General features: G+C 37.7%; 2 protein-coding genes across 4 annotated transcripts; both read right to left on the bottom strand.

Moving 5' to 3' along the window:
* Window positions 1-17981: 17981 nt before the first annotated feature.
* LOC103696536 (uncharacterized) lies at window positions 17982-80766 on the bottom strand. Of its 3 annotated transcripts, none has more exons than XM_039131977.3 (8): window positions 80031-80766; window positions 75385-75519; window positions 65580-65950; window positions 63230-63974; window positions 63027-63123; window positions 62894-62948; window positions 40256-40363; window positions 17982-18567 (listed from the first exon to the last, which is right to left on the bottom strand). In XM_039131977.3, exons 1-7 carry the CDS (start codon window positions 80578-80580, stop codon window positions 40301-40303), a joined length of 2016 nt encoding a protein of 671 aa, XP_038987905.3. In that variant the 5' UTR covers window positions 80581-80766; the 3' UTR covers window positions 17982-18567; window positions 40256-40300. The 3 variants fall into 3 exon arrangements, with proteins under 3 accessions (XP_038987905.3, XP_038987906.3, XP_008776419.4); XM_039131978.3 differs by having other exon boundaries at window positions 17982-18564; window positions 80031-80661; XM_008778197.6 differs by lacking the exon at window positions 17982-18567 and having other exon boundaries at window positions 39928-40363; window positions 80031-80671.
* Window positions 51120-55705, bottom strand: LOC149752817 (uncharacterized). Its single transcript, XM_089925341.1, has 4 exons — window positions 53450-55705; window positions 53247-53397; window positions 53093-53168; window positions 51120-52994 (listed from the first exon to the last, which is right to left on the bottom strand). The coding sequence occupies exons 1-4, from the start codon at window positions 55180-55182 to the stop codon at window positions 51754-51756; spliced, it is 3201 nt and encodes a 1066-aa protein (XP_089781467.1). The 5' UTR covers window positions 55183-55705; the 3' UTR covers window positions 51120-51753.
* Window positions 80767-144179: the final 63413 nt, after the last annotated feature.

The following is a 144179-nucleotide window of genomic DNA, read 5'->3' on the forward strand; positions in this document are numbered from 1 at the left end:
ATGCTATATTCATAGGATATGCAGCCAATAGAAATGCCAATATAAAAATGAGCAAGCACTTAAAAGTGCATCATAAATTATTAAGATATAAATTAAAAAAATAATGTTATTGCCTTGAATTTTGTAAAATCAGAAAACAACTTGGCTGATCAGCTTACAAAAAGTTTATCTAGAACAGTGGTTCTAGAGTCGTCGAGGGGGATGGGGCTTAACCCATAACGATAGATCACCACGGTGGGAACCCAACCTTAAAAGGTTCAATGGGTAGAAACAAACCGGAGTATGACTAAGAGGAGCACTATTTCATGTTTTTCTCATCTCTAAGGCGCTAGTGCTTATAAAAACAAGCGGTAGGATGAGTTCGTTTGTATAACTCTTAATGAGTCCGAGACCCAAGAGGCAGGAACTTCCTTGCTAGCTTTCTTATTAAGACTCACCTATATGTGCAGTCGTGAGGCCGCAATTATGGAAAATGGGCGATTCCCTAAAAAGCACATGATAGATATCTGCGCATGGCCATATTAGTGCAACCCACTTAAAACTCAGATCGGGCTATATTATGTATGCTGTTGATTTATTCTGAGCCATGGACCGAGGTTCAAGGTTAAGACCATCTTGGCTCCACAGATGTAATCAATTGTCACTAAGTGAAGATTCAAACTGAAAGGTACCTACACCTATTACATAATATAAGATATCTAGCATTTTATTTTAATTTTAAAATTATTTAAATTTTTGAGGTTTGGCACTAAGGTGGTCACTAGTGTTTGAGGCCATAGGATCAGGGTTATAGAATAGAGACAGAAATTTGAATGAAGGCAAAAAAATCTATGTCAAAAGATTATACTAATATTTATATTGAACTTTGGAAGTCTAATTGATATATCCAAAAAACTAATAGCCAGATCAGCTCCAGATCAGTGGTGGAGAACTAGGCTCACTTAAGTACCAGTCTTTCTTAGGCACGTATGCCTTCTTGACAAGCTTTTCTTATAAGCTATTAGTTAGTAGATATAGTCACTAGAAATCACACAAATTTAATTTTTAGAATAACCTAAGTGCAAACTTAAATTTGTTATTATGTATTAACTAACTTTTAAATTTTTCGTTTGACTTTTCCGAATTAGTAACAATTGATTACTAAATTTAATGCTAGCAAAACAATTATTGTAATTGAAATCTAATTTATCAATTCAATGAATTATATATATTACAATTGATTTATTTTCTTATTAGAATAATTGATCGCTAATTTTGTAGCAAATCAATTATTGTAATTCAGATCTAAAATGTCAATTCAATGAATTAAAAGATTTATTTCTTTATTAGAATAATTGATTGAGATCTAATAAGTCAATTCAATGAATTATAAGATTTATTCCTTTATTAGAATAATTAATTGAGATCTAATAAGTCAATTCAATAAATTAATTATTATATATTAACCAATTTCGAATTTTTTGTTTGAATGGGATCTGGAAATTACTCCTTGAGGAGTCTAAATAGAGGTATAATAAACCTCTTGGAGGTTAAACAAATTATTACCTCTTTAGAATAATTTATTATTAATTATGTGCTAGCAAAAATAATTATTGCAATTAAAATCTAATATGCCACAATTGTAATAAAGGATTTAATGAATTATATATTACTAACAAAAAAATAAACAAATACTTCTTTGGATTATTAGCAATATATCATCTAAATAAACAAATAAATTTATAAATTCAATTAATGGAAAATCTTAAAGGAAATAATGTACATGTATATTATTCGGCATCCAAATAATTCTATTTTAATGTAAAATAAATCTATTCTAGCATAATATAAATCTATGCATTTAATAAATTAGTATCATAGAATTTCAAATCCTACAAATCTACTAATATTAAATTAAAAATAAAGGTAAAAGAAAGTAGCCTGATTGAAGGCAGGTCGAAGTGCATAGACGCTGTCCAAAGAAGTATTTGTCCCCACATACGGGTCTCCCGATAATCCTTCTCTGAGATACGACGACCCTACAACTTCTTCTTCGGCACGTTTCGGAAGAAGTCAAAGCGAATTCGATCGGTCTTGCAGATTCAGCAAAGAGTGAAATGAAAAGAGTAAAATAAACTGAATAAATATATAAAAATAAAGATCAAAAATGGTTAAGAGAAGGAAGAATTTTTTTCAAAATTTTTTTATTTTTTTTGTAATTTTTTGTATTTCAAAAGAGGTAAAATAGAGAAGATTTATATAGAATTTTTAATGAAGGCAAAATGGGGACGCACTTTCACACGCGTCCGCTTTCAAACGCGTAACACCATTCCTTTTTCTCAAACGGCCGCGTGCGCATTAAATTTTTCCTAACAGATATCAAAGCACTATCGCAAATAGCTGGGCAAGCACTGCTTGGAGGATCAGGAAATGCATCCGGATTCCCGAAGGAGCATCAAATCAGTTTTTTTTGCACCACACGGGTAAAGTGGGTGGTTCGTTGAAGACTTTAATATCTATTTCAACCCTAGCTAGGAGACACACTGGGCTATATAAATGCGCCTGTCGTGAGGGCCTTTTGCTAGATACCAGATTTGCGCCCTGTAGTATTACTTGCTGCACTCGACCTTTGAGGCGTGGCCTCGAGAGCTGGGATCCCGCTACCGGCTTAGGAAAAAAACAGCACAAGGCATCTGAAAGTTTCCTATCCACTACAAAGGAGATGTGACCTTTGAGGAGCACGTTTTGAGAAAATGTCACTGCTAGAATCATTTACTTCACTATAAATGTCATACGGCCTCTTGGGATTTCTCTAGTTTGGCTGGTTCTGGATATAATATACGACATGAGAATCTCCTGGCAGTGGCATGGTTGTCCGCGTTCCCATTTGCAGAGGTCCAGTGCCCATCTTCCGTGACCCCCACTATGCGCCTTTCCTGCAATTGGTCCACTCAGGGGTACCCGAAGGATGAGAGGGCGGGGTGGATCAGCAGGTGGTACCATCCAAAGTGGCTTGTGACACTGGTATCATCCAAAGTAGCTATAATTGAAAAATATCTCCTGAATTTTTGAACATATTAGCATACTCCTATAAAGTTTCACAACCTAGTCACCGTCTTGGAGCAGGACCAGATAGAGATAACTTTTACGTTCTCATGGTCAATCTTGAATTCCCTTCTACCCCAATAAATCCAGGATATGTTAGAGAATGTTTTCCAGATTCAAAGTTCTTAAGGTTCAGCCTTAGCTGAATTTTATTTAACACCTCTAAAACTTATGCAATGTGTTCGATATGCTCCCCCTCCTAACTATTGCTATAGATTTAATAAATTATCCAAATACACAACTATAAAATCTTTGATACAAGGTCAAAATACCTAGTTCATCGACTGCATGAAGGTGGTAGGGATGTTGCACAAGCCAAATGCATTGCTAGCCGCTCAAATAAACCTTGTTTAGTCTTAAAAGCTGTCTTCTACATGTCTTCTTCACAAATATGAACTTGATGGTATCTAGATTCACGTTTAGCTTAGCAAAATAGCATATATGCCTTAATTGATCTAGTAAATCAACAATCCATGGTAGAGGGTATCTATTCTTGATGACTTTTTTTATGTATGATATGATAATTGATGCATATTCTCCAATCCCATCTTTCTTTAATCTAGCACCGCAACTGATTTGTAAGGAGAAATATTAGGCTTAACTACTCTTTGGTATAGGAGCACAGCAATCTATCTTTTAGTTTCTTCATTGTTCACGAGTAAATTGCGATAGAGACCAATGTTGGGTAATGGGGAATCCCTAACCAATTGAATTTCATGCTCAATTGGTCGTTGGTGGTAACCTCTTCACTTCCTGCAAAAGTCCCTTAAACTTCTTTAGGAGCCCACCAAGCTTAGCTTTTTGACTTTAGTTCAAGATCTCGGTTAAAAAGCTTGATCTATGCTAGCCACTTCACTTGTATGTGGAAATCAAAAGATCAATGCTCCTTTCTATTTAGGCATTAATAATAAATTCTTCCATGCCTTTGACAAACTAGTACTTCTCTTGCTGCTTGTAGAGAATCACTTCCGATCCTATAAATAAAGGCTCCTAAGGTTGATCTTACCCACATCCAAAGGAACTACTTCATAGATCACCTTATTAATGTACCTTTTAACGACAAATTTGAAAGTATACTGCCTAATGATTTTTAGTCTCAAAATCATTTTTTATCCATCCGAGAGAATAGGGACATGGATATGCAGTCTGCAGCTCTACTTTCAAAAATGGATTATTAAAGGACATTTTTCAAGCTACCAGGATCTTTGATGGCTCCAATAATGCTTTGCTTGAGTTGAATCTTGAAGTCAAAGAGCACTTCTTGTACCTATTCTAATGTCCATCACTGTTGTTGCCCTAAACTTTCTTTTCATCAAAATTAGCGTGGAGTCTATTTGCTCAAGTTCCAATAGCTCCTTAACCTTAGCCATACCAAGAATTGTCTTTTCTTTCTCTTAGCATTCTCCTTCATCCTCTTTCCCTTAGGGTCTATTTCAAGCTACTAATTTTTCCTAACACTTATTTTTTGTACGTCCACTATTCTTATCATGATCACAATAATTTTTTGAAACAATATTGGCTTGGATGTTACTTTGCTCTACCTTTTGGCCCGACTTTTCATTTATTCTGTCTTAATTTTTTGTGATGCATGCCACAAAGCTCCTCCCTTAAGATTCATGCCAAGAGTAAAGGAGTAGCACCAAAGTGCAGTCTTTGAAAAGCTAAAATTAATGGCCAAGCATGATCATGTGGTGGCACATGACTCACATATGTTCAAGGAGCTCACACTTTTTACAGTGATAGGACGAGTCTAGAAGCTTGTAGCTTCGAAAATTTACCAAAAATGGCAGAAGGAGGAATCTCTGGACTTCGAATGTGTCCAGCTTAAAGTAATTAATTTCTTCAATGGGAGTTGAATCACATTAATTTGAAATCGGATGAGAAAGTTATGTTAGAAAAATTATAACTTGTTCCGGTGTAGTCTGAGTCTAATCTGATGGCAGAACTTGATGATAGATTAAAGTTGGAAGATAGTGAGCATGCTATCAAGCTTATTCATATGGCAGAGAGCTTGCCTTTAGATGCAATATTTAGTTCAAGTCAGTCTAGGTTAGGTCAAATGACACTTATGACACCATTCGATCAATCTAATGCGTGCAGAATGCTCTAAGGCATGGGGTTTGTTTCTAGAAGCATTATTTTGTATTATTCAAGCTATGATTGAGTTCTATAAATATTGCTATATATACTCCACTCTTCATGATCATAGTGAGCTGAATTTAAGCTTTTGAGTTCTCTTTGTGCAAGTTCTTGATTATATTACTCCATCTTGCTATTGTGCAACCTATATCGACCTTCATACATATGATCGGAATGCTCTTCTTATTCTAGTGCAACTCCAGAAGACAATCTTAACTAATGGGGAATGCTCTTCTTCTTTTTCTAGCTTTTGCAATCATTGTAAAAAAATTTCTAAAGAAAGGGAAAATAATATACTCCTTTTTCCCTATAGTATTAGGGAAACCCTAATTACTGTCTGGGGTAAGAGAGGCTTTTTTGGTCTTTCTTGATTTATCCAACCATGTGAACACCACAAGTTGTCTCTTACTTGTAAGTGACCTTAACTGAATGCTTTGCAACCTAATTAGGTGAACCTTCTTGCTTCTGCGAGTACAACCTCACCTTGCACTGATTGGATCCTGATCCTAGGGGGCCCAACCAATGTCACTTTGACTTATTGCCCTCCTTGCCAACTCTATCTTTCAGTCTGTCCTTCTCTTCTATACTTATCGCCTTCATGCTAACTTCACTGGTTCTTTCCACTTTAAAAATCTTAAGATCCTTTTAGATAATCTAATGGAGACCATTGATACACTTTGTGAAGATTGCATGCTTCCACCGGAAGCTAAGCTAGACTATATGAGATGAGATAGTCTGAACAATAGAGATAGCTACTTCATAAAAAGCAGCCGAGAGAAAAAGCAGGGAATCTTGGGCGAGTCATTTTAAGTTAGACATCCTGCTTGCTTGTGAAGTGGTATAATCTTGGTTGCACTGGTCATACTTTTGTAGAAGATACTACCATCTAATTCACCAATTTCTTCATAACCCATTGGGTAAAATTTCTTCTTAATCCTTTTTTTAAATTTCCTCTAAGTTATATCATAACATCCTAATTATGAATATAAAATTTTCTCCAGTAGGTGCTAGTATAACCATATAAGGTAAAATAGTTTTCTAGTTGATTTATCTAATTATCTAGTTTCTCCTTATCCACAATTCAATCATAAATATCTATATTAAGCCAAGCTTCAACTTTAAAAGATGGAAAGTAGGAATTTTGGTTACCCTTGCTTTTTCTTCAACTTCTTCTTATTCTCTCCAAAAGAAGACCTATCACACAATACAACTATATAGAGACTTTTGAACTTCAGCTTGAGATATAAGATTTGTTAGTCACATGATCTTCTCTCCTATGTAGTTAGGTTGATCTTTCATGTCTCTTTTTCAATAGCCATTATTCTTAATTTTGTCGTTCAAAGAACTTTAAATGTAGATAACTCTTTGACTGCCCACTAGTACCACTTGTGAGTCTTGACCATAATCTGAAGCTTTACATATGTAGGACCCTATATTTAGGTACCAACATGATCCCATCAAGGAGAGAACAGTTTCCTCTTTTAATCTACTCAAGTTAGTCTCTTTTAAAGCAAAAGAAACATTAGCCAAATTTTTATGGAAAGGTGAAAATCAATTATCTTCAAATCATTATACAAAAGTATGGTACATGGACTCTTATTTATCCAAGTAAGGTCGTTGTCTTCAAATTTAGATTAAAATCCCTTTCTCACTAAGAATTCAATTTTTTAAAAACAGTACTAAAATTGGAACGAAGCTAGACATCGACTTCTACATACATCGTCATCTTCTTCTATTGTGTCGATGTTTCGTTCAACATTTATTATTAATAGGAAATCAAATAAGTTGCCTGTGCATTTTAGAGCCCTTAACAACTAAAATACTGAAATAAAAAATAGTGTTTGCAAAAATAATGCCCTTTTAAACTTTTAATATGCGAATAAGTCCTGCATATGATAGATCCGAATCCCAATCCCTATCAAAATTTCCACATAGTGGCTTATCTGAGTTGCAAAAGATCCAGTGATTGTCCTAAATCAGACCTAGATGGAATATATATGAGTGTATAAGTGCATATATAGTATTTATCTTATAACAATCCATACTTATTCTTTAATAATAAAACCAGATATTCAAATTCTCGTGTCAGTAAACTCTATTTAATTGCTTGGCTTGCTTGGTTCACATTCAGTTTCATAAGTCACAATATACTCATTTAATTCTCAATGGATTGGCTCGGTTAGTGTATGATGAGAAAAGTATATCTTTATTAGTTTATATTATTTTATGAAAAACTTTATAATGATTTATTATGAATTTACTATCAAACAATTAGAATCTACTGAGGTGTATGAGTGTGAGATAAATATGGAACATTTTCAGAGAGAGTTTAGAAGAAGAATCATAAGGACAAATAAAATCTAAAAGTTATTCTCATAAATCTTAACATAGAATTTCTAATTTCCTCATATTTTTGGACTAGATCAAGCATATTAAGTTCCTATTTTCATCCACTAACTTCAACACCATATGCTTTCTTGTTGGATTTTCATTAGGAGGTTGGCCTTACAAAATAGCACACATTATTTTCAAAAACTAATGCTATATACAGGTCACATCATAATTGACAACTCTTAGATTGCATTTGGAAGCATGGTAGGGGGGGGGGGGGGGGGATTAAAAAGAGTCGACCAAGCTATTCCTACCAACCAATAGGAATTTAATCTGGTTAACCTAGGTTCTACGTAACCTAGTTAAACTAGCTTTTAGTCCAACCACACCACCTAACCCAAGATAATTTGATTGGTTATTCTTGGCCTAGCACTCCCAAAATTACTCATCCTAACCAATCTTTTCTTTTCTACTTTTCTCTCCTAAATGAAACTTTCAGAAGTACTTCAATATTTATTAAAGTTAAAATATTTAAAATATCTTTTTGACGTAAAACAATAAATTTATTGTTATAGTAACATGTTTGGCATTCGATCATTAATTAATCTATTATTTTTAATAAAAAATTATTTTAACACTTTCTCAACTTAAGGCCAATTTTATATAGTTACCCTCAAGTATAAAAAATTTTAAAGTAATCCTTGAAGTTAGTTAACTAGTTTAATATCTTCCTGAGCCCCATCTAAAATCCAAGGCCTTTAAAGCACCATCATAAAGGATAACTTTGCCTTTATTGAAATGGGTATTTATGAAAAAATGCTCTCTCTTCTATTCTTCCCATCTCTCCTCACTCCCATCACCTCTTCCTTTTCCAACACCTTCTCTTCCTTTCTTATCCCGTTGTTGTCTTCGTCCCTCCTCTCTATCTAACGTGGTCCCACCCAAGTCCCATCCATTTCTTTCTACATCCCTTTCACCACCTCCTCCTCTTCCAACATCTTTTTATCCCTCCTCTCCATCTTTTTTTCACAAAGGTATTTTAATTCTGAAAGTCTTAGTGACTACCACATGATGGAATCCTGTGAGTCTAGGTAGACAAAAATAGACGGTAGGATCACTTCGAATCACTTAATTAACTCGAAGGATCAGTTGAAACTTTTTAAACTCGAAAAATATTAAATAAAATTGGCTCTAAGTTGAGAGGGTATCTAAGTAATTTTTCTTTTTAATATATATTATTTAATATTTATTATAGTTAAAATATCTAAAACATTAATTTTATATAACAAAATATTATCATTGCTATCGCATAAAGAGCATAACAACAATATGTTTGCCGATCATTAGTTACTACTATATATTATAGTTAAAATATTTGCAATGTTATTTTGACATCGAATAACATTCCGTATGAAGACAGAACAATAACATGATTGGTTTTCATATTTGGCCAACTATTTTCCTATCGTTAGGAAAGTTTTGTCCCTTTTAAAAAGGTTACTTCTTAACCTTCTTATTGCAGGTTTCCAACCAGATAGCATTCAAACTTTATAATAACAAACTTTGAACCAAACAGAATTCCACGGAGTAACCAAAATGCAGAAAGTTCAAAACAAATTATTCCACTAATGCTATTTCGCTTCCGAACAGCCTTAAGAAGATCTCCATATAGAGGAGAAGCGGATAGCAGATTCTATGCAATCCGAGCAGTGCTCTAACAATTGCTGTAATGGGCACGAGGCAGCTTTTAATGGACCAGAAATAAATCAAGGCAAAGTTTCCTTTCCCCATAAAACCAACCTCGCTAAAAATTTGGACGTAAAACAAAATTACAGAGCCAATAAAGGCTAGTTAGCGAGCCCCAGTAGAGGGAAACAGGGGCACGCCTTAAGTAGACCTTGGCTGCCGTAATACATTAGTATTGCAATATTTTGAGACGGTGGCTCAGGTCTCGCATTTTCTTATTGTGGTGCACAACTCGTCTGGTGAGCAGCACGAATACACGTCCCTCCTAACAATCACATGACAATGACTGTTGAAAGGAATCTAAGTCCTGTTCGCAGACCTTTCGTACCACAGTGAGTTTGATAGGCCAAGCTTTTCCAGAATGAAATGAAGAGATGCAGTGGGAGGGAACATGATCTAACAGCTTAAGAAATGTACACCCGTTATCATTATATCAGCACCCCACCACCACCAAACACAAAGCAAGCTTAATCACATGCATGTGTCTTCTTCCAAATCCACCCTTTCCTCTCCGCCAAACTACTGGACCCCCAACAGCAGCAGCTGGCATCAACTCCCTTACAGCCATGGAAGACAATTCGAAGCAATCCAGAGCAACAGAAGAAGATATAATAGCAAGAAAAAGGATGAGAACGGGAAAAGAAAAAATAAAGGGGAGGAAAAAGAAGAGAGAGGCTGATACGGGTCTGGAAATCTGATTCCAAGTTACAGCTGACATAACTCACCAGAGGAATGGCAAGCACGGACTAGAGCCTTAAGGAGAGATCAAGCATGGTGTTGTCTTCGTCATTACAAGAGGTAGATGATGAAGAAGGATCCTGATCATTCTCGTCGGCGGCGGGCACCGGCGGCGGATGGGAGGCCCTCTGCCAGTTGAGGAGATCGATTGTCTCGCTGCAGCCTGCGGAGGGGTCTCTGGCAGCGCGCAACACCCTACTTCTGCTCACGGTTGCTAAGTAGGGGAGGCGAGTGGCAAAGCGAGGGACTCCAGAGGAACCGAAGCTCTCGGGATGGTCGGCGGGGAAGGGACGGCCCGGAGGTAGGGATTTGCACGAATGGGACGCGATGGGGAAGGGAGGTGGGCTCAGGTGGGTGGAGGGGGTGGTGGTGGTTGTCAGGTAGAGTTGGGAGCTCCACCCGATGCTCCTCTCCTTCTTGTGGGCGTTCTGGTGGCCTCCAAGAGCCTGGGACTTGAGGAACTTCTTGTTGCAGAAGAGACAAGGGAAGAGCCTCACATCCCTGGCGTCACGGCCGGAAGGTGAGGATGGTGCCAAGGTGGGGGAGAGATCAGGAGCTGGGGGTGGTGGGGAAGGAGGAGGAGGTGGCCGTGGGGGTGGGTGTTCCATCTCTGCAACTTCGCTTGCGGTCTCTTTTTCTAGATGGTGGAGTTTGGCAGAGAGGGATCGGCCTTCCATTTATGGGGATGCCTTCTTTCCCAAAAAAGCCACACCAGGTTTGAGTTGAGGGAGGCATCATCATGTCCGAAAGAGACCTGCACTCTATGGAGATAAAAATAAATTTTTGCGAAAATTACATAAATACCCTTCTCTAAATTTCTACCTCGCTCACTTACCCCCTACTCTAAAGGTAGGGGTAAGTACTTGGTGCTCTCCGCCGTGGCGTTAGCCTGCCGTTTCAATGGATGAAAATGTTCCTCCCTTATTTATATGATTTGAAACCGGTTTGAACTACCTCTCCTAATTTCGAGGGTTACTCCATTAGAATCTCTTGCTTGTGTCCTTCATTCTCCAGCAATTTTCTGGCGAGCACTGGCAATCCTATCCTCCACTCTGGTCTGGCTAGCTATGCTATAGTGGAAGCATGAAAGAACTCTTTTTGATTGATGTAGTGACTTTTTGAATGCACAATGGAAGCATAAAAAAAAAATCCTCAATCACTACTGTGATTTTTTATGTTAAATTGGCCGACAAAAAGCCAATTAAATTGAGCACTCTATTTCAACTTTTTATCCTCTAAAATAGATGTCAAGGCATGCATGCAATATTTTTTTCAGTTGAGTATAACGCACTTAAGACTATCTCTTGCAATGGAATTATGGTTCCTTTTGTGTTATGGTTGCACCTATCACTCATTTCATGTAAGTTGCAATGTGCCATTTCATGTAGTTGTCTATGTTCATGCAAGTTTATGTAATTGTTATCTATTTTATTGTAAGTTCGTGTATTTTCTTTTTATATAAGTTTATGTAAGCTCATGTTAGTTCATATTAAGTTCATATATTTTATTTTTCCATTCTTGCAAGGATGGACAGTAATTTATTCACTACACAAATCCACTATATGGATCCATCAAGTATCTCTCTAACTATCATTACAGCGGTGGATCCATCAACCACTTCAATAACTATGACCTGATAGATTCAACATCATAGAGCTTAAAGATATGCTGGGCTAGTTAGGGTATAGAAATTGTACCTATTTCTACCACCTCATGCCAAGATGCACCTCTAAAAATGGCTTGAGGGAACTTAGGTGGGACATAGATATTTTGGAGATATTGGAGTCTACGAGCGGGAGGAATATTGTTGAAGTGTATGTGAAGCACCAAGTAGATGAACCTACTGGTGCTTGGAGGAAGCTATTGGAGAGATGCCTCCTCAAGGGGGTAATGAGGTTGAGTTAGTAAATTTTGCATGCACTATCAAGAAAGCAGCTGCATTTAAGCCCAAAACCAAGATTACAAGAGTAGCAGTCCAAAGGATTGGTGGAAGGAGATCATCTATGGTTGGAAAGTGGAAAGTATTGATGACAAGGGGAAGAAAGTTGTAGCTACATATGAGGGAGAGATAGCTGCTACACAGGTGAAAAAAAGAGGTGGTGCCACTACCGAGCCTACAAATGACATTGGCACCAACAGTGATACTGATGCATCCCTTAGTGAGCTAAGGGAGTCAAATGATGAGAATAATGATTTATTTGATGAGTATATTGATAAAGACCTTATCGAGGAGGAGATCATAGCCTGAACAGAGCACTTTAGGCCCCATGTAGATGCAGATTTTCTTGGAGAAGAGAAGCCATGGGGAGAGAATCAGAGAGTAGTGATAGCTCTCAGCTCCACAGCTTGGCTCGTGACAGTGATTCAGATGATGAGATTTAGCATTTAGAGAATCGAAGAGTAATAATAGCTCTCAACTCCCAAATTCAATAAAACTTCAGATATTAAATAGACAATCAAGTTTGCAATTGGGATAAGGTTTAGTAGCGTCGCTATATTTACGAAGGTGCTGCTGCTTGATTCAATTCAGGAGAGATTTGATTTTGTATACAAGAAGAATAAAAGAAATTAGGCTATGGCTATATGCAAGAAAGGCTATGGATTGAGGATACGCGCTTGACCAGTATAGAGGGACGAGACTAATCAGATCAAGACCTTCCAGTCAATGCACAAGTGTGGAATGTAATTTAGAAAACATAATGTGATATCCATGTTTCTTGCAGAGAAGTATCTTGAGGAGATTAGATCTGATACAAAGTGCAGTGTCAAAGGCTTCAGGAAGAAAGTGAGGAGGGATGTCAAGGTCTCTATTTCTAGGACCTAGTGCTGCAAAGCTAAGACAAGAGCAATATAGATCATTCAGGGGAGCCACAAGGAGCAATATACCACCTATAAGAGTACTATGAAATCATCAGGCAAACAAATCATGGGAGCACGATGCTGTTGGATGTTAGGAGGCCAAATGAGGCATGTCAGCCTATTTTTAGGAGGTTATACTACTATCTTGCAGCATATGAGCATGGATATGTAAGAGGCTGCAAACCCATCATTGAACTCGATGGATGCCCCCTAAAGGATCCTTTGGGAGGCACCTACTAGTTGCAGTGGGAAAAAATAGGCCCATGGAGCACCCCAGCTTTGGAAAGCAATGTCTCCTAATAATATGTTCCCTATTGCATGGGCCGTGGTCAAGGCAGAGATGAAGGACAATTGGAGCTAGTTTCTTGCATGCCTGTTAGGAGATATTGGGATCATGGAGGAATATGGATAGACCTTCATGTCCGATAGACCAAAAGTAAGTATTTGTTGTTCAATACATCTAGTTTTCAATACTAACTTGTACTTAGTTTTTCTAACTTGTTCACTTATTCAACACTTGTGTAGGGTCTTATTAAGACATTTCGGATTGTTGTTTCTAGTGCCAATCACAGATTTTGAGTGCGGCGCTTGCATGCAAATTTTAAAAATATTGTGTTCAAGGGCAAGAATTTTAGTGATTTTCTTTGAAAATATGCCAGGACGACCAAATTACATGACTTTCAAGCTGCCATGCAAGTGATTCAACAATTTGATGAGAAGGCATGGCAGTGGCTCCCACAACAGCCACCTGAATTATGGTCAAGGCAGGCCTTCAGCCCAAGAAGCAAGTCCAATATGCTGCTAAACAACATATGCAAGTCCTTCAACAAGTAAATAATGGATACTCGAGATAAGCCTACAATCACCTTATTGGAGACTATAAAAAGATTGTTGGTGCAAGGATTCCAAGCTAAGAGAGAAGGTTTGGATAAAATTGCTTGTCCTCTTTGCCCTAAGATATAGAAGATGTTGGAGAGAGATAAGTTTGAGGCCATGGATTGCCATTGTATATGAGGGCAGATATTTGAAGTTGAGCATCGTAATGAGCGATATGTCATAGACTTGGAGGAGAGTGCTTGTAGATGTAGGACACCCGATCTATCAAGCATCCCATGCTGCATTGTTGTAGCAGCAATTATGTTCATTAGAAAGGAGGCAGAGCACTTTCTTAGTGCCTAGTACAACAAAGATACTTCTATTAGGACTTATGAACACGTTATTCAGCCAGTCCCTAACATGTAGTCTTGGCCAAGAATAGGGTGCCCCATTATTTCTCCCCCTCCCCTAAAGGCTCCTCCACGAAGACCCAAAAAAGAAAGAACAAAAGAAGATGATGAGCCAAATGATTTTGCTAGAATCAGAAAAAAGGGCACCTCTTTGAGATACAATAATTGCCAACAATGGGTCCATAGCTCTAGGACTTGCAAAAGCCCCAAGAAAGAGAAGGCAAAGAAGAAGGATCAAGGCATTAGATCCAGTCAAGCCAGCAGCCATGGTTACAACAAAAAAAAGAGAGGATAGGTATTATGTGCTTATGTTTCATCACTCAACCACTATATCTCATATGTACTTATGTTTCGGCACTATCTTTTAGGTTCAGGACACTAGGAGATCATCAAAAAAGAAAATTGCAAGCTCTAGCATGTATCCTCCCAGCTAGTAGCCTTCTAATATGTCTCCTCCTAGCCAACTACCTCCCAACCTGCCTTGTCCAAGCCAGCAGCCTCCGAGCCTGCCTCCTTAGAGCTTGCAGCTTTCTAGTAAGCCTCCTCACAGCAAGCACCATCCTCACAGCATGCAAAAACACTCTCCCAGCCATGATGTTCTCCATGTATTTTCAGAACACTTGTGGTACTTTTAGTTCATCACACTTTTGGTGTATCATTTTTGGTATGATACTTCTGATGTTTCTTGTGATACTTTTGGTGTTTACTGTGACACTTTTGATGTTATTGTGACACTTTTGATGTCCATTGTGTCACTTTTGATGTTTATTGGGAAACAATTTGAAACATTGTGATATAGTGTGATACATTGTGGTACAATCTATTTTGACTCTATTTTTGGACATTATGTGCCAATATGGTGAATAATTCTTCTATTTTGATTATATGTTATTTATGTTTCGATTCTAATTTAAATATTTTGTGCTGAATTGTTTGTGAAATAATAGGTATCATTGGATGATGTGCCAAGTGTTTTATCTTATGATTCTTCTCTTTTAATTCTATTATGAATTGTTATGTATCAATAGATGATGCAGCAAGTATTCAAGTGTGATCAGGAAAATATATATATTTACAGTCTACATCTACTAGGGTATCAGCTTGTGAAATATAGATTTGATTTCTCTGTTTTGATTTGTTTGTGAAAATAGTAGGTATCAATGGATGTTATGTCAAGTGATTTAATTGTATTTTGTTTCTTATAAATTTTTTTCTGAATTGTTAGACATTAGTGGATGATGTAGCAAGTATCCAAGTTACAGGTACCCACAATTTGTATCTGCTATGGTACCTCTATTCACCATTTTCAAATTAGAGGGGGTGTGTCTACAACACGTTGAAAGTAGAGGGAGTGTCGGTGGAACAATTAGAAAGGTATAAGATGTGTAATTGGAACAACTTGAAAGTTCAAGGTGTATTTCTTACTGGATATTTGTTTATGTATTTCGGCTTCAAATGTGCTGGGCATTTGGAAGATGTTTGAGATTGAAAACCTTTGGAGAACTTCCCGTGCAAGAATTGGTCCATGTTGGTTAGGTAAAGCCATTTATTTAAGATAAAAATATCATTCTTATTACATAAATAGCTTAGAGACTACAACACAAGTTGGGATTGGCCCCAAAACAAAAAATCCAACATAGGACAAACCCCAAAACATCTAGCCTAGGACACTTCCCAAACCCCGAACATTCAACCTAGGAACCTTCACACATTTAAAATTGAAACACCATAACATACCAAGCTATAACAACCCAGGACAGTAGCATATAGGACACAACCCATTTGATCCTTCTTTTGTAGCTTGAAAGCTAGGCCTCGCGCTTCCTATTTCGTCGCAAGAGCATGTTAATGATGTTCTTGAAGGTGGATCATGTTAACAGAAGTAACCATAACCCCCATTTAACTGGAACACCAAGTTGAGGTGGGAGATTCAAGCCAAAAATTAGAGATTAAAACTCGAAAATAGAAAAATAGCAACATACCTTATACATCATGCATCCAAAGGAACACCAGCTAGGGTTTCCAACGGTCTATGAGATCCGCAAAGGTGACCTTGTTCCACAATGACAAAAATTAATACGTCGGGAGTAGAGCTGATTATAGGCCAAGCCTCGGGCCTAAACTCTATTCATTTTTAATTGGACTTCGAGCCGGGCCTATGTAAAATTTGATATTTTCTATGCTCAAGCCCAGCCCATGATCAACTTTAGTTGAAAAATATAGAAACGAAGGAACTTGATTGAGGTGCCTCCACGGTCTCTCTCTTTCTCCCAACATCCTTCTTCCTTGTTTTATTTAGGGTTTTTTAGATGCAAGAGCAACGACGATTGGAAAGGAATCACCTGGAGTCGCATGATACCTCATGTGTTTTGGAGCATTTTGGTGCCCGAACTTACACCCCACTAGTAATTGATGCTAAGCTTACTTTGGCCATTATATAATTTTATACTGTCATATCCTGATCATGTAACGCCATTTCGTTAACAAATATGAATGGTAGGATTATTTTGAAATATTTTGAAAATTTGAAGATACATTTAAAGTAAAAGAGAGTGTAAGTGAAACTCATCTAAAGTTTTTGTAAATTTTATAGAAGCCGAGGAGTTAGTTGCCAATAATTCCAAGAAACAACCGAATGACGCGTGCGAGGGCCCAGAATAGATTAGCTATGACAGCATAACCGCGGACATGAAGTTGATGGGGAAAAGAATGTGGTTCAGTACATTTCCCCTGTAATGACCATCTAAAGGGCTATATGCACGTAGCTCCCCTTCAATCAGCCTCCTGTTGGGATTAGAGTAAGGACCCACGAGGTCTGGGACATATTGGCTAAGGACCCGTAAGCAGCGGACTGTGTGCTGTTAAGGCGGCGGGGACGCACCGGAACCTACCCTTTCAAGTGTTCAGCCATGGTGACTGACAAAGAGTTACGACTCTTGTGAAGTTTGATTTGTCAGAATGGGTGACTTAACGACCCCTGAGTTGTTTTTTTTTTCTTTGCTAGACAAATAGAGGAAGGAAGATGAAGGAACAAAGCCAACCCTGCATAGCAGCTCCCACTAAGCCCCCACCCATCAGAAAACACGCCAACCATTTTTACTCACCCTCCTCATCCGTAAGCCCGGCTCGGTCATCTCTCTAGATTTCACCACGAACTCTCTGTGTGAGTACGTCCCACCTTGCACCACCGAGGCTATCAGTCTTCCCACCTCACGTGTCCGAGCGGAGAACATCCGGTCTCCACATTTAATCGACGTCCGCACGTTTCGAACTCGAACCGCGCGGATGAAAGTAATGGCCCAGTTCCACTGAACTACCACCTCAACGGCATCCTTGAGTTGTTACTTTTGCTTTTTTGTTGAATTTTTGGTAACCTTGTGGAGTTTGCTTTTGGGGCAATGACAAGATCCCACACTCTGGAATATAAATAAGACCTGGAAACTTATGTGTTTGAGACCATGTATCATCGTAGACTGTAGCTCGACTGTATAGCATGCCATCGTCAATTCTGTGGGTGTGATGGGTGGATTTGTGAAATAAATCACCAATCCCTCGATGTGGCAGGGGGATCAATTCTTAGTTCGAGGGACATGCCTATTTAGGGGAGTTAGGCTCTTAGATAGAAATGGAAATGAATTACCCTTGCTTGGTTGGAAGAGTCACATTTTCATTTCTATTCCAAAAAAGAATGTGAATGCCCCGATCTTCTAAAATTTAATTCCAACTTTCTCCTTACATTTAAATCGCATTTCGCCAGATTTACTTAAAAATTTATTTTCCAAAAATACTTCTTTGTTTAATTAATTTTCAAAAATATTTTAATTAATCATTTTGATTCTGATTCCAACATGAACCCAATGAGTCACAAATATAACCGCTCCAATTTTCATTCCAATCCATTCCGATCCTAATTCAAGTAATGAACCAAATAAATCTCAAGAGAAGACCCAGAGTACCATCAACCTTAAGTGCGGATGGTCCCAGGATCTCTATGTTCTAAGAATTCGAGCATGAGGACCACTAGTATTTTGGCTGTGTCCTGGTGACTGAAATCAAAAGATGCTGATGTTGTACCTAATATAACCAATAATTTAACCAATAGAGCCCTCTCCATGGTATCAGGCTCGATCATGATATAGACAGCAGAAGTTTAAAGTTAAAAAAGCAAATCAAGAAAGAATCATTCACCTTACGGAGACTTTGCTGTGGATTGTGAGTAGGAATGAGGCTGCTGAGCATAACCATAAATTAATTCAATTTACTGTCACCATGCAGGGCGCCACACACAGGACACTTCAGTTGTGGTACATCCAAAAATTAAGTGGCTTTAAGGTCATGGATGGGCTGTTCAGAGCAAAGCAGCAAACTGAACCCGACTGCTTATCCTTAATGCTCCTCAAACATTTTTATAGGAAGAGAACAAAGTGGCTTCATTGGATATCTACTGCACCGCAAACATATATGAAATCTGTAAATAATGATTTCAACAGCCGAATGTGATGCACATGTAAGCGATACCAATATGACATCTCATAAGTATCAGTGGTGAATGTAAAATGTCCAACAAAAATAGCAAGAGCTCATGAAATGTCACCTATACCAAATAGATTATAACTAAAACTGAGGAAGACACCTAACGACTGAATTGGGGCAGTAGAAACACGGACACCAGTCAATATTTGTAAAGACATAAGGACACAGAGGGGTTGAACTAATGTGATTTAAAGAAACATATAAGATTTACCAAAAAAAAGAAAAGAAAAAAAAAAAAATATAAGCTCTCTAAACATATGATTGGCCAATAAACCATAAATTTCTCATGTGACGAAAAGAAACCTTACTTTAGATGTAATTATAGCAGGTTTTTACAGTTTGCTACCTTGAAAAGCCCATCAAGTGGCATTCATAGAGGAATAGCAATCAATCAATTCGATTGCTATAGACCCAGGTCAATAAGCCAATTTAGCATTACTTCCACCACCATACAGGCCTCGAAAGCATTCATAATGCCCTTTCTGTGTGATTCATTGGAAGCGACCCTACAAGGAGACATAGGTTGCTCACCCAGCAGAACAAATAAATTGACATCTAAACTAGCTTCAGCTAGCAACCTTATTAAGCTTCAGTATCCATAAGCCTTGTATACTTTGAACCACCTCAGTGAATCTACGAAGAAAAATGGCCTCCATAGAGTTAGACTTCACCCTTAGAATCACATTTCTATGCATTTTGTCATATTTACTCAAGACAATTCTTCAAAAAATGATCTCATTTGCTCTTTCTAGAAATGCCAAACAATGGCAGTGCTCGCATTTTTGGGAGAGCAGGGGGTTCCAATCCTACCTCATGAGAATTCACTTAAATAATTTGATGGTCAGAGTCTAAACCACTGTTCTACATTACATTCATTACTTGCCTTGATGAGAAACTAGCACTCTTCCAATCAACAGAACTATTCCTCAGCATGGATTCCTCCATAAAGAAAAGAAAATGAGAAGGTATGAGGCAAATAATTCTAATAAATTTTTTAAGAGGAATAAAACAATTTACATAGAATGACCTCTTAAGAAGAGAATGAAGAAGGCAACAAAGCTAGTAAACTTTAAGTTCACTTTTCTTGACATACATACATTGGCCTTAAGCAAGGTCAAAAGAAAAAAATAAAGTGACAGGGGGAAAGCAGATATGTGGATCAGATTATGCACATTAAGAATGAGGTTAACATCATCTTTGAGAAATAAGAGGATAATAATACAAGAGACATCAAGGTATCTCTAGATTTTTTAGAAGTACTAAGTTTCGGCAGAAGAAATAGACTTAGAAAACTCACAACAGAACTGACGAATGAGGATACTTCAAAAAGCATATATACCATGCAAAACCATGGGAGATTAATCAGGAATGAAAAGTCTTAGCAAACATGATCTTGAATAGAAAAATGCCAGACAATTTTTGTAAGTATTCTGGTATCAATTTATTGAAAAATGGGATAAGACATAGGCATGACCACCTTGAAGACAATAAATAACAATAATCGAGAATTTCAGGAGACTATCTGGGAATGAACTAGCTTAATGAATGAAATCTTGAATAGAAAAATGCCAATAAATTTTATAAGTTTATACATGCCAGTTTATAAAAGGGATACATGAATTGCATCAAAAATTGCAGAGTTAAACTCAGCTGCACTATGAAAATGATGGAAGTATATTAACACTGATGGAACAAGAACACTGACATAACAACAATCTTGAAGAACTAAATTACGTTTAAGAGGAAAGTACAAACATGCATATCACTTCCTTGCTAGGTCAATTATATGAACAAATTTTGAAAAAGGAAAGATCTGACGAATAATATTTTGTCAACTGGGAACAAGCGAATGCCTGACTTCACAAGGTGTTATTCTGGAATTTAGAAAGGTGCACTTCACATGTAAATCGTTAACTAAGATAATAAGAACAAGAATAGCAAGTATCAGGAGTAAATAAGTCAAGACAGCTTTCCAGATACAACTAGGCGTCTACTTATTAGACTTGTCATAAAACCAACCAAAATCAAAAGGAGCCTCCATGGTGAATGCTATTGGCCATTATTGTACTGCAAACTGATGATATAAAAACAATGGAAAATAATTCCAACGTATAAAAGATATGATGATTGATATTAGAAGAAGGTACATAAAACGTAATTTAATGAGAATGTGTATGTGTCTGCATGCATGTGCCTACATAAACACATACATTCATGCATACACACGAGTACATATATATACATATGCATACATATATGTATGTGTGTATGTATGTATATATATATATGTATGTGTGTATGTATGTATATATATGTGTATGTGTGTGTGTACATATATGTATGTGTGTGTGTGTATGTGTATATTTATATGCATATGCATGTATGCATGTACAAATGTATGCCTGTGTATGTATGTATGTATACGAGGCCGCATATGCATATTCACTCTCTTGGCCACACTGCATTGCCTACATGCAGTCATGCCGCATAGGGGCCAAAAAGGCAATCCACTTTGGACCATGCTCAACCATAAGTGTAGTTCCATGAGCATTATGTGGCTACACATGTACCCCGCTTAGCATTATGGCTTCAAACATTGGGTTATGTAGACCTGTGCAGATGGAGAATGTTCAAACTGATGGTTACATTGAAAGTACGTACAAATATGATATAATTGTTCCTATTAGTATTAACTATTAAATACTAAGTAATAAGCACTAACTGTTAGTTGTTGTTGTTGTTAATACTGATATTCTTTATCAAAAAATACTACTATTAGTATTGTTAATTTTTATTGTACTTGCCATATTTTATTTATTTTGTCCAGGTAAACAATTCTAATTGCCTATGCATCAACATATCGCATATGCGCGATGCAGTCCTTGACTACTTGCTTACTACAACCACCTTTTAAAACATTGTGTGTATGCATAGTTATATATTAATATAGTTACTATACTATATTTATTTATTTTTATACAGTTTTAAAACACTAACCATATATGGTCCATGTAACACATATGTGCTATGCAATCCCTTGCTTACTGCAGCCGGCATTAAACATTGTCTGCATTTGCGTGTATGAAAGTAAGGTTTCAATCGAAATCTATGACCCAAATTTCCCCACAATTAAAGAACAATTTTGGTTATGAAGAATAGGTATTTTGAAGAAAAGGAGATAAAAGAGGGAAGTTCAGATATCATTAAGCCACATGAAATGAGTGTTTGTAATTATGGGACAATCACATGAAGGTTTTCATAAAACTGGAAGGGGCCATCCTGGTTTTCCTCTGGAATGGGATGCCACCTATCCTATGGGTGTCCCATCTCATCCTAGTCTATTTCCTACTCATCCCATCTCCAACACTTCGGATGTTCAGATGCTCTGACATCCCACCGATATTTAAATCCTTGAATCACATATATTTGAGACAGAAGAATATCATTTACAATAGAAGTGTGTGAATCATTCATTGGGAAGAAAAGATGAATAGATACGTGTCATAAGGATGAAAATGCCAAAGTTGGTGGTACACCAATGTAAACTTGCAAGATCAAATAACGGGATCCTAAAGGCATGAAGGGAAAAATTAAGTTTCAGTCACCACATTGATTAAAGATTGTCTAGACAATTATTACTAAGTGGAAACATGGGATACGAGAGACTAACTCCTAGTTTATACATAAATATTGATCTTTGAGGTGGTTCTTTTTCCTTTGGTGTGATAATAGGAGCCAGGAGACTACTTATTTGACTTAGTATCAATTTTGAAATGAACATAATAACTCGTACTATAATGATTTGAAAGAAGAATATGCTATTCTTCCGAGATGGATGAGTGCTAATGAGATTTAAGGGTTGAAAAAAGGGTGTAATTTGATTAGGCAAGGTGCTCATCAAATCTTAGTTTTTTGGGTGTCAAAGGTATAGAATTGAGGATTGGACAGGTCATCAATTAGCGGCAATGGTTAACACTTAGCAAGTGGAGGCCTGTAGATTGAAGCTACAAATATTCTAGGGCAATTGCCAAGGTTGCCTAAGTAAATAGTTGTGGATAAGGGAAATTGCTATGATTGCCTGTGTGCATAAAGGTGTGCATGAGGAGAGTATTGAAGACAAGAAAGCTAGAAGGTGGAGGGGAGTAGCTAAGAATTAATTTGAAGATAGAAAGTGCAAGTAGGAAACACTGGTCATTGATAGTGGCTGAAATAGGTTAAGCAATTTTCTGATGAACTAAGGTTGTGTTTGCTTGCGGAATAAGGCAGAATAAAAAGGACTTATTCCTTTTATTGTGCCAAATAGCGTACATTTGACATAAACTAAGTTAATATTGTGAAGGCCCAGTCTAGACCTGATCCACTTGATCGGCCCAGCCCATTGCTAGTCTGCGCATGAATTGGATCACAAGCTCATGTGAGCAAGGGCTCACACAGCCCATGCATGTAGGAGAGGAAGAAGTCGGACTCCGAACAGGAGTCTCTCTTCGCTCTCTGGTCCCGCCAGGAGGAAGGGACTGAAGATGACCGAATCCTTCCAAGTTTGAGCCGATTTTCACCTATAAAAGAGTGTCCTTCCTCTCCTTTAGCATCAACCTTGGGAGCTCTTCCCTTAACATAAAACTCCAGGCTTTCCATGGGAGATACTTAGGGTTTTTACTATCGATTCGGCCGAAAAACTCGCCAGAGGCGAGGTAAGCTTCCTCTCTTTCTTTTTTCAGTCTTTGGACCATTGTTCCACCTTGAATCCGACTGGCAAGTTGCCGAATTGATGATAAATAGGGTCTCCCCTGTTTCGATACTTTTCTTCCATCTCGGCCAGCGGCCGCCCTCTATTGGCCGCCATCGCTGCCTGCTGCTACCCCATCGGACCACGACCACGGCAGCCACCAGTCGCCTCCCTTCCTCTATTTTGCCAAGAAAGAAGAGAGAGAATAGAAGAAAAAGAAGAGGAGAGAGCCATCCCTCTCTTATTTCTCTTCTTTCTCTCTCATCTCCCTATTTTTCTCTCTAAGACCCATGGATCCATGGACCAGGTCCTATCTCCCTATCCTATGGACCCGAGTTGACCCTGCAAAGGGCCCTAATCTGCTCTCATGCCCAGGTAATGTACCAAACTAATCACCCCCGCCGTGTTAAGTACCTATGAAACCTAGTATTAATGAAACCTATCGAATGGCCTTAGTCCTAATCTAGTATGTGCCCCATGATTCCCTCATGATTTATTGATCGAATTGCTTAGACATGACCCAACCAGGCCACCATCATCCAGCCAACCGTTTTCTCTGTCTTCTTATTTCAATACTATTAAAGTTATCAAATGAAAATTAATATTACTCTTAATATCTTTAAATAGGTTTTTTTTTTTTGCTTTGGCCTTTAAATAGGTTTAGCTGGTTCGCCTAATGAAGTTTGTAAGTTTAAGACGGAAGAGTTAAGTAACCCTAACACTCCTTATTAGTTTTCAATTTTTTACTTATTTTTTGGTATTATGAAAATACGAAAATAGTATTAAATGTTGATGATATCATGTTTTCTTCAAATGAAGGATTGAGCATACGATAATATGAAGCTTATGATTTATTGCGAAATAATGGTTCCATGATTATTTTACCGTTAGGCACTATTTATAAACTATGAACTCCATATTTATGAAATTTGTATTTTGTCATACAAAGAATAATTTCATGATTACTCTATTGTTAAATGTTTAATTATAAACTATAAACTCTATATAGTCTCTTAACGGTTTCTTCATGTATGATTTGAGATAATATGATTTAAGAAAATATGACTTAAGAAATTTTATTTTAAAAAAGGACTATGGGCTCTCAAATAGCCAAGTACGGCCCTCGCCAGCAGGTTATAGTAACTTCGCATATGGCTCTTGCCAGCGGGTTATAGTAGCTTGGCATACGTAGCTTGGCATACAGCCCTCGCCAGAAGATTATAGTAGCTTGGCATACGGCCCTCGCCAGCGGGTTATAGTAGCTTGGCATATGGGCTAGCCAACAGGTTACAGCAACTGGCCTGATATTGATTACGGTCCTGTCACGAGTATAAGGTGACCTTAGCATTTAGTCTGAAAAATTATTATAAATTATAATATGACAAAATAACAAATGATTTATGACTTGTAAAGGTTAGCATGATTTGTGATTTTGTTTAGGTATTGGAAATCATGTTTATGTATTTGCATGATTTATACATATGCAAGAGCATGATTGTTTATGATTAAACTATTAGTATGTGGTAGTTATTTTTTCTAAATGATTTAGTGATGTATGCAAAAACTTATGCTTGATCCAGTAAAGTACTGAAAGATTTACTTATTGAGCCGTGTTGCTCATATATCTCTATTTTTATTTTTCTCTCCAGACGAGTAGAATCGATAGGAACGAAGCATGGTCCAGGCTTGAAGTTCGCGCTAGCAAGCTTGACAATTTTGTAAAAAAATTTTAGTATTTTAAATTGGCCATAAATTTTTAGTTAATGATTTTTTGAATATTGAGGATTATGGGTTTGGTATTTATGTTTGGATTTAGATGCTCTGAACCAGTATTAGTTGCACTTGATGGATAATGAAATTGAACTTTGATTTATTATATTTTGTTTGTGATGGATTTAGAAGCTAAGATGTAATGTTTGGCTTCGTATTATCATGGGTTATACCCCTCGGTAGCATAGTCGTGTTATGTTAGCATTACAAATCTACTCAAACTTTTCTTCAACCCAACCACCCCAACTAACCTAAGGAAAATTACTTCACCAGGAAGGATGGAGTAATTACTTCACAATAGCTTGGTACACAATAAAGATACTCGTTTTATCTTAGCGGATAGCTCCCACCTCATTCATGGACAACATCTTGATTAAACTACTCTTCCATATTTCATTAAGCAGAACTTTTGTTGAGTCACAATCCCTTCTTAAAGATTGACCTTTTAATGGCATGTGGAACCAGTTATTAAGTGTGGCAGCTAAGTTCACAATCCACAACTCTTCCAGCAAACTTGTCACAATTGATGTTCTAGATTTTGCACGCAATACAACTGTGGATGAAGGGTCAGTCCAAGATTGTTGTATCTATGCTCCAAGGATCCTTCTCCAAACATGTTCATCTCAAATGATGCTTTAGCCTCCCTTCAACTTTGTTTCCTTGATATAATACCTTTTGTTTGCAATTGGGCATTGAACATAAATATGAAGCTAATGCCTCCTTGCCACCTGCCTCCACACCCCCACCCCCAATGTTTTCTCTGAAATTCACCAATTTTAAAATAAAAAAATAATTCATATAAACTTGAGACAAATGGAAGGTGCTGGCTAGCCTGCAAGTTACTTCTTTAATTATTCTATATGGATTTGGATCAAATCCTACCTTCACTTCAGTGGATAAATTTAAGGGTTTTAGGGACTGGCCACTCCCTTGTTTACTAAAAAGAAAAAAAATTATAAGCAAATGCAGTTTATCCATTCATCAATGTTATCATAATCTAGAAATTCTTTTCGATATTTGTATGAACAAATAATTCCACTTTATTGTTTTTCTTGGATTACTTTTGCTTTTTTACTTTTTTCAATGTATGATCTCGTTAATCTTTTTGAACATAATTTTCTAGTTTTGTTTCCATTAATTGTATATTTCATAATATAAATATGGATTATTAGCTTCTCAACATGCAGGGCATATGCATTCTACTAGTTAGGTTTTTAGTTGAATAGGCCAAGTCGGATTATGGTGTAATGAGATATAATTATGTGTGCAGGAAAAAAGAGTTAGGTTTGGTTAATTAAGTTTGCTCAAATGAAAATTAGACTCCAAAGGGATTAATCACATAAGATATTATGTGATAAAGGTAATGATGCAACAAAACTATCATTTGATTCCCAAATTGAGAACAAGGCTGTCCACTTTCAAGTTTCCCAAATTTCTCCTCTCAAATTAAAATATCTAAAACAGTATTTTCCATATAAAACTATAGAACTAACTAATAAATGATGCTAAATATTGCTCAGGCAAAGTTTTAGCTTCTCACCAGCTTTGGTCAAGAAACTAATAGCATATCACCATTGATACGAGATTGTGTGCTTGATACGAATATGACAATCTTCTCCAACTACAAGAAAATTGCTAATGTTATTTAATTATAGCAAATTTTGACTAGATGATGCCAAAAAAAAATGTTCTTTTTGTGATCTCAGTCTTACTGCAAATGTTTTACTCAAGCAAATGATGTTTACATCACAAAGAAGATCCTAAAGTTCTTCTCCTACCAAGCATTCTCTCTTTAAGTGATCTACAAGCTTGTTTGACTCAGTGTGCATCCAACTCTGGTAAACATTCTTCTTCCATGTCTGTCACTCCAGGTACTACTTGATTTTTTGACACAGTCTGTTGTAAAACTTGTAACCATATGACCTCTGATCCAACTATATTTTCTTCCAAAATTTCTGCATCACGCTTGCCTAGTATTCATGTTACAGATGGATCTGCTATGCTTATTAGTCACGTAGGTCGTTTCAACTCCTAACCCGTCTCTTTCTCATACGTACCTTGTTCCTAAAGTTACTCTAAATCTTTTATCTGTTGGTCAGCTATGTGATATGGGTCTCGACTTACATTTTTCTCATAATGGTTGTATTATGCAAGATCCACAGACAAAGCAGATTATTGGGACAGGGCGTAAGGTTAAATGCATGTTTGAGCTCACATCACTTAGGGTCCCTCCTCTTCACATTGCAGCTACTCTAACCTCATCTTCATCCTCCTTGGGTCTCTAGCATTCTCGTTTAGGTCATGTTTCTTTTGGTTGGTTGCATTCTTTAGCTTCTAGTGGCAAATTAGGTGTTGTCAAAGATAAACATATTAATCAGTCAGTCTTGTCAACTTGCAAAAACAAACTGTATTACCTTTTTCTAATAGTGATTCTGTCTCTTATGAAGCATTTGATTTAGTGCATTCTGATATTTGGAATCCATCTCTCGTTGCTACTACAGGTGGTTCACTATTTTGTTATTTTTTGTTGATGATTTTTCTAATTTTACTTGAATATAGCCCATGCACAACATATCTGAATTACCTTATACTTACTCAAACTTTGTCAAAATGTTGCAAACTCAATTTTTTAGAAACATTAAAATTCATGCCGATGACGCTATGGAGTATAAAGAGCAAATCCATCTCGCTTTTCTAAAACAAAGTGGTTCTGTTTTTCAACATTCTTGTCTCGGCACATCTCAACAAAATAGGAGGGCAGAACGTAAGCGCAGGCATATATTGGAAATAGTACGTGCCTCACTTATTTCTGCCTCATGTCTTGAATGTTTCTCAAGAGAAGCTGCTCTAACTACCGTCTATACCATAAATCACATAGAAGCTGCTCTAACCATCATCTATACTATTAACTGCATCCCTCTCCAATCCTTGGTAATCAATCTCCCTATGAGCGTCTTTTTGGCATTACTCAACTATAATTTACTCAAGATTTTTGGATGAGCTTGTTTTGTCCAAGTGCAATCTCATGAGCATACAAAATTGGAACCCTGTTCTTGTTTGTGTTATTTTCTTAGTTATGGAATTAAGCATAAGGGCTATAGGTGTGGAGACCCTATTTCCAAACGACTCTGCATTTTCATCATTTTGTCTTCTAGGAACATAAAATGTTTTCTTCTACATCACAGTTCTTTATTTCTTCTCCTTCCTCAATCTTTACTGATCCTTCAGTTGAGATGTTTTCTAAATATTCTGATGCAGTGCCCTCAAGTGAGCTCACTCAAGTCTCTGTCGATGCACCTACTTCTAATAGAACTGCTCTGTCCGCTGATCCTACTCTTCCATCTTCCTCTAAAATTGATCCTTTAAGTCATTCTACCAAAGTAAGAGCACTTCCTTCTCATCTTCGTGACTATTATTGTTTCTTTGTTGTTAGTTCTCTTCATAAACCTCGCACCTTTCGCAAGGAAAATTCTGATCCACTTTGACAGCCAGCAATGGCAGAAGAACTACAAGCCTTGAAGAAAACTGGCACTTGACATCTTGTTGATTTACCTCCAAACAAATCTTTGGTGAGATGCAGATGGATTTATAAAATTGAAACCCGATCAGATGGTTCAGTTGAGCGTTATAAAGCTCATCTCATCGCTAAAGATTTTATACAAAGTATCGGATTGACTATGAGGAAACATTTACTTTAGTTGCTCAACTAACCTCGGTTAGGAGCCTTATTGTTGTTGCTGCTACAAGGCAATGGCCACTTTTTCTGATGGATGTCAAAAATGCCTTCCTCAATGGTGATCCTTCAAAAGAAGTATACATGCAGCCACTACTAGGTTATCCTCATCCACCTAATAGGGTATGTCGGCTTCGTCATGCTTTATATGGTCTTAAGCTCCTCAAACCCAAGTTGCTAATTCAGTGCCACTATCTCTCAATTTAGTTTCACTCACATTTCTTATAATTCAGCTCTTTTCATCAGCAAAACTTCTCAGGTATCACTTTATTATTACCCTATGGATGACAAAATTATAACCGGGGATGATCTCACCGGCATTCATGATCTTAAATAGTATCTTAATCAAAAATTAAAGATGAAAGACTTGGGAGCACTGAGTTACTTCTTGGGCATTGAGGTTACATCTAGTTTTGATGGGTATTATTTATTACAAGTCAAGCATACATTTGATCTTATTTCTAAAGTTGGATTAATAGATAGCAAGACTACTTCTACACCTCTTGAGACTTGTGTCAAACTAACTAACACCCATCGATAGAACTCTTCCTGATGTTACTCATTACAGATAGTTGGTAGCAAAATTTGCCGTATCGATCGATACCGGTGCATACCCGCCCCATATCTTACCATGCTTGTACCAAACAGGTACACGGTATAGGGGTCATATCAACCCTCAGTATGCCGAACCAGCCACCATACTGGACATATACTAACACTGTAATAAGATGTACCAGCATGGGATCCAATACCAAAAAGACGAACCAAGGTTGGTAGTCTTATATATCTTATGGTTACTTATCCTAACATGGCTTATGATGTTTATATAGTCGGTCAGTTTATGGCAACTCCTCGATCCACTCATGCTATTAGTTTGCACATTTTGCGCTATATCAAGGGTACTCTATTTCATGACTTGCATTTTGCTGTCAATTCCTCTTTTCACCTAAGTGCTTACCCTAATATTGATTGGGCTGATGATTCTACTGATAGATGCTCTACTACAAGTTATTTTTTCTTTCTAGGTGACTCCTATCTCTTGGCATAGTAATAAGCAAACTATTGTCTCCAGGTCCAACATTGAGGTAAAATACAAGGTTGTTGTTGATGCTACTGATAAACTTCTCCAGCACAAAATAGTTGCTAAAGGATATGAGAGTTACTCATCATGGTGCTACCACTCTTTACTATGATAATCAAAGTGCCTTTCAAATTGCTCATAATGATGTTTTTCATGAGCATCCTAAACACACTGAGACTTATTGTCACTTCATTCGCCAACACATTCATTGTGGTACTGTACAACTTCACTCTATTTCCTCCTCTGACCAGATTGCAGATATCTTTCGCTAAGACCCATCCACCCGGACATTTTCGAGACTTAGTTTCCAATGGAGATCTAAACCATCGAGAAAGTAAATTAGTTTGTCTCTTCTTTGTCATGTAATTTAAACCATCGAGATCTAAACCTAATGGATAAAAACTTGAGTATTTGGATCCGGGCATTGTTAGAGTGGAGCCAGCCTAACTTTGTAAACACAAGTATTTGTCACAAACAACACATGTGACACCTAGAGGGGAAAAAATATTGTGAGAATTGAGTCAAAGTAGAACCACATTCAATCTCTCTCGAGCATTCCATTGTAGTTACCTAACATGTTCAACTTCCTTGAGATAAGTATCCAACATAGTTGATGGCATGTTGCTTTCCTCGAATGAAGATGAAGAAGGCCCGGTAGGTGGCCAAGCATAAAACCTAGCCATCTATGTTAACCACCACATCCCTTCAATCTTTCACTTCTTACTAGATTCCTAATATGAAAAGCCAAGTCCAGTAGAAGCTTTCCTAAATTGTACCACTACATCTATCTCAATGCACCTTTAGCGGATATCAGTTGATTATGGAATCTCTCATTGATGGTCCTAAATAGAAAACCACTTTGAATAAAAGAGCAGTCAATGCATGAGGCTCCCGCCACTATGGGTCTGGAAAGAGTCAGATGTACACAACCTTATCACCATATGCAGAGAAGCTCTCTTCGTGTTTCAAACCCATGACACCTAGGTCATAGTGGAGCAAACTTACCATTGTGCCAAGGCTCACCCTCACATCGACAACTACTTTGAATGATGGTCTATAATCGATATCACTTTTGATTGATGGAACCATGATGGAATTCCCTTCTTTGGTGATTCCATTAAGAACTTCACAATTCATGAACTTATGATGAGAACTTCAATTGAGAGTATTATTCTTTTGCACTGCATCCACCCAATAGATCAGCCTAACTTATTCTGATCTTGTATTACCATCAAGTTGGATATGAGCACACTTTATCTTCTTTTTTAGATAGAAAAATCACCGAAAAAGATAATGTTGTGAAGAATCAAGCAACTAGCTATAAGCATGTATTCCAGAGGTGCTCAAGTTTGTAAAGAAGACTAGGAATAAGGGAAGACCATGAAAAATATGTTTACAAGTTATAAGTCAAAGTAAACTAGGATTGATATCACAGGGGTGTGCAAGAAAACCGACAAAATCTCAAAACCGATCTGAATTGGTTATTTCCGTTTGATTTGGGTCAGATTTTTCCACATTCAGTTTGGTTTCGGTTTCAAGATTTTTATAACCGGAAAAATTGGTTCAGTTTCAATTTAAGTTTTAACAAAACCAATTTGAACCGAACCAACCCGTGTGTATACAAACATACATACATACATATATATATATTGATATTGGTTTGGTTCCGATTTAAGTTTTAACAAAACCAATTCGAACCGAACCAATCTGTGTATATATATGTATGTAGATATAGATATAGATATAGATATAGATATATGTATATATATATATATATATATATATATATATATATATATAGGTTAGACTAGGATACTATATATATACATATATATATACCAGTTTGCCTAATTCCCCCAATGGTTCAATTACTTTAACAGCCCTAAGCCCTGGCCACCTTGATTGTGCTCTCCTCTTGAGGCTCATTTCTCCTCCCACACTACCCGTACACCACTCAAGTGTTGGGAATTGTATCCTAAATGTCAATCGTCAGCATGTTGATGATTAAATGAATTGACAAATCAATAAAGTATTTTTTGGCATTATTCATCATTTTACATCTTCAAATGAACTCTTATATGAAGAAGTCCTTAGGACTTATTAATGATAAAGGAGGATTTATCTTCGAGTCCTTAAACTAGTTCGCGACCAAATGATATGTTGTTACAAGGACGACAGCATTATCAAGATTAGGTCGTTGTGTGACATATACGTTGGTTGTCCTCTTAACCAAGGAGTATGGAGACACTGGTATGCCACACACGTGAAGTGTAGGAGTACATTTCACTGAACGTGACCAATTCCAGAACGCTCTACTGTCAAGAAATGTTCCGAGTGGATATGGGTATAAGTTTAGCCCTCTGACCTGAGACCGCAACTTGTGACTAGCAAGCAACTCATTGTACTTTGGTACCGGACTACCTGGATTTCTAATTCAATGACGGAAGGTCACTGGGTACAGTCAAGTACTTGCGTAGTCAGTTGTGAGTCGAGATGGAATTGACCCCTCCTGAAAACAGGAGATAATGTCTTGTGATTAATTTAGCAAAACCTTGGCCAGGGTAATCCCAGTGAGGAGTCACGGGATATCTAAAGTTAATCACATAATGGATGTACTAATTATAGGGTTGACAGTGAGCTCTAAGTCATCCTGGCATTAGGAGTCAAAGGGATTGAATTATACAGTAACCATAGTTCAGGGTTTCAGAATATTTGCTTCGCATATATTCGGCCTATCCGGACGTCGGGTACCATTGCTAGATGGTCACATCGATTAGTGTAGGAAATCGTTCCTATACTACCGGCTTAGGTTCGAACTTATGAGGTCACACGCATAGAAGATTCCTGATTGATCAAGAAGGCTGATGAATGATTAAGAATCATTCAGGGGTAATTTGGTCAATTCGATTGGCAAATTATCTTATAAAATAATTAAAGTAATTATCGGAGGATTAATTAGTAATTAGATTGCTAATGAACTCAATTGGATTGAGTAATTAGACTAAGGATGAGCCAAATTGAATTAGATTCAATTCTGGGCTCAATCAGGGTTTTTGACCTGATTGGATTAGGTCTGAATCAAGAGGACTTAGGTTGACCAAATTAAATAAGATTAAATTTGTGCTTAATTAGGGATTGACCTAATTGGATTAGGTTCAACCCATGGTAATTGGATCATTCTAATTGTTAGGATTTAATTAAATTAAATGGGTTTGATCTGAAACTGTTCGGATCTTGAAATCCACTTGTCACATATCCATGCAAGGCGCCATAAATTGATTTTTAATATGATTAAAAATTAATTTAATTTATTTAATGGTGCCATGGGACACTTGGCAACATCAGGAACCTCTTTCATCATTAGATGGGTCGAAATGGAGAGATAAATTCATGAAAAGAATTGGATAAGATCAAATTCTCTCTCTTCATGACATATGTCATCCTTATCTTTATCTCACTTCTAATTAAGGTTAAATTTCGAATTTAATCACCACAAAATCACCACGTGACCCTCTAATCTGATTGGGGGCATGGAAATTTCGAAATTGAAAGAGGGAAGCGGCAACATGATGAATGCTTTAGATTAGATCAAGCTTCATCATGTAATGGCACATGAACTTGAATTTTGAATTCAAAATTTAAAAACCCCACAAAATCCTCCACAAATATGGGATGGTTGGCATGAAGTTAGGTGGGAGAGCAACATTAAAAGGACCTCCATCAGCTGGTGGTCGAATTAAAAAGGAAAAAAGAGAGAAAAAGAAGAAGAAAAAAGGGAAAAGAAAAGAGAGGAACCCTAGTTCATGCATGAAAAATTCTGCATTCAATCTAGCTGACTTCTTTCTCCTCTAAGTCCATCGCGCCATTAGTTTTAGGGGTCCCTGATAAGAGTCTTTAGATCAGATCTAAGTCCTCTTCAATCCCTTTAAACCTTTCCTCCCAGTTCTTCCAAGAAGGCGGATCAAAAGTTGATAGCGTTGGAAAAATCAAATTTCAGCCTCAAGAAATTCTGCGCAAGCTAGCACTTCCGCAGGATTGGATCTATTCAGGAACTTCGCGTGGACTTCTCGTAGAGGCCATTCGTGTGCGTGGCTGCAAAGTCGAGGATCATATCCACAAGTTTCATCCATCATAAAAGGTATTAATCCTACATTAATCTTTTATTATGGTGTCAAGATCTAGGTCCGATTCTCCGAGGTTTTACCCTCTTTTGGAGCTCCTCACGGAGATATCTCCAGAATCCATTCCATCGATATTCGAAGATTAATTGGAATAGAGTTTTTAAGTTTCAGATCTGATAGTTAATCATGCATGAAAGTTTTAGCATAATTGTTTAAACGATTCCGGCATAATCCTATGTGTTCTTAAGGTGCTGATTTCTAGATTTGATCTTGTAAGCATGCTTGAATTAAATTGTTTGATTCGATTTTTCCGCTGCGTTTTAAAACTTAAAAAGAACTACGTATGGCTTGATCCCCCTTACGAAGGGGTACGTAGGCAACCCGATCAGGTTCAGCCATGGTTTTTTTTAAAAAAAAAAATCAGCATGCTTAACACCGAAGAACCTAGGATTCACTTTCATCAAGATCGCCCTAGGCTCTCCCTCACCTCCCTCCACCATTCCGACCCTCACTCAGGTTCTCTCCTCTCCTCTGCTTCTTTCAAAAATATTTGAACCCCTAGTTTCTACTTGTAGAACCATGGATACAAGGAACAATGAACCATGCCTCTCCACCATCCTTCCCGCCATCATCTCCATCCTCGGCCACTCCACGGCCGCTAGAACAGTCATTGCTGCCACTGCTCTGCTACAATCCCCAAAAACCCTTTCCCTCCCTCTTCACATCATCGAAAATCCCCCTCTATATGAAACCGAAACATCAGAAAATATATGGTTATTTGCAAATGATAAGACCAGTGTTGGTCGAACCGTGTTGACTAGCCAGTTTTGGATGTACCAAACTGGACCGGCCAGCTACTGGCACGATTCATCACATCAAGACGGTTCACCACTTCGTATTTTAATTCACTTCAAAGCTCTCAATTGCCATCCCCCTCGACTTTGAAACAAAAGCTCAAAGATGAAGCTCCTTCGATTCTCCCGACACCTCCCCTTTCCCTCTCTCTCTCTCTGTCTCTCCCCTAGACTAACAAGGGCTTGAAGCTCCTTTGGCTCTCCCAACGTTGTTTGAAGCCCTCCCTGCCAAGTAAGTCCTCCTCCCCTCTCCCCCTCCTCTCTCTTGAGACTTTAAAAGTAGAAACTGAAGCGGGCAAGGTGAAATCCTAACCTTGACCCTTGAGGGCTTTTCGATCAGGGTACAGCTTCAATCCTCTCCCCTTCTCTGCTTCTTCCTCTACCCACTCTCCTCTCCCTCCCTCTCCTTCCTCTAATCCTCTTTCTCCCTCCTCGTGGTTCCGGTACATCGTAGTTTGTACGATACAAACTGGTACCATATAGTACCGGTCGCCGCCCAGCATGCTTGTCGGTACTAAGCCAACCTTGGGTAACACAATATATGGTTATTTGCAGAAGGTCAAAAAATGTTGCCAATGGGCCACACCAACAAAACATCAAAGCAATCTTATTCGCAGATGGTAAGATACATATGTTTATTTCATCAAGCTAAGAGTAGTATTAAGGCTCCATTTGGCAGAGCTTTTGGTGGACCAGAAAGCACTTTCTGATCCTCCAAAAATACTTTTGGATAGAATAAGGTACTTGGTAAAAAAATCGGAAAGCTGTTTTATCTTTGCCAGAAAGCTGAAAACGTCTATTTGGGAGATCTAAAATGAAGATTCTTCGGAAAAGTACTTTTAGCACGCATCGGAAAGTTGTTTTAGATTTATAATATTTTTCTTTTTAGACCAAAATACCCATGATAAAATCATATAATTACAGAAAGTATCTCTTTATATCATAATGCACAAAGAAGAAAATCTGCAGGAGCCCCAACAAACAAGAAATCTTAATCAGCCTTGGTTTTCTTCCTTCCCACGTGATCAAGGTATTATTATACTTGATATTTTGTTATATTTGATGTTGCCTAGACGTGTTTTTGAAATTCAGTGATTTATCTAAACCAACCTATAACATCTCATTATGTATAAAAAAAGCAAGAACAAGAAAAGCATTGAAAAGAAGAAAATTGTAAAATCTCACTTTTGCAACTATGATTGTGTGCCTCTATTTTTTTCAAAAAATAGTTTCTAAAAATATTATATTAATAAAATATGAATATATAATAATAATAATTATAATATTTATATCAAAATATTGTATTATACTATAAATAAATTATTATATTACATTATATCATAATATATTGATATGTTATGTTATATAATATCAAATCATGTTATATTATTATGCTATAGTATACAATATTATATTAACTAATAGAATAATATTATATTACATTACAGTAATATTATACTATATCTTATATTTATGTATTAATATAGATTATATTTGTTGTATAATACTATGCAATATTCTTTATGGTCATTTTGTCATACCAAAAGTACTTTCCCAGTTTGTTTGCCAAACATATATTAAAATTTCACAGCACTTTAGAAATATAGTTACCAAACAACAAATAGCTTTTTATAAAAGCTCTACTTAAAAAGCTCTACTGCCAACAGCTCTGCCAAACGGGGCCTAAGCCTGTTGCTGATAGTAAGACAATTTATTGTTGTTAAGCTCGTGCCTCTGGATTATGGGTTTGCTTTAGTGGTTGCAGTCTTCTTATGTACTTGTTAAAAAAATTTCAGTGGAAGGTGTTTTCGTAGCTATTGCATATGATGCACTAAGGAAGGTAGCAGTCAGGATTGGTTCAAACCTCAAAGAGACGCAGGTGGCAGTAAGAGATAAATAATAGGAAGGAGAGAAAAAGGTAAATATAAGATAGCAAAGAATGAGAGAGATCAAAAAGGAGAGTATTAAAAGAACTTACTGTTGATTAGAGATAATCTATGTTTGACATTACGAAACATCTATTGAAAAGATTTTTTTTTTCTGGTTTAAAATTCCCTTCTCTTGCTGATTTTTAACAGATAATTTTTTATGTTGCCTAATGATTATGACATTGCTATCTGGTAAATGCAGGATGTTCTCTTTTGGCCAAGGCGGAAGAACCTATGGACGAAGTGATTTTTAAATGGACTCATCACATTGTCAGTAGCACGGTTCGCCGTCTCGGTGCTGAACCCCGTAGCGGTGCCACACTAGCACAGTATCGGTACAGTACTGAGTTTTTTTGATGTACCAAGTGTCGATACACCACCCATACTAGATACCAGTACCGAACCAGTACGGTACGCTCTGTACCATCCGGTTTGGGCCGGTACGGCATACCATGGTCGGTAGGCATACTCTGAAACATCCATGTGCTGCAATTGTTCCTGTTTTCCTGACCCTCATGCTCGCAGAAAGCTGAGTATTGAACCAGATAGGTATGACTTCCCTTGTTATATCTGTAAGAGAGATTACTCCACACAACCTACACAAGTTGGGCCTGTTAGAAAGAAAAATTGCTGAGACAGAGACAAAGCCTTGTTAAACTTCATCTCTGACATGGTTAAGGCTTTCTGAAACACAGCCTCATGTCACACATTTTGCACAGCAGAATTATGATTATAAAAAGTTTAGACTTGAGAAGAATCATGATGTGATGACTGCCTGCTTGTGAGAAAATTCTGTGGAGTTGTGTGGACAACCTTCTTTGTCATTAAAGTTCTGTTTCTGTAATAGGCCCTGTCCTTCAAACGTCGGATACACTCATTTTCCCTTTTCCGCACCAAATGCTATTATCTATTTGACACATTTCTAGTGATGCAGGAAAAGTTTGTTTGGGATGTGGCAGATTTTTTGGCATAAATCATTCACTCATCAGGAATCCTCATTGAAGACACTCCTTTAAAAATTTCTATAGTGTCATCTGACAGAGCCTAAAAGACATTATTGCTGTTGACGACTGCATACAAATATCTGCGACCATCCCCTTCTGCGAAACTGTGGTGCTTTAAAATTTTACTTGTAAAACATATAGCACACGATATATTCCTTATAAGTAATAGAGTATGTTAAATGTCACCTTACTGCTTCTTTGCCCATTTCGTGCCAATAACTGTGTCATTTAGCTTGACATCACTAACTAGTGGGATGACTGACTCATGATTGGTTTTACATGAGCAAAATCATCTAGCAGCACAGTTTGGTTAGGAACATGTAATGGGATGAATTGGAATGTTTAGCCCATTCAACCTAAAAAGGACAGAAGCCCATTTAGCCCAGCCCATTTAGTTGCCCATTTGATAGAAGCTTATTTATTTGAACTAGTTTTACATAGTCGGTTCAATTTTGGTTTCGGTTTCGGTTTCGGTTTTGGGAAACTGGTTTAAGTTGGTTCGGTTTCAAGAATACCCCTAAATTGATCCAACCCAAACCATGCAAACCCCTATTAATGATGTCCATGGTTATGTTTATGGAGTTCCTAGAAATTCACCAAGGGAACAAACCTTTAATAAAAATTGCTTAATAATACTAGCTAGAACAATTATGAACATACCATTAGGATCTAAAATAAACAACTTCATATTTATTTGGTGGTGACAAAAACATAACATCTCATTTATGAATTAAAGGGCTGTTTGGTTGTCAGTCTGATTTATCTGTAGATTAACTTTATATATGGTTTCCTTTGAGACTTTGAGCACAGATTAGCAATTGGAGTGACAATCCTTGAGATTTTCGAACTTAAGAGCATAAGACCCAACAAAATAGGTATACGGAATGCTCCTGATCAAATGCTTTCTTCATAGATTTTCTTCTCCTCCATTGCTATTCTCTCCCAAAGAGCCAAGAGTCCTATCCATGAATAACTTATGCTTGCATCCAAGCAGGTCCTAGAACATTATCATATAATTAATCTCATTACGCATACCCATCCACCCAAAACCTCCCCCACCCCCTTCACAAAGGAAATTAAAAAAAGGGGGGAATCCAGATGTATAGCTACACATAGAAATTGTCTAGGCCAATGTTAATGAGGTGACTCAATGGGTTCTAATTAATTTAACTAATTTAGGAATTTTAAACTAATGCTATAGTCAATTCAAGATGAGAGATAAAAGCTGCCTGGATTGGATCAGTTATTAATATAAGTTCATTCTTATCCTATATTATTTGGAAGCTACGAATATTGATAGAGATATTAGTCGGATGCTAGAATTTGTTTTATATTTGTTCTAACTACATATGGAAATGAATCGAATTTAAACAAATTCTATTTTCTATATTTGCTTAAAACAAATTTGGATATCAATCAGATATGAGCAAAATGTAAATTTGTTTAAAATAAATATGGATATAAGTTTATTTTAGTGAAAGCATATATAAATTAGATAATATCTGCAGTTGTTTTACATGCATAATATTTTTTTCTCAACAAGCATACATGTCCAACTACGTTTTACTACTTTTCCAAAACAAATAAAAGATTGTACAAAGAACCATAAAGAGGTAAGGTAACTGCACCCACTCCATCATACAATCCTTTTAATAGATTTTAGTAAAACTAATAAGATACCAACTTTGGATTAAAAGACTCGAGTAAGTGATTCAAGGATGGAATTAACCAGGTTAAAAATGTCCCTATTGAATGAATTGATGACATGAATGCTGTTACATGTTAAATCATTTTTGGAGTTTATACAAGCCACATGAAATCAAAAAGTAGGCTAAGAATGGACATGGATCAGAATTGAATATCCATATTCTCATCCACTTTTATTTTGGACGATACTAACAATGAAATAGATACTAGTCAAACAGAACCATTTGCGCCCATATCCAGCTAGATTCAGATGAATAATTATCAGTGCATGCAATTTACAGGTCGATGCATGATCAGATCATATGAACTAAAACAAATAACGAAATCCAAAACAAGCAAGCTATGAATTTGAGAGATAAATATTGGCCATTGTTTAGAAAATGATATTGCTACATGAAAAGGTCCACTATCACCAAAAAATTCATATTACAGAAGAGAACCAGCACCCTCAAAAAATACCCGGAGAGGCGAAATATTACACTCTTCACGGAGTCATGTTACCAAAATGTAGAGCGCCAGCAAATCAAATAAGGATGGATCACTATTCCCAGAAAATAAAATTAGAAAAAATCCTCACAACCTAAAAGGCAGGATATTTGACACAGTTTAAAATAATGCAACTGGATGCACACTCCACAAAAAAGAGAGTAAAAGATGACATTAGAAGCATCATACTTCAGATTACGGAGATCACTGGATGGCAATGGACAAAGGACACCTTTATATCCATAAGTGTTCTCTACGATATTCACGCACAATGACTGGCACACTTGTCGGTGGGATCTGCAACAACAAAAAATTTGACATGGAATGCAACTTGGATTATAATGCAAATTTAAATAAACAGCGATGATAAGATTAAAAGGCAAAAGATAAATTAAAAGGCACACTCTCAGTAAAGCATGGCTAGTTAACAGTTCCCCACATTCTTAGACCTTAAATGAACTTAAAGCAAACCTAATAAATGATGACTTGGAAAGAGGAAATTGAGCAAGGTTAAGTGGAAAAAATGTGAAGCAGGTATTTTCTATTTGCTAAACAATTCAAGTTAGCATTGATCAAACTGTAGTATCGCCACTGAAATCCCTCAAATATTAATGATTATAGTCATCTATGTTTCTATTCAGAGACACTGCTCCACTCTCTTGAAAAAAAATAGATTAAAACTTAAGACTAGGTCAGAAAGATCATCATTCACTTCAAAATTAATCCAATAGTGTGGTAAAAAGGTGAAAACATGGTTAAATACAATTAAAGAGGGCCAGCTATAAATTTCACATGCACCTGAAATAATCCACATTCCATAATATATGATTGACACAGAGAGAAAAAGAAGGAAAAGACTCAAGATATTGTAGAAACATAAGATTGCAACAATTATAGCAGAATATGACATATGTATGATAAATGTATTTGAAATAAATGAGAAAGAAATGAAGCGTCAAAAATTTGTCAACCATGAATATGAAAAGTTAGGCACATATATGCTTATACATAGTTAAGACATACAAAGATGACTATATTATACTACTTTATGTGCAGAAAGAACATAAACAAGACGAGACATGCTTTGCAGGAATTGCTCCAGATCTGCAAAGTTGTTGTACATATATAAAAAGAAGCAAGTTGGAATTTTCTCAGACCGGTCCATATCAAGGATTCAAATATCGAGTAAAAGAGCATATTAACAACTGGCTAATACAATAAACACCATATTGCATGCCATATCCACAAAAGACATAGAGCATGGTAGATCGTACCGTCTCAAACCGCCCAGTTTAGGGCGTATTGAAGAGGGTGGTTCGCCCTGTCAGTCAATAAACAAGCCAAGCCAAATTAAAAAGACCCCTAATTAGCCCATTTCATTAAATAGGCCGAAACTAATCCCCCCGATTAGCCCATTTCATTAAATAAGTCGAACCCAATCCCCCCTGGTTAGACCATTGATTAAATAGTTGCACCCCACCCCAGCTCACATAAGAGAAACAATGCGTTCCCCTCAACCCTATGCATCAAATCCCTACCCATCCATCATCGCTGCCCCATCGCTAGGGTGCAAATGAGTCAAACAGCTCGCGAGGCTAGTCGAGTATATATATTTTTAATAATATTATATTTTATTTTATAATATATATTATTAATATAAAATTTATAAAAATATAATATTTATATTTTTTAATCTGACCTAACTCTTAACTTTTAACTATATTTTTTTAATATTATGGGCAAGGCTCGAATTAGAGCTTGAACTCATGCTCGAGTATGACTCGATTGATAGTATTCGAGTTGATCTCGTGTGTTGCTTTTTTTCAATCGAGTCGAGTTCGAACTTCGATATTAAGGCTCGATCAATCTCAAGTCAAGTTTCGTGCTTGAGTATTTTGAATCGAGTCAAGCTCAAGCCTCTAGACACTGACTCAGCTCGGCTCGATTGCACCACCCCTACCCATCGCGAATAACCCTACCCCCCCCCCCCCCCCCCCCGCCTCTCTCTTCCTCCCTCCCTCTCCCCCCATGCAGCAATTCAAAACCCTCACCTCTCTCCCACGTCCGCTCACTGTTGTCGACGTCGTCCTTCACCTTCCAACCTTGCTCCCGCTCCCCGTCCTTCCTCGGCTGCGATTGCCGAACCTAGGAGACTAACCAAGTAAGCCCCTCCTCCCCTCTCCCTCTCTCTTTCCCTTTCTCTCCTTCCTCTGCCCCCTCTCCCTCCCACTCCTCCGGCCCTCTCCCTCCCCTTCCATGGTTCCAGCATGCCACGGTTTAATATAGTACATACTGGTACTATACCATAACGGTCACCAGCCGGCCCGTCTGTCAATATCTATTCTGATACAAACCAATATAGTTTAGTGCAGCCGATATAGCCTTAGTGTAGCCCATTTTGGCCATCCAAATTTGCTATTCGGCCTTTCTCCATATGTTCTATTATTCTAATGCTATGTTTTTACATAAATATGACAAGTGTATGGATCTAAATGCTGTGTTATCCTATTCAATGTGCTGAAATTTGTTGGTTGCTAAATTATACATAGCTTCACATGACTTGCAATTAAAAAAATAGAAAAGCTATGTGTGCATTAGCAATTGAGATGTAATTAGCTATGTCACTCCCCCATCTTCAAAACTGGAAATCAGATAATTAATAAATGATACCAAGATGGTAGTGATTAAAAGTGTAGTCAACTACTAGCACTAATTTGACAAATGAGCAAAGAGAAAATGCCTTTTCTAAAACAAAATTACCACGCATTTAACCTAGAAATGTAGTCCCTTAGAAGAGTTGAAGTATCAAGACCATTATTGTACCAATATGGTAGAGTATCATACTGATACATAGTACACCTATTGGTGCTGCCACAGCAAAAATGAGGTGCACACCAAATTCTTGTATGATATATCATGGGACATACCAACGCCAATACCTTAGTACATTAAGGTACAACTGGTACGCAAATAGCACTTGTACTAAAATCCTTGCCTCCTAACCTCAATGTCATATCGAGTCGGTTCGTGGATGCCTGCAACCCATTACATACATAAATATGTGCAACACTCGAACATGAATATGTATTATGAGATGTTTTCAGTTTAGCAATGTTCAGATAAAGATTCATTGTCTCGGTACCGGACCACGAACAAGCGCCATCCTATTACGATATTGGTATGCTTGGTACAGAGGCCAATTCGGCATACCGAATATCGGTATACCTCTTGTACCGCATACCGGTCGATATCGGTATGGTCTGGTATGGTCGGTATGCACAGGTATGGCAAACCTTGGTTCAAATAAAATAAATGCTATGAGCCTTTAAGATTTGTGAAGTAGCATCTCATTTGAATTCAAACAAAGGAATTGCGAATTATTTACATGTAACATCTGAAGCAAACATACATTTAAATGTGAGGATGATAATGTTATTTTGATGATTAACACAACCATTGAGGCCATATCACATTAGAAATGCAAATTAACTCGATACATCATTGATAAATGGCACACACTTGATACACTCATGATACATTAGGACTATATGGTCAAAACCACTCTCAAGAATTGATAAACGAGATAAAATTTGTAATAGAGAATGGTAGAAAGCTTAAGAATCCATTTTGGCAAAGTTTCACGTTAAAAATACCTAAAAGGGCAATTCGGTAATTTCTACTATTAAGGGTATGAAACTCTATTGTGCCTTGCATCGTAATTTGCTTGAAATATCATATTGTTGTTTCAATGTGCATAATTAACCTTCAAAGTGCAGAAAAACATGGTTAGAGTCGACCCCAATTAGTTTGGAGTCGACCCCGATACATTTGGCACGCCTTGGAACGAAGTGGCACGCCTTTGGAACACTTGGCACAGAGTAGGAGTCGACCCTAGAAGAGATGGAGTCGACCCTGGCACGTTTTAGAAATATTCTGGCACATTCTAGCACCTATGGCATGGATGAACAGTACTTGGGTCGACCCAAGTGAAAGTTGAGTCGACCCCATCTTCAAGCCTCAAGAAAACAAGTCTCTGGAATCCCTGAGAGGATCGACCCCAATGGAACTTGAGTCGACCCCACCTTGAGTCGCCCCAACCTTGAGTCGACCCAACCTTGAGTCGACCCAAAAAGAGTTGAGTCGACCCAAGTGAAGGAAGGCTTAAATACAAGGTTCTGTATTTTCTGAGAGGGCCGACCCAAGAAAAGCTTGAGCTGACCCAAGTCTGATGAACAGTGGTTTGGGTCGACCCCAGAAAAGTTTGGGTCGACCCAAGCACGGGCAGAAGCATAACGGATAGTTGTGCAGAAGTGCTTTTTGGACTCCCAACGGCTATAAACGGCTAGTTTCTTCAATCCAACGGTCAGGAAGGACTATTTGGAGGTTGGAGAAGTATTTAAGAGGGAGTATTCATCAGAGAAAGTAAGCTTTGGAAAAGACATTAAGTGCATTCAACAGAAAACCCTAGCAAGGCAAACTTCATTCAATTGCTTCATTCAAAGAGCCAAAAGAAAGTGGTTGAGCAGATTCCAAGAGACATTAAGAGCTCCACCAACCCTTGAAGAGTGAAGCAATCTTGACAAAGAAGAGAAGAGCCTTATTAAAGGGATAATTATACTCTAAACTCTTCTTTGTAGCTCATAATTGTTTTATTTGCTCATTTAGGAGCTTTAGTTCCTTGTTCTTTATTCTTGTTGTAAGGTTTGTTGGTAAGCCCGTAAAACCAACATTATAGATTTGTTGGTGAGCCCGTAAAACCAACGGTATAGGTTTGTTGGTGAGCCCGTAAAACCAACGGTATAGGTTTGTTGGTGCGCCCGTAAAACCAACGGTGTAGGTTGTTGGTAAGTCCGTAAAACCAACGTAGGTTGTTGGTAACCCCGTAAAACCAATGTTAGATTGTTGGTGAGTCTGCAAAACCAACGTAGGTTATTGGTGATCCCGGAAAACCAAATTATAAAGGTTTTGGATTGTGAGCTCGAAAAACAATCCTACTGTAATCTGAGGGATTATAGTAAAATTCCCAAGGGGACGCTTGGGGAGTGGACGTAGGTGCCTTGGGGTGCACCGAACCACTATACATCATGGTGTTTGTGTTGTGGATTCACTTGTGATTATTCTTGCATTATCTTTCATCTTTGCTATAGTTTAATTCATTGAAGTAATTTAAGAAAGCATTCACCGCACTCAACTAAGGATGTTTTTAAAGCACTAAAAATTTAGAAAAACCCAATTCACCCCCCCTCTTGGGTTGTCACCTTGGGCAACAAGTGGTATCAGAGCAGGTGCTCTATAATTTCTTGCCTTGTGACTTTGACCTAACCGTCAAAGAGCCAAAGATCATGACAACTCAAATAGATAGTTTTCTAGGAGAGGGACAATTAATTGATAGACCTCCACTATTTAATGGTATAAACTACACACATTGGAAAGCACGCATGCGCATTTTTATTCAAGCACATGACTACGATTTATGGAGTATTATAGTCAATGGGCTACATACAAATGCTAATCATGATAAGATAATGGCTCAGCAAAATGCAAAAGCCATGAATGTGCTATTTTTTGCATTAGATGATAGTGAACTTAATTGCATATCTTTTTGCACAACTGCTAAAGAAATATGGAATATGCTTGAAGTTAAATATGAATGCACTAACAAATCTGAAACATCATATGTAGAAGAAGAGCAGCATCATATTGCAAATTCATGCTTAATGGCACATGAAGATGAGATATATGAGGTACATGCTAAAACTAAAAATGATTTTACATTTGATGAACTTCATGATGCCTTTTCTGATTTGTATTTAAAACATAAGAAACTTATTTGTAGGAACAAGAACTTGAAGAATGAAAATCAAATCCTAATAGATGAAAAACTAAAACTGACTAATAAAACTGAAATCTTAATTAAAGAAAATAAAGAACTAAATCAGAGAAATCAACTTCTCACTGAAAGCCATGATAAACTTAAGAAAAACAATGAATTGCTTTCAGAAGATAATGAAAAATTAACTAAAGAAGTTGATAATTTGAAACCTACTGTTGAAAGATTTACTATCAGCTCTAAAAAGCTGAACTTAATGATAAATAATCAAAGAGCCGAATTTGAAAAGGCTGGATTAGGATATCAATCTTGGTACACACAAAAATTCCTTAATGACATGTGTTAAATCCTCCACTATCTATCCTAAAACAGATTCTAATTTTTCTGATGAATCTAATAGGCAAAAACAGAAAATTGTAAGTTTATCTACTACTCATGTTAAATCTATGTTTGTTAAATTTAACAAGAGTATGCAGAAGTATATTACTTGTAATCCTAAAACCTGCAAACTAATAGACAAAATGGCAATTAAGAAAATATGGGTTCCAAAAGAAATAATTATTGCCAACATGCAAGGACTCAAAAAGGCTTGGGTACCTAAATTAAAGAACTAAAATTATCTTGTAGATGTATCAAAGCAGCCCTTGAAACTCATGTAAAACTCTTAATTGGGTGCCATGACACGTGACTTACAAATGAATTTTATTTCATCATTCATGAATGTAATTTAAATTATCTTGATATGCTTAATTTTTGTAAATTCAATTATGATGTTGGATATTTACAAATTGCCTTAAATGTATGATAAATTTTATCTCAACGATCTTAGCATGAAATTTTCTAGTGCCTGCATGATGATAAGAAAACAACGAATGAATATGTATAACCTTCTCCTTTAAGTTTTTAAAATCTAAATTTCCTCTCTAGTATAAATGGTTGATGTTCATTTCATGCTAAAACTTTATTAAGCATAATACTTATGAAATCTTATTTCATTATTTGTGAAGGTATGAGTATAATTTATCATTATATCACTCATTCCTTATGTGATTATTTGAAATATATTATGATTTACTCTATAAGTCGCATGTATGCATCATATGTTTCAATCATAAATGATTAATGTGTCGTGATCATAATGGAAATTCTACTAAAAAGTTTTATAACAACGGATTGTTTTTTCTTTATAAGTAATTCTCAAGACTATTTTAAAAATCTAAGATTAATAAATCTGATCTTTAAAGTGTTTCATTTAGTATAATCATTGTATCCTTGATTGAATGATTAATATCCTTACATAAAATTATCTCAAATTCTACTGATTAATGTTAACACGTCATGTTTAATCTGAGCATAAAAATATTCTAAAAGTATGAATATTAATTCCTTTGAACCATCTCCCATAAGTCAAATATAAAATCTTAATTAATCTAAAAGAAAATTGCCTATCTTCTTGAAACAAGATTATTTGTATTGAAAGCCGAATCATAACCAGAATTTTGATAGAAACAACTGTTTAAGATAATTTGATTAAAACTTAACTGGTATATCTTATTGATAATTATCTTAAGCAAATAGAATCTAAGCTAAATTACTTCTGAAAACAAGAAATTGGTTTGACTTTGATAAATCTTCTTATTGCCTCACATGGGTGTCCTTGAACCATATTATTTAATAAAATTATCTCTTTAGTTCAAGTGACTTGTGTGCTTGCTTATATTTAGGCAATCTCTTGAGTAGAGTGACTCAAATTCAATCATTGTCATATCTTATGTCAAGTCATATAGTTATGAAATATGTTGTATGAATATTCTTGTATCTTGGATAACCTAATGACTTGCCTTCAAGAAAGGAAAAAGATTCTACTAATGATGCAGGATCTATAAGCAAGAAATGAGAGATTTCAACTTGAAGGACACCTCCACGTAAGGTGTAATAAACACTCATATGCAAACAAAAGAGAGAACTTTCTTCAGCCAAAAGTTTATACATGAGAAATCTATTAAGTAATTGACTTAAAGAATGCAGAATGAATCGGTAATTTCAGATATCTCTCTTATAAATCAGTTGAGCAAAGTCATATTGTGGCATGATTAAAGTCTCTAATTACTAATTTTTTGATATCATGTCTACATATATTTTGACTAACTTATGCTTTTGGAATTTGTTCCATGGTTTGCCTAAATTGAAATATACTCTTGCCTATGTGATGCATAACCATGAAATCAAGGTCTGCCGTACCGGTACCGGTCGGCGTACCGGTGGCGGCCCGGACCGGTACGAAACCGTCGGCGTACCGGTCCGTACCGGTGGCGTACCGGTCCGAACCGGTCCAAACCGGTCCCGTACCGGTCCGAACCGGTCCCGTACCGGTGGCGTACCAGTGGCGTACCGGTGGTTCAACAATAAATTACCGGTACCGGATTTTACGCTGATTCGGTACCGATCCCAGGCCGGACCGGTACGTACCGGCCGGTACGGCAGACCATGCATGAAATACACAAGTTTATGCTTTAAATTTTGATGTAAAATAACTTGTGATAAGCTATGAATCCTTGAGCATAATGAAAATGTTATTTGCATGATATACATTTATATACATCATATTAGATTAATTCTTTATTATGCTATTTCATGTAAATTACTTGAAAATAACAAAAAGAGAGAGATAAAGGAAAAAAAAATGAACATTGCTTAAGAAAAATAAAAAACTAAGTAAATACTTCAATCTTAAGTAAAAACAAAACAAGCATAATATATTCAGTACATTTGTGAAATTTATTTTTGAAAGGAATAAAATCCATAATAAACTATATTTAAACAGGGAGAGTTGGGAGTGAACATTTTGTTGTTAAAGAAAATAATTTGACCTTTCTATATTGCTCATCATAGAGATGGTGCCAATGGAGAGGCTAGTGGTAGTACCCGGCACTATAGAGCATATAAAAGTAAAACTAAACAGAAATGAAGATCAAAATGTTCATTGACTGCTTAAAGAAAGAAATTCATAAAAATGAGGGAATGAATGACAAGATAAATAAAAGTGTATAAGGAGTTTGTGAAAAGTCAAATAAAATTTCAATCACTTGAAAACGTATCTTAAGGATAAAATCAATGCAGAATTATATTTAAGTAGAGGGAGTTTTACTTAAAAAAATTAATTTTGATCTTTGACATGATTGTTCTTAATGCTTTAATACATAATGTTATGACTTAATGCATATTATATTTTGCATGTGACTTGATGTTTTGAATTATGTATTTAGATAACAAATATCTTCTTTAAATATAACTTGTAATGCTCCATGCTTGAACAACTTGTTTGAAACACATTTCTACCAATAGCAATTTCTTTTTTCTTTTATGATATTCATAAATTTGAAATAGGCTTTAACTTTGCACACAAGATTTTGCTTCACTTTTAACTTCGAAATAACTTGTGTTCCAAAGCCTAATAAAAATTGTTTTCACTTGCATTCCATGCCCATCAATGATATTTTGAATTTCTCTTATACTCGTCTAATCGTATTTTTGAAAGAAATTTCAGATTTGTCGTTCATGATCACCTTTGAAATCTGAAAGTTGAATATATTTGCAAAAGGAGAAGAGAAGGATACTTATATTTTAATGAATATCATCTGAAAAATAAAAGAAAAGAATAATCCGAATTTGCAAATTAGGCAGAATATATTGATTCTAATTTATCTTTCAATTTGCCTAACATTAATCATAATGTCCTCCAATTTGTACCAAAATACAATATGAATTACAAAGATTCTGGATGTGCTCTAATATTTTTGAAATATATGTTTTCAATCTTATTAATTTAAGATGAGCTACAACGTAGAAAATGCATATCTCAAATTATAATCCTAAAAGATTTCTTGAAAATTTTTATGAAATTCAGAATCTGATTTTGTATAAAAGCTTAAACTTAATTTAAAAATACTTCTATCGTTGCATCTTTGTAACTTTCATTATATGCTTCAATGATTGCATCATTTTGGAGAATAACTCAATATGATTCCTTGATGAAAACTATTGTTTAAGAAAATTAGAATTAATTTTGATGCCTTGATTGTTTGCTCCGATACGCATCTGAAACATATCATTTTCTATCTTATAAGTTTATTAAAATTGGTCTAAATGATGTATTTTTCAATAATCTTGAATGCGAACAAATGTTTCTAAACATATGATTTTATTTTGATATTAAAAAGATTTATTGTGCTTCATGTATACATTGCTGAGAAACTATTACTAAGAAATTGAAATTTATAAATATACACCTTGAATGTTTTATATTTGATTCATGATCATTCTTGTTAATTTCTGAATTTAACTATTTCACTTACAAAGCATGAATTGATATCAAGAGGCTTACATACAAGAAAGATTTATGAATTTCTTAAAGCTAAATCATTAAAGATTACTCTATGTAAATTTGGCAAAGGACTTTTAGCATGCTTTTAATGTCAAATTGGTTTCAAACTGATATCAATTTAAGCATATTTTGGTATTAGACTTTGTGCTTCATTGAATATTTTTTGAAAGTTGGATTTTCATCTGTACTTAATTGGTAAATCACTTGTTTGAAAACTAAGTGAAAAGGATTCCATTTGTCTTAGTATTGGAAATTTACTTTGGAATCTACGAATGAGCTCTTATTGGCTTGCACTTTAGTGTTTCAATCATGAGCCAATTCATTTTAATTGATTTTGATGCTATGATCTTTAAAGGAGTAAAAGAAAGTCTTTAAGAGAGCTTTAAAAGAACTTTCAAAGCCCTGAATTTTATGTATCCTACATTGCATAAATTCATATTTTGGTATCTATGCCCCAATACTTTTATATCATGAAAGAACTTTGAAGTCATTAAGAATTAAGGATTCAACATAATCTTATATTTTTCGAGTATATAAGTTTTGATCTTTATCTGCTCTTATACTATACTCTGAAAATTAATTAGATTGCTCTAATGTTGCTATATACTTAATATATTAAAAAAAGGTGTTGGATTTTCATTCGTGCTTTCTTTGAATATTATTCTTGAAACTCCTTGAAATAACTTGAAAAAGATTTCATCTACACTTGATTTGAAAACTATCTTTGGAATCTACATTTAGAGATCACTTCTGGCTCACATCCTAAATGTCTCATTCTTAAAGCCAAACTTTTCATTCTTGATTTTGATGATATATGTTACCCCTGAAATTGTTTCAGGTTTATTTTTTTTTTTTGAAAGAAAGGTAAAAGAACTTTAAAAGAATGTTAAAATTATCAAATTTGATGTGATCTCATCATAATCTTGAAACTACCCTAATTGGCTCTGATCTATACTCATTATCTTACCCTGACATTATTGCCTTGAGTTACGTGATTCATATGCTTGCAATAATTTGACATACATTGAATGAAATATTGCCTTGTGCTTAATGTTTCATTATTTTGCAATCTTTTTGATATTGTCAAAAAGAAAAAAAAATATCTAAGTATATGCTCATAATGCTTTATGTTTTGAATTGAATATAAATCAGCTTAGATTGAAATATGTTGACTATGTTAAAAGCTGATTACCTCTAAAGCATTATCATGAAGTATGTTCTTAACAAGGTTCGCGGTACCGATGGTACCGACGTACCGGTCGGCTCCGGTATCGGTACGGTACCGTTGCCGAACCGAGCCGAACCGAGGCCGTACCGATAGGGTACATTTAGCGACCCATCGTCTTTTTTTTTTTTTTTGGAGTTTTTTAGATGTTTTTACTTCCAAATGATTCAAATAATGAGATGAAGAACATAAAAAATTTTCAAATTAAGATGCAATCAATTACATACGTTTAAATCACTCTCGAATATCTAAAATCGGGTCGAATGGCGATGCTTCTCGTCAATATCTGGATCATCAGCATAATATGGAGGCAGATCAACCCATCCCTCTAACCAAGCAGCATTGTAGTCTTGTATGCTCAATCCTCGAGGAATGCGCGTTGGATCATAAGAACTCTCGGATCTCTCGCTGAAGCTCTGGCTCTGAGAGGTGTCTTGATAAGGGGCCCATCCGAATATGCCGGCACTAAAATCCGATCCGTAAGATCCTCCGGGCTGCGCAGGATAGTAGCTACCGGAAGATGACTCTGATGCACCATATCCATAGGCTGGCTGAGGCCGCGGATAATAGGAAGACTCGGAAATTGATACATCAATGGATTCGACTCCATATGGAAGGTCATCTGCAGCGGCATCCTGGCCTCTTGAACGACCTCGAGGAGCTCTTCTTCGATATGCAATGGTATCTGACCGGCCTATATCAGACGGCCTACCGTGGTCCGTATCTTGTGTAGCATGTGTAAACTGAGACTCACCGGTGTATCGAAAACCTCCCTCCGGCTGTGTCTCATAACTAGTACCATACTGTCCTCCACTTCCTCCATGGCTAGTAGATCCATCACCACCAGAATCTTCATCGCTGCTGGTCCAAGTCTCCTCGACACTCTCCATTGGGGCCCTTTCCTTTCCTTTTCTTGTTTGTTGGGATTGACGCCCTCCTGATCGAGTCGACTGGGTAGTAGAGCGTCCTCGTCCTCGTCCTCGCATGAGAGGATCATCTCTCTGAACCGGAGCATCGGACCAGTCATGCGGTGACTGGCTCCCCTCTAGCCACGTCATATCAGCTGTAGGAGTGCGTGGAATGTTGCGCTCAGCCCATTGCTGTGGATCGACCATAGCCTCGGTGGCTATGATACTGGCTGGTCGTGGAGGTGATCCCGGCTCATCAAGCTCGGGCTCCTGCTGCTGGGCCGCAAGCCAGTCGAGCATAGGATTATCATCATCATCTGTAAAAGTTCTATAGATGGGATCTGCATACTTGAGCTCCACTTCCTCTTGAATGCATTTTAGCCTCAACCGTAGATTGTAGTGCACATAAACTAAGTCGTTGAGGCGCTTTTGTGTCAAACGGTTCCTTTGTTTACTGTGGATGAGGCCGAAGGTGGACCAGTTGCGCTCACAGCCAGTCGAGGAGACCGTTTGGGAGAGAATCCGGATAGCTATCCGCTTAAGATTTTTTGCGGATCCGCCAAAATGAATCCACCATTCAGCTGCAAAAATATTGAAGATAATTACATTTTATATATATGATGGCCTCATAGTTGAAGATAATTCAGATGCAAAAATGTCTTGCAAATTTGTATTGTACCTGGATTCATAGTTGTCTTGCTCACGACAGCTGGTCGTTGTCCAAAGCTGTGGCTACCCTCTCTAAATAATTTGGTCTGTGGAAAGAAGCTTGTTGTAGTATGTCAATAATATAAGATCTGATATATTTACATATGTTACTAAATCATAGTTACCTCTTCTATACATAACGCGGCGACTTCTGGATCAGGCTCCATCTTATAAATAACATTACGCAAAGCATGAAGAAGTTCATCATCCATACCAATTCCACTCTCGTACTGAAACTGGGGATTCAGATAGTATGCTGCACATAGATGACACCATCTTAGTATAACTATACAAATATATCAATCAGTATAATTATCAATATTATCGCTTACCTGCTAGATGCAAATCCCTACCCATTTGGGCTCCCCACCGCCGCTCAATGATGTCGATGTACTCCTGGGCATGGGCTACATCTGCCTCCATGATCTGAGCCTTTGCCTTCTCCATCATGTGATACAAAAAGCCCATCTGGGGATACCTCTCGCTATCCACGGCCCGCAGCACTTCATATAATGGTTTGATAGCCTTGACTATCGCATTGGCCCGCTGCCACAATGACTGCCTGCTTACCAAGTCTTCCATCCTGCTTCCTTCAGTGCCGGCCTGGGCATATCTACTTTCCTGCCACTCGGGACTAACAAACATCTGACGTAGGGCTCCTTTCTTCTCGATAAGGCTATCAAGTGCAATGTAATTCGTAGCAAACCGTGTAACTCCTGGTCTAAGAATTTCTCCCCCTGCATACCTTCTCATTAATGAAAGAACCCAAGTATGGCTATAAATATACCTGGTGATGCGTTGGGCTATCTCCACCGTATGTTGCACCCTACGGATCTTTCCAATATCCATCAGGATGAGGTCGATGCAATGTGCAGCACATGGGGTCCAGAAAATTTGTGGTCGCCGCTCCATCAAGACCTGCCCGGCCAACTTATATTGCGGTCCGTTATCAGTGACGACCTGCACGATATTCTCCTCTCCAATCTGATCAATCACCTCCTCCATAAGTCTGAGGATGTATGAGGCGTTGTGCACCTTATCCGAAGCATCAACTGACTTGTGGAAGAAGGTCTTCGTATCACAGTATGTCAGAAAGTTGATGATGGCCCGCTTTGTCGGACCGGTCCAACCATCACACATCAGAGTGAGCCCATATGTGGGCCACTTGCTTTTATATGAACCAATCCAATTCTCTAGCTCTTCCTTATTGTTGTCAAGAAGCTCACCGTAGATGTCCCTCGGACCTGGAGGATCAACACCGGGACCGGCAGTCTGTATGGCAGAAATGGCAGACTTGTAGTATGTATTGTCTGCAGCATTTGCTGGAATGTGGCTGAAGTGGAACCAGGATCCAATAGCTCGCCACATATCCTTCTTCTTCTCCTTCTTCCACATTGTGTCTACTCTTTGCTGCTTCGAATCTCTTCTGGGGAAGGCATGCGGATCTACATCATGGATTGACGCACCTGGTGGAATCCCTCCGAAAGACTTCGTTCGGCTACCAAAACCACCCAGGATAGATGCAATCCGGCTACGTCCTCTGCCCTCGCCCTCCCTGACTGATGTTGTCCTTTGAAACTCTGGATCTTGTCTGCTTCCACCAGAACCGGCGCCCGACTCAAAAAACGAGGGCCCAAATCGAGCCCGATGCCTCGCCACCTCCTCCTGCTGCCATCGATCATCCAGACTCGCCCGCATGGCAGCCTGGATCTGTGCCTCCTCCTCATCTGGACCCTCGGCCTCCTGTGACTCCATCAAGTGATAGGAAGGTGCTTCTGCAGCTTGGCGTTCCACCTCCGCTTTCTGCTTGGCAGCCCTCTCCTTGGCTGCTTTGATCTCAGCGAGGTTTTTCCTCATCAGCTGACGGGTCGTCGGTGGGCACTCCGAGCATGCAGATATCTCACGAGAATTACCGGCTAAGTGCTGCTTTAATCTGGTTACTCCTCCTTTGAAGCACTTGTGGCAATAATTGCACTGAAACTGGTGACGTTCACCGAGCATCTTCCCATGCTCCCAGCCAATATTACGCTCTTGGGGTTGCCCTCTCCTTGATGGCTCCATTCCTACGACCACATTAATTTTTTTCAATTTTTATTTTTTTGTAATTAAAAATTAATTTTTAAATTTATTAATTAAATTATAAATTATATAAATTCTGTAAAAAAACAGTTAATGTCATTGAATCATTGAATCATTTCCTAATTTTTGGCAATTAAATTAAATTATATATCAACAACATATAAAAATTTCAAAACGAAATGGAATCATTGAATCATTTCCTAATTTTTGGCAATTTTTGACTTAATTTTTTTAAGCAATTTAAATGAAATATTAAAAAAACAATGTAGGGGAATTTTACCTTATTTTGTTTTTGCTGGATTTTTCTTCAAGAAAAACGATGCTCTCCGACCTTTCTAATTTTTTTTCATGCCTTTGTCTTTTCCTTTCTCTTCTTTTCCTCCTCCTTTCTCTTTGCCTTTCCTTCACTTAGTCTTAACTCTTAAGCTCATGCACTTGTGGCTTCAGCCTTCAGCATTCGGTTGGCTTTTATAGCCAACCGTTGGATCACTGTGGCACTTTGAAAAGTGCCACTGTGAGCCACAGCGCGGCACTTCCGAAGTGCCGCGCGAAGTGCCGCACAAAGCGGCACTTTCGGCCGCATTACCCTTCTAAACAGCAATTTAAACCTCGAGTTTTCAAAGTGCCGCACAAAACGGCACTTTGAAAACTCAAAGTGCCGCACAAAACGGCACTTTGAAAGTGCCACAGTGTGGCACTTTCAAAGTGCCTAAAAGTGCCACACTGTGGCACTTTGAAAGTGCCTCAGAGGCACTTTGAACCAGTGCTGTGGCACTATCATAGTGCCATAGCGCTGGCACCTCATTGCCAGCACCGAACCGGTGCGAACCGAGCGGTTCGCACCGGTATGGGCATGTACCGGTGCGAACCGCCTCGGTTCGCACCGGTACGTGATCGACCGGTTCCAGTCGGTACCGGTCCGGTTCGGGCTGAACCGACCGGTTCAGGTCGGTTCAGCAGACCCTGGTTCTTAAAGTATCTTCCAAACTTTGTATTTGTTTTGACTTATATTTGCTCTTTGTGGTAGTTTGTATTTCTTCTCTAGAAAATAGTGTTTTTGGCATAGACAATGTTTCTCTTGAGTTATGATCTTTGTGATTGTCATTACAATGCTATCCATTTCATTGTTATTCATTCTTTTTGATGATAACAAAAAGGGGGAGAAAATATAAGGGAGAAACTAGAAGCAAATTTTATAAGAAAAACAGTATAGGGGAGAAAATATAAAAGGTATATATTATATACTTAAGGGGGAGACATTCATTGTTTTTGGCACGTTTTAGAAATATTCTGGCACATTCTAGCACTTATGGCATGGATGAACAGTACTTGGGTCGACCCAAGTGAAAGTTGAGTCGACCCCATCTTCAAGCCTCAAGAAAACAAGTCTCTGGAATCCCTGAGAGGATCGACCCCAATGGAACTTGAGTTGACCCCACCTTGAGTCGCCCCAACCTTGAGTCGACCCAACCTTGAGTCGACCCAAAAAGAGTTGAGTCGACCCAAGTAAAGGAAGGCTGAAATACAAGGTTCTGTATTTTCTGAGAGGGTCGACCCAAGAAAAGCTTGAGCTGACCCAAGTCTGATGAACAGTGGTTTGGGTCGACCCCAGAAAAGTTTGGGTCGACCCAAGCACGGGCAGAAGCATAACGGCTAGTTGTGCAGAAGTGCTTTTTGGACTCCCAACGGCTATAAACGGCTAGTTTCTTCAATCCAACGGTCAGGAAGGACTATTTGGAGGTTGGAGAAGTATTTAAGAGGGAGTATTCATCAGAGGAAGTAAGCTTTGGAAAAGACATTAAGTGCATTCAAGAGAAAACCCTAGCAAGGCAAGCTTCATTCAATTGCTTCATTCAAAGAGCCAAAAGAAAGTGGTTGAGCAGATTCCAAGAGACATTAAGAGCTCCACCAACCCTTGAAGAGTGAAGCAATCTTGACAAAGAAGAGAAGAGCCTTATTAAAGGGATAATTATATTCTAAACTCTTCTTTGTAGCTCATAATTGTTTTATTTGCTCATTTAGGAGCTTTAGTTCCTTGTTCTTTATTCTTGTTGTAAGGTTTGTTGGTAAGCCCGTAAAACCAACATTATAGGTTTGTTGGTGAGCCCGTAAAACCAACGGTATAGGTTTGTTGGTGCGCCCGTAAAACCAACGGTGTAGGTTGTTGGTAAGCCCGTAAAACCAACGTAGGTTGTTGGTAACCCCGTAAAACCAACGTTAGGTTGTTGGTGAGCCCGCAAAACCAACGTAGGTTATTGGTGATCCCGGAAAACCAAATTGTAAAAGTTTTGGATTGTGAGCCCGAAAAACAATCCTACTATAATCTGAGGGATTATAGTAAAATTCCCAAGGGGACGCTTGGAGAGTGGACGTAGGTGCCTTGGGGTGCACCGAACCACTATACATCGTGGTGTTTATGTTGTGGATTCACTTGTGATTATTCTTGCATTATCTTTCATCTTTGCTATAGTTTAATTCATTGAAGTAATTTAAGAAAACATTCACCGCACTCAACTAAGGATGTTTTTAAAGCACTAAAAATTTAGAAAAACCCAATTCACCCCCCCTTTTGGGTTGTCACCTTGGGCAACAAAATGATATTCATGCAAAGGCCGCGGGTGGAGGGGGGGAGGGGGGCGACGAAGGCTGCGGGAGGGCAGCGGAGGTTGAGGCCGCGGCTGCATCAAAACAGGGGACGCGGCCGCAGAAAAAAAATTTGAAAATTTTCAAATGAAGTCAACTTTAATTTCAGAATTTTTAAGTGAAGTCGGCAAGTGATTTAACGACTTTACTTTCGAAACAGGGGACACGACCGTGGCCACTTGACGACTTTACTTTCGAAACAGGGGACACGGTCGTGGCCGCGGCCTCTGCCAGCCCCCACATCCTTCCGCCGGCGTCTGCCGCTGCCCCTTCTTCCTCCCTCTCCCGCTCGCTCTGTCTCTTCTTCTCTGACGCCAGCAGCAAACCGTTTTCAAAGCCGAAACCATATTGGTAAGCTACCAGTATGGCTCGGAACAGACGGAACCATCCTGATAGGAGGCAAAATGGATCGTTCTATTTTCGGCATGAAGTCAGCCAATTCTGGCCAAGCCGAGCTCAGAAGGCCGAGTTGACCTCAGAAGGCCGAGCCCAGAAGGCCGATCTCGTCGTCCACATGCTGCGACCATGTCCTGCAACAGCCTCACCGCACCATACTTGTTGGCCACGCCATAACATATCAATCAAGGACTATGCCCTGATTCTCCAGCCACGCCCTGCCACATCTACCAACGCTTTACCGTTCACAAGAACGGCCTACGCTGTGCGCCTCAAGCAAGCTCTAGCTGCACGCCATCTGGCTAAAAGCTATCTCCTTCCATGATGACGGGTCATACCTCTACCACCTGGGCACCTCTACGGGGACTATAAATAGCCCCATCAGGTAATACCTAAGGAACTTTTTGATCCATCTAAGATCCACTCTAACTTGAGCGTCGGAGGGTCCTCACCGAAACCACCGATGAGGCTTTGTGCAGGTATGCCGTAGCGCCGAAGGTGGTTCACCCTCTTCCTCAACCCTCCGGCAGCTCCCTCGACTACTCCGGTGTGGTCATCCTCGGGCCAAATTTAAATAACATTTGGCGCTAGAGGAAGGGCCTGAGTTGTGATCATAAAGTTGAGGGGTCAAGGAGCTTCAAACGCATCGAGGCACCGGGTACCAACTTCCGACAGCTTTCTCCAAAGTCCACCCCCTGCGGAACCGGCGGACCGAACTCCTCAGGCCCAACCGGAGCAGTTTAGTCTGCTTGCCCAGCAAGTCCAAGCACTCACTACAGCTGTTCAAGATCTGCAGCAGGCAGGAGCCTAGCCTGCACTCCCTCCGCATGGGTGCAAGTCCTCGGGACAGCGCTCAGGACGTCGCTCTCCTGCAGAGCGTCGCCATCATCGAAGCTCCCACCGAGCTCGGTCCCCAAGCCGGGAGGGCTTGTCGTGCAGCCATTATCCTGAGAGCTCGCGCCGAAATCTGACGCCTCGAGCATGGGAGCAACCATCTGAGGCGGGGTCTGCCCCATGCCGAGCTGCAATGGGAACCTCGCCCGAGCTCGGCAGAAAAGTCGAGGACTTGGAGCGGCAGATACAGACGCTCCGAGACCGAGCCCCAAAGCAAGACGCCAACCTCGACTTTACAACCGAGTCTCCATTCCCTCAATGGATCGTGGACAAGCCGATCTCCCAGAGGTTCAAGATGCTACAGATCGAGCCAAATGATGGCTTATCTGATCCTCTGGATCATTTAGAGAGCTACAAGGCCCTTATGACACTCCAAGGGGCCATAGACGCCTTACTCTGCAGAGCCTTCCCAGCGACTCTCCGCAAGGCAGCTTGTCTTTGGTTCTCCAGGATAAAGCCAGCTCGATTCTCTCCTTCGAGCAGCTAGGCAAGCAGCTTGCCACCCATTTTATCGCCAACCGGCGTCAGCGCCGGACCTCAAACTCCCTCTTCGCCGTTAAGCAGGAGGGAGAATCCTTAAAAGACTACATCGATCGCTTTACCTCAGCCACATAGGAGGTTCACGATCTCGACCAGTCAATCACCATGTCGGCATTGAAGACTGGAGCTCGGTCCTACAAATTCCTCTTCTCCATCAAGAAGAGCTTTTCCGCCGACTTTGCTGAAATGTTGGCTCGAGCTCGCAAGTACGCCAAGGCTGAGGAAGCCATGACCTCTCGGCGGAAGGCAGTCAAACGACCTGCCAAGATGCAGAAGAAGCGCCACGAGAAGCGCTCCCAACGAAGCAGCAAATCCTCCTTGCGCGAGGAGAATCCTCCTCGACCCAAGAGCCCAGCTCGTCAAAAGTCTTCCCTCCAGAAATTTGGGGAATACACCCTCCTCACATGCACCCAAGCCAAGATCCTCATGGAGATTAAGGGTCGGGGCTACCTCCAACTTCCACCAAAAACATGGCCGTCAGAGTTGCAGAAGCACTCGAAGAAGTACTGCCGCTTCCACCGAAATCACGGCCATGACATAGAAGATTGCTACCGGCTCCGTGATGAGATCGAGGCACTCATCCGCCGAGGTCGGCTGGGTCGGTTCATCCGTGATCAAGCTAAAAGGAGGGAGCCCGAGGAACGGGACCCAGAGCCTCCTTTATGAATACCTAAAGAGTGTTGAAACCCCTCGTGGCCACGCTGTAGTTATTTTTCTTACCTTCGCAGAGTCTGATGTGAAAGGGTTTGTGGATAATAAAAGCACTACGGACGTCGTCTCATGATGTTTTCCAACGGTTGTAGAACAACTTGAAAAGATGAGCACCCCTCTGGCCGGCTTTACAGAAGATCTTGTACTAGCAGAAGGGGTTATCAGCCTACTGATCACGGCTGCACGCGCCCTCCGAGAAAGTACTGTGAAGCTAAACTTTCTTATGGTCCAGGTCGGCTCGGCCTACAACGCCATTCTTGTCCGACCAGGTGCCCTCCGAGCTGTGGTCCCTATCTGCCACCCGTTTGTGTGGTTCTCCGCAGGCCGACCTTAACATGGAGAAGAAGATGCTCCCAATATAGGTCCTATATCCTACATGTCAACGACTCCTTGACCTCAAGAGGGAGGCAACAGCCCAGCCCAGAGCGCAATGCCTGCCGTCTAAGGGTCTCCGACTCTCAGCCGGTGCTAAGCCAAGTTCTGAGGGACTTCGAAGCTCGGAAGTCGTCAAAATATCTCCAAAAGGTACGGAACGCCACTTCAGCTTTAAATAATTTCAATATTCAACATATTTCCAGGTCGGAGAATGCAAAAGCCGACATACGAGTATCTCCATCTCCAACGTCGCCCCGATTTGAGTGGGGGCATACGATCTCCAAGGTCCGTCGTCTACGAGTCTCCAACATCGCTCCGATCTAAGTGGGGGCGCACAATCGCCAACGGACAAGGTCCGTCTCCTGCAAGTATCTCCAACGTCACCCCGATCTGGGTGGGGGCGCATGATCACTAACGGACGAGGTCCGTCTCCTGTATGTATCTACAATAACGCCCCGATCTGAGTGGGGGCACCCTGCTGAGTCGACTATGAGCCAAAGAAGGCCGTTGAAATCGACCTCGGAGCAGTCACTTAGCTCGGCTTGGACAGCTCGGCCTAAAGCAGTTAGCTCCAACTGCGCGAGAGGTACACCCTACTCGACACATACATCTCCATAGACATTTGGCTATATTACAGGACGATCAACGACTGGACTACATCCTTCGCCCGAGCCAAAAGACAACTTGGACTCAGAGTCGGGGGGCAAATGATAGGGGGCAAAATAGATCGTCTTATTTTTAGCATGAAGTCACCCAATTATGGCCAAGCCGAGCTCAAAAGGCTGACCTCAGAAGGCCGACCTCAGAAGGCCGAGCCCAGAAGGCCGATCTCGTCGTCCACATGCTGCGGCCATGCCCTACAGCAGCCTCAATGCACCATGCTTTGCTTGTTGGCCACGCCACGACATATCAATCAGGGATCATGCCCTGCTACCCCAGCCATGCCCTGCCACATCTACCAACGCCTTACCATTCACAAGAACGGCCTACGCCTTGTGCCTCAAGCAAGCTCTAATTGTGCGCCATCTAGCTAAAAACTATCTCCTCACATGATGACGGACCACACCTCCGCCACTTGGGCACCTCTATGGAGACTATAAATAGCCCCATCAGAGAACGCCTAGAGAACTTTTGATCCATCTGAGATCCACTCTAACTTGAGCATCGGAGGGCCCTCACCGGAACCACCGGTGAGGCTGTGTAGGTACCCCGTCGCGCGGGAGATGGTTCACCCTCTTCCTCAACCTTCCAGCAGCTCCCTCGACTCCTCTGGCGTGGTCACCCTTAGGCCAAATTTGAACCACAACACATCCGATTCGAGACGGTTTTGCATTCCTTGCATACTACTGGTTTAGGCCCAATGTACTCCAGTCCAGCATGATTTGGGTGGTCCAGCCAAACCACGGCATGCCTAGCCCCAGAGTACAACTAAAGCACATCTACGTTTTGACCAGGCATTGACCTTACAAATTCTAAGAGCTTAAGAAATTTAAGAATTTCCTGATAAACACCTTATTAACACAAACAACATGGATTTGAAGCATTGCAGCCAACAATTTTGTATCATAGATACAGTATAAGTAAAAAAAATTATTCAAATGGTTAGTCGTCAACTGAAACAAGTACAACTAGCCATTTGCTATAGACATCATGACTTCTAATGTGGTCAAGAAATTCCATAAAAGAGCTTCCATGGAAGCAAGATCATGAGCACCAAAATTATGTGAAATTCTGTACTAGAAATATTAATAAATGAAATACAGCTAGTGCAATGCTAGATTGGTTCGATAAGGGGAAATTGAACTCATACAGCCTAGCTATCTCAAATATTGGAGTTTAAATTGTGAAATTTTACTTAAAATGAGAGATTTTATTCCTTGAACCAGGATTGAGGCAAAAACTTGATATATGTTCTACCTTGAGAATACATCTTTTTCTAATATAATTATAAATGTTGATTTGCTTTCCAAATGCATGTCCCTTCTGTTTATGCAAGCAACAATTTTTATCACATGTACCACTTGACACAGAAAAAGAAATTGAAATTAAAGACAATGATTTTCTAATTCCTTTTGCCATAGCTGGTAAAATTTTAGATACCCCACTTGAAAACTTAAAGAGTCAACTTGCTTACCATTCCATAATCTGTGATGATCATTGATATATAGTCCGAAGGTGTTGCATCATAGCTGTGAATGCAGCAGATCAAAATGAGTTTTTTTCAGAAATATAGGAATGATAGAACAGTATAAACTAAGGACTCGTACACGAGATTTAGAAGTTGCAGATTCTCATTGTCAGCCCAACTATGCAGATGATTCAAATCGTTCCGTCCGGGAACCTTAGAAATGACATCTGGATCACCTGAGAAGTGTAATAATAGATCAATAAAATAGTGTTCCAAAATCACTCTGACCAAAAGAAGCAAGTCAAGAAATCAAATAAAACATTGAAAGCATTATAGGCATACCAAGTTCATTAGAGCATATAGAGTCAAGCTGCACCCTTTCATGAAATTTATATGCCTCACAACATATTAGAACAGGAACCTGGAAGGCATTTGCAACCATAGCTACACATGCCGTTCCAACTCTTGAGTAAACTGTTCCATTAGATAAGACTGATGAAGCTCCTAGAAAAACTCGTGTGACTTCATGCATAACATATGAGATGGCATTTATATGTGTATATGTACAATTAAGGCCCTTTGCCACCAATTTATGGAGCAATGCCTGCCCTTCAAGCGTTGGACGGGAGTCAACTACTACCACACGGAATTGCTTTCCAAGCTCATGAGCATATAATAATATCATTTCAACAATGGAGGATGACCCGTATGTGAGTAGAACATCACCATCTCTAATCTTTGTAACAGCATGCCTAACTATAACCTTATCTGCAATTATAATTTTCTCATTTATGAAACGATCAATATCAGATTGAAGAGTAGACTTTGCTTCTGATTCTGACAGTGTATGTGGCAACTTGGCAATCCTGTTCTTCAAAAATTTAATAGCATTTCCCATGCTAATAGAAAGGGGCCTACATTCAATCAGAAATGACACATAACAACCGATTTTTGCAGTCAAATCTCGAACAAGAACTTTTTCAGGGGGTGTAGAGTAGTCTTTAATTGCCTCTTGGAAAGCTAAAAGCATTGCAATACAACGAGCATTACCACCTGAGATATCCCCTGACAAAAACTGAAGTCCAACCTGATGACATTTGCAAGCAAACAATTAGATAAGACGATCCTTTAAATAGTGTTACTCTGAGTCTGAGCAGCTCATATATTGCTATTGCAAGTCAGGGAAACAAAGTACATTATCTAATTACCATATATATAACACCATGCATCAGAATATTAACCTAATTGATCATATATAATCATGGGAAATATGTATATTAAAGAATATGAAAGTGAAAGAACGGCAAGATCATTAAATTATCAAGGAAAGCAAGACTTACAGAAAGTTAGCTTTTCAGAAATTTGTTTCTCTTACCAATAATTGCTTGATAAGTGCATATATACCAAAATAACTTGATAATACCAACAAAGCCTCTAAAAGTACATATGATGAGAAACCTACGATACAATGCACAGTGATATTTATTCCATGATGCCATTGTATACAAAATAGCTATCATAATGACACAAATTAAGCTATCACTCAGGGTCGAGGAACCGTCCCAAACCAGACGGTTCCGGTCGCACCGAGCCGTCCCAGCGGCGGACCAGGACTGTTTCGACGGCGGACCGGGATGGTTCCGGCGGCGGAAACGAAACCCGTTGCCGGAGGGGGAGATGGAGAAGGAAAGAGAGGAAAAGAGAGCGAGCAGGAAAGAGAGGGAGAGGGAGAGGAAGGCCGGCGAAGAGTGGCGGAGAACAGCGAAGGGCCAGCAGAGGCCGGCGTCCGGGCAGGAGGCAGAGGCCGCGGCCACATCCCCTATTTTGTTTAAAATGGGTCCAGCTACTTTTAAATTTCACGATTTTTAAATATTAAAAATAGCGAAATTTTTTAACGATCGGATCCCTGTTTCAAACAAAATAGGGGATCCGGCCACGGCCTCCATCTCCTACCCAAGCGCCAGCCTCTGCCGGCCTCCATCGGCCCTCCCTCTCTCCTCTCTATATTTTTCTCTCTCCTATTTGCCCTCTCCCCCACTTTCTCTACTGTGCCGATATAGACCCGACACGGCACGGTGTGGAGCCATACCGACCCGTGCCGCTGGGCAACCAGTCTGGTTCCGGGTACCGCGACAACAGGCCATACTATCGATGTTACCTTATGATAGAAAAATGGAATGCTTTCTTTCAGAACTTTCTTTTCTAATAGAGCAGATTGTTGCTTGGTCCCTCACTCTCTTGCACATTTAACAAATCTTTACATGCATGAATGCTTAACTGCAGGTATGCATTACACAGCCCTTGCATGGGAGGATATTCAACAGAAATAATGCCATTTGAAGAGGTGAGAAGTCAAAAACAGATCATACCCAATATATCTGGGTATATGAAGAGGGGTAAGAAGGGAGAAATAGAAAGCTAGACTAGTCATGAGCATCAGCTGTGCAACTTATAACATCTACAAGAATCACATTAGCTCGATAATTGGCAGCCAGTGTATCAGGTTTTGAATGTTACATCCATCCAAACATACCAAGAAACAAAGGCTATTGGAGGTGCACTAAATCTGTGTAATGCAATGCATCTCTGCTGATGAGTTCAAATACACGCATAGCAGTTTCATGCCTGCATTTCTACAGTAAGAAATACCCAACTTTCTGAACCAACAAATTAGTAATGGCTAAACAAGTACCTTGTAAACAGAAGGATGCATTGGATCAAGTTGAAAAAACTTTGATTCGAGATCTGGAAGCTGAGTTCCATGGATATACTGAGGCAAATGCCGGAATAGTTCAACTCTATTTCTTGCTTCAGATTGATTTACCACTGCACGTCTTTTAGCCTTTTCAACCCGATGTTTATCATCAAATTGCATACGAGGGTGGGGAACATCCTTCTTTCTGTCCTTATCAGGAATGCGGTCAACAACCTTCTTTTCAGAAGATGCAACTGGAGCTGTAACCTGAGGCCCATCTTTCTTTTGGGAAGAAGGTTTCACTACCTTACCCTGTTTTAAAGCAGGAAGTGCACCACCAGAAGAAGCAGAAGGCTTGACTGCTTCACCTAGAATCATCACCATGGAAACACATTTAAAATATAATGAATTTCAATAGGAAGAAATATGAGATGAAGACATACATATCCAGGTGAAAACAATGCATATAAATGCTGAAAAATGGAAAAGGAAAAAAAATGAATGTGGATAAAGAAGTAAGCTGACATTAAGGGGCTTTTTGGTTTTCAGGTCATCAAAATGGATCTACACAAATCTAAAATAAATGAACTGTTTGAAAGTACATGTTTGGCTGCCTTCTCCAAAACCTGTTGCACAAAAATTGACATGCCATAAAACCTGAAAAATGAGTTTTTTGAATAAAAGCTTACCCCCTGTTATTCAGAACACCTTTCCTGCATACAATCAGGTTTTCTGTTTATCTGTTTTGATAAGATAAATAGATACATAGACAGCCCCTTCTTTAGTGCTAAAGCTGTATCACTTTCAAACAAACATACCAAGACATTTTGAAGTATTACTGATATGAAAGTAAAATAGCAGATATGCTCATAGTAGGAGCTTCAGAGGTCCTGAATATAAAAAACGATACAAAATCAGGAAGCAGCGTTTGATATGTATTACTTCCCACTTCAATTATTGGAAAAACAAAGATATTTGGATATAGAGATTGAGCTGTGAGGAAAGCCAGATAATGGAAGAGACCTTTTATCTAAGAAGGTCAATTATAAAGCAATAAAAATTGATTACCCTATGTCGTGGAAAACAGTCTGTAAACAATTTCCCTGGCAGAACATCTAAGAGGGATTTGTATGCAACCAATTTCCTCGATGATTTTTTTTTCAGACACTTGATCTAGGAATCCTTTGGGTCTCCATAGAAGCAGCTCATGTTGAAGATAAACGTATTATGACCACAGAAAAGTTTTTCATAGGCTGGTATTGGGATGTCTTGACATATGGAGGAGCCTGATACTCTCATAAATTCATCCAAAATATCTCTTAATGCTTGTAGATGTCACTTCTAAGAAAAACAGGATTCTACCAGCTTAGGGTTATAAGTAAATGGCAACCCCTCGCCCCTACCCTCCCTCCCATATGTGCCCGCAAACAACCTCAACAGGAGTATGAACTGATCAAAGAAATATGGTAAATCTAGAAAGAATTTTGAATGACATGATCATTAACAGTTTTCACATAGAGCTGCATAGTCATAAATTGCCATGGAACTGCTTGAAGATGAGTGAAATAAAATGTTCCCTTCTTGGTTAGAAAAAAACTGTGCAACCCCAACAAGGAATATCAGGGACATTAAAATGCTAAAACAAAATATTTGGCTCTTTTTCAAAAAAATTACAAAAATCTGGAGATAATATAGAGCAATAAAAATTCTTAAAGTTGCCAAAATGGGCAAAAGAATGATGAAAAATAAAATGATATTACTGCTAATTACAGGGTGCTGTGCAGCAGAGTATGTGCACAAGTAGCCTATTTCAATTTAGCATTGAAAACAATTTACTTTTGATGGTCTAGGCTAAGAAGGATGGTTCTCCAAATAAAGGTTCCTAAACATTTGGAAAGATACCTCTTGGGCATACTCCAGAATTTGGAAAAGAAATATTAAGGGACAGGAAGCAACACAGTGGGAACACAAAATCTGGGCCAAGCATTACCCTCTGGCCTTGGTGGGGAGTTGGATGCATATGTTTTCCTTCATCAACTCATCAAAGCTCTTTAACAAAGTTTTGCATCCTCCAATGGAAGTCTTTGAGGTTCTAGATCCCCTACAAGCAAAAACATTGACCATATGATGGCATTATACAGGGGCCACACTAATACATGGACTGCTTGAGAGGCATGTATCCAAGTTTACGCTGAAAAGCCATGAAAATCAGAGGTTTCTTGCACAAATATCTATAAAGAACCCTTGTCAAGTTGAAATTACATCATGTTTGCATCATTCACAAGGAGAAAGAAAAAAACTATTGTTACTTGAATTGCTAGGAATCTATAAAATATGAATAACTGAAATAGTTTCTCATTGATTTATGATATCTTGGAGGCACCACCTATGACCATTTTTCTCATGCAAATTGGATAAAAAGAACCAAAAGAAAATAATTGAGTTGCCAATGATATTGAAAAAGGAAAAACAATCCTATAGGTTCTTTAAACCTGAAGAAAAAGAACATTAACAGATAAAACTGTCAAGGTGGTTGAACATACATGGATCCTATGATAGGCAACAGCAAGAGTCCTATTTGAAAAGTAGAAATGCAACAAGAATCCTACTTGAAAAGTAATATAGTGGGAGAGATGCTTTCTCCATGTTCAAATCCAAAATAAGAGACTCTGACAAGGTTATGCTTCCAGGTTTAAGCGTCGAAAGGCAGAACAGAGAGACCAAAGACAATGGAGCAAAATAAAGGCAGTTTAGAGGAATTTGCAGACAGCCAGACACTTTTTTTCATTGGGGATTTGCCCATCAAGAGGAACTAACAACACAGGTGGGTCTGCAGGTAGAATCCACATGAATGAGATAAGCTTTTTCTCCTATGCACGCACCATGGTTTGCATGCTACAGGTTTGTATGGTCTAAAAGAAATAAAAATCATCAGTTATCATCCTATTTTCTAGCTTCTTTGACAAAGTTATATCTCTGCTTAGCATCTATAGACAACTTCCTTTGAAAATTAAGCAGGATACAGAGAAATTCCTGCCTTCTTCTCGTTAAATGCTCATGATGAGTCAAAACAAGCACTTCTTAAGAAGATGGCATTAATCATAAGCCATCTACATGTCAATAAAGATCAAAAAAGCTGAGACTATTCTCCACAATTTCTTGTCAGTCATTTGAAAATGATTTGAAAATGACATGAAACATGTTTCATGCTCAATGCACATGCAATGCATAAGGTGTACATTTGGTGAACAGATAAAGGCCCCATCTTTTGATACTCTCTTACAGAACATATGGATGTGAATGTTTGATTTGTCTTCCTACATCTTGCTAAAGTGTCGAAACATTTTAGCAGAACCCATATAAAATTTTTAACTGATTAGAATAAATTCCAATCTCAAAAAAAATTTATTTGACTCACTAGCTGCTCTAGCGACCATGACAACTTATCTCAGAGCAAATGTCTGATTAATCCAGCCAGACTGAAGCACCTTTCTGCGACAAGACAATCAGCTTCATGTTTCACCAACTAGGATCATAATTAAAATTTACAAGATGTTTAGTAAACGTCAGCAAGCAATTGTATGAAAATGGCCTGCAGTAATTTCTTTGTGGCAGCTGATTCAAGTAATCCATAAACTGGGCATGTAACTTTCCATTTTAAATGTGCATGTAGAGCACTATGATGAATATTTAAAAAAAAAATACTATACTATCAAAAGTTCAATATAATACAGCCTCAATCATGGTCTACACATACCTCCCTGAACTACTAGGTTTGAGGCATACCAATGCATTCTGCCCCAGAACCAGAATGGTTTAGCATTTCAGCACTAAACAGGGCCAAACCGGATGGTTCTGACCCGAACCGGGTGGTTCAGGGCAGTTCGGGCGCTATTCCACTTTAAATGATTGAAAGGGAGGTAGAGAGTCTCCCATGCCTTCTCTACCACTCTCTATTTTAGTTCTCCACTCAAAAACAGCGAAAAGGGAGGGATTTTTTGCAGATTTCCACTCAATCCAATACAAAATTAGATAAAGGGCCCACTCTCCTTCCTTCTCCAGCCTTTTTTTTTTCTTTATCATACCAGAAATTGGCCAAAAATAGGGAAAATGAGGGGGATCATGCCAAAATCTTGAATGTTGGCATGATTTCATGATATACTATAGATCAATAGATGATCTATGTTGTGCAACAAAAATTATATTTTTTTTTCAATATATGAATTTTTAGATAAAAAATATTTTGGATTAAAAAATAATAAATAAAATAATAATCAAAAAAATCAGAAAAATTAGTAACATGTTTGCAGGTATGCATGCTACATGCAATCTCAATTTGACGTCAATTTATTTAACTTTAGGAATGATGAAGCATCGTAGCAAGTTAAGGCCCAATTTAAATAAATTTAAAGAATAAATGGTCATTGTGCATACCCATAGGCTAAGAAAAATATATGTAGAACCCATGATAGGATGCTACACTAATCTGATTAAAATTAATTTTCAAAATAATTTATAATTGGATATTAATTTATTAATTAAAAATAAAAAAAATATTTTTAAAATAAAACTATGAAAAACTAGTATTATGTATGGATAATTCAGAAGTATTTTTTGAGCTAATAATACGATTTTTTGCACTAGAATGAAAATCAAATTTTTTTCAATAATTAATTAAATAATGATCAATTAAAATAAAAATATATATAGCATCCCTAGTAGAGTTCTATATTAATCTAAGTTAAAATTATTTAACTAATTTATAATTAAATATCAATTTATTGTATAAAAATCAATTAGAAATGTTTGAAAAATTAGTACTGTGTATACATAATCTAGAAATATTTTTTGAAGTAATTGAGTGATTTGTGCATTACTAATGTAAATTCACTTTGGAATAATTAATTAATTATTAATTGATATAAAAATGATATGTGCTTGTCAAATTTGCATAAATTGATCCAGAAAGGAAATAGTCGGGGCAAGACATAGTTTGGGATTATGAGGTGATGCTTTTAGGCCAGCAACATTAGAGGTAAAAGTGGTGCAACATTGAGTTTGGGAGGAAGAGATAACTAGGTTGAAACAGCATCCAGCCTATGGGTATCTCAATGTGTCTATTTGTTAGAAATGCCTATAGGAGACCTGCAAGCTGATGGAAAAGCATTTTACCAATTCAAGGCAAGCAAGCAAAGAAGTGCCAAAAAAAAAAGGCAAAGATCAAATGACGGGAAGCAGAGTCGCCTTCATAAGGAATTCGAAGGACTAGGAGGGATCAAATCTGGATGACATGGAGGAGATGCAGATTCAAACTGTGATATAGGAGAGCCTGAATGAGAAGTGGAGGGAGGAGGTTGCAAGCATATGGCTAAATTTGAGCCCTCAAAGTACGAGTCGGGCTTTGGTTCCGGGTCCACCAAGGAAGATCCAACCTACATACGAGACTCATTAATTTGAGAATTGTTGGTGGTGGCGGTGGCCAAATAGCCTCTATTTTTGGCACCTTTGATAGCAAGAAGAGGAAAGTCTAGAGACATACCAGCAAGGGCCACCATTCATGATGTAGATCAACATGCCTTCACAAGCAGGGATTCGAAACCACAGAGAATCGATTCCTTGCTTGTAAAGGATAAGAAAAGGACATGCTAAGAGTTATCGTATCATGGTTTCACTTCAGCCACATCCCTGCAAATACAGCAAATAGCATGCATTGTTGATCTGCTATCAAATCCATGAAGAGAGCCAGTTAGGGTGTAGATCCTTCCAGGTCAAAAGATATATAGTGAGTTATTGGATAATAATGAGTTAGAGAAATAAGTAGTCTCCTACTACCATAAGTGAGACACATACGGACTGACTCTAACATGTCATGGTTAGATGTGTCCCAATTGATGGAGCATCATCAATTTTCTAACATGTTGTGATATGAAAACATTTTTCTACAAGTCAGATGATGCTTTAGATCAAGAGCACGATGCTCATGACATCCTTAGTTTGATGAAGTTCTTGACCAGATAGGGTGGCAGCATGACATGCAGGTGATCTTGAATAACATACCACAGTATAAGGCCACCAGGGAGATTGTGATGATCAAGCAGTCACATATTTTCTAGACCTCATGCTGCACACTACATAAATCTGATATTGATAGACATCAAAAAGATTCGTAGGCAAACCAGATTATCAAGAAGATTCGTAGGCAAACCAAATTATCAAGACAGTCCAATTCATTATTAGATTCATATACAACCACAAATGGATTCTATCTTTGATGAGGAAGTACAGTGGGGGTGAGGTACTAAAGCCAGCAGTCATCCGCTTTGCCACAAATTACATTGCACTGGATAGCCTCATCGAGAAGAAAGCAGGCTTGCATCAGATGTTCCTGAGTGCTAAGTGGCATGAGAGCAGATATGCTTAGGCTAGCATGAAAGGCAGTCACATAGAGGGCTTAGTCACGAGTCAGCAGTTTTGGTAGCAAGCCGAGAGAATTGTTAAGACTATTGCACCATTATATCATATTGAAAGCCATGCACAATAGAAGATACCCTCAGATAGGCTTTCTTTATCACATGATGATGCTTGCTGAGGCTAAGATCACGCAGGCCTGAAGCATGCTCAAAAGTACATTGACATAATTGAGTAGAAGTGGGATTATTAGATGGGTAAGAAATTACATCTAGAAAGTAACAGTTCGTTCGTTCTTATAATTGTTTATTCTTACAATAAAATTCAACTGCAATCATTTGTTCATTAACTAAATTAATTGCAAAATGTATTGGTAGCCTACTACCTCAATTCGTAGTTCCAACACAATGTCCTAAGAATAGACATGGACAAGGAAACTTCTAACCGCTCTTTGTAATATGATCTATAAGATGGAGCCTGATTGATAGTTGTTGCCCAATGTCTAGAAGAAGTAAGTTAATTTTAATAGCATACAAAATCATTACTTTGTTAACTTGAGCAAATCATGGACATCATATCATATGTGTTTTAGACTCAAGCATTTACAGAGAGCTCCCACAACTTTGGTGATAGGCTAGTTGTAGCAAGCAAAGAAAGCATGGATTCTAAGTATTTTCAGACACCAGCTATAACTAGTCCAATGTTTTATGATAAGTAATGTCTGATATGCAATTTCTTGATTGCATTTACAACTGAATGATGATTCCATTTTGGTCAATCATCAAAAATCCTAAGAAGGTTAGCAATCCGAATCCTCTTGTCAACGGTCTCTTTCGGTGGCTATGAGCACAATTAGTCTACCTTCACCCTGATCCACAGCAAGCAGAAGAATCACGTCACATAGAAGTATTTGAATGACTTGGTATATGTTCATTACAGCCTAAGGCTCAAATTGAACTATATTGAAGAGGAAGTGGAGTTGAAGAATGATGACCACATCACAATGATTCCATATACGATGAAACGGATCCGATGATTGGTTGGCTTGAGAGCCAACAGCAACAACCAAAGCTTGATGAGCCAGGATCACCTTCTTAACCGACCAATTTCATAGCAAAAGAGGCTAGGATGGATACGGAAAAAAATTGAGCAGAAGAGCACATACCACGCTCCCATCCTGAGCAGCCACAGAGATCATGAAAGAGTCGATCATCATTGCAGAGCACCATATCCAACACATCCTCCCAAAGATTTGAGAGGAAGCCATCACAATACCCAATCAAGTCGGGCAGGTAGGGCCGGTTAGGGTGGTGCGCGCAGTCAAACCACCCAACAGAGCTAGGCAGGCAAGGGCATCCAGAGAAAGAAGGTAGGTCCTTATATCAACAAGAAAGGGCAACTACAGTTTCATTGGAGAGTGGATGAGAAGCTTGTTCACTCTAATTTAGAGACCAATGAGCCTCCGAATAATTGGACGCTCAGATTATCTTATGATACCAACAATGATACCAATGGTAGTTCGAGCAACAATGCAATTAGTAGCCAAGAAGGTGGCAATGGACATGGCATGGCTGCATGACTCATTGCCCTAGGGTCTTTGATTCAATGGTGAGTCTCAATTTAGACATACCATACAGGATCGAAACCAAAGTGCACGACCTAGTACAGCCTGCGAGGATAGCATTTCATACGTGAGATCATTCAAGATATAGTGCTACTGTTACAGATGATCTCGCATATAGAGTAGAATCCTTAGATTATCTAAATCCTAGTCATACACCAAATCGTACTCAACACAGCTAGGCTATGATCGCATGAATATCCTTCATCTAAAGCATCATAATCGAGTGGCTACTACCCTCCATGGCCTCAAGCAACTTATAGGTTGGATTTCACTGCCATGATCTTTAGATGGCCAATCCCATATCAAAGAGAATCAGTATCAGGATGGTTATCCTGCAGATGCAGATTATGAGATGTAAGGATATGGGGCAAATTATCTAGAAAGTTGGAAAAATATCCTAGGCTCGGACCTTCACCGCAATCCTGACGTCTATGAGGGATATAGACACTCCACAAAATTTTAGATATTGGTACATATTTGGTACTTTAAGTGCATTTGATATTATAATATATATTCAATTATATGCACTCATATATTCAATTATGTTACAATTCATTAATTATACTTCAAGTCCATATGATGACAAAGAAGACATCAAAACAACATCAAAATCCTAAACTAAACAACCACATTGATTAAAATAGTAACTGAATACAAAAAAATAACAAAAACAAACTGAAAAACAAAAAAAAAGAATATGGCATACCCGTCAAATGACCCGTAAGCTATATCGTATCATGTGTCTTTATGGTACCAAACCAATATGGCACCCAGTACCAATTCAACGGATCTTGACCTTAATGTTTTGCATGCTCCTGACAATTGAAATGGTGCTACACAACTGCAGTGTCAATTATCCACTGATATTGTAAATTTTCTACTTCTTTCTCTCAATTATTTCATAGAATATTTATATTATTTAGAACATGAGCTCCATATGATCATTATCACTTGTTACCATATTAGCGGACATCACTAGAAAAATAGAACCAATATATATTGTCATATAATGCTTTGCCTACTTTCAATAAGAATTAGCAATATAAATTGATAAAAGTTGTCTGAAGCAGAGTTTTGGCACCCAACCAACCGATAATCACAAGTTTGCAATGCTTCACAAAACCTTTACCAGTCCTATCAATCAAGGGTACAACACCACTACCAGCTTTTCTTCCTAGCAACTTCCGGCTATTTTATATGAAGTATTCCTCTCCCCTTCCCACTACTTTGACACAATTTTGAATCTCTCCATTTCAACATCTCCTCGGACCTCAGTTCTTCCTTCCGCATGCCTACAGAGTCTAAATCAGTTTCTTAATTATTTCCTTTAATATACTCATTCTTCATCCACCTTTTTCATGATTTGAGCAAGAATCCATCTTGGCATTTTCATGCTGCCCACTCTACTTGTTTGAAGTAGCACTCATAAATATATGTGCTGATATATAAACACTACTCAGAAAAAAGAACTCAATAAGAAAAGGCTGGTCACTAAAGCAACCCAAAGAACACCTCAATCGAGTAATAGAAAATCCAGTCATAATACAGAACAGGTTTAATATGCATTAAAAACAGAAATTCTTACAAGAACAGTGTACAAGCAGCTCCACGATCAATTTATTTACATGAGAAATCTAAAATTATTTGGCAGCTTGAAAATGATACATCAATATCAAATCACATGAGAATCTAATGCATATAAACTTATTGAGCAAAAATAATAAATGAATGCATAAATAAATGAATGAATACAAAGAACAAATTGATTACCAGACTCCTTTGCTGCAGCCTTCGCTGCACGCTGAGCCTCTTGAATGGCACGCCTCTCAGCTTTTGAGGTTTTCTGTTTCTGTGGCTTTGAAATCCCTTCATTCTGCACTTCAATCAAAGCTCCCCTATCTTTTTCTGCAAAATGTCACTTGTTGGAAGTAGGCAATTGCATTCACTAAAATATTAGTCTACAACATAAAAGCTCTAAAGCAACATTTTGGGTTATAATCTGTTTCAAAGAAAAATGTCAGAAGAACACAAATGCTCATGAGACACACTCAATATACACATAGTTTGTATTATTTGTAGAAAGCAACCCAGAGTTGCTACTAAATTTTCATTAAATACCATTTACAGATTTGATTCTTAAAGATAATAAATTTGACATTGCTCTGAATGTGTTAGACAAAATCCAAGGGATTATGTCCAAGGACAAAATTTTAGATTAAACAGAACTTTCTTCCTAAATAAGCCAAAATATTTGTTAGCTTTGGTAATGTAGTCCTAAGATGTAACTCAGAAGGCCAAAGTTTCAACATTTAACTGGATACAGTACATAGAAATCATGTCAATTGGTATTGTTATAGTTCTAGCTGGAATTTGCTAACCTTTTTCACTTTAATTTATGGATGTCATTTTAGTTATAGAAGATATCCTCCTATTCAATGAGTCAGTATGGGTGTCTTTTTACGGAAGATTGAACAAGTAGGTTCAACACAAATAGCAAGCTACTATGTTAAAGGAAAACTCCTTATATAAGTATTAAAAGTTTCTTTACATACAGCATACATTCAACAATTAACAGATAAGACATAAATTCCAATGTTTGTATTTTAACACCTTATTACTGAATTGCTGACTTGCTCTACAAGATATACAGAGTCCTTGGTCAAATTTAACCATACAGAATCAAGGAAACTTTTAGCGTTGCTGCAAATTGGACAGCAGCATATGACCCAACCCAGTTAGGTCCGATCTGTTCACAAAAACTGCCATGTCGGGTCCAGGTCAAAAGCTATGTTAGGTCCAAGTTTTTAAATTTCTAACAGGCCAGGCCCAGCCCAAGCCAACTCAGCCCCTTTGTATATAACCTAGGTTTGTTTTTGGTCATATGGTGCATTAACAATGCCCAACCAACAAAACCCACTTAATGTAAAAACACACTAAACCCTTGAAGCCCCAAACCCTTTGCCTTGAAGCAGCCCTAAATCCTCTGTGCTTTGTCCCTACTTCCTTGAGCAGCCTTCTCCTCTGCTTGAGCGACCTTATCTTCTGCCCAAGCGAACCTCTCTTCAACCCAAAAAGCTATGCCTTCAGCCTCTGCCACCAGGCCCTTGAGACGAACAATCTCTGCCTCATCCTCCTTCCTGACTCAAGTCATCTCTTTGTCAATCTCCTGCTAGATCCCCTAGAGCTTGGCCTCCATTAAGTTGAATTGTGCCTCGGCAGCATCAACCCTTATCTCAGAGAAACGAGCTTGGGCCTCCGCTGCCTCCCTCGCCTTCTTGGCCTCCAATCGCTTCTCCTTAACCTGAGCGTTTCCTTGCTCGGCCTCACAATTCTGGCAATCGGCACGCTCAGACTTTTGCTGGTAAGAGCAGGTGATCTCCACGAGCACCTACACGACGTAGACCCACTATGAGCAGCAAAAGGATGATCAGGTCTATCGACCAAAAAGAACTTCGAAGTGTCGAAGCTCGTACCCTTACCTCGATGGCAGCGCAGCGCAACGAGAAGATGAGACTCTCAATCAATCGCTTCTGAAGCTCCTCCTCGTCCTTGGGAAGCATAATTCTCCAAATCATCTCCCATATCACCCACGGGGTTGCCCTAGTAGAGCACTGAGTCGGTGACCTTAACCAACCAATCTGGATGAAAAGTCGCCGACTCGGGCATCTATGATGAAGACTGAGGTGCAGAAGATGAAGCCTGCAAAACCCCGAGCACAGCAGTCGAGGTGGATATCAGCGCCAAAGTTGGGGCGGCCTCTGGAATGACTGTTGGAGACTGAGCAGCCTCGAGATCAGCCGTTGGAGCTTGGGCTATCTTAAGAGCAGCCACTGAAGCCTAAGCGGGCCCCGAAGTGGCTATGGAAACTAGGGCAGCCATCGAAGCGACTGCTGAAGCACCCTTAAAGGCCCCGACTGGGACCACTTCCTGGGAAGCCTCCGATGCAAATGGACGAACAGAAATAGGGAGGGTAGCAATCACCTCCACCTCAAGTGATCCCTCACCGGCGGGCCTCTCCTCGACCCAAGCAACCTACCAAGCCCGACAACAGAAAGCTCAACCTCGGCAACAGACAAGCCTACCTACATCTTCTTCTTCCTCTTCTTCAAAAAGCTAGCTTCGTTAGGCCTCTTCAGGTGTCGAACAGCTTGTGAACTTTAAACTTCATCGCAGCAAAGACAAAGGCAAACAAGTCAGCCAACTGAATAGTTATACTTGAGAAAGAACAAAAGCAAAGAAAACTACCCCAATAGAAGCGAGATATTGACCGGCATTCACTAAGGCCGCCTCGCAGAGCAACTTGGCAAAAGTTTGATCCTTCATTTGACGAAAGACATCGACCAATCCTAGATCCTCATCTGATAGGATGGGGAAGAGGCTCGGTGCCTTCTTCCTCGGCGTCTTCCACCGCGTCGAAAAGCAATGTGAATCTATTGAGGTCATGAAAAAAAATTGACCATTCAGAAGGCTGCCATAACCTTTCTATCATCCCATGTTTCGAGGATGTATCTTCACCTAGAAGAAGACTCGGAATAACCCCACAATAAGGACGATCCCATAGAACCTCAAAAAATAGAAAAATCCAACCATCGTCCTCCAAGCATTAAAAACGAGCTAGACTGGGACAAGCTAGTACTAAGCCAGCAGATCAATAATGATCAAAGAAATCGGATGCCTCAGCCTTGCTCTTAAAGTTTTCTCATAGAGAGTGAGCTGATTCTCCTAAGGCGACGTCGCCCAATCAAAAAGATTGGACAACTCCGAGAAAAAGTTCTGAGGAATAAAGAACTCAACTCGAATCTTTCGCAGTCGAACTCTTGCAAGACACTCTTTTCAGCATCCGAACATGAGATAACCTCGAACTGTGTTCCACCTAAAGCCATGGAAGCTCGGTCAGGGGAGCCCTGACTCGCTTTCTCATTGTCCATGGACCATTCCTCTAAAGATGGACCCACCATGAAAGAATGAAAGAAAAAGGAGGAACAAAAGATCTCGAGAAGGCCGAAGAAAAGTTTGGAAGAAAAGTTTAAGAACACACTGGAGACCTACAAAGGCAGAAGAACTCCAGTGAGGCGGCAAAACTCTGGCAAAGTATAAGAAGAAAACGGCCACAAAGGCTTGATCGTGGTCTCTCTCTCTAAGCACCAGAGCATAGGAGATCAAAATGGGAGAGATGAACCAATCTCATGCCTTATATAGAGCCTTGGACGACTTAGATCGGCACTATGGTTCACTTACCCCAATTGATCTTCGGCATTCGCCTCCTGACGATCACTCGGATCGCCAACAGCTTGAATGTCTAATCATTGCACCAATATTTTCACCGCGAATGATACTGCTTCGGAAAGCACAAATGACAACACATCCTTCATAAATGTGATATCTAGAAGATTTCTATAGCAAAAGCTAAAAGGATGACCGAGGTGGCTTGGCTACGGCATTTGATTTTATAGCTCGGTCTCATGGCTCACCTCGGCTGGTTGAACTCACTATTGCCTCGGAAGTAGGGGCAAATTATATGCCTCAGAACCGATCACAACCGACGTGACAGACCGACCAATCAGAGATTGTCAATCCTTCGATTGACTAGTCAAAGCAAGCCACGTGGCCGACCCAGAGGTGCGCAGAACTATCATTCGAATTTCAAATTCTTCTTCTAATTGACAAAACCTCAGCCACGATCGTGAGCAATTTCCATAACCACGTGGGCGAGATGTGCAGAGCGTGATGCGCGGGAATGATACGGTGTATGACTTTCGAGACATGCAATGGGCTACAAAGAATAGCCAATCTGTACATCTAAGTTCCTCAACGGTATGCACCGACTCTCGCATATATAAACCATTCCCGATGGACCCTCCAAGTAAATGCTCTCGAGTCATTTATGTCATTGTATTACCACTCTGCTACTTTCATAATACCTCTGTTATTTTCTAAGAGACTGTCTTACTTAGGCATGCATAGGAGGGTCCTTGCTGGACACTCTCCGGCATGCAGAGAAGGGTCCACTGTTTTTCATCGTTGATGTTTCAGATTGGATCCGGCATATAAACAACGGTCCGAGCACGATCTCCTCTTTCCATCACCACCTCAGGAGCGATCAGCATTAGAGCCATCACCGCCCGAGCATATCAACCACCACCTCATCATCTCATAGACATGTCATGATTTTCAGCCAGCCTCCATGGTCTGAACAGCCAACTGTCCGAACCCTCCAACAGCTCAACTAGCTTGGCATCTTGATCAGGCCAATTCCAGCGGCAATAGTAGCAAACATCATCAATTTTCAAATTTTTAATCTGTTATGGGTCAAAACCCTAGAAAGCAAATTCTAGTCTGCCAATCATCATCAAATTTAAATTTTCAATCAATTCCAAATAAATAAACCCTAGACAGCACAGGGCATAGGGGCATACCTGACACTCCGGGCAGTGCCTTCACCACCGAGGCAGTCGTCAAGCTGCTCTTTGGAGTGTTCCCGCCGCCGCCGCCGCCAGTGATCTTCATGGTCATCATCTCCCCGCTGCTCGACGGGAAGGACGACGCGAACTTGCCCGAGCCACTTCTGCCGAGCCGCGCAGATGTCGGCACATCGTCGGAAAATTCGGAAACGGCGTCAAGCTGGCGGGAAGGCGACATCATCGGGGACGATCCGAGGAGGGATTCGGAGGGGTTGTAGCTCCCGATCGGGATCTGGACGGTGTCCCGGCGGAGCGGGGAGGCGGGGATGGGGACGGGGGAGGCGGCGGAGCGGACGACGGAAGGGAGGCCGTCGGCGGAGGCGTGGCGGGGCGGGGGGATCATGACGGGGGAGAGGGAGCTTCCCGAGAGGGAGAGCTCGGAGGAGGAGCGGGCGTCGTTGGGCACGGAGTGGGAACGAGCGGGGGGCGGGGTGGCGCCCGGGGGGACGAAGCCCACCTGCCGGAACTTGGGGTCGATGACTGTCCGCGGGACTCGGCGGTCCATGGATCGGGCGGCGGCGGCGGCGGCGGCGGCGGCGGTCACCAGGGTTTCGAAGGGGGAAGGGTAATGGGGGAGCGGGCTTCTACCATGGATAAAATCATAAAACCAGGGGGTTAGGTTTAAGGCTTGGAAGGAAGCGGGGTTGGATTTGGACCGTGTGGGCCGTAACCGGGCTGGGTGCTGGCTTGTCGCGCGCTCTGAGATGATACAAAATTATTGATTTATTTTTGGTCGTTGATGTATTTTGTAATTTATTATTATTCAAAATGCATGGGGGAGTGAGGACAAGCCCGTCATGGATAATTTAATCAATAATATAATCTTGGTTCATGGAAAAAACTGTATCTTGTTGGAATTTTTTTTTTTTTGAGAAGCTGATGTCTGAATATATAATATCTCCAAAAATAAGTTTTGCATATTTACTTGACCACAAAAAAGTAGCATAGAAAATATGCTTTTCAAAATAACTTATATTTGATTGAGTATCTATTTTTTAGAAAAAAAATATAAAATATATATTATGTTTTTAATAAAAAAGACTCCAAGAAAAAAATATATCATAATTATTAGAATCAGATATTTGGAACATTAAGATATAGAGGTTTTGAATGTACAACCTAAAAAAAAATCAGAATATATTTTCAACAGCTATTTTTAAATATTTTTAACTATGAAAATTATTACAATTCATAATATATTTGGATACTTGTCTGACTATTAAAATTGCCCCAATTCATAATATATTTTTAATAGCTATGCTTAAATATTTTTAAATTTAAAATATTTAAAAATATCTTTAAATATTTAAAAATAGCTATTAGAAATATTTATTTTGTTGGGTTTTTAGTTAATAATTAGACAGCGTCTTTGTATTGTGATAATTTTAAATAGCTATTAATATATTTTAATAATAAAATTACCCCAACTTCTTTCTATTGTAGTAATTTTTATTAATTTAAGATTGACTATTAAAAATAGCTATTAAGAAGATCATGATGGCTTAAAGGATTTTTGGAAAAAATTACTGCAAGAAGTGGCTTTTCTATGTCCCACATAAATTTTTCTATCTCATAAAATGTAGAAAATTTATTCCCATGACAAAGATACTTTTCCATCTGTTTGCTTTAAAAACTCCAACTAAACATGAGGTATTTTTTAATTTTTTTGTTGATCACACTTCCCCCTCCTCTTTTCATGAACCAAATGAGTCCTATATGAAATAGCATATCTAACTAGATCTTGTAGCCATAATTTTTAATTAATATATTTTATTTATCACTCCTTTGTTTTATAACATGGGAGGATAGGCCCCTGTTGGCCTAGTGTATCTTTGGTGTGTGCCAAAGAGACTTACTTCTCATTTGCTTGCCAGAAAAATATAGGACAAGTTTAATAGCAAAGGATAGATATATGCGTAAGCATGCTACTAAATTAAAGCAGCCGCAAAGAAGATGATCAAAGAGAGAATACGAGAGTAACTACGTCTAAATACCTTGACCACTATCATTTGAAAAAGATGGATTTGGATAGAGATAGGATGTAGTATGAGTTACAGTATAAGAGATCTACGTTAACACTACTTCTAAAGTAAAATTCTATTGGTAAACAAAGTGTAGGGTAAATAAAGCTAATGAAAAAAATAAGTAAAGATAAATTAGAATTGATTAATATGTGGAAGTCAAAAGGTCCCTCTTCAGAGTACAAATTCTATTTATTTATACACAATACAATAACTGTAAAGTAGCCACCAATCCATTTAATTGCCTACATCGCTATGGTCCTCAATGGTTTCGAAGCTTCACTCCCATGATCCCATGTATAGTATAACCATGAACCAAATGGCGATCCAACATCCTTCAGCTTGTGACTCATCTTGATCCTTCAACCTACCTATTAATATCATAACTGAACTCTACCTCTTTAGCATGTGCCTTCACATTTAGTGGGATTTATTATAGGCGAACCTTATTAAGTTCAGCAAGGTTACATGACTTTCATCTACTTTGACTCCTGCTAATCTTGTCCATGTGGCGCTTGCTCACGTCCACTACCTAGATTGTTGAGATGGTGTCTAAACAATATCCTCCATATCTTGTCGGCCGATGATCAAGAGGCCGATGGGTTGTCTATTATCATCCCTCAGTAGCTATAGAGTGGAGATCTCGTAGTTATTACCTCGATCTGCTAACCGATTACTACCTAATTTTTGAAGCAGTATTATTGCCCTTGGCAATTCGCTTGCAGCTTTCCAATCCTCCTAAGTGACGTGCATTTGCTACGCATCCTTCTTCATTGAATGCTCCTATATTTTGGAGTGACCGCACACTGCTCAAAGGATCTGCATTAATTGGAATCCTGACTTTACTTCTTGGTAAAAAATGCTTCTTCTATATAAATAGGCCCCACATTCCTCTCTTCGTTGCTTATTCCTCCTCTTCCTCCTAATCATACTTATGCCTCCCCCAATTCTCTTTCCATCACCATGAAAAGTCGGACCAAGTATTAGCCAGAGAATTGTAATTGTTTTAATCAACCGACTTCTAATTGGTTTGCTGAATTAAGGTATCATCACAATCAAGTTACTTTGCCCAATCGAAACATCATCACAATCAGCTCATAATGTTTGGTTGAGGGCTTCCAACTGGTAAGTCAACACTTTTTAATCAGCCTTTGGTTAAGACTACACCTTCACCATCCTCCATGCTTGGGTTAGTTCAGGTGGACCCCTTTTCATTTCAACTTTTGGTGACTAGGTCCGTACAAAAGCTCTATACCCAGAGCACTTGTTCTACCTCTGCTACAATTAATGAAGAAGTGGGGAGGAAAAGATATTAAACGTCCTATAGATCCAGCAAGTTGATGATGGCGAATAATCATCTTTAAGAGTGGAGTGAGCATCTTGAGAGTGTTAGTCCAATCGGCTTTGTAACTATGCTTGTATAATTGATTAGCCTAAAGTAATGAAATAGCATAGCCGTTATTTCAATGTTGTGCTCTTTTGTATACTTCACAAATTGTAGGATAATATTTTTTTTAAATTCTTCCCATTAATGGCTTGGCCATTGATGACCCAAAGATTGATTCATAGATTGATTTTGATGATCACAAAACCTTGAAGTATAGATACTAATGTTTATGTTGCAAGGAGAAAGATATTTATTTTGCAAGGAACATAGCAAGTTGGAAGAACACAAGAAGGCCTCCAAAGCTCTCAAGTTGGAAGAAAGCTACAATTTATTGGCCCAAGTTTAAAGTTCAAAGGATTCAAATTGGAGGAGTAAAATCAAAAGAAAAATTCAAAAGAACAGTCTTCGAGTCGACTCCAGTGGAATTCGAGTCGACTCCGGAGAAGTATGAGTCGACTCCTAGGAGTCACAGGCAGAAAAGTCAGAGAGCAGTTTTCGGGTCTGAGATTCGAGTCGACTCCCACATTGCACGAGTCGACTCCGAGACTCCGCGACCATCAACAGACAGAAAACCAAGTTACTGCCTCTGAGATTCGAGTCGACTCCCAGACAGCTCGAGTCGACTCCAAGGCAGCGCTACATCAAGATGGCAGAAGGCTGTGTTTCGCAAACTGAGAGCCGAGTCGACTCCGAGGAAGTTCGAGTCGACTCCAAGACTGGATGAGCCAAAAGACAGAGGATCGGGAGTTCGGGCTCTGAGATTCGAGTCGACTCCCAGGACAGTCGAGTCGACTCGAGTGGATCAAATTCAAAATTGGATCCACGGACTTCAGTGGATGAGCCGACTCCGAAATTGCCAAGTCAGCTCCAGAAGTTGGCGAGTCGACTCCAGGATAAGACGAGTCGACTCCCAGTCAAGGCATGCACTTTAATTCAAATTTGGAACAGTGGCCGAGTCGTCTCCAGTAAAGCACGAGCCGACTCCTGCAACAGGCGAGCCGACTCCTGATCGCGCGAGTCGACTCCGATCCCAACGGTCATATTGTCAGGAGGTGCAGACTGGTTTCAACGGCTCTATTTTTGTCTCTAACGGCTATATTCTTGTTTCCACGTTATCAAAAGCTATAAAAACAAGAAGAGAGCTAGGAGAGAACTGATGGAAGTGGGAGAAAACATTTAGGGAAGAGATTCCAAGAAAAATCTCCCATAAGCACAATAAGGGCCATTCAAAACGAAATAGAGAGAAGAAGAGCATCCAAGTGAATCCGAAAGCTTCCTCTCCATCCGTGTGCTGCCTCGGGGATCCTCTACTTCATGCCAAATCAGAGGAGGATCAAGTAAAGAAGAAGCCGAGCTCCTCCATCTTCAAAACTCGTTTGAGGGCTTCTCTTTACTCTATTTGTTTATATTGTCATATCTGCTTGTTTAAGAAGCTTTGATTTGTGTTTATTCTTTGTTTTAATATCTTGTAACTTGATTCAATCAAGGAATTGAATCAAGGGGTTAAAGGTTTGTTGGTGAGCCAAAGGGAAAACCAACGGTGTAAGGTTTGTTGGTGAGCCAAAGGGAAAACCAACGGGATTAAGGTTTGTTGGTGAGCCAAAGGGAAAACCAACGAGGTTTAGGTTTGTTGGTGAGCCGAGGGTAAAACCAACGTGTAAGGGTTTGATTGTGAGCCCGGAAAAACAATCGGGGTTGGTTCGAGTCGGTGAGCCTGTGAAAACCGACCGAGTTCGTTGTGATCTCGTAAAACAACAAGTTGGGTTGTGAGCTTGTAAAACAACCGGCTGTAATCTGTAGGATTATAGTGAAATTCCCAAGAGGTCTTGGGGAGTGGATGTAGGTGCTGGGGTGCACCGAACCACTATATGTCCTTTGTGTTTGTAATGCCTCTTGTTATAGTCTTACTAACACACTTACTTACTTAGATAAATTGCTTGCTTAATTCTTATCTGCACATCCTTTAGTTGCAAGCATATTTAATCAAGTCGAAGTTTATACATCATACCCTTACTAAGTTTAACTTTCACTGTGCATCTATACAACTTAGCATAGTTAATCAAAAAGTTTTAGAAGTAGCATAAAAGTTTTAAAAGACCCAATTCACCCCCCCTCTTGGGTTGTATCTACTGGGCAACAAGTGGTATCAGAGCAGGTGCTCTAAGGTTAATCATTGATCTCACGATCAAGAGCCAAAGATCATGACAACTCAAATAGATAGCTTTCTAGGAGAAGGACAATCAATTAATACACCTCCACTATTTAATGGCATAAACTATACACATTGGAAAATACGCATGCGCATCTTTATTCAATCACAAAACTATTACTTATGGAAAATCATAATAAATGATCTTCACATACTCTCTCAAACTTTTAATGAAAAGGACTTAGCACAATTGAATGCTGATGCTATGAACATATTATATTGTGCTATTCAAGAAACAAAGTTTAATGAAATTTTTGCATGCTTATCTGCTAAGGAGATCTGGGATACTTTAGAAAATATTTATGATAAATCTCAGATTAGCTCTCATGTGCTTCAATTACATTCTAACAATGAGACTGCAGAAAAAGGTGTTGAATCTCCCACCTCAGTCGAGTCGACTCCAAGTATTTCAGAGTCGACCCTCAAGATAACCGAGTCGACTCCAATAAGGTCCGAGTCGACTCCGAGGCAAATCAGCTTCCTAAAGACAAAGAAAAAGAGGAAGCAAGAAGAAAGGAAGAAAGAGATAAAAAGGAAGAAAGCCTTGACCAAGAAAGAGTCAAGCCAGAAAATAAAAGTTAGGAGCAAAAATGATGATATTAGCTCCAAGAAACTACAAGAGGTAACGGACTTGTGCTTTATGGCACAAGAAGACAAGGTAAAATCTGAATCTACTTTTACCTCAAATGATTTTCAAGACGAATTCTCTTATGATGAATTATTAAATGCTTTTCACGATTTGTATAGTGAATGTAGAAAATTAGCTGTAAAGAATAAAAATCTTAAGAAACTAAATCTGAAAATTTCAAAAGAAAGAAATTCTAATGATGAAATACAAGAGAAACTAAATTCTGAAAATGAAAGCTTAAGGTCATTTTCAGAAGAATTAATTCAGAAAAATCATAGCTTAATTAGAGAAAATCAAAACTTAAGTAAAGAAATTAATCAATTAAAATCTTTTATTAACAAATTCACCGTAAGCTCAGAATGATTGAAAATGATGTTTGAAAGCCAATATGTTGCTTATGATAAATCAAAACTTGGCTTGACTCCTTTACTTAACAATAAATCTCTAGAGAAAAAGGTTATCAATTCACCATGCAAACCATTAAATAAGATAACTTATCTCAAACATGAAAAGAATGGGCATAACAACTTTTTCCATCATTCTAACACAATTAAATCAAATGGTAAAATTATTACTATTAAACAGATTTGGGTTCCAAAAGGAACCATATGTCCTAACTCTCAAGGACCCAAGCAAGCTTGGGTACCCAAAATGAAAATATGAGGATGAAGACATAGATGTGCCAAGATACCCATGGAACAAATAAACTCATACAAGTGGGTGTTCTAGACGCACTGAAACTTAAAACATACTTATGAAAAGTAATTTTAAATAAAAATAATAATAATAATAATAATAAGGAAATCAGTAATTCTGGCATTTCATTATTATTTGTGCTTTAGTATTTGATATGATTTGCTAGTAGTGATCAATTTTGTGATATAGAAAATACTTTTGGAAATATAATCAAATCATTTCATTTTACTCACTATTGGATAAGGTGCTAAATGATTAATCAACTTATTAAGAATAATTCTATGAATTCTCTATATGCTTGATTGAGAGTTTTTATCTATGGCATTATTGTTTATTGATCATAGATATGATAATGTGTACTTGGTATGCTTTTGAATATATGCACTATGAATACCAAGATTAAAGAAACCATATTTGGCATATGAAATCAGCTCATGCTAGTATGTACTTAATCTCAAAAGACCTTGCCATAGGCTTACCTAGATTATCCTCTTAAAGGTCAAAATTTTACTATGCATGCTAACTAAGGAAACAAACAAAAATAATTTCTAAATCTAGAGATGTTGTTTCCAACACTAATTTTTCAAAAGCTTACATTAGCCTTGTTCTTGGCACTCAAATTGAAATATTTTCTGCATTGGCACAAACTCACAAAAAGCGATCAAATGATAAAGGTTTGCAAACTATGAATCACGGCATAGTTTTGAAAACCAATTTTTGTGTTAAGTTGTGCACAGAAAATAATATTGAATACAATTCTTTCTGCACCAAGAATACTATAGGTAAAATAGGATTAATAGAATCTTTGAAGAATTGAAAAAGGCAATGTTGTATGATAGTCATCTACTTAAAATGATTTTTAAAAGCTATCATCACTGCTTGTCATACATATGACTTCTATTAGATCTATCTTTGATGAAAACTTCTTTTGATCTTCTGAAAAATAGACTCTCATATTTTTCAGTCGTACATGTTATGCTTGATATGTTCTCTTGAAAAATAATGCCAAATCTAATAAAGATATTTCTATCCTTGGATATCATTCATCAAGCAATGCATATAGAACATTCATGAAAAATTCTAGATGTAGAAGTATCAATTCATTTTATTCTTTATGAGACTAATGATCTATTATCAAAATACTAAAATCAAATTATATGGTTAAATCTTTTACATATAACAATCTGAAAAACTTGTTAATTAGAACCAAATTGGATTTTTCAGATATACACTTAATGATAACTACTAAAAGATTAAATCAAGAAAAGATGAAATAGATCTTGATAAGATTCTTGCATGATTAGAAGTAAAAATCACCTTTATCATTTGTTTGCTTTATAAACGTTATATCCTATCAAATGAGTGTGTAGAATGGACTCCTATGTGCTTACTTTATATATGTTAGATAACCACCATATTTGAAAACACTCATTACAAATATGATAAAGCATTATATGATTTGAAACAAGCATCAAAAGCATGATATAAAAGCTTAAGCAACCTGTTTGATAGAAAGTAATAATGATAAATCTATGTATCAAAAGGAAGAATTTGTGACATTATTTTTGGTTCTACTAATGAAGATTTATATTTTTACTAAGCTCATACAAGGTGAGTTTGAAATATGTATGATGAATGAATTAACATCTTCTCTCAAACTCCAAATTAAGACAAACAGAAAAGGGGATCTTCATTGACCAACATTAGTCCACAAGAAAACTCTTATAGAAGATTGGCATGAAGAAGGTATATCTATGACCCCATCTTGTAGAGTTTGAAAAGGATGAGCAAAGTAGATCTATTGTGTTAAAGCTGTATTGAAGCATGATAGAATAATTATTTTATCATACAGCTAGTAGACCAGATTGTATGCTCATTATGTGACCGTGTGCAAGACTTCAATCTAACTTTAATTAATCATATTTTATTGATAACAAATAAATCATAATCTGAATTTTGATAGAAACAAATGTTTAAGATAAATTGATTAAAACATAGTTAACATATCTTATTGATAATTATCTTAAGCAAATAGAATCTAAACTAAATTGTCATTGAACTATCTTGGTTAATGAATCTATCCCTTTAGTTCAAATGATATGTGCTTGCTTACATTTAGGCAATCTCTTGAGTAAAGTGACTCAACATGCAATTATTATCATACCTCATATTGAGTCATCTAATTAAAAAATATATATATGTTGGATGAATGCTCTGTATCTTAAAGAAACTAATGACTCTCCTTCAAGAAAGAAAAATGAGAGATTTCAGCTTGAAGGACACCTCCACATAAGATGTAATAAACTCTCACATGCAAACAAGAGAAAGGACTTTCTTCAGCCAAAGGTTCATACGTAAGAAATCTAGTAGGTATTTGACTGAAGAATGGAGAATGAATTGATAATTCTAGATACTTCTTGAGCAAAGTCAATAACTTAAATCTTATTATGACATGATTAAGGTCTTTAACTATTAATTTTTGATATCATGTCTACATATATTGATTGACTTATACTTTTAGAAACTGTTTCATGGCTTGCCCAAACTATAATATATCTTTGTCTATGCCATAACTATGAAATACACAAGTTTATGCTTAAAATTTTGATTTAAAATAACTTGTGAGAAATTATGAATCCTTGAGCATAATGAAAATGTTGTTTGCATGATATATATATATATATGATACGTAAGATTAATTCTCCATTCTGCTCTCTCATGAAAATTACTTGAGAATAACAAAAAGAGAGAGAGATAAAGAAAAGAAAATGGACATTGTTCAAGAGATGAAAAATCTGAGTAAAGGCAAATACTCCAATCTTAAGGAAAAGCAAAACAAACATAGTATACTCGGAACATTTGTGAGACGTTTGGAAGAGATAAAATCTGTAACTAATTACACTCAAACAGGGAAAGTTAGAAGTGAACATTTTAACCTTTCTATATTGCTCATCATAGGGATGGTGCCAATGGGGAGGCTAGTGGTAGTACCCGGCACTATTTGACCCAACTATTCGGTGTAGGGCATATTAGGGACGGCACAAGAGGGAGGCTAGTGGTAGTACCTCGTGCCCCTTCCCAACTCCACCGGATAGGGAGTAAATAGAGTATAGAGCATAAGAAAGTAAAAATGAAAGACAAAGTAAATGAAAGTATACAAGAAAGAATCAATTCAAATTTTTAGTCACATGGAAACACACTTTAAGGATGAAATCAGTGCAAAATTATATTTAAATAGGGGGAGTTTATTTGAAAAGAATTGATTTTGATACTTGACATGCTTGTTCTTAATATTTTAATGTATGACTTAACACACACTATATTTTGCATGTGGCATGATATTTTAAATTATGGGTTCTCAATATCTTTTGTAGTACCCCATACTTGGACAACTTGATTGAATGTTTGAAATACTACATAACATTTTTTGCTTAGTTTTATTGAAAAGAAATTTCAGATTTGTTGTTAGCAATCATCTCTAAAATCTGAAAGTTGAATAAAGAAGAAGAGAAGGATATCTCTATTTAGGAAAAATAAATTTTATTCTATTCTTCAACTTGCCTAAATTTGGTATATAATGTTCAAATTCGTACCAAAACTCAACATTTAATACAAAGATTCTGAATATGCTCTTATATGTTTGAAATATGTATTTTCAATCGTAATCATTTAAGATGAGCTATAATGTGGAAGATACATATCTCAAAGTATGAGTTTGAGAGCCTCTATTGAAAATCCTATGTAATTCAGAATCTGATTTTGTATAAAAACTTAAACTAAATGTGATTCTTAAATAAAGTCTTACTTTACGAAAAACAGAATTAATTTTGATGCCTTTGGTGATTGCTCTGATACGCATCCGAAACATATCATTTCTTATCTTCAAAGTATACTAATATCGGTTCAAATGATGTGTCTTTCGATGATCTTGATTGCAAACAAAAATTTCTAAATATATGATTTTATTTTGATATTAAAAAGATTTATTGTGCTTCATGAAAAACTATGATTAAGAAATTGAGTTCTAAAAATATATATATTTTAATAATCATCTATATGTTTTTCTCTCCTACATTATTAAACACTTCTATCAATAGAGTGAATGATATTAAAGCTAGAAATATTTCAGCTCACTCAAATGATTCTAAAAGAAAGAAAATGTAAATGCGGTTGAAAGAAACTAAGCTTCAAATGAATCATTTTCTGATTAATATTTCTATACATTTTCTCTAAGATTATGAGAAAGCATAACTTGTTCGTAAAGGATTAGAAAGAGTAATTACTACAAATTTTGGAATAATACTAGATTACTCTACATTCTTGATATTACAGAATTTCAGTGTTATTCACGTTTATCACTAAAGTCTGAAATTCAACAATTAAAATGATTAAAGAAGAATGCATCTTTTGAGGGGGAGCTTTAGATATTCAGTATCCTATCCCAAAGACACTTTATTTTGATGCATACTTTGAATTTTATGGATTGATTTTGATGAACCTCCTTATATTACAAGACATGCTTTAATTACCTTGAGATGAGTTCTATAAAGGCTGTCTTATCTCAAACCTTGAGTCTTATGAAAATAAGCTGAAATTTATAGAAAATACATTTTTGAGATTGACAATTTTGTTGAACATTATCTTAGGATTCTAAACTCTTAAATGGAATGATCAATTGAGGGGGAGAAAGAAAATTTCAGAAGGAGAGGTCTTATTGGACTTAATTGCATAAATCTATAGCTAAAGGAGAGAGAAAGAATACTAAATGAAAAGTAATCCTAATACTCTCCAATATATATCATCTGAAACTTAAATCTGAAAATCTTTATGATACACCTTGAGGCATGTTATTTGGTTAGTATATCTTATGCATCACTCATGAACCAAATTACAAATCTTGAGAGCCTTTAATTTAATGAAAAAGGGGGAGAATAACGTGTAAAATTTTCTTGAGTATCTTTTAGAAAATCTATTTTGATATTCACTAATGAGTCCTAATTGACTTGATCTTTAAAACTTAAATTGTGTGCCAATTCATATTTTTATGTATCAATTTTTTTTAGGAATAAAAGAATAAAGTCTTTAAAAGAGCTTTAAAAGAACCTTCAAAGCCTTGAACTTTATGTATACTCTAAGATATATTATAAATTGCATGAATTCATATTTTGGTATTTATGCCACAATATTTTTACACCATAAAAGCACTTTGCAATCATACTTAATATATTGCTCTTATACTCAGAAAATTAGTTAAATTGCTCTCATGTTGATAAAATACTTAATAGATTGGGCACAAGATCTTAAATGAACAAGCTTTCACACTTATTATTGAAGAGAGGTTAGATTTCCACTTCCTGAATTAACCTAAGGAAGATTCCACCTACACTTGATTAGAAAACTATCTGTGGTATCAACTTAGAAAACTTCTTGAAAACTATCTTAATTGGCTCTGATCTGTGCTCACTAATCTGATTCCAATATTATTGCCTTAAGTTATATGATTCATATCCTTGCAATAATTTAACATTCAAATCAGAGTACAATAAGGGAAAGAAATATTTGAGTGTTCTTATCTTTGTGCTTAATGTTTCCCTATCTTTTTGATGTTGTCAAAAAGGGGGAGAAATATCTAAGTATATGCTATATACTCAGAATGCTTTATTACTTTGAATTGAATACAAATCAGCTTAAAATTTAAATATGTTGATTGTGTTAAGCTGATTAAATCTAAAGCATTATCATGAAGTATGTTTTTAAATATATATGTTTTTCCACTTCATGCAACTTAGCTATGTATTACTTCTAGAAATACAATATCTTTTATATTGCATATACTCCAAGTTTTGTCATCATCAAAAAGGGGGAGATTGATGACCCAAAGATTGATTCATAGATTGATTTTGATGATCACAAACCTTGAAGTATAGATACTAATGTTTATGTTGCAAGGAGAAAGATATTTATTTTGCAAGGAACATAGCAAGTTGGAAGAACACAAGAAGGCCTCCAAAGCTCTCAAGTTGGAAGAAAGCTACAATTTATTGGCCCAAGTTTAAAGTTCAAAGGATTCAAATTGGAGGAGTAAAATCAAAAGAAAAATTCAAAAGAACAGTCTTCGAGTCGACTCCAGTGGAATTCGAGTCGACTCCGGAGAAGTATGAGTCGACTCCGGAGAAGTATGAGTCGACTCCTAGGGGTCACAGGCAGAAAAGTCAGAGAGCAGTTTTCGGGTCTGAGATTCGAGTCGACTCCCGCATTGCACGAGTCGACTCCGAGACTCTGCGACCATCAACAGACAGAAAACCAAGTTACTGCCTCTGAGATTCGAGTCGACTCCCAGACAGCTCGAGTCGACTCCAAGGCAGCGCTACATCAAGATGGCAGAAGGCTGTGTTTCGCAAACTGAGAGCCGAGTCGACTCCGAGGAAGTTCGAGTCGACTCCAAGACTGGATGAGCCAAAAGACAGAGGATCGGGAGTTCGGGCTCTGAGATTCGAGTCGACTCCCAGGACAGTCGAGTCGACTCGAGTGGATCAAATTCAAAATTGGATCCACGGACTTCAGTGGATGAGCCGACTCCGAAATTGCCAAGTCAGCTCCAGAAGTTGGCGAGTCGACTCCAGGATAAGACGAGTCGACTCCCAGTCAAGGCATGCACTTTAATTCAAATTTGGAACAGTGGCCGAGTCGTCTCCAGTAAAGCACGAGCCGACTCCTGCAACAGGCGAGCCGACTCCTGATCGCGCGAGTCGACTCCGATCCCAACGGTCATATTGTCAGGAGGTGCAGACTGGTTCCAACGGCTCTATTTTTGTCTCTAACGGCTATATTCTTGTTTCCACGTTATCAAAAGCTATAAAAACAAGAAGAGAGCTAGGAGAGAACTGATGAAAGTGGGAGAAAACATTTAGGGAAGAGATTCCAAGGGAAATCTCCCATAAGCACAATAAGGGCCATTCAAAACGAAATAGAGAGAAGAAGAGCATCCAAGTGAATCCGAAAGCTTCCTCTCCATCCGTGTGCTGCCTCGGGGATCCTCTACTTCATGCCAAATCAGAGGAGGATCAAGTAAAGAAGAAGCCGAGCTCCTCCATCTTCAAAACTCGTTTGAGGGCTTCTCTTTACTCTATTTGTTTATATTGTCATATCTGCTTGTTTAAGAAGCTTTGATTTGTGTTTATTCTTTGTTTTAATATCTTGTAACTTGATTCAATCAAGGGATTGAATCAAGGGGTTAAAGGTTTGTTGGTGAGCCAAAGGGAAAACCAACGGTGTAAGGTTTGTTGGTGAGCCAAAGGGAAAACCAACGGGATTAAGGTTTGTTGGTGAGCCAAAGGGAAAACCAACGAGGTTTAGGTTTGTTGGTGAGCCGAGGGTAAAACCAACGTGTAAGGGTTTGATTGTGAGCCCGGAAAAACAATCGGGGTTGGTTCGAGTCGGTGAGCCTGTGAAAACCGACCGAGTTCGTTGTGATCTCGTAAAACAACAAGTTGGGTTGTGAGCTTGTAAAACAACCGGCTGTAATCTGTAGGATTATAGTGAAATTCCCAAGAGGTCTTGGGGAGTGGATGTAGGTGCTGGGGTGCACCGAACCACTATATGTCCTTTGTGTTTGTAATGCCTCTTGTTATAGTCTTACTAACACACTTACTTACTTAGATAAATTGCTTGCTTAATTCTTATCTGCACATCCTTTAGTTGCAAGCATATTTAATCAAGTCGAAGTTTATACATCATACCCTTACTAAGTTTAACTTTCACTGTGCATCTATACAACTTAGCATAGTTAATCAAAAAGTTTTAGAAGTAGCATAAAAGTTTTAAAAGATCCAATTCACCCCCCCTCTTGGGTTGTATCTACTGGGCAACAGCCATGAATCTCACCATCAATATTTTTCAGCATATATACTTCTCCATGCTATACTTGATTAATAATATACAATCCTTCCCAATTCGGAGACCACTTCCCATACCTTGGATCATGCACCTCGATAAGAAGAATTATCTTCCACACCAATTCTCCAATACCGAAGGATTTTGGCCAAACCTTTTTATTGTAGGACTGAGCAACTATAAGTTTCTAGGCATGCAAATAGTCTAATACTTCCAACCTCATTTTATCTAGCTCCCCTAATTTGGCTATCATGGCTTGAGCATAATCCTGATTAGCCAGTTCGAATTGATGAGCCATTCTGTGTGATCTAACAATCATCTCCACAGGCAGCACTATACCATAACGATAAGTCAAAAAGAAGATAGTTGCTCCAATAGCCGATCTCTTAAAAGTCCCATACCTTATGGCCTTTCACCAATAAACTTACGAATATTGGCTAACAATTTTTTTATTAGCATGGTGTTGAAAGGATGGTGCCGACACCATTCTTCTCAGCAAATGTCAAGACATCTTGGTCGATGAAAATAGTTTTTGACCAACTGTGATAATCTTTGAGAGGCCAAATCTATGAATAACACGGTACCTAATGAAGTTAAAATAGTAGTTTGATCTACTGATCTTATAAGCACCACCTCCACCCATTTCATAAAGTCGTCGGTAGCCACAATAATGAACTCGTGACCTGCTAATGATAGTATGCCTTTGATACGCTTAGCACCCTTTAGTGTGTATAAAGCAATCTTCCAGCATCTTCAGCTAGTAATACCTATGTCTGATAATTAGCCATCATATCTTCAACCCTACCTGATGTATTTCCTAAATACTTATATGAACTTTACCTATCACTAACATAGATTCTTCTTCACCAAAACACCTCAGTATCAATCCAGCTGGTTGTCTCTTGTATAGCATATCACCCATCAAAATGTAACTGATGACTTTCAACTTTATCTTTCACTCAGTCTTAGCCAAAGGGTTTGTTAGATATTGAACTATAGGGTTCAGGCCCATATTTAAGGTTCGTTTTTTATGTTACATATTAGGCTATCTCTCAAATATGGATGATAGAAGTTTCTTCTCGGCCATAATGAATTTAACATAGATATTTTTAGGAATCTTCACTCTCGACGTTGTCTATGCTAATTCATTGGCCTATTGTTTCTCAGCTCACAGAATGAACTTCATAGTCATCTCAGCAAAATCCATTAGCCACAGAACCTTCATGTGATACCGTATAAGTGCTTCATTGTCGCATTTGTATTCCACGTAGAGATGCTTGATTACAACTTAAGAGTTACCCTCAACTTCCACTATTTTGCCTGCCATGTTAAGTAATATCTTTAGGTCAATAATCAAGACTTCATATTCAACCTGATTATTTGAACAGGAAAATCCCAACTCGAAGGAGAAAGCCATCTTTTTCATAGTAGGGGATTCAATGATAATCCTTGCTCCCGCGACTCCCTTGATTTTTGAGCCGGCAAATGATAACCTCCAGGGATGAAGGCCAATATCTCTAGTCTTCACATGCTGCATGATTTGCTTATCAATGGTTATAATGGTTGATCGACTAAAAAATCGACCAAGGCATGACCTTTCACTGCCTTTTGAGTAACACACTGTAACGAGAACTCAAACAAGGCAATCATCCACTTTCCATTCCTTCCATGTATGATCAACCTAATTAGTATATACTTGATCATATTAGTAGTGCAAACTCCTTACATAGCAACTAGAAGCATGCAATATCTCAGCTTTGTACAAGTATAGTACGATACCAAACAAAACTTTTTGACCGGCATATATCATCGTTCAGCCTTTGTTAATGTCTTGCTCAAGTAGTACATGGCTTGTTCATGTCCAGCTTTATTATCCTAAGCTAATAGGCTCCTAATAGAATCTTTGGCTGTGGAGACGTATAACTTCAATAAAACTTCCACTATAGAAGGTGCTAGCATAGGAGGGTATCTCCTCAAATGCACACTGATGTTGTCCATCTAAATTATCTTCACCCCTTAGCTTCAATAGAGGCAGAAACAACCGAAATATTTCTAGCGGAATTGGATATTAACCTTCATAAGAAATTGATTTAAGTAATCTCTATGGTTGCTTCTTATTACGTGGTGGTTGGGCATGAATGATTGCCCTCGACTTATTCTTGTCCACTTCTATTCTCCTCTGATGCACTAAGAAGCCTGAGAAGTTACCAGCAAAAACCTCAAAGGCGCACTTTAGTAAACTCATCTTCAATCAATGATGCCTCATCTACTGAAATGACTTTTCTAAGTACACTAGATGCTCAGGCAGATTTTATGACTTCACCACCATGTTGTCAATATAGATTTCTATAAATCAGCCTAATATATCATAGAAGATTGCATTCATCGCACTTTGATAGGTGGCACCAGTATTTTTGGGGCTGAAAGGCATCGCTACCTATTTAAATATCCTAATCGATCTTGGATACTATAATGTGGTCTTATGCACAATTTTCTCTATAATGAATATATGATTGTAACTCGAATGAAAATCCATATATAAATGATAAAATCTCGTGGCGACGTGCCATATCAATTAACATATCTACGATCAATATAGCATACTCATCTTTCAGGGTGGCCTTATCAAGTCATGGAAGTCGATGCACACCTGCAACTTTTCATTCTTCTTAATGATTGGAACAATATTTTTCAGTTATTAAGCATATCGGGCCATTCTTATGAAACCAATCTTGAATAGCCTCTCAAATTCTTCTTTGAGGTTTCTTTCACGGCCTTATCTTCCTTCAATGTCTCATCCATTGGTTTCATCTTCAATAGACAATCATTCTATGCTTGTCGGCCACAACACCTTTACTATATAAGCCAACCTCTTAGAGTTGGTCACACCGAGTTCAAGGCCATAAAAGTTTTCGGCCTTCCATACTTGTCCTGACCCAAGAATTAATACTTTTAAAACTAGACCAGATAGCATACCGATAAGCTGATCGATTCCTAGTCCAATCGGTCCAACTAGTGACGTCATCATGATGTCATAATTGTATATATATTATATTTCAAAAAAATTCTAAGAAAACAAGAAAAAAAATTCCAAAAAAGTACCAAAGATAAAAATACAATTTTTAACCTACTTTTTAATTAATGTACACCAAATTCATGCAAATAAATCAAAATAATATGAATCTATCTCTATATATTAACTCCTAATAAATCTGTAAAACATGATCCTAAAAAATCCTAATTCAAAGTTAAAATCCACATACAAATATATCATCCCAACAAATTCCACATACAATGTTCATTGAAATACATAATACCAAATTCACAAACCATCATTCTCACAAAATCCACATACATAACCCAACAATCCATAATTCAAATACCTCTATAAACCATCACTGAAGAAGGTACCAAACTACAAAATCCCAAAAGAACCAATAAGCCTAATTCAAAGTGAACAAATCATATTTCAAATCCAGGTTGTGGTGCTAGCCAATTGTCATCATTGTCATCACCATTTCCTTCACTACTTCCACCACCATTTCCTTCACTACTTCCACTACCAAAAGATGCTAAATAGACTACTTGAATTTGGACCACATCATCTACAAACATTTTGGCAAATATACAAATAAACAAATAAAAAGTATTTTTCTAAAATAGATAAATGAATATAAACATAATTCTCCAATATTCTACATATAGTTTTAATCAAGTTAATAACAAACTAACTACTAGATGTATTGGAACTTGCTACTTTTTTTGCATTTCCTCCTTACTCCTCATAATCAAGCTTCGGTTATGGATCTTTCTAAGCCATCCAAAACCCCACTCTATCAATCATAGTCAACAAGAACACAGGGTCATTTCTTGTTGTAAAGTTTACAAAATTATTTGGAATTCAACAATAATTCAAATATGTTCTCATTTATATGAATAACAAATTAGCAAATACGAAAGTAAGAACCAACTCAAATAAGAGAAAAAAAAATGAATTTGCAAAATGATAAATCTTTATACCAAATGGGGGTTGTAATGAAGGTGTACAAGATCATTAAGCCTATGATACTCCAATCTATTTCTCTTCTTGGAATATATATGTTCGAAATGTTCAAATTTCTGTCACATCCTAAAGAAGAAGAAGCCATTTGTCCAAGAAGTTGAATTGCCAACTTTTGCAGATTTGGAGAATCAAGCCCAAACAAGCTCCACCACTCATCTAGTAAAAATTAAACAAATATTAGCAAATGAATAGATTGCATGCATCAATGACATGCATATAATTAGATATAAAGAATGGTATAATTTAAGATTTGAGTTTATTATTTTTACTAGGTTGAGTAGTCTTGCAATTAGTTAAAACCATTGCTCATCCAAAGCTATTCGATCGTTCTTAAGACAATCTAGTCTTCTCTAACAATTTTGTCTTGCTATATGTACCCTTTTGCTCAATAATATCTAAGAGCCTTGAAATATTCTCGAGCTTGTGATAGAACTTTTTTTGATTGTATGGAAAAGCTGGATTCAACAAATATGTTGCGGCATGGATATTTTGGCATAAATTGACTGCCCCACCTCTCCTTAATGATTCAAGTGCAGGGTTTGTATAGTTTTTTCTTATTTTGAAATATCTCCTCAATTCCCTTATATGCTCTGTGCATGCTCTCATAGACATAACCCAAGTAGGCTTCTCATCAGTCAACAAGATGCAACAAGCATGTGAGAGGACGGACAATTTTTATAATCCCAAAAATATCATTCCAAAACTTCTCATCTAGAATGATCACCTTTGGTTCTTTAGCTTTATCTGACCTAAATAATCACACTTTTTTGAATGGCTCACAAGTCACAAATGATTACAAGTCATGCTTGTGATCATGAAGACTCGTCAATGCACTAAAGGTGGTGGCAAAGTGAGCCGATCCTAGTTTTATAACATCTACTCAACTAGGCTTCTTTCTCAACCAATCTAAACACCATTTATGATTATAAGCAAATATTGACACCTTTGATCCTCGGTTCTCTAAATCCACTACATAAGGCATCTTCCAAATATCCTTCAAGATCAAGTTTATGAAGTGAGCTGCACAAGATGACCAACTAATAGAAGAAAATTTCTCACAAAGCAACCTCCCTGCAGCCTTATGGTTGCTACCCTTTTCCATCACCATATGAACAACATTACTCGAACCAACCATTTCCACAATTTCTAAAAATAGATTACACAAAGTTTGACCATCTATCACAAAGTTCGAAGCATCAATTGATTTGATGAAAGATATTCCTCCAAAACAATACACAAGAAAATGGATCTATCTACAATCACACTAACCATCACCCATAATAGTGCATCCCGATCAGCCCAAGTACTTCGATATGACTCAACAAGCAACTCAATTTCTTTCTTGGCATCCCTTAATAAATTTAGCTTCAAATCATGATAACTAGGTCCCTTGTATCCAAATCCTATAGATGCTATAGCATCTATCATAGGCTGATAATAGAATGAATTCATAGCTTTTATAGGGATGCAAGCATCATAGAAGAATGGAGCAATAGCCATATCTCTTTCATGCCATTTCTCTAGGCTTTGGAGACAGGCTTTAATAGATATTTGAGTATGGTTTTGGGGTTTGGCAATGTAAGAATATATCCTCATAGGTGCTTTCCTCTTTTCTTTTTTGGTATTTACAACAAGACCAATACTACCACTCTCAAACTCTGTGCACTATGACCAAATGGATTTGCATCCTTATAATTTGTTTGCTTCTATTTATTTTTTTTTTGAACTATGTCCTTCAAGCTTTCTTGCATCCTATATCGAATATCTCCTAGAACCTTTTTACACGCATAAACATTGTCTTTTTATTTAACAAGTTGTTGCTTCATTCTATTAATGCCACCACCTTACAATCTTCTGACAAAACCCACAAACAATGATTCTCTTCTCACTGCCAGTTTTCCCCTTAGTGATGTATTACCATGCTGGAACACTTTTTTGTCATATAGATTGTGCAAAAGGGACCGGCATATATGGTGTTGAACTAGTAGTCTCCATCACTAATTATCCTACAAAAACCCAAAAATAGTTCATTTATTATGACAAAATAATTAAAGCAAATATCAAATGGTTATAATCAATTTATAAGTATTACCTATGTCTAATTACACATTGAACATTTGAACGAGTAATAGTTATATAGCTATTTCAAAATGGAAGTGATGATATCATGCTACAATGGATAATTAGCTATAAACAAATTTTTATTTCACATCAAAATTTTCATGAATTAATATAGTATACTGAGGAAAATAAGAATCACCATGGTAAACAAAAGCAAGTAACATCCTTTCATAGAACTTCATCTGGAATATCAACACATTGGCTTAACCTTTTCACCGAACAAAAAAGAAGATACTTGACTTTCTATTCTAAAACAAGATGACACAAACCATTTTTAATAAATAAAGAGCATGGACAATAAAATTCTGATTCTTCATTACACAGACGCAACTAAGCAGTTGAGTAAGAATTGAAAGAAGAATCATGTTATGTAATTGCATTATTTTATTTTTCATATAATTAAATAGTAGATGCAAAATGGAAAATCAAAAATAGAAGAAAGACTTGTCAATGATTCAAACATATTTGTCAGCAGAACTCCTATGTTGTTCTTTGGAATTGGAACACCAAATAAAAAAGATAAATTGGTGTGGTATCTACCTAAAACATGATAAAAAATTAGTGATAAAAAATTGAAGAAAATAGAAGAGCATTTTTGGATTCCCTTAGCAAGCCATCTGAAAGTTTGACATAATAAACAAACCAAATCAATATTTTATGGATACATATATAAAACTTGCTTACTGTATCATGCATATGAGCTACCAGGATTGAACTATGTTTTACATTTGCAGAAGTAATTTCAACATCTCAAGCAATCAGAATACCTTCGGTTGGAAAAGAAAAGAAAAGGCAATCTTAATATCTATTATTTAGATAAAGTGATTTGCTGTAGATATGAAGAACTATCTTAATAATGTAATATAACAAAGTAGAAGCTAAAGTTAACCATTTGATATTTGCTTTGTGGAGCTGACTTCAGTACAAATTTTTATTTCTAAATGTTGCATTAGCTCCATAACTGAAATTTCATAAATGTTGGTGCTTAAAATTCCACTATTTTAAATCAGATGGTGCCTACAATGCTTGTTAGTTTTGAGATGCATATATTGTTTAAATTGCTCCATTTTTTTTACACAATGGACCATTTTGTTGACCCATTTATATGCTATTTCTATTTCATGTTAATCAATATGTCAACAACTATAACCATGAAAAAAATAAAAAGAAAACAAAAAAGAAAGGGAAAAAAAGAAGGGGGAGGGGGGACGAGAGAATAGAGAAGACTTTACTTTCATGGAGAGCGACGGTGAGTTTGAGGTGCCGATCTCTATTGTCTTTTTCTTCTCCTCTTCAAAGTTGAGATAGAGAGATAGAGAGCACATGCGGCCACGTGGGTGGATGCTTGGAGATTTGAAGCCAATTTTGGCCACCAATCAGATGGTGGATTCCAATGATTGAGGAGAGAGGGAAAAATTGAGAGAGAGCTTCAGGAGGAGCCGAGGAGGATAGTGATTACTTGAAAACTTGGAGGATTGGAGGAGGAATTAGGGATTTAGGGTTAGAGGCTCTGATGACCATTTGCCAATTAGGTTAGCCTCAGGCGAACCAAAAAAAATACTAAATTCGTGAGGACCGGACAAACCGGGCAGTCTGAATAGTTCATCTGATTCTCCTGGGTTGACCAATTTTTGACCAAATTTAGGATATGCATTGACCCAGATTGAATATGCGAATGGTTCCTGGTTCAACTAATCGAATCGACTAATCTGGATCGATTTTAAAAATATTGCCAAGAATCTAATGAGGCCAAAATCAGAATCATCGAGTCGTATATCGGCTATATTAGCATTTACCAAGAAGGATTTGTTGTTTGCAGCGACCACCTCGACCTCGTCCTCACCATCCTTTGCATCCAAATTCTACAAGACCAACAATTAATGCAAGAAAGATGAAATGAGTAGTTTGCATGAATCCAATCCCTCCCTAATAATATATTGTAGGTCGAGACTGCTTCAACCATAAAGAAAGCAATCATTGAAATCTAGGTTCCCACTTGCAAGTGGACCAATAACACCTCCTTGGCCATACATGAATTGCCCATGAAGTTAATCACTACTATATTTGTTGCCAATAAGTATTCTTCACCCTTGCAAGCATTCTCATGACTAAAGCTAGCATAATGTTGAGAGTAGCTCCATTATCTATCAGCACTTGCCTTATTAACTTATAGAACATATGGGTGTGATGCATAAGGGTTTGATGTGCTTTTCCATCTCCTTTGTTGGTCTTCGAAATACATTCATAACGACTTAGTTGGTTGCTCGTCAGCAACATCTTTTTGATATATTAAGTGGAAGCCACTCTTCTCCTCAGTCTCTAAGTTGGCCAAGATCTTTGGGCATTCTCTTAGCTCCCCCATCACCTTCCATACTTATCAGCTAACAGGCCTTAGCTAGAAGAATATATGGTAGAGTGAATACCATATTTACCTCTACCTTATTCAGTAATGAGCCAAACTTGATCTTGTTACTGGTGCCTTTGGTTCTTAAGCTTTCAACTACATCGCCCGTCACGACCAAAGGAATAGTAACTTGAGGGTGTCTAGCTTCTTCCTTGGTTATTTGTGTCTCCCCTTCTATCTGCTTCTTCTCCATCACCTTCAGTCTTTCCCACAGTTCTTCTATGTTCTTGTCATGAACTGAGGATTATGATAATGATAAGAAAAGTACTGCTTTGATTGAATCTTATACAATCAGCCCAAAAGAGTGATAGGTGGCTTGATGGTTGAGGCTTGATGGTTCTCAACCTCCGTTCTATCCTAGGAGGTTATAACTCTCGGACTATAGCTTTATCTTTTACCATATTCGATGCTTTATCATTCTTTTGTATGGTCAAGTCAAAGGTTGTCTGCTTTTTTATGTCCTCCAATTCACTACCAACTCAGAGGTACCTTCTTTTGATACTAAAATCTCGAGACCAATCTTTCCTAGCTAACTGCATGTCTCCTTCAACCTTCGTTGCTTAGCCAGGGCTTTTCTTTTTTCTGGAGTTCTTTGAGACTTGATCGATTTAGTGCTTCCAATGTTCTTATTCAAAGGCCCTGCCTCACAATCATCTGTGCCTCCAGCCTATTGAACTTATTATAAAGGGATTTATGTTGCCGAAGTAACTCTTATAGTTGGAGTGCTTTCCATCTCATGGTCTTGCATTATTAAACATTATGCTTCTAAATACAAAGAGTATTCATCTTTTAACTCATGAAACTCCCATCTCTAATCAGGCTTAAGCCAAGTTGATGCTTGATTGATACTTTATCCATATTGGTCTATTGAGCTTTCTATTTCTTCGATACTAAGGACATCAGATCTGTCGATACTATATTTACCTTTACCTCTAGAAAGAGATTTCCATCAACGAACATAACACCCTTGTCCTTTTCTAGGAATTTCAACTTGCCATCCATAATAGGTTTTTGGATGGCACTTTATAGGACAATACAGTTGGCAGTGTGATGACTCCACTCATTATATCATTTGCAGTACCTCTTATCCTTCAATTCTTCTAGAGAAGGGATCTTATGCCCCTCGGAGAATTGAATCTACTTGTCTTTGAACAGATGGTCAAAAATATGCTCGATCTTCATGATGTCAAAAGAATATTACATATCACCTTTGGGGATAGGTTGTCCAAGCATTGGTCAATTCTAAGAAGCTTGCCGACTTAACACTTTGCAAAAATATTACTTTTTTTATGAGGATCTCCATTTTGTCAACTCCTTGCAGTCTTCTCCCATAAAATTGTACTAGTTGAAACCATCGACCTCCAAGGCCAAAACTTCTTAGTTAGAATTTCTAGAATACATCCCTTTGGATGCTTTTATCTGTTCCTCTTCCTACAGATAGTCCCGTAGTTCACCGTTTGCATAGTCAACTAGAAGAGTTCAGCAAACTCATGCCCAGCAAATTTTCTTCTTAGTTCTAAATTAAGGTCGTTCAATGAAATTTTCATGTACTCGGCCTCCATGAAATATGTATAGAAATGATTCATAGCCCTCTTGAATCTAGCCATGAATCGTTCTACAAATTCACCATGCTGTTGAACTAGCCAAGCCAATGTAGCCCTTGAAACTTTAAACTTGGTTCGGTAGAATTGCAAATGGAATGGAGACTCCAAATCCTACCAAGTATGAATAATTTAGAGATAAATTGACAAATCATGTCTTGTTAATAAGCTAGCAATCTAACGAAGCATTAGAAAATCATTCGTGCCAATCTTGCATTGAACTAAAAATTGGCCAATGTGTTCAATAATGGACAAGTAATCATCCTCTAAAAATTTTGAGAACTTCGAAACTTTGCAACCTCGTGGAAACTTGTACACCTTGTCATACTTATTTCGATATGGCTTTTGATATACTCACCTTAAGACAGGCTAATATGCACACTCTAGTTGGTCTTGCACTATTTCAGCCAACTAAGCTACATTCATGAAGTTCTCTCTCTTGGCTCCATCTATGACAGAAAAGTTGGTCCTAGCCTCGGCTGATAGAGAGGATTGTTGTGTATTCGGAAGGCATCCTAATATTATTGTTGCCCTTTATCATTAAAATTTTGTGTCATCGATTATTGAAGCAGAGGTAGCAGCATGAACTGAGGAGGTTGCCCTCCAGCATAAAAGTTTGGTGTTGCAAGCTGCTGCAATTGTAATGGTGGAGCCCATTGAGATTGTCCTTCAGACCTTAGTGTGTGCATAGGCTGTGCTTGAGACTGGGTATTTTGGTCATTTGACAACCCGCTCCTACAGATGGAACTAGCATCAACAAAATATTCTTTCACATAGTATTGTAGAGATAAGGGTGGCTGCTACCTAACCTAGGCTTAACCGTTGGCCTTGTAGGAACTGCAATGTTGCTGACCACCAGTTCAAGTTGACCATTAGAAGCATTTACTTTCAAAGTACTATCCTCGTTACCTTGGGTTTGAGAGCTTGAGATCTCACCAAAATAGTATCCGGCCTTGTCCTTGTCATAGGCCAAAAGCTTTTGAAAATTAGGCCTCTCCAAGAGCGTGACATTTCCATATTGTCGACACTGATAGGCCGAAACATGATCGGCCTTGTTTGCCGCATCGCACACCGGAGTGAATTGCAGTACTTGAAACTGACCAGTAAACATCAATACAAGTCGATCAACATGTTTCATAATTAAGAAAAAGAACACTTCATTCTACTCCATGAGTGGCCTAATACCATGGCCTTTTGACTAGTGATCACCTCCAAGAGATCATGCTGACTCTTATCCATACAGAATTTAATCTATGTAATTAAATCATGGAAAGGATATCTCTGAGAATGAGTCATCTCTGCTTAAGGGAACTGACTTTCTAAGGCAAGCTCTCTCGGAGGGGTAGAACCTACATGATCATTGAAATCTTCGACTCTCTATGGGACTAGAGGAGGAATTCTGGATGGCCCCATTTGAGAGTACAGAGGCTACTCGGTATGAAAAAATGATTGCCCGATTATTCGACCATTGAAATATCAATCTTCTTCCTTAGTGGCATGATGATATTTACGCAATTGTCCCACCGAGTGTGCCACAAAATTTGTCAACCTAGCATCTCTAGAGGTGCAGGGGCAGAGCTCCTATAGGTTGAACTAACTTGATTATTGTAGGATACTAAATCGATATATATATATATATATATATATATATATATATATATATATATATATATATATATATATCTTTTGTAATCCTAAAGGAAAAGAAGTAATTAAGTATTCTAGAGATCAAATATATTGAGGGCTAGGTCTGAGAGAAAATCTCATACTTTGTAATCTCCAATTTTTTATAGTGAAACTTTTGTATTGTCTTTGCTAGTGGACATAGGTCAATAGATCAAACTACATAAATATTGTGTGTTCTTGTTTGTTCTCTTTTTTTTTGTTTCATAATTCTCCTTGGCCAACACAACCAAAACTTATGCAAACCCTAATCCAAGTTAGCTGGACCCAATACTTTACCATATGCATTAATTGGTTGAGTTAGAGCTCCTTAAGAAATGCTTTCCAGCATGTGATTGCTATACAACAAGCATACGGAGATGTGTTTCTTTTCAAATGAATCCGCTTAAGTGCTTTTTTGGTAAGTACTTCTAAGTAAAAGCAATCCCCAAGATGTCATTTAACCTTGGTGACATAAGCTACTCATATCTAAATGGTGATTTAGGCATTGAGCAATAGTTAGCAATACTATTTTGCAATTCAAACTGCACTTTTTGAACTTTAAAGTCCTTATTATTGTGTTGATGATGTAGGCTAGCCAGGTAAGCCTATATAAGATCAAAGTAGCACAGCGGGTACTTGAGCTAGAAGAAGAAAATAACATAAAAATGGGATAATTGATAGCCTTGCACCAACTCATTGAGGATCTTTGGCCTCAAGTAATATGTTTAGCATGTGTGACATATCTCTAGTTATTAATTAAAATAAAACTCTAATTAATTACTCTCTTGATTATTAATCCTAAAATGGGACAAGTAAAATCTATTTAGAGCATTTATTGGCCTTCAGATTGGGTTTGCCGAAGCTCAATTGGATGAGGCTAAGTCTTGTTAGCAAGAACCAGACTAGACCTAGACTAATCCTAGTTGGACTATGATTGGTGAAGTAGGCAACCACTTTTCCTAGTGGATCATCCCTCTCTTCTCTTCACTATATACTAGGAGCCAAACTTTCTAACAAAGTTCAACCACTAGTAGGAAGAGGTCCCAACATAAGGGTCACCTCTTAGTTAGTGTCCGAGTCCAACTAAGGCACTAGATAGGCAGCCAACCAAGGGCAGGAACCTAACCTAGGGTAGGAACCCAATATTCTTTCACATAGTATTGTGGAGATAAGCATGGATAGAACCTAACCTAGGCTTAACCGTTGGCCTTTTAGGAACTGCAATGTTGCTAGCCACCAGTTCAAGTTGACCATTGGGAGCATTTACTCTCAAAGTACTATCCTCGTTACCTTGGGTTTAAGAGCTTGAGATCTCACCAAGATAGTATCCGACCTTGTCCTTGTCATAGGCCAAAAGCTTTTGAAAATTAGGCCTCTCCAAGAGTGTGACATTTCCATATTGTCGACACTGATAGGCCGAAACATGATCAGCCTTATTTGACGCATCGCACACCGGAGTGAATTGCAGTACTTGAAACTAACCAGTAAGCATCAATACAAGTCGATCAACATGTTTCATAATTAAGAAAAAGAACACTTCATTCCACTCCATGAGTGGCCTAATACCATGGCCTTTTGACTAGTGATCACCTCCAAGAGATCATGCTGACTCTTATCCATATGGAATTTAATTTACGTAATCAAATCATGAAAAGGATAGGTCTGAGAATGAGTCATCTCTGCCCAAGGAAACTGACTTTCCAAGGCAAGCTCCCTCGGAGGGGTAGAACCTACATGAATAAATAGGATAGGCATGAAAAATCTTGGGGATAAATCAAGGTGTCATTCTTCTCTAAGAAGGATAAGTAAGGGTTCCTAAAATTTAGGAATTCTTCTCCTTATCCAATTCTGATTATTTGGACTCATAATCCTCATCAAATAAGGTTTTCTAATTGATTAAGATGAAGCCCAATCCAATTGGGTCATGTCCCATCAATTGGGTCAAGCTCAATCTACTTGGGTTAAACCCAATCCAATTAGGTCAAATCCTGATGCAGCCCAAATTGAATTTCATTCAATTTGGCTCAACCTAGGCCCAATTACTTAATCAAATTGAGTTCATTAGCAATCTAATTGCTAATTAATCCTCCAATAGTTCATAATTATTTTAATGTAACTTTTGCTTAGGATAATTTATCAATCGAATTGACCAAATTACTCCTGAGGGCTCGTTTGGTTCGCGGGAAGTATTTTCCCTCCTAGGAATATGATTCCTGGGAATCAGATTCCTAGGAAGAGGATACCTAGAAAAGTACTTTTGGCATGTTTGGTTAACCATGGGAAAGTGACAAATTTCCAAAGTGCTTATGTTTGGTTGACCATCCACTTTCCTAGGAAAGTTAAGTATAATTCCTATTATGCCCTTAATAAAAATTAGGTCTTTAATGCCTCTTTAATGCTTCTTTAATGCTGAAGGGTCTTTTTGGGAAAAAATAAAAAAGGAGTGATTCCCACCTCATGGGAAAGTAACTTTTCCATGTTTCTCATGGGAAAGACTTTCCCATGAAATGTGGGAATCATATTCCCATGGGAATACAACTTTTTCATCTCTCTTCTTTGAAAACTCCAACCAAACAAGAGGCATTTCATTACTTTTCCGTTGACCACACTTTTCCCCCTCCTTTTCCTGCGAACCAAACGAGCCCTGAATGATTCTTAATCTTATTTTAATGCAACTTTTGCTTGTGCGTGCTGTTACCTACCGTAGGACCTCCATCCCCGAAGCAGGTATTGTTCTTCGCTCGATATGGTTTTATTGCTTAAAACCTTGATACGCTCTGAGGTTCATTCCATTGATACGGGTAAGGTTCAGAAGAGGTGGGGAAGGAAAATGTAGGTTTAGAGCCAGCTAGCAGTAGAGCGAAGGTCCCGGCAATCTCTTAATTTTATAAAAAAATGCATTTCCCTTCCCCTGATATCCCGAAAGTTTCCGAACCTAAGGTTATGAGGTTCGGGTTCCTTTGCTTAGGTCCTGTTTTGGGGATCTTCCTCGGAATGGACCTTTTTGAACTAGCTCTTACAGCAAAGAGCAATAGATACCTTTTCTCTGTCAGTCCAAAATCAAAGTCTCTCTCGCTAGCGAAACATTCTACTCGACCTAGATACTTGTATGCGTGTGACCCTATAGGTTCGAACCTAAGCCGGTAGCACAAGAACAACTTTTTATACTAATCGAAATGACCATCTAGTAATGGTACCCGACGTCCGGATAGGCCGAATGATTGCAAAGCAACATTCAAGAACCCTTGGACTATGGTTACCGTATAATTCATCTCTATGACTCCAAATGCTCAGGACGACTTTCAGAGTTCACTATCAACTCTATAATAAGTACATCCTCTATGTGATCAGTTTTAGAAATTCTGTGACTCCTCACAAGGATTATCCTGGCCAAGGTTTTGCCAAATTGAACACAAAGCATTATCTCCTATTTTCAGGAGGGGTCAATTCCATCTTGACTCGCACACCGACTTCGCAAGTACTTGACTGCACCCAGTAACCTTCCGTCACTAAATTAGAAACTCAGATAGTCCGGTACTAAAGTACAGTGAGTTGCTTACTGGTCACCATGGTGATCTCAGGTCGGAGGGACACATATACCCATATCCACTTGGAATATTTCTCGACAATAGAGCATTCCGAAATTGGTCACGTTCAGTGAAATGTACTCCTACACTTTACCTGTGTGACATATCAGTGTCTCCACACTCCTTGGTTAAGAGGACAATCAACGTATATGTCACACCATGACCTAATTTCGATAATGTTGTTGTCCTAGTAACAGCATATCATTTGATCGCGAACAGTTTTAAGGACTTGAAGATAAATCCTTCTTTATCATAAAATAAATCCTAAAGACTTCATCATATAAGAGTTCATTTGAAGATGTACAATGAAATGATGAATAATGCCAAATACCACTTTATTAATTTGTCAATTCATTTACAAAATTCAATCATCAACATACTGATGATTGACTCTTAGGATACATTTCCAACAACTTCTACTTAGCCTAAAGCCAATCACAATATCTAATACCCATCTTCGACTTGTATTCGTTGAACTCTTTGATGCTGATGACTTTGGTAAATGGATCAGCCAGACTTTTTTTTTTGTATCAATTTTCTGTAGATCAATGTCACCTCGTTCTATAATCTATCAAATCAGGTGATAGCGTCGCAGAATATGCTTGGTCCGCTGATGTGCTCTAGGTTTCTTTGCCTGAGCTATGGCTCCAGTTTTATCACAAAATATACAAACTGGACCTTCAATGGAGGGTGCCACTCCAAGCTCGGTGATGAACTTGCGCAACCATACGGCTTCCTTGACTGCATCAGATGTTGCGATGTATTCTGCTTTGCATGTAGAATCCGCCACTGTGTGCTGCTTGGAACTCTTCCAGCAGATAGCACCACCCTTAAGAGTAAAGATATAACCCAACACACTCTTGCTATCATCTCGATCTGACTGGAAACTGAAATCAGTATATCCCTCAAGTTTCAATCAGAATCACCATAGATAAGCCACTGGTCCTTAGTATTTCTCAAATACTTAAGGATAGTTTTTACAACCTTCCAGTGGTTGCTACCTGGATCAGATTGGTATCTACTCACTACTCCTAGTGAGTATGCCACGTCTGGTCTAGTATATGTTATGGCGTACATTATAGATCCCACTGCCAAAGCATATGGAATTCTATCCATACTCTCTCTTTCTTGAGGAGTTGTCAGACAATCCTTCTTAGAGAGGTTAATTCCATGGCTCATCGGAAGATAGCCTTTCTTGGAATTAAACATGCTGAACCTCCTCAGTATAGTATCAATATATGTAGATTGGAATAATCCAAGCAATCTTTTAGATCTATCTAGATAGATCTTTATCCCAAGGATGTAAGATGCTTCACCCAAATCTTTCATGGCAAATTGAGATGATAACTAGACCTTTATTCCTTATAATGTAGGGACATCATTCTCAATTAATAGAACGCCATCCACATACAAAACTAGAAATATAATTACTGAACCATTGACCCATTTATAAATGTAGGGTTCTTCTTTATTCTTAATGAAGCCATATGTTCTGATTACCTTATCAAAACGTATATTCCAACTCCGTGAAGCTTGCTTTAATGCATAAATGGATTTTTGAAGCTTACACACTTTAGACTCATCTGCAGATGTAAAACCTTCAGGTTGTATCATATACACTTCCTCTTTTAAATTTTCATTTAGAAAGGCGGTTTTAACATCTGCTAGATTTCATAATCTAAATGTGCTACTATCGCAAGCATAATCCGAATGGATTTGAGCATTGCCATAGAAGAAAACGTCTCGCCATAGTCAATACCATAACGCTGACGATATCTTTTGGCAACTAGACGGGCTTTATAGATTTCCACCTTCCGTCTGTGCCCGTTTCCTTTTGAAAATCCACTTACATCCTATGGGTTCAATCCCTTCGGGTGGGTCAACTAATGTCCATACATCATTGACCTTCATGGATTCCATTTCGGATTGCATGGCTCCAAGCCATTTATCAGAGTCATACCTCTGCATTGCATCCATATAGGTGATCGGATCCTTATCGTTTTCATCAAGTTCGACAGGATCCCTGTCCCGAATCAAGAAACCATAGTATCTGTCCGGCTGATGTGGTACTCTACCTGATCGCCTTAATAGTGCATCTAAGATGGGTTCTGGATCTGATCTAATCAAATCTGACTCAATAGGTTCAGTGGATGGTGTTGGGTCTTCTACATGTTGAACTTCCATAAATTCTATATTAGAGCTTCTACTTCCTTCTCCAAGGAATTTCTTCTCCAAGAAAACAACTCTATTGCTTACGAACAACTTTTGTTCTTCAGCAAGGTGGAAATAATATCCTTTAGTTTCTTTAGGATAACCGACAAAGAAATATTTGTCAGACTTAGCTTCAAGTTTGTTTGCTTTTAAACGTTCGACATAAGCCGGACACCCCCAAATCGTAAGGTGAGAAAGTACCGATTTCCGTCCCGTCCACATCTCATGGGGTGTTTTATTCACAGATTTACTTGGAACCTTATTAAGTATATAACAGACTGACTCAAGTGCATATCCCCAAAAGGATATGGGCATTTTAGCAAACCCCATCATGGATCGAACTATATCTAATAGAGTTTGATTTCTCTTTTCTGACACACCATTATATTACGGTGCACCAGGAGGAGTCCAATGGGAGAGAATCCCATTTTTTCCTAGATATGTCAAAAACTCACTGGTGAGGTATTTACCTTCTCAATCTGATCGAAGAGTTTTAATACTCTTTTCAGTTTGTTTTTCTACTTCATTACAATATAATTTGAATATTTTAAATGATTCAGATTTATGTCTCATTAAATAGACATAACCATACCTAGAAAGGTCATTTGTAAATGTAATGAAATATGAATACCCACCTCCAGCATTTGTACTCATTGGACCACATACATCAAAATGTACAAGGATCAATAAGACACTGGCTCGTTCACCTTTTTCGGTACAAGATAATTTGGTCATCTTACCAAGAAGACATGACTCGCAGGTTGTCAATAATTCGCAATCATTAACATTGAGGATTCTCTCTTTACTTAACCTGTTCATCCTGTTCTTGTTAATATGACCTAGCCTATGATGCCAAAGATAGACATCCATGATATTATCTATTCTAGGGCGCTTACTTGACTTGTATATTACATTAACAGGCTGTGACAATATATAAATTTTATTGCTCAAATATCCATGCATTACAGTAACACTATTCATAATGATATCACAATAATCTCTTTTTATTGAAATCTCATAACCATTCATGGCTAAAAGGCCTACAGAAATTATATTCAATAAAAAATTTGGACAAAAGTGATAGTCACTTAAGACAATTTTTTGAGAATTGAATACAAGTTTCAGACTTCCTAAAGCTAGAACTGGAACTGATCTTCCATTTCCAACGTTCAGAAATCTTTCGCTTTCTCCAAATTTCTCACTGACTTGCAGTCCCTGCAACGAATTACAAATATTAAAGGAACTACCGGTATCCAATACCCAAGTCGAATTATCACATATTGAGAAATTACAAGGTGTTATCATATAAGTACCTTGATCAGCAACTGATTGCATCTTTCTCTTTTGCCTGTTTGGGTCAAGGAAGGCAATGTACTGAGGACAGTTCCTCTTCCATGTTCTTGTTTCTTGTAGAAGAAGCACTCTGCCTTACTTTGATTAGCCTTTATCTTCTTTGTCTGACTTGGCTTAGCATGTTGCACCTTTTTCTTTTGATTCTTATCTTTTTCTTCCCTTTCTTAAAGGTACCACGACCCCTGGACGAACCTTCCACTAAATTCACCGACCCTTTTAGGAGTTGGTGATCCTTCTCAAAAGTTTGTAGCAAACCCAACAATTGGTGATAATTTACTACCGGTTTCGTCATACGAAAGTTGGTGAGAAATGGATGGTACGAACCAAGAAGAGAGTTCAGTATAGCATTTTTCCCCAATTGATCATGTAGGGAAAATCTGAGAGTGCCTAGACGCTCGATTAACTCAATCATATACAATACATGATCAGTCACCGAGGCTCCGTCCTTCATCCGTGCGCTGAATATAGCACAACTGGTTTTGTGCCTTTCAACATCGTCAGAAATACCAAAGAATTCGTTCAACACTTGAATGATCTCTTCAGGCTGTGTATTCTCAAACCTACGACTGAACTCGTTGTTCATTGCAGCAAGTATAATGCAGCGGACAATGATACGGTCACTGAGCCACTTCTGATAAGTATCTCTGACTGTACCCCATGCATTAGCAGCAGGCTGCTCAGGTGCCGGATCCGTTATCACATAAAGGATCCATTCATGCTCTAGCACTATCTTAAGTTTTCTAAGCCAGTTATTGAAATTGGGTCCAGTCAACTTGTCATTATCCAACAATAAATGAAGTGACAAACTAGTGGCCATTTCTGCATAAAAAGAAAATCGGCTATCAGTATATGAATTGATAACACCCTAAAGATTTGGACTTTAGTCTGAAGGTCCTTCCACTATTTTATACAAATTTGTAGCCTCTACCTCAAATTCAAAGAACTACACTTAACTCTTTAGTAGGCACTAGAACCCAATAGATCGCATATGGGCCCGAGTGTGGCTCGGCCAACCCATATGCACCTATTGATAGGTTCTGAACCAATTGTTTCATCAAACAATTTCTAGTGATAATTTTGCCCCAGCTTTTCGGCAGGCGTGTGGCGCCTCCACCGAAAATCCTAGTTAGGTCCACCATTAAATGATAGGGTTCCGTGTAATCTACTAACAGATGACCAAGCCCGAGTGTGGCTCGGCCCACCTGATCACCTATTGAAGGTACACTCGACTCATCATATATTGAATGACAATTCCAATAATCAAATAATCACCAGGCGTGTAGCACCTCTAATGATTATTTATCCATTGGACCCATTACCACCCAACTTAATGGGAGGCAATGACCTAGTTATCTCTGTTTCATTTTAAGGACCTAATAATTTTAGAGGGTTTGATTTAATTGAGAATAGATGAGAAGAGCCGGTTAATCTAGATCCTTCCACTGACTTCATCAAGACAGATTAATAAGAACTAGATTCAATCCGGTTAAGGAGGTACCTAAATCAGTCATACTGATTTTTCTTAAAGGCATGGGTCAACTCGAATCATTAAGTGATCCAATCAAAATGTGATTGACCATGTCAGCCAGATAAGTGAGATCGGTGGAAGGGATATGCCATTAACTCGACAAAGATAAATCAGCGCGAGTAGCTCCCAATTAAAAATCACTGATCAAAACTGTCAAACTTACCTTAGACACCGACTGGTTAATCAATTTCGATTTGATTACTCAAATGACTCGGGCTCAACCTCTGAGCCTCAATCAAGTTCCATCTTGGTCTAATCAAAGACATGAAATTTGATCAACTACAACTATTGTATTTAATCTAGAGTTTTCTTTACCTAATCTAGTTACTACTTAATTAGATTTGATCAATTAACTCTAATTAGACCAGGTTTGATTCTAACCCTAGGTCTAACCCAATCTTAAGAACTTGATTTGAGCTAATCCAAATGTCCCAAGAATTAAGCAATGTCATTGAATTGAGTTCACAATTCTAGATCTAGATTTTCATATCACTTAATTCTTAATTAAGTGTAAGCTTTTGAAAATTTCAGATCATTACATATTCTTTTAATTACATATTAATTATAAAGTTTTAGTTCTTAAAACTTATTTTCAGATCTGAGATTTGCAATTAATCATGTTTATTTCAGATTTAATTTATGTTTAAATCTTAGATGATTTATGTTCATATATTACATATACAAACTAATATGAATTAACTTAAACAACATATATCATATACATTTGTTTTCAGATTTGATTTGTTATACAAAATCAGAAAATAAATGAATCATAAATTTTATTTAGATCTAATCTAAACAAGTTTATGATATTAGATTTATTCATGTTCTTTATATCACGTATACATCAACATGAATTTATCTAGATATCATGCATCACATGCAACTGATTTTCAGATCTGATTAATCATGCAAAATCAGTAACTAAATCATTCATAAATACTCTTTAGATCTGATCTAAACATATTTATAAATCTTGGATTTAATTACAAAGTTTAAAACATATTTTAATCTACTTTTCGTTGTTCATCTTCAAGGATCAATCACAGTGGCACCTCTACACACCATAGGAGATCCCATCGAATGGAAAAAGAGGATAACAAATCCTTCTTTCTCCTATGACCGGATGACCTGGCTATTAATCCAATTAGATTACTAAATTACTCAGATTAATAAAATTGTTTTAAGCATAAATAGTTTAAACATTCAATAAACCTTGGCTCAAATTACAGCGAAAGCATTTAAAAATTAAACTATTTAATTTTCATGCATGTTAGAGATTAGATCTCTACAACAAAAATAAGAACCATGATTTAAATATTTATGTAAAGCATGAAACAATGATTGTATGTCAAACATACAATTCTGAAATTTCAGGAATCCTGAAATTTCAGCAACCATGTTTAAGATCTAATCTTAACTTTAATAAGATTAAATCTCATACCTAATTCCTTGGAGGTCTTGTATGACTCCTTGATCATGCTTTGCAGCCGCACATGTGTCCGGCCTCTATAGATTGTCCACGCGAAGCCCTAGGTAGATCGTTTTCCACGGAAGTGCTAGCTCGCGCAGCAATACTGCAATGGCTGAAGCTTTCTCCTTCTAAATACTCAATCTTTGATTGTTCTTCAAGGATATGGAGGATGGACATGAGGAATAAGGAGAAGAAGGGATGGAGGCTCTCAAGAAATTTTTTCAGAATTTTTTGAAACCTCTAAATATTGTATATGTTGAACCCTAGGTGTGGGGGTCTTCACGCCTCACACCTAATTTAGCCAATTAATTTAACTAATAAAATCTCCAAAAAGTTATGGTGATTTGGAAGATAAGAGGAGATAAACATATCCAAAATTTGTGCATTTTGGATCCCTAAAAGATAGGAATTCATGCATCCAAAGTTTAGCCACAGACCACCCTATTTCATGCATCATGCAATCACTACAAATTAGGAAATTCATATAAATCTTTTTAGGAATATTTGAGGCGCCATTTTTATAGAAAATATAGCAGCACACCTCCTCTCTTCTCACGCCAATTTTTGGCCAAAAATAAATAGGATAGGTATGGAAAATCTTGGGGATAAATTAAGGTGTCATTCTTCTCCAAGAAGGATAAGGATGGGTTCCTAAAATTTAGGAATTCTTCTCCTTATCCAATTTTGATTATTTGGACTCATAATCCTCATCAAATAAGGTCTTCTAATTGATTTGGATCAAGCCAATCCAATTGGATCATGTTCCATCAATTGGGTCAAGCTCAATCTACTTGGGTTGAACCCAATCAACTTAGGTCAAACCCTGATGCAGCCCAAATTGAATCCTATTCAATTTGGCTCAACCTAAGGCCAATTACTCAATCAAATTGAGTTCATTAGCAATCTAATTTCTAATTAATTCTTTAATAATTCAATAATTATTTTAATGCAACTTTTGCTTAGGATAATTTGTCAATCGAATTGACCAAATTATCCCTGAATGATTCTTAATCATCAATCAACCATTTGATGAACCTAGAAACTTGTATGCGTGTGACCCCATAGATTCGAACCTAAGCCAGTAGTATAAGAACAACTTCTTGTACTAATCGAAATGACCATCTAGCAATGGTAACCGACGTCCGGATAGGCCGAATGATTGCAAAGCAACATTCAAGAACCCTTGGACTATGGTTACCGTATAATTCATCCCTATGACTCCAAATGCTCAGGATGACTTCAGAGTTCACTGTCAACTCTGTAATAAGTACATCCTTTATGTGATCAATTTTAGAAATTCTGTGACTCCTCACAAGGATTATCTTGGCCAAGGTTTTGCTAAATTGAACATAAAGCATTATCTCCTATTTTCAGGAGGGGTCAATTCCATCTTAACTCCCACACCGACTTTGCAAGTACTTGACTGCACGCAGTAATCTTCCGTCACTGAATTAGAAACTCTGATAGTTCAGTACCATAGTACAGTGAGTTACTTGCTAGTCACCGTGGTGATCTCAGATCGAAGAGACACATATACCCATATCCATTCAGAATATATCTCGACAGTAGAGCATTCCGAAATTGGTCACGTTCAGTAAAATGTACTCCTACACTTTACCTGTGTGACATATCAGTGTCTCCACACTCCTTGGTTAAGAGAACAACCAACGTATATGTCACACAATGACCTAATCTTGATAACGCTGTCGTTCTATTAACGACATATCATTTGATCGCGAACAGTTTTAAGAACTTGAAGATAAATCCTCCTTTATCATAAAATAAGTCCTAAGGACTCATCATATAAGAGTTTATTTGAAGATGTACAATGAAATGATGAATAATGCCAAATACCACTTTATTAATTTGTCAATTCATTTACAAAATTCAATCATCAACATACTGACGATTGACTCTTAGGATACAATTCCAACAATTTAACCTTGGTGAAATAAGCTATTTATATCTAAATGGTGATTTAGGCATTGAGCAATGGTTAGCAATACTATTTTGCAATTCAAACTGCACTTTTTGAACTTTAAAGTCTTTATTATTGTGTTGATGATGAAGGTTAGCTAGGTAAGCCTATACCAAATCAAAGTAGCACAGCGGATACTTGAACTAGAAGAAGAAAATAACCTAAAAATAGGATAATTGATAGCCTTGCACCAACTCATTGAGGGTCTTTGGCCTCAAGTAACATGTTTAGCATGTGTGACCTATCTCCAGTTATTAATTAAAATAAAATTATAATTAATTACTCTCTTGATTATTAATCCTAAAATGGGACAAGTAAAATCAAATTGGAGCATTTATTGAGCTTCAGATTGGGTTTGCCGAAGCTCAAATGGATGAGGCTAAGTCTTGTTAGCAAGAACTAGACTAGACCTAGACTAATCCTAGTTGGACCATGATTGGTGAAGTAGGTAACCACTTTTTCTAGTGGGTCATCCCTCCCTTCTCTTCACTATGTACTAGGAGCCAAACTTCCTAACAGAGTTCAACCACTAGTAGGAAGAGGTCCCAACATAGGGTCACCTATTAGTTAGTGTCCGAGTCCAACTAAGGCACTAGATAGGCAGCCAACCAAGGGCAGGCCACTAACCCCAGCCCTCGTCTATTTATACCTTACACTTGGGAGCAACAAATGTGGTGAAAAGTACATAGAAAAGAAAGGAAGTGATGGAAAAGGGTTAGATTGAAAGCACTAGATCTCTCCTCTCATAGAAGCATCTTCTTCGCTCCCAATTCGTTGGAGATTTGAGTCTAGGAAAGGCCTTAAGAATTGTGCATGTGGATTGATGTAGCAATGGATAGTAAAGCTTTATTCACAATCTCAACACCTCTCAAGATGATAAATTCAACTTAAAGATCACATCATAGCTCGGTAAAAAATCTTTAACCTTTTGTGCATATTTTTATGCATGGATATGTCACAAATAGGTCATTATTTTCCATTACAATCACTTTGATCTTTCTACATGTGTGAGGCCCAATAGTCCCACATCGGAAAGACTCGTTCCAGAGCCTGGGCATATGAGGCGGGTGTCTCCAAATCCTGCAGACGCATTTTGGGTGGAAAACAAAACCGGAGAGGGGTGAAGGACGCTTACGTGAAGCCCCAGAACCGGACAATATCTGGCAGGGGAGCCCCGTGTTCCCCCCTCATGTGGCCCCCACGTGGGCACTAGGTGCCTCACGTGCCTCGCAGAGGCGGGGGCGTGACATTTGGTATCAGAGCCGAGGACGGCTCTTATCCGATGGTGGGAAGGGTGTGAGGCCCAATAGTCCCACATCGGAAAGACTCGTTCCAGAGCCTGGGCATATGAGGCGGGTGTCTCCAAATCCTGCAGACGCGTTTTGGGTGGAAAACAAAACTGGGGAGGGATGAAGGACGCTTACGTGAAGCCCCAGAACCGGACAATATCTGGCAGGGGAGCCCCGTGTTCCCCCCTCATGTGGCCCCCACGTGGGCACTAGGTGCCTCACGTGCCTCGCAGAGGCGGGGGCGTGATAACATGTCTATCAAAAAGTTCTTAATTATGGTGTGACTTCAGTGCTTACCAGCTCTTTATGGAAATGCCCATGTTTCCTTCAAAAACACTAATTATTTTGCTTTGCTTGTCATCAAAGATAAGATCCTAAGTGGAAAACATCTCAAAAAGCGAGGTGGGCTGGATCCTTTCTTTTGTTGCTTATGTCGGTCGAATGCTAACAACATGAATCACATTCTTCTTAATATCCTTTCTCTTTATCAATTTGGAGATTCTTTCCATCTAAGCTTCAAGTCCCCTAGCTCTCCCCCCTCTCAATATTGATTTGATTGGAGATTCAACCTTAAGGAAGAACTAAATGTGTGGTTCGGAGGTTGTGGTTACTGCCCTCACTTGGTGATGTTTGCAGGTGTATTTGCGTTTATGAAAAATGATTTTGGGTACAATCTTGTTCCTCACTTAAATGCATCAGTTTGCCATTTTCTCATTTTTGTCTTTTTTCAACCTAATAAAACTTCTTGTACTAAGTAATAGTATGAACCATGTCCATACTGATTATTTACAAATACTTTTAGAAGTTAAATTTTCAATATTTTATATTGATGTTAAATTTTGAAACATTTTGTTATTTTTGAAAATGACAAGTGAGTAGAATATATTCTAGATTCTGAAGGGCCAAAGCTATAAGATAATAAAAGGAAAAGGCCAAGCTATTGGTGATAGTAATGATGAGGGGATTAGGAAGAAAGCAGTCTAGGATAGCAAAAGTCATACTATTTTTTTTGACACTTGTGTGGAACTTATAAGGGTTGGATACAGACCTGGTACCCATTTCATAAAGGATGGGTGGAATTTGTTAGTGAAAATGTTTAATGAAGAGACCAAAAAAATATATGATAGAATCCAATTGGAAAATTATTGGGATAATGTGAAGGTGTGGCACAATTTGAATGCTTTAGTGGACAAAGAAACTCGGCTAGGTTAGGATCATGCAAAGCAAACCATAGATGCACCAGATGAATGGTGGGAGGAATAATTAAGGTATGCATACAAATATGTTTTGATTTATATATTTAGCTATATTTTTTATACTAATTAATGTGTCTTATATCATGCAAAAAAATCCAGGGACACAAGGTTTGAACATTGTTTTGACTTGGATGAATTGTGCATGGAGTTCTTCGAGCATCAGAGAAATTTGCATTTGATATGGTAAGGCCACCACCAGATTATAATGATACCATCCCTAAATATATTCGACAAATACCTCAATTTTAACCATATTGCAAATTAAGGACTCAATATGATATCTTATTTTTGTATTTATGAATTGTACATTTCTGTATATTTATTAGCATCTCTGCTTATCATATAATGCATAGGACTGTATTGGTGTTGTTGACAAAATACATGTATGTATGGTGGTTCCCATGGATAAGGAAATCCCATATATAAGAAAGAAATCTGATTACACATAGAATATCATGATAGTATGTAGGTTTGACATATGTTATATATTTGTATGGGCTAAGTGGAAAGACATCGCTCATAATACACATATATTCATTGAAACTTTGTACTTAAATTTTCCACATCCATGAGGTGGTGAGTGTAACAAATAAATTCTATTACAACTTTCTAAGTAGAATGAATAATTCTTCTATGTGACATGATATTATTTATACTTTGGAATAGACAAATATTATATTGTTGATGCGGGATACCCAAACATGAAACGGTATGTGGCACCTTATAAAGAAGAAATGTCTCACATTCCTCAATTTCGACATACTAGTTAACCAATACAAGGTCTAAATGAGATATTCAACCAAGCTCATGCATTACTTCAAAATATTATAGAGCGTATATTTGGAGTTTGGAAAAATGAATGGTGAATGCCTACATATAAGCTGGATGTGCTAGCATGCATGGTTATCTATAACTATATTAGGAAGCATGTAAAGCATGTTAAGGAGTTTGATAAGGTTGATAATGATGATGATTATATGCTATTTGTTATGGGCGATGCTAGCTATGGGGATATTATACAACAACCCTTACCAAACATTGTGGCACAAGATGATCGTTTAATGGCTCAAGTACGTGATAGTTTACATATATAGATAGCTATTGGAGTATGCTAATGTAACCATCTTTTGATGAAACATGCTTAACAATTATTTATTTTATTTTATTTTTTTCACATTAGCTATATGCAAAAAAATTGTGTTATATGATTTTTATTAAATTTGTTTTCTCATTTGCCTTATATCTAAATAATATTAGAATCATTTTTTGCATTTGGCCTTTTCGATCATTTTGTCATTCAAAAAGTAGTTTTTGGTTTTATCATCCAAACACACAGCAAACCACTTTTATAGCTTCAAAACAGATTTTGCATCTTGACAGCCAAACGCCTTTACAGCAAAAATAGTTTTGCCCTGAAACAACTTTTCACCTGAAAATGTAATTTTGCCAAAAATTGTTTTTTTAGCCAAAAGTTATAACATATCCAAAGAAACCTTTAGTATATTTGCTTAGAAGTAATTGGAGGATCTTCTCTGACAAAACTATCTAATATGAGGCCCATAATCTAAGAAGATGCTTTCAATCATTAAAGATTGACTTCATTGACTGCCCATAAGTTTAAGGAGCTACAGTTTTCTATTTTGGCCCCATGTGGTGCATTTTTCTCTCTTTCTTTTTTTTTCTTTTCCTTTTTATTTGTGTGGGATGGTGGACTTTTCATTCTCTAAGTGAATCTTTGGATTCGGCTCATTTCCTCCCAAAGAAACACAAACTTGCCAATATTTTATTTCTTATTCACAAGCACCAATAATTTCCTGTTGCCGAAGCAAACTCCAACACTAAATTTCTGTATAAAATAACTATATAAATATAAATTCCATTACAACAAAAAATTGAAGTAAGATTCAAATTTATCTACCTTAAAGTTAAAAATTTGATATGAAATTTTGCATTCGAGAAAATTATTTCTAATCAAATTATTAGGGTCTAAATTTCAGTTATGATGATAGTTAACCAAATTTTATGATTCTTTCTTATAAAGACCATCGGCATCATGAACTGCAATTTGTTAATGGCACTTGTGTGTGATTAAATATCATATCCAATATCTTTATACTAGCTGCAATACGTTTGGGAAAAAAACTTTTTGCCATAGAAGCGACTACTTATTTTACCTTAATCAATTTGTTCCACCATTTTCTAACTCTCAAACACGTTTGCATGATATTATCAATATATTTAATTACTCATATTGTATGGCTAACAGCTTAACATTCTAATCATGGATTTAGTTACATTGTGATGTTTATATCTACTTTGGATCTACGGTCACAACATTTTGGAGTTAGATCTAATCATTAAAGAGTACAAATTCCTGTTATTTTAAATCCAAAATAGTTTATTATAAACATGAAATAACAGCCTCATAGAAAATTATCCATGTATTGTGCAAATGGATATGATAGTTCATCACAAAGCAACACATACTGCCACACACACAAAAAAAAGAAACTTGCATATGATATTCAAAACTAACTTTGATTTGATATTGAATTCGATGCTGACCTCAAATTCAACTTTCATGCATTATCTACAGAGAGTTTGGAAAGTTTTATATCTTGATACAATTTAACTGATGTGTGTTTATGATGCATTTTGTAAATAATTATCTACCAGTGTACATGTACTTGGTATGTCTAATGCCAGGGACGTCAAAAAATCATACCATCTGAATGAGGGCTCTCTATGTGCTCGGCCAACCTTAACCAACCTTAACCATCTGAATTTGTGAACTACAAGAAGCTTGGAAACTTTCATGGCAGGCCCATGCTTAGGTTTTGAGAAATAATATAGTACATAATTTCAATACAATATAATATCGTATATCATCGAGTTAAAATCCCTCCTGATGCTTTTGTCATTTTGGGCTGATCCGGCCTTGGGCTGGACTCATGGACATCCCTAAAGTCATTTATCCGCTTCTGTGCCCAGAATATATATGAACCCATAGATCTACCAAAGATAATATACTACGTGAACAGCAAAACATCAAACAATCTGTGACTGTTAGTATATTGTAGACATACTTTAATCGAACTGGACTGTTTTTGTGGTTAGCAACTTGTTGACATTAGCAACTTGTTTGATTTCATAAATTAGGGTTATGTTATAAATTATTTGGGCTCATATGTGAAATTATTGGGTAGATGAGTCCAACCATAAACCAACATGCGTAAACCAACATGCATGAGAAGAAAAAACTAATAATAGGAAAAGCAGAGCAATACAGTCGTTGGTTTATGGTTGGTTTACATTAGGCTGGTGGGAATCCAACGTACGTAGGGAGCTTGGATGTTCCCAAGGACATGCAAAAAGGTGCCACCTTTCCGTGCTCGTGGCAAGAGACGGCTTGTCACATATTTGTGTGACTGTGACATAGGAAAGCCATGGTCGGTGAACTCGGCGATATCTTTAGAAGAAGTCATCGCACGTAACATGGTTAATGGGTGATGCAGTTAAACTGGATTGGCGAAGGAGCTTTGTCATGGAACAAAATTAGGGCGCAACATAATATACTGCTCACAAGTCTCTATCTCCAAGTTTCATGTGCTTTTGGGACATTGATCGATTGCCATCTTGATTGACATGGTGATTTCAAATTATTTTGTTGTATTAGGCCTCATCAAATTAACGTGTCAAAATATTTGCATCATGGAAATAAAATTTGGTGATCGGCAGGATGCATAATGTACCACATCGACCTTGGCAATTAAATTATGCGCATGCTGATAGAAATTCTCGGTATTTCCATTGGGAGGACCTTTAATATTTCTGATGAGAGCATAGTCTAAGCAGATGACAAGGCACAGGAGAAGAAAAGAGGGAGGAGGAAAATGTGATAACTCCATTCAATTGGTATAATATTGAAGGTGCTATGCATGAAAAAAAATATTACCAAGCAAAAGCAGGTCTCAATGAGTTCGGATCCCTGTAGTGCATATTTGCCTGCTTGGATAACTGTCATGTTGTTCATATTCAAAATAGAAAACTCTTGTTTAGCTCAAAAATGGAGAGCATCATGTTGGGATGTTAAATATACTGAATAAAAAAAAGCAACATGGTGGCCATCCAAGCATGCAACATTCTTTGTGGTGCAAAATATGCACTGTAGATCATGAGTCGATCTTAAGCTACTTCCATAATGGGAGGTTGGATATCTATCATCGCGAATAATCTAGCATCATCAGGAATGGTTTAGCATTAGAAATTGTGGACAGTAATTTTGGGCTTTTACCCTCACTACAAAGTTGATTCTGATCTAGCCAAAGTATCCATCGTAAATCATTTTACTGGATGCAATTAGTTATTGAAAGATGCAAAATTAATGTATCTTCATCTTTTATTTTTTTTTTTTTTTTTTAGTGAAAACGACATTTTATATAGCTTTAACGTGAGTACATCCAGCCAGATAAAAAAAAAAGTAACAAATACAAGGTAGGAGGTATGTATCTTCATCTTTTCACTCTTTTATCCATTATGTTTAGTATCACCTTAACTTCCCGATCAATGGTATCATTTCACGACATGGCCCCCTCCTGGTCTTTTGTTAGATCATGGGAGCTAGCTATGTGCATATTTCTCACTTGCCATGTACGCATGCACATTTAGTTGCTCTCAACTGTCTCACTTCCATTATAATATCACATCACAGTCCTTCCCACACCATCAAATACTCATGCATCAATGACCGTTGCTTTCTCCGGTTTCCCCCTAGCCTTGCTTGCATCACCGGTCGTGCGTGAATCTTAAAGTGCACGAAAACTTTGAGATGAAGGGATGGTCTCCATCGCATGACCTGTCTTGCATCACCATGCTGCATCGATCAGCTGTTGTTGCGTTCTTTCGCGCATGACGTGGAACTCCGAAAGCGGCCCGAACGACAGATCCATCTCGCTGACACCCACCTCTCATTCCTAAATATGTGAAGCCCATTCGGCTCTCAATTCCCTCCACCAATCAAGACACGAAAACTCTCACCTCCTTGTCACACCCTAGCTCTACCGCAGCATCGTCCATCACTAATTTAAATCCTAAAAGCATCTGCTGTCACGTAGCTATCCATGACACAATTCATGCACCTGAGCAACTTCCACCGCTGATAGCAATGCATCTGACTCCCCAGATTGATTTCAATCTACGTGTCAAAAATCTACTTGTTACAAGGTCCTTACGTACCATAACGCATGTCATTTACGCGCAATCGTTGCATCCCATGAATCTACAATGGCGAATTGGGTTTATCCATGTTGCCTGCTACGCGATTCGAATGCAAGCTCGGAAATCGACTTCAAGGCCACCATCAATCACTAAATCTTTAGCATGTCATTCATACAGTCACAGTCAATTCAAATTGATGATTTGGCGCGATTTTACTTTTCGTTGGCCCCAAGTGGTGGCTCATGGGAGTTACAATGGGCTGCACATATATCTCGAGCTGCATGCGTGTGGTGGGGGCCAAATTAGCTGATGAGACCAAGATATCAATCTAAAAGACATGAACCTACCCCTAAGTATTTGGACGGGAATGCGGCCGAAAACGATATGTAGGATTGGGGTGGGACTGTCTTTGAATTCAACACAGTGGGTTGGGTGGGTCACTAGAATCCCATCATGGTTATGGATGTCTGTCGACCTGACACGTGGTATAGAGCCAAAAGTGACACGAGGGTACGTGGCAACGACTTGTGGGTGGAGGGCCGACAGCATTCTTAATCCGCGTGAGAGACACTTGGAAGGAAGCTAGGGGTTTTGGAAGGCCAGTAGATGGAACCAACCAAAAGATAGAACGCGTCGCGCTGGCCCAGGACCCATGTGGTATAATGTGGGATGAGACTGGTGAGGGCCCTCCTGGGCTCATGGGTGGACTTGGGCGGTGGCCGAGTGTCCAATGGGCTGCTTCAGTTTAATTTCTTCTTGGAAACAATCCATAATTGCGTGCACGTCATTCTGGAAGTTCTCCAAGTTTCATCCATATCTCCTTTTCCTCCGTTTGGATCGAGAAATGCTTGTTGTTTCTACAGTCAAAAGCTGTGGCTTGCTTTAAAGTCCGGAGTTAGGGTGGTATTCAGAATTCGGGTATTTTGAGTGCTAGGTAGTCTTTAGGTCTCTGTGCCATGTTCAGCCAGCAAGAAAGCAGTCCATGTACGTACACCTGTGCTCCCTTGTAAGATAACGTGGTGTTATTGTTAAGGGGGGGCCCTCACATGCAATGCTCGACCATATTATTACCACTTTGAAAGCTAACATGGATGCATGTATAAACTTCCTCATTATTCTCAAATGCTTGTCTCTCTCTTGGTCTATGACTGCTGTCACCAACGTTTCAATTATAAAGAGAGTGACCAACTTCCAAGGAATGTAGTCGATTATGTGCTAGATGATTTAAATTATAACCTCAAATTCATTCTTCATCCTTTCACATTGTATCAATAATGATGCACTGCCTATCTAGATTAACCAAAATTCATCGTCTCGGTACCGGATCCTGTACCGGTGCCACACTAGCACTGCATCGATACAGTATGGTTTGGTACGGAATACTAGTATTGAACCGATATGGTGTACTATATAATATGCCTTGTACTATCCGGTTCGGACCAGTAAGGTGAACCACTAGCAATAGAAGTAAGGAAACAAGACATCCTTAGAATAGACAAGCAAGATGTAAGCAGATACCTACTAATACACAAGCCATGAAAGAGATGAAGAATGGCATGCGTTGATTAGTAGGTGCAGCAATATTTGAGCCACTTGTGAATGCTTGCGAGACGAGGGGGCTGGTTATTGGACATTTGGACGTCAATAATGGGGAGTGGGTTGCACCAAGAAGATGCTGATTGAAAGGCAGGCAAATAGGGCAGCAAGAGGGTGGTTCCACCACCACAAAGAGCAATGCAATTATTACGTGCCTCTCCAATAAGTGACATGGGTTCCCACCAGAAAAAGAGGGGGATGCCATAATCCATGTCAGGAATGAGCAACCAACCCCATCCATTTCCTTCATGGTTCCATTCACTGCATATGCAATGAGTCACCGTATCTGGCTATGTCTTCACCACCTTCACTACCTCTCTCTCCCTCCCTCCCTCGTGAGAAAGGCATGGATGGGCCAAGGAGTGGGATATAGTTCTAGAAGTGGTTGAATAGGGAGGAGACAATGGGCACGTTAGCAGATGCTGGACAACACTCATTCTCCTGCGTTGCCCGGGCGTAGGACTGAAAAGAGACTCGGGAGAGGAGAATAATGGCGTCCAAAAACGGAAGGATTTCGAGGGACCAAGGAGAGGGTAGGCTAGAACTCCCCCATTATGTGGGCGGCTCCACTGTCTCAGCCAAGACAGCAACCAGCCTTGCAAGTCGGCACCGAGAACACAACTGCATTACAATTTGATCAGCAAACCATATTGTGCCGGTTCAAAGAAATAGAAAGGAGTTTAATAAAAACAGCAGAAAATTTAGTTAGATAAAGCACTTCTAGTGAGCTTTCTTAAAGATAGTGACAAAAGGATTCTTAAAAACCCTACCCTCAAGATACAATATCCAACTTAAAAATAATATAAGATTGCAGTTCTTAATCATCTTTAATCAAGAACCTATACCCAAAAAGATAAAGTGCAGAAGGAAGGCTCTAGAAAAGAAAACTTATAAAATAGAAAATCAGAAGAGAAAGTAATAAAAGTATATCTCACCTTCTCATATTCCGATAAATTTACAAGAGTCCAAAGATTGCATTCAGCCAAAGCAATGCAACTTTCCAGAGTCCAAATGTTGCATACATATTTTTTTCAGAAACAATGCAATTCTACGTATTTTTTTTAAACATTGTAGAGGTTTCACAAAAGCTAATAACTATTAAGAGTTTAAAAGGTTTTAAAATTTCAGATAATAGACTTCTGATTTAACAAGAATATTTAACAAAGTTTTATGTTTTTAAAAAACTATTATTAGAAAAAAAATATCAGACAATCTCCCACTTATTTCCTAATAATAATATTACTAGTTTAGAAAAAAAAAGAAGAAAACAAACATAGGTTTGATATGGTGCAGGCTTTAGGTGGATTATGCTTGATCCTAAGGTTTGAACAAAAATTATGAAACTTGAAAAACTAAGAGGATTAAACTTTGATCTTAATTAATCAAAGCTCATATATTAATGTTCACACTATACATTGGGTCCTTGTTACGCACTTTATTTCGGTTTTAGCAAGTCTACTAGCATCTTACCAATAATTCCTTGGAAGCCATCCTAATCTCCATATTTTTAAATGTAAAACTTATCCAATGTATCCACAACCTCACTATTCACCCCACATAACCTATGAGTTTTGTTAAGGACATTGTTCAACCTATTTTGTTGTGGATAATACATCACATAGATAAGAAACTTTATATAGTTTCATGCCCCCACTACTCCAAAGATAAAAATATATCAACAATGCAACCTACACGTTAATATTTCATGGATGATAACTCTAAGCAGTGATATTCTAGTTATCAGGTAGAATCCTAAACTAACTTCACCTTTTAGTGTAGGCTACAGTTAAGTCCATCTTTTTTAAACTGATAAAAGTCCCATACCTCTCATGATTTTAGTAACTTTATCACCAGATGAAGGCTTTGTTAGGGGGTTAGCTAGTATTTGATCAATAGGAAGGTATGCAAGTACTACATTACCTTTCTTCACAATCCTTCTAATGTTATTGTATCTCATAGAAATATGCTTGATATTACAAGTTATTTTCATATTTTTGATATTGTATATAGTAGCTTGGTTGTCATAACACATGGTTGTAGGACCTTTAAGAATTTCAATGAAAGGAATGCATCTTGATGAGAGCACAAAAGTGCGACCTACATGTTACTAAAATTAGTGTTATTGTTAACTGATAATAATAAATTCACTAGATTAATATTATATTTAGATTTAACATAGATTAGTATAAATTATAGATAAATTGCACATTGACTACAAATTTGACTTCAAATCGGTTCCGAGTCGGGTTCGGGTCCGAATCGGATCCATTTCTTTTGAGCCTTTGGAAAATAATTTTGGGCAAATCTAAATTTGCCATAAGGTGCTGGGTGACCCATGACTTGAAAGAATTGCACTTGACCTCCAGCCAGAATGGATGACCCATCCGTCTACAAGCAAAATTTCATATCATACTATATGACTAATCGGATGGAACTTGATGTCTCCCATATCCTCCCAGCCGTCCGCACGCATCACAAAGCTCCCGGCTCCTCCCTCCTTCCGCGTTCAAGATCCACCGCATCCGTGACACGCCTCTGCACCCACGGATCCATCTCATCCCGTGATCCCGTTCTTCTCGCGATCAGCCCAGAAGCAACCCTCCATCTGCGTCGTGCCAGCCACCGTGCCAGCGAGCAGCCGCGTCCAAGCTTCAGCCTCCCGCGTCCGCTCCTCCCAGCATCGCCCACGTGCGTCTCCCTCCCTTCCGATTTCAAGCCGTGATCACAGCATCCCGTGATCCCCGCGTCCGACTGCAAGCATCCCGTGATCGGCTCCTCCACGCGCCTCCTTCCTTCCGCATCAGCCCACCTTCCGCTTCCATGCGATCCCGGGCGATTCACCTCCCAGCAAGGAAGATCCCAGCGCCTCCCTTCCGCATCAGCAGCACCCGAAGAAGGAAGCCAAGTCCCCACCTTCCGCTTCAGCTCCCAGCGATTCCAGCATCCCAGCTCCTCAACCGCACCGCGTCCTCCCAGCTCCCTTCCATTTCTTCCTCCCGCAGTGCCCCAGCCACGGATCATCGCCTCCTCCCAGCGAAGATTCTGCAATGCCCGAAGAAGGAAGTCCGCGCCTTCCTTCCGTGACCCGCCCAGCCAATCCCTACATCCGCGCCGGATCTTCACCCATGATCAGCTCCCATCGATCTCGCATCCTCTCCACATGCTTGCTGATGGGATCTATATAAGAGAGGAGAAGAACAAGAAGAGGGGTGTGCTCAGTTTTGGGTGGAAACCAAGGGAGGAGGTGCTCTGTGTCGGTTCCAAAAAACAGAGGAGGGGCCCTGTTTTTCGAGAAGAAGGAAGAAGAAAGTATTATTTTAATATTTTTTTTTTTAGTGTTCAGCCGAGTTGTTGGTTCCTTTTATTTCAAGGATTTTCTTTTATGTTCTTGTAATCAATTTTCTTTTATGAAATTCGTGTTTTAGGTTTGGTTTAATATTTGCTTAATATACAATCTATCAATTTTCTTTTATACAATCCGTGCTCTAGGTTTGGTTTAGTCTCCGCAATTTATTTTATATTCTGAAATTTTTAGTTTTAAGATAACTATGAAATTTATTTTTGCTGTTCACACTGACGATTTTAATTCATAATCTGTCTTTAGAAATCGATCCCTACTCTGCATCCAATTTCAATTGCAAAGTTTTCCTTCTGCCCTTTGTTTATTTTAAATTAGAAAACATTCAACATCCCCGACGTAATGTTTTTCTTTTGATATTCAAAAATCGATTTTGAATCCGAGTGAATGTTCTAACTTTTATGCAACTCCAATCACCTCCCCGTGGATCGACCTCTTATAACCACTATTCTTCGAGTAGGAAAGGTAAGAGTAAAGAATTAAATTTAACTTTTGTCCGTCAGTTCTAACAACGATCTGTCTAGCGTATTTTTAGTTAGACAGAAAAGGACGAACAGAATTTTGGCGCCGTTAAAAAAATATATATATTAAAATTAAAAAATAAAAAAAAAAAGAGGGGGATTTCAAATTTTTAACTCAAAATCTAATCTTTTTGGCTGTATAAAGTAGGAATTGCTTTGACAATAGCTTTGAGTTAAGAAATATGATAGCAGTTTTAGCTTGAGTTGTCATCCCACCTATCTTCTGCTAACATAATACAAGATGAGTTAGCACCTACACATAAGCACATGAATAGTGGGGTATATAAACTTACGACTAATATGAATATTTTTAATCTTCGGGATAATTTAGAGTTATATTTGTGATGAACACCCTAACCTAACCAAAAAAAAAGAAAAAAAAAGAAGAGATAAAATAAAATAATGAGTTTAATTTAAGTCTCCTCACTGAGTAACCGGGCCTCTTGCCTGGCAAGCAGCGAGTGTTCGCGTAAAAAGGTGAGGACATTGAGATTAAACTCTGAGTGACTAATTTGGCCTTGAAGCCTAGTTAACTTGAGTTATTAAGCCTGTTAGGGTGTCTCTACACCTAGTGCCCTGAGCCATCTGGATCGGAAGTCATTGGCCTAACACTCGCTACATGGGTTAGCTAGAAAGCTTAATAAGGCTAGATATTGCACAAGTCATTCTTCTTAGCATTCAGTCTGAGTAAAAAAAAAAAAAGAATAAATAAATCCGGGGTGTTCATTACCATTTAACTCTAGAAAGTCTTGAAAATTGGAGTGATCATGTTGGAAGTAAGTGAAAGCCACTCATTTATATGATACTATCTTGCACCTCACTACATTCTTGACTTGTTAGCAGATAGATGGGGTGTAATGAAACTTGAGTTAGAGTTTGTTTAAATATAATAACAACAAGTCTCTATTGTCCTTGCAATTCTAGTTTCATACAGTAATACTTGTTCAAATTTCGAGTTAAAATTTGGAAATTCCTGACTGATGAAGTTTGTGGGTAACTTCACTGCAAACCCTCACGAGACAACACTCGTCCGCTAGGGTAACCTAGGGGTTTAACGGCTTATTGCACATGCTAAGTGCAATCGTAATGCTCTACGAAAGTGAGTATTTATCTTAGGATATTTATATAATAAATAACACTTTTGCTCTCTCATTTTATCATTTTCGCACTGAATTGCTAGAGACTAGCAATAAGCTAGTTGGGGGTGTGATGAGAGCACAAAAGTGCGACCTACATGTTACTAAAATTAGTATTATTGTTAACTGATAATAATAAATTCACTAGATTAATATTATATTTAGATTTAACATAGATTAGTATAAATTATAGATAAATTGCACATTGACTACAAATTTGACTTTAAATCGGTTCCGAGTCGGGTTCGGGTCCGAATCGGATCCATTTCTTTTGAGCCTTTGGAAAATAATTTTGGGCAAATCTAAATTTGCCATAAGGTGCTGGGTGACCCATGACTTGAAAGAATTGCACTTGACCTCCAGCCAGAATGGATGACCCATCCGTCTACAAGCAAAATTTCATATCATACTATATGACTAATCGGATGGAACTTGATGTCTCCCATATCCTCCCAGCCGTCCGCACGCATCACAAAGCTCCCGGCTCCTCCCTCCTTCCGCGTTCAAGATCCACCGCATCCGTGACACGCCTCTGCACCCACGGATCCATCTCATCCTGTGATCCCGTTCTTCTCGCGATCAGCCCAGAAGCAACCCGCCATCCGCGTCGTGCCAGCCACCGTGCTAGCGAGCAGCCGCGTCCAAGCTTCAGCCTCCCGCGTCCGCTCCTCCCAGCATCGCCCACGTGCATCTCCTCCCTTCCGATTTCAAGCCGTGATCACAGCATCCCGTGATCCCCGCGTCCGACTGCAAGCATCCCGTGATCGGCTCCTCCACACGCCTCCTTCCTTCCGCATCAGCCCACCTTCCGCTTCCATGCGATCCCGGGCGATTCACCTCCCAACAAGGAAGATCCCAGCGCCTCCCTTCCGCATCAGCAGCACCCGAAGAAGGAAGCCAAGTCCCCACCTTCCGCTTCAGCTCCCAGCGATTCCAGCATCCCAGCTCCTCAACCGCACCGCGTCCTCCCAGCTCCCTTCCATTTCTTCCTCCCGCAGTGCCCCAGCCACGGATCATCGCCTCCTCCCAGCGAAGATTCTGCAATGCCCGAAGAAGGAAGTCCGCGCCTTCCTTCCGTGACCTGCCCAGCCAATCCCTACATCCGCGCCGGATCTTCACCCATGATCAGCTCCCATCGATCTCGCATCCTCTCCACATGCTTGCTGATGGGATCTATATAAGAGAGGAGAAGAACAAGAAGAGGGGTGTGCTCGGTTTTGGGTGGAAACCAAGGGAGGAGGTGCTCTGTGTCGGTTCCAAAAAACAGAGGAGGGGCCCTATTTTCTGAGAAGAAGGAAGAAGAAAGTATTATTTTAATATTTTTTTTAGTGTTCAGCCGAGTTGTTGGTTCCTTTTATTTCAAGGATTTTCTTTTATGTTCTTGTAATCAATTTTCTTTTATGAAATCCGTGTTTTAGGTTTGGTTTAATATTTGCTTAATATACAATCTATCAATTTTCTTTTATACAATCCGTGCTCTAGGTTTGGTTTAGTCTCCGCAATTTATTTTATATTCTGAAATTTTTAGTTTTAAGATAACTATGAAATTTATTTTTGCTGTTCACACTGACGATTTTAATTCATAATCTGTCTTTAGAAATCGATCCCTACTCTGCATCCAATTTCAATTGCAAAGTTTTCGTTCTGACCTTTGTTTATTTTAAATTAGAAAACATTCAACATTCCCGACGTAATGTTTTTCTTTTGATATTCAAAAATCGATTTTGAATCCGAGTGAATGTTCTAACTTTTATGCAACTCCAATCGCCTCCCTGTGGATCGACCTTTTATAACCACTATTCTTCGAGTAGGAAAGGTAAGAGTAAAGAATTAAATTTAACTTTTGTCCGTCGGTTCTAACAACGATCTGTCTAGCGTATTTTTAGTTAGACAGGAAAGGACGAACACATCTCAAAAATTGCTTCATCTATAATATCACTTTACTAGCTTGATATGGAAATATATTTAGATTCCATTGAAGACAATGAGATACAAGATTATTTTTTAGATAACCAAGCAACACTAGCATGACCAATAGTAAATAAGTAGCTACTAGTTGACTTATAATTAATTCTATTTGAGCCCAGTTAGTATCACTATAGCATTCTAAAATAGGAGAACTACATTTATAATGCAAACCATAATGTAAAGATGTTTCAAATATCTCCTAACTTTACTATTGCCGCAGAATCTAGACCAAGGTCGAAGTGCAGCTCGGATGACATTGGAGATGAGTTGAGCAGGCTGGTTGAGGCGTCGGGGGCTAGTCTCCTCCAGGGACGGCTTGTAGGAAGTTGCTTGTTGGAGAGTTTCCAGTAGAAAACTCTCCGATGTTTAATTTAGAATAGAGAGGCAATAATATGGAAGGAAGAAAAGTGGTTCTAGTATCGCATAGCACGTGTGATTGCATAGTTGAGGTCCTTAAAGTGCCCCTTTATATAGGAGAGTCAGTTTTATCATCACCTGAGTTTGCATGCACCAGTGATTAGGTGGTGGCCAGTAGTACGACCTCAGCATGGGCAGCACACGGTTCTGACCGCGCACTAGATGTAAAGCTGTTGTAACGACCAGTCATTATCATGATGGCTGATTGCTATGACTGTCAGTCCTTGTTGGCACGTGTCGATCGATTCCTCTGTCAGAGGCGAAGCTGTTCACCTCGGTCGATTGGCTCCTCGGTTGGAGGCAAAGCTATTCACCTCAGTTGGTTGGCTCTTCAACTAGGAACAAAGTTGTTTGCCTCGGTTTATACCCAGGTTGTCGAGATTGGTTAGGTTCGAGGTCGTGGTGTCCAATATTTTCTTTATCACTTGCCCCCCATTTTCGAGCCTGTATCCGGCAACACATCAAGGAGACTGATCAACATATTTATTGCCCCTTGATAAAAGCTTTGTCCTCGATTGAGGTGACGACTTGATGAGGCCCAAATTCTATCATTTGGACTCAAAATGGGCCGGTCGAATAGAATTTATTTTTGTTATAAAAGGTTTTGAATGTATCTTCCAATTCATAAAGAATTCATAGATGCAATTGCAAATATTATTCCAATAGATGTTATTTTAGTCATAGGTGAAAATATTTCATAAGAGTCAAATCCTTCCTTTTGGCTACATCCTTTAGCAACTAATTTAGCCTTGTATTTTTTTTCTATACTACTACGAGTTCCAAGTTTTTTCCTTAGAACTTATTTACATCCAATTGATTTTGTGTTAGGAGGAAGATCACATAATGCCCATATATTATTACCATCATCATCTATAGCATTTTTTTGTAAGTTAGCATCTAGTAAAGGCATAGCTTCTTCAAATATTTTAGGATCCTCTTCTAATAAATATGTAAACATTTCAGGACTCAAATCTATTTCAATGATACATCTTTTGCTTTTTCTTAGGTCTATAATGTTAGGTTTTAAGTCATTTTTATTAGTAACACTATCATTAATATCTTCATGATTACCATTATTATGAGAATTATCAATATTAGTATTGTTTTCTTCCATGGTTTGTATGGATTTTTCTAACTCTTTAATGAAATCTTTTTCACAATCTAATTTATCAATATCCTTAATAGTCAAAAATTCAAAGCAAATAGCATGTATGGCCTCAAAAATACTATTAGCCTTTAAATTTAAAAATTTGCTTGCCGTATTATGCAAAGAGTACTACTAGTTCTAGGCCATATTAAAAATTCTACTATTACATTTAGTCACACTCTTGTAACATTATCTTGTTAGTAACTAGTTCTCCAAATCTGTAAAGAAGAAAGAAGCCAAATAATAAACTGAATAGCCTAATAAATAATGAAATACCTCAACAAGTTTACTAAAGTAATTGACTAATAAAATTTTCTTGCTAATATTAAGCATATAAGTAAAATCATTATATTTTAATATGATAAATTTATAATCAAGAATATTAGTACCTGCTCAAGTATTAATATTTATAAGAATAATTTAATATACTTAATTTAATTCAATAGTTTGAGTGTATGACCACATTTATACTCTATGAAAGGGTCAAAAAACTATACTTATATCTTACAGAGTAGACCAAAATAATAAATTTCAAAATAATCAAATGTAGAACCCCCATTAGTGGAGTCCAAAATATAACCAAGCTAAGAGTCATAGATTTAAAACATATTAAAGATATTCATAAATTAATTATATATATTAAATTCTAAACAAAGTATGCAGAAGCAATATATGATATTCATAACTTTCCTATTACTCAATTTATGGTTTATTTGATATCAAATATTTATTTAGAGGAAAATAAATAATAACTTCAGGAAAGGTGAATAATTACCTTACTTGTGAGCGTACCCAGTAAACAAATCCAACTAATCCTGAAGATTTTTTTTAAAACTTAATATTCCAAGAATTATATGTTTTATCAAAATAGAGCCATGCTAAAATAGTACAATCCTGAAGAATTTTGCTAGAATCTAAGCCTGCATGGAATTGACCAACCTAAAATCAATTTATGCTTACTATCTATTCAAAATAGTATATCATAAGATATACTAAATTAAATTTCTAATTACCTATCTATGCTCTGAATTTTCATACTTTTATAGAAATAAGTTTCTTAATAGTATACAAAATTTAAAAGATTAAATATAAAATATAGACTGAAAATTTAATAATATAAATTTTAATTGTTACTTATTGTACAGAAATTGAATCACAACATTTTCAGTTTACAAAAATTATTATAGATTATAATATATAAATATAATAATCAAAAATATGAAAATTGATATATGGATATCCATAAATTATTTTTCAGAATTTTAAAATAGCATTTCATTTTGCAGAAATTAAGTTCCTAGAATATAAAATAGGGAAATTTAATTGTCAGAATTTAGATTTCTGTTAATTATTATCAGAAATGACTCAATGAATTATTAATTTTAAGAAATTAGAGATTGAGATCGATCTCCCTTTCCCTCTTTCAAGATCAGATTGAGAGGTTTTTATTCCAACAGAACGAGCATTCGCTCTACTTCTTCTTCCCTCTTCAAGCTCGTCTTTCTATTCCCGATTGAAGAAAAGCTTCAATTTCTTCCACTCTCGCCACTGATTCTACTGAAAGTTAAGTCACAACTGAAATGGAAGGAACTGACATCGGTGGAATGCTACCTCCAATTCCCTGTATGTTCGATAGAGCCAAATATTCCCCCGGAGTACGCCGATTACCTTACAGAATTTTTGATATATACCTAATTTAAAAATTTATAAAGCAAAATATGATTTTTAGAAAATTTAATTTCATAAATTCAAAACAGATTTTGCTTTGCTACAAATAAATATTGCAAAATTTATTTCATAGAAATTAGTTCTTGAAATAGGATATATAGTTCTTTTTTGTTTTCAATATTCAAAAGTTTTAAATCCAGAAAAATGATTTTTTAGAAAATTAATTTACAGAATAGGATATAATTTTTGAAGAAAGAAAACAGGGTGGCTAGATCAAATTATATATAGAGAAAAACCATTTTAAAAGCACCAATTTTTCTATACAAATAAAGAAATGAACTATAAATAGGGGAAAAGAAAGGAAACGATGAACAAGAAGACATGAAATAAGAGATCCAAACCATTCATTTGCTCCAAATCAAGAAATTATACTAAAACTTCCAAATTCTTACAAGCATAGCAGTTACGAAGAAAATTAAACATTAGAAGATAGAGGAACCCAAGGGATTCAGGTAAAGTGAGAGGGGTGTTTGGACGACATGGAGAGTGTGGTTTCCTTCGATCGAGATGGAGAGGATTCGAGAGAGAGAGAGAGAGAGAAATGCAATGTAATCAAAGATATGCATAGGTTTCTCAAGGAGAGAGAGTGTGGGATTAAGACAAGGGTAGTGGGATCTTTTTGCCCAATCCAAATAGAACTCGGTTGCGTAGCAGAAAAAGAAGAAAAAATAACAATGCTGCCCCACCTCACCTAAACCAAGTAGAACTTGATCAGATTGGGTGCTACAGATTACGAAAATAAAAATATACTATTTCACTCTATCAATACATATTCCATAGAGATGGTATGCATATCAAGGTTATATCCACATTTTGAATGATAAATAATAATAATAACATTATCATCATTTAAGTATTCAAGAAATAATTAATAATAAGAGAATATTATTTTATTATCTTGTACATGCTTTAGAGTTGTTGGCTAGAGAACCCACCATTAGTAGGAGGGAATCTAGAAGGCATGATGTCCTTTTGGTGGATTCGGATATGTAGGCATGCCATGATACTAAATAGCCCGAAAAAAAGATAAGGGGAAAGGATAGTAGTGTGGCCCTAGTGTCTTATCCTTCAAAGACTTTTGCTAATATAATGTCGTTTGCCTAAAAGAGAAGAATGTAGGGTGTAGCTAGGGCTATGGATCTATGCTAAAGCTACAGATAAACTAGAGTTTAACAAGATAATTGAAAGCAATAAATTTAAAGGATAGAAGTGTCAATAAATTAAAAATAAAGATAATAAATGCTTTTGTGATTATTAGAAGGGTCCCCTCTTTTAGATTGGATCTTATTATTTATGTAGGATGACAAATGATACGATAATTCCTATGTCCAATGATAGCAGTCCGCGACCAACTCCCACTTCTAGTTAGGGAATCGCTGAGTCTCAAAACTGTTCATTCAGTCTTGTGCTATTTTTTCATCCATTTGGTTAGGCAATGATCTTTTATTCACCATGGATGATTTGGCTGATTTAGCTTCATTGTTTACTTGGCCTTCTTGACAACCACTTGATCTGATGGTTATCTAAGTCAGCCTATTAGGTGCCACATCTCCTCCTTGGCTAGCTCTTTGGTAAGACCAAATGAAGTCAAAGCTTTCGATCTTAGTTGGCTCAAGGCTTTCCTTGACTTGGAATCTCTTTTTGGATCTTGTCCCAAAGTTGCCATGTGTACCATGATCCCGATTGTCAGGATATGATATAAATAGATGTATATCTAATAGATATTTTATGCTAATTCATATTCAAAGAAAGTTTTAGGACTCATTAGGTTCATGTGAAGAAATTTTCGCACTTTGGAAAGCCGATGCCTAGGTATATGATGTTTGAAAAAGTAGTTTTTGCATGTTTGATTGACCATGAAAAAGTAGCACATTCTAGAGTGGCTTATGTTTGGTTGATTATTCACTTTCTTGAGAAGTTGTGTGAAATATCTATTATGCTTTCATTAAAGAAAAATACTTTATCCTATCTATCTAAAAGCTTAAGAGACTTTTGAAAAAATAATTACCCCAATTCCCAACATAAGGGAAAGTGCCTTTCGCATGTCCCATATGGATTTTTCTATTCTATAAAATGTGAAAATCTTATTTCAATGAAAAAACTACTTTTCCATCTTTCTTCTTTGAAAACTTCAATCAAACATGAGGCATTTCTGTATTTTTCTATTGACCACACTTTTTTCCCTCTTCTTCCTACGAACAAAATGAGTCCTTAACTATACACTTTCCAAACAAACCAAGCATCAAAATTTTACTTCTAGCAAGAGCTACTTTTCGAAAGTCACATTTTAGAAAATACGGCCTTTCTACTTTAGCCACTTTTCTGCAACAAAATATGTTGTTAGTTAAAGTCAGTTTAATGATCATTACTAAAAATTCTATATAACTAAAATATTTTTTTTGGGAAATAGGAAGGGTTTAAACTTAGCAGATGTTAGGGTGAGGGTAGGTCACTCATACCTAATTTCTAGTGACTTTACTAACAAACTATTTGGTACTGACCAAAGACTTTCATGTTTTAGTCTACTAAAGACGATATTGAACCTGTGATGGTATCATGTTTGAAAATGAAGCTCTCTTGAGGACAATAGATGATAAGGAGATTGAGAATACTTTGTGGTCGATGTCTAGTGACAAGGCCCTAGATCAAGATGGGTTTCCTCCATTTTCTTCAAACACTTTTGGCCTATTGTGCATAAGGATGTGTGCCTCGGGGTGAAGTAATTTTTTCCTCTCAGATACAATGTTCCAATCTAGAAAGTATACTTTTGTTATTCTCATCCCCAAGAGGCTAGATGCTTCTCTCCCTTCTCATTATTGTCTATGTACAACATAATAAAAATTATTGCTAATCTTATGGTTAATAGAATACAACATGTTTTGCATCCTATTAATAGTCCGGGATAGGAGGCCTTTCTTAAAGGATAGAGTATATCAAATAATATTCTAATGGCCTAGCAGGTAATGTATGATTTATAGAGGGCCTCAGCTAGATGGCGTTATATGGCAATTAAATAGGATATTGAACGAGCTTATGATTGAGTTAGGTGGGATTTTCTCTTTTTCTCATTTCAATAGATGAGTTTTCATGATACTTGGATTGACCTGATCCATAGCCATATAGAATCATCTTCATTTGCTATTTTGATTAACAGAATGCCTTCAAAATCTTTTTATTCTTCTGTGGATTGAGACAAGGATGCCCTTTATCATCTTATTTGTTACATTATTTGTTCAAACCCTCTATCAAGGATGCTTAATGATGCAGTTTCCTCAAATTCTTTATCAGTATATCAGCCACAGCGATTGAGGTTTCATATCTCCCATATTCCTTTAGCTCATGATTGTGTCCTTTTTGCTCGAGCCACATTGACAAATGTGATGGTGCTATCCAATATTATTAAGAAGAATTGCAAGACTTCAAGACAAAGAGTCAATATGGAAAAATCAGCAGTTAGATTTAGTCCAAAGATTAACAGTCTATCAAGATATTGAATAAGGAATCATCTACAGATTCAAGAATCTAATGAGACATGGAATCATTTGGGAGTTCTTATCTCAAGAAATTGTCTTCAGTAGACTGTGGAGGGTCGGTACAATAGTTTTCGGAGAGATTAGAGGAATGAAAATAGACAGCCTTGTCTACGGTAGGAAGAATCACCTTAATTAAATCCATTCGTTCAGCTTTTCTCGTATATTTGATATCAAATTGTATAATTCCGAAAGGGGCTCTATTGAAGTTGGAAGGAATAATCAAAAATTTTCTATATGGTTCCTTTGATACCTCTAGGAGAGTGCATTTATAGTCTTGGAATTGAATTTGCCAGACTACCTAGACAAGTGGTTTAGAGATTCCTTCTTTATATTCTCGGAGTGAGGTAGGTGTGAAAGTGGATCGGATAATATTTGTCTGAATCTATTTTTAATTCAAATTTATCTAGATATGGATAAAAATTTGAGCATCCGACTAATATCTGTATCTATATCTATATCCATAAAAAAATGGATATGGATAGATAGATCAGTATCCGAATATCTGATTCTATTTGTAACTCTATTTAATTTTATATGATGCGCATAAACTTTTTAAAGCAACAAATAACCATATTAATATGCTATTAACTTAATTTATCATCCTTTAATATTATCTTTGATTTTGTGGTGATTAAGTTTAATTATCTGATCTATATCTGTATTTATATCCATATTATCAGTATCTAATTTATATCCATATCTATTTAAAACAAATATTGATATGAAATTTTGCATCCGACTAACATCTATATCCATATCTATATTCATCATACAAAACAAATAAGGATACGGATATGCTAATATTTGGTTTGTCTCTGATCCAATTTTAGCCCTAGAGTGAGGCCCTTCTTGCTAAGTATGCTGCGGGATTTATCTTGACTCAAGATGATCTATGGATTTCTTTCATGAAGGCTAAGCATGGAGCATATTCCTTATTGTCCTTTCTAGTGTATTCATAGAATAGCTTGCCTGTTTGGAAAAAAAGTGTTCTTTTGCTCAGTTTATTTACTCTAATCTCAAGTGATCTATGGGCAATGGGACGTCTATTGATCTGGTTCAGGATCCATGGATTTTATCTATTCTTATTACATGGTGGCCTATTCTTGTTGATATCTCTTCACTACAAATCTTATGGTGAAGGGCCTTATGATGATAGGTAAGAACAAATAGGATATGATTGTAATCTATTGAGCTTTTACAGAGAAGTTGGCAGAAAAAAATTCTTGCTAGTTTTATATCGGGTAGAAATACTGTAGATGGGCTAGGATGGGGTCCATCATTTGGTTTGTCAATTAAAGGTGTGAAATTCTATAAATGTTTTAGGCCAATTTGGGATATGGAGATCATGCTGATGTAAATACCATGATAAGAGAATCAACCCCATTCTATTTTCTATTGAAACAAAACAACCCTTGCATGAACACCAATTTTCCAAATCCAATCATTGCTTATGCCCTGAAATAAAGGAAACCATTTCTCATGTTATTTTGGACTACAGATTGGCAAACCATCTCGACATGGGCTCCCCTTTTTGATGCGGCGATTATTCCAATACTCTCTCTAGATGCCTTCCTTTAGACAATTAAAGAGAGATCATTGAGTGGTAATCAAAGTATATATGTTATTTTAATGTCTTATATTGCTAATCATATTTGGCTAACAAAAAATGATCACTTCTTTGATAATAATATTCTATATCCTAGAATGATCCTCATGAAAGCCTTTGTCTAGGCCTAAAATTATATCCAAGTGACTGTCTTGAAGGAATCTTTGACAATCGAGGAAAACTGTGGCTCCTATTCCACAAACTCTACATTTCCACAAATGATTTATTTCTCTTGGTAGCCACCACCTCTAGTTTCTGAAGGTTAATTTTGGTGGCAGTTGTTATAGCCAAAAAACTTGACCGAATGGAGATGGAGATCTTACAGTCGATGGTGGGTTTACTCAAAGAGGAAGTCTGACATGCGAGCAAAAAAAATATCAAAGGCTACTGTAGCTGATCTGGTTAGGAATCCCTTGATCCCTAAGTATGTAAAGCTTTTGGCAAAACAAAAAAAGGAAAGAAGATCTGAAGAGCAAAATGAGAATACAAGCTAAGCTTTTGTTTGATGCATAC

This window comes from Phoenix dactylifera, chromosome 9 (genome assembly GCF_051530095.1).
Source record: "Phoenix dactylifera cultivar Ajwa chromosome 9, Ajwa_hap1_PhDact_Kaust_v1.1, whole genome shotgun sequence".
Lineage (NCBI taxonomy): Eukaryota > Viridiplantae > Streptophyta > Magnoliopsida > Arecales > Arecaceae > Phoenix > Phoenix dactylifera.

What these genes read in the sequence shown, in the direction of transcription:
- LOC149752817 (XM_089925341.1), bottom strand. Translation starts at nt 55,182, where the DNA reads ATGGAGCCATCAAGGAGAGGGCAACCCCAAGAGCGTAATATTGGCTGG. An exon ending in GATTTGCATCTAGCAGGTAA is followed by an intron (nt 53,398 to 53,449) that starts GCGATAATATTG and finishes AGTTATACTAAG; the next exon opens with ATGGTGTCATCTATGTGCAG. An exon ending in CCGCGTTATGTATAGAAGAG is followed by an intron (nt 53,169 to 53,246) that starts GTAACTATGATT and finishes TTCTTTCCACAG; the next exon opens with ACCAAATTATTTAGAGAGGG.
- LOC103696536 (XM_039131977.3), bottom strand. Translation starts at nt 80,580, where the DNA reads ATGGACCGCCGAGTCCCGCGGACAGTCATCGACCCCAAGTTCCGGCAG. An exon ending in TGCATCCTTCTGTTTACAAG is followed by an intron (nt 63,975 to 65,579) that starts GTACTTGTTTAG and finishes AAATGTCATCAG; the next exon opens with GTTGGACTTCAGTTTTTGTC. An exon ending in CTGCAACTTCTAAATCTCGT is followed by an intron (nt 62,949 to 63,026) that starts GTACGAGTCCTT and finishes CTGCATTCACAG; the next exon opens with CTATGATGCAACACCTTCGG.